General features: G+C 55.4%; 7 protein-coding genes and 1 long non-coding RNA gene across 24 annotated transcripts; 5 read left to right on the top strand and 3 right to left on the bottom strand.

Moving 5' to 3' along the window:
* The first annotated feature begins 7,419 nt into the window (after window positions 1–7,419).
* On the top strand, window positions 7,420–22,280 carry RGS14 (regulator of G protein signaling 14). 3 transcript variants are annotated; one of them, XM_010386425.1, is made up of 15 exons: window positions 7,420–7,652; window positions 15,649–15,670; window positions 15,864–16,042; window positions 16,391–16,483; window positions 16,574–16,717; window positions 17,041–17,184; window positions 17,333–17,441; window positions 17,773–17,882; window positions 18,341–18,544; window positions 20,297–20,373; window positions 20,614–20,740; window positions 20,848–20,929; window positions 21,033–21,079; window positions 21,158–21,272; window positions 21,556–22,280. In XM_010386425.1, exons 1-15 carry the CDS (start codon window positions 7,608–7,610, stop codon window positions 21,756–21,758), a joined length of 1,701 nt encoding a protein of 566 aa, XP_010384727.1. In that variant the 5' UTR covers window positions 7,420–7,607; the 3' UTR covers window positions 21,759–22,280. The 3 variants fall into 3 exon arrangements, with proteins under 3 accessions (XP_010384727.1, XP_010384726.1, XP_010384724.1); XM_010386424.1 differs by having other exon boundaries at window positions 17,333–17,447; XM_010386422.1 differs by having other exon boundaries at window positions 17,333–17,447; window positions 21,033–21,272.
* A 12,642-nt stretch (window positions 22,281–34,922) lies between these two features.
* SLC34A1 (solute carrier family 34 member 1) lies at window positions 34,923–49,320 on the top strand. 3 transcript variants are annotated; one of them, XM_010386427.2, is made up of 13 exons: window positions 34,926–34,974; window positions 36,140–36,269; window positions 36,408–36,557; window positions 36,642–36,770; window positions 36,844–36,987; window positions 38,189–38,300; window positions 38,421–38,616; window positions 38,704–38,799; window positions 44,411–44,480; window positions 44,742–44,909; window positions 47,207–47,323; window positions 47,424–47,548; window positions 48,256–48,759. In XM_010386427.2, the coding sequence occupies exons 2-13, from the start codon at window positions 36,161–36,163 to the stop codon at window positions 48,757–48,759; spliced, it is 1,920 nt and encodes a 639-aa protein (XP_010384729.1). In that variant the 5' UTR covers window positions 34,926–34,974; window positions 36,140–36,160. The 3 variants fall into 3 exon arrangements, with proteins under 3 accessions (XP_010384730.1, XP_010384729.1, XP_030783145.1); XM_030927285.1 differs by lacking the exon at window positions 34,926–34,974 and having other exon boundaries at window positions 36,095–36,269; window positions 48,256–49,320; XM_010386428.2 differs by lacking the exons at window positions 44,411–44,480; window positions 44,742–44,909; window positions 47,207–47,323; window positions 47,424–47,548; window positions 48,256–48,759 and adding an exon at window positions 40,354–41,210 and having other exon boundaries at window positions 34,923–34,974; window positions 36,114–36,269.
* Window positions 49,321–50,573: 1,253 nt separating this feature from the next.
* PFN3 (profilin 3) lies at window positions 50,574–51,116 on the bottom strand. Its single transcript, XM_010386429.2, has one exon. It carries the CDS (start codon window positions 51,041–51,043, stop codon window positions 50,630–50,632), a length of 414 nt encoding a protein of 137 aa, XP_010384731.2. The 5' UTR covers window positions 51,044–51,116; the 3' UTR covers window positions 50,574–50,629.
* A 1,426-nt stretch (window positions 51,117–52,542) lies between these two features.
* F12 (coagulation factor XII) lies at window positions 52,543–67,518 on the bottom strand. Of its 3 annotated transcripts, none has more exons than XM_010386430.2 (15): window positions 67,451–67,518; window positions 60,191–60,272; window positions 59,767–59,824; window positions 56,348–56,447; window positions 56,121–56,191; window positions 55,709–55,819; window positions 55,439–55,570; window positions 55,195–55,299; window positions 54,884–55,049; window positions 54,581–54,798; window positions 54,245–54,476; window positions 53,869–54,005; window positions 53,642–53,785; window positions 52,951–53,099; window positions 52,543–52,860 (listed from the first exon to the last, which is right to left on the bottom strand). In XM_010386430.2, exons 2-15 carry the CDS (start codon window positions 60,245–60,247, stop codon window positions 52,693–52,695), a joined length of 1,848 nt encoding a protein of 615 aa, XP_010384732.2. In that variant the 5' UTR covers window positions 60,248–60,272; window positions 67,451–67,518; the 3' UTR covers window positions 52,543–52,692. The 3 variants fall into 3 exon arrangements, with proteins under 3 accessions (XP_010384732.2, XP_030782701.1, XP_030782700.1); XM_030926841.1 differs by having other exon boundaries at window positions 60,191–60,268; window positions 67,451–67,501; XM_030926840.1 differs by having other exon boundaries at window positions 60,191–60,347; window positions 67,451–67,493.
* Window positions 67,519–77,099: 9,581 nt separating this feature from the next.
* On the top strand, window positions 77,100–106,147 carry GRK6 (G protein-coupled receptor kinase 6). 6 transcript variants are annotated; one of them, XR_004056258.1, is made up of 17 exons: window positions 77,105–77,314; window positions 81,522–81,617; window positions 82,665–82,777; window positions 82,903–82,980; window positions 83,377–83,477; window positions 83,796–83,888; window positions 84,023–84,086; window positions 84,212–84,352; window positions 84,589–84,779; window positions 85,537–85,574; window positions 85,667–85,756; window positions 87,030–87,238; window positions 87,350–87,487; window positions 92,097–92,234; window positions 92,317–92,451; window positions 93,105–93,360; window positions 106,029–106,147. XR_004056258.1 is itself a non-coding variant. In XM_030926834.1 (16 exons), exons 1-16 carry the CDS (start codon window positions 77,263–77,265, stop codon window positions 93,158–93,160), a joined length of 1,731 nt encoding a protein of 576 aa, XP_030782694.1. In that variant the 5' UTR covers window positions 77,100–77,262; the 3' UTR covers window positions 93,161–94,205. The 6 variants fall into 6 exon arrangements, 4 of the variants coding, with proteins under 4 accessions (XP_030782694.1, XP_030782695.1, XP_030782696.1 ...); XR_004056257.1 differs by lacking the exon at window positions 106,029–106,147 and adding an exon at window positions 93,463–94,264; XM_030926834.1 differs by lacking the exon at window positions 106,029–106,147 and having other exon boundaries at window positions 77,100–77,314; window positions 93,107–94,205.
* Window positions 98,391–107,470, top strand: PRR7 (proline rich 7, synaptic). 2 transcript variants are annotated; one of them, XM_030926839.1, is made up of 4 exons: window positions 98,391–98,570; window positions 105,128–105,212; window positions 106,029–106,700; window positions 106,908–107,470. In XM_030926839.1, exons 3-4 carry the CDS (start codon window positions 106,268–106,270, stop codon window positions 107,303–107,305), a joined length of 831 nt encoding a protein of 276 aa, XP_030782699.1. In that variant the 5' UTR covers window positions 98,391–98,570; window positions 105,128–105,212; window positions 106,029–106,267; the 3' UTR covers window positions 107,306–107,470. The 2 variants fall into 2 exon arrangements, with proteins under 2 accessions (XP_030782699.1, XP_030782698.1); XM_030926838.1 differs by lacking the exon at window positions 105,128–105,212 and having other exon boundaries at window positions 98,410–98,570.
* A 297-nt stretch (window positions 107,471–107,767) lies between these two features.
* Window positions 107,768–125,027, bottom strand: DBN1 (drebrin 1). Of its 4 annotated transcripts, XM_030926833.1 has the most exons (15): window positions 124,724–125,027; window positions 120,180–120,235; window positions 119,448–119,560; window positions 119,201–119,275; window positions 118,939–119,085; window positions 118,713–118,790; window positions 118,370–118,521; window positions 118,230–118,293; window positions 111,766–111,825; window positions 111,555–111,678; window positions 110,730–110,867; window positions 110,225–110,395; window positions 109,194–109,843; window positions 108,794–108,896; window positions 107,768–108,642 (listed from the first exon to the last, which is right to left on the bottom strand). In XM_030926833.1, exons 1-15 carry the CDS (start codon window positions 124,807–124,809, stop codon window positions 108,572–108,574), a joined length of 2,088 nt encoding a protein of 695 aa, XP_030782693.1. In that variant the 5' UTR covers window positions 124,810–125,027; the 3' UTR covers window positions 107,768–108,571. The 4 variants fall into 4 exon arrangements, with proteins under 4 accessions (XP_030782693.1, XP_030782690.1, XP_030782691.1 ...); XM_030926830.1 differs by lacking the exon at window positions 110,730–110,867; XM_030926831.1 differs by lacking the exons at window positions 110,730–110,867; window positions 124,724–125,027 and adding an exon at window positions 124,374–124,465.
* Window positions 122,633–132,640, top strand: LOC115896400. Of its 2 annotated transcripts, none has more exons than XR_004056255.1 (4): window positions 122,633–122,776; window positions 123,440–123,516; window positions 128,263–128,315; window positions 132,047–132,640. It is a non-coding gene; the product is annotated as an uncharacterized LOC115896400 (long non-coding RNA). The 2 variants fall into 2 exon arrangements; XR_004056256.1 differs by lacking the exon at window positions 132,047–132,640 and adding an exon at window positions 130,353–130,825.
* Window positions 132,641–135,064: the final 2,424 nt, after the last annotated feature.

Raw genomic sequence — 135,064 nt, 5'->3', positions numbered from 1 at the left:
CCCAGGATGGGCAAATTGGCTTTACTCACATGTCAGAAAACTGAAATACCTCTTGGTCTAGGTAGACACTTTCACTGGATAAGTAGAGGCCTTTCCCACAGGGTCTGAGAAGGCCACCGCGGTCATTTCTTCCCTTCTGTCAGACATAATTTCTCGGTTTGGCCTTCCTAACTCCATACAGTCTGATAACGTACCAGCCTTTATTAGTCAAATCACCCAAGCAGTTTCTCAGGCTCTCGGTATTCAGTGAAACCTTTATATCCTGTACCGTCCTCAATCTTCAGGAAAGGTAGACGGACTAATGGTCTTTTAAAAACACACCTCACCAAGCTCAGTCACCAACTTAAAAAGGACTAGACAATACTTTTACCACTTTCCCTTCTCAGAATTCAGGCCTGTCCTCGGACTGCGACAGGTTCCAGCCCATGTGAGCTCCTATGTGGACGCTCCTTTTTATTAGGTCCCAGTCTCATTCCAGACACCAGCCCAACTTGGACTGCACTCCAAAAAACTTTCATCCCTACTAACTTCTCTCTAGTCATACTCCTATTCACCATTCTCAACTACTCATAAATGTCCTGCTCGTGTTTACACTGCTAGTTTACACTGTGTCTCCAAGCCATCACAGCTGATATCTCCTAGTGCTACCCCAAACCGCCACTCTAAATTACCTCTTAAAGTAAATAAATAATCTTTGCTAGCAAGGCTATGCTGAGCCTCCTTAAGCACTCTCTAATTAGATGTGCTAGGTCCTCCCAATTCTTAGTCCTTTAATACCTGTTTTCTCTCCTCCTTTTTTTTTTTTTTTTTTTTGAGACGGAGTCTTACTCTGTCGCCCAGGCTGGAGTGCAGTGGCCGGATCTCAGCTCACTGCAAGCTCCGCCTCCTGGGTTCATGCCGTTCTCCTGCCTCAGCCTCCCGAGTAGCTGGGACTACAGGCGCCCGCCACCTCGCCCAGCTAGTTTTTTGTATTTTTTAGTAGAGACGGGGTTTCACCGTGTTAGCCAGGATGGTCTCGATCTCCTGACCTCGTGATCCGCCCGTCTCGGCCTCCCAAAGTGCTGGGATTACAGGCTTGAGCCACCGCGCCCAGCCTTTCTCCTTCTCTTATTTAGACCTTGTGTCTTCCATTTAGTTTTTCAATTCATACAAAACAGCATCCGGGCCATCACCAATTATTGTGTGTGACAAATGCTCCTTCTAACAACCCCACAATATCGCCTCTTACCACAAGATCTCCCTTCAGCTTAATCTCTCCCACTCTAGGTTCCCACGCCGCCCCTAATCCTGCTTGAAGCAGCCCTGAGAAACATCGCCCATTCTCTCTCCATACCGCCCCCCAAAAATTTTCGCCGCCCCAACACTTCAACACTATTTTGTTTTATTTTTCTTATTAATATAAGAAGGCAGGCTGCCAGAGAACAACCCCCCTTTGACTGGAATTTTCCTTTACCTACCCAAATCCTATAAAACGGCCCCACACTTATCTCCCTTCGCTGACTCTCTTTTTGGACTCAGCCCGCCTGCACCCAGGTGATTAAAAAGCTTTATTGCTCACACAAAGCCTGTTTGGTGGTCTCTTCAGACGGACGCGCATGACAGAAAACTGGTGGCCTGCAGCAGAATAGAGCTCCGTTTTACTTGCTAATATTCTAATAAATGACTTAACTACCAATATTTTAAAGTCAGAATATAGAGGCTGGGCGCAGTGGCTCACGCCTGCAATCCCAGCACTTTGGGAGGCTGAGGCCAGCAGATCATGAAGTCAGGAGAACAAGACCATCCTGGCTAACATGGTGAAACCCCGTCTCTACTAAAAAATACAAAAAATTAGCCGGGCGTGGTGGCAGGTGCCTGTAGTCCCAGCTACTCGGGAGGCTGAGGCAGGAGAACGTCATAAACCAGGGAGGTGGAGCTTGCAGTGAGCCGAGATCACACCACTGCACTCCAGCCTGGGCCACAGAGTGAGACTCCGTCTCAAAAAAAAAAAAAAAAAAGTCAGAATATGTACATTCACATTAGAAATCCAGACTTCCATCTGAGTGGGGTGACTCATGCCTGTAATCCTCGCACTTTGGGAGGCCAAGGCTGGCAGATTGAGCTCAGGAGTTTGAGACCAGCCTGGGCAACACGGTGAAACCCCATCTCTACTAAAATACAAAAGAAATTAGCAGGGCGTGGTGGCGGGTGCCTATAGTCCCAGCTACTCGGGAGGCTGAGGCAGGAGAATTGCTTGAACCCGGAAGGCAGAGGTTGCAGTGAGCACAGATCGCGCCACTGCATTCCAGCCTGGGTGACAGAGCAAGACTCCGTCTCTACAAAAAAAAAAAAGGTAGAAGAAGAAAGGAAATCCAGACTTCTGGTTTTTTACCCCCCCCAAAAAAGAAGCAAAAGATCTAGGCACACATTCCCAGAACACAGCCATAGGCTGGAGCTGAATGGGACTGCCCCTCCACCAATGTCTTCCTCTTCTAAGCTGGTCCTCACCTGGCCACTCATTCACAGCACTTGCCTGGCCCCTCTAGACATCTGAATCAATGACCCCTGTTATAGATCACAGGGAGGGATGTTGGTTGCTTGTTCCTTTTAGAAACTGCCCTCTTGAATGAATGAACTTATTCAGGATTGAGTGCTGAATCTTTTCTTGGTCATATATTTTTAATTCACTTTTTTATTATTAAAGTCACACATTCCGGTCAGGCGTGGTGATTCACACCTGTAATCCCAGTACTTTGGGAGGCCGAAGTAGGCGGATCACTTGAGGCTAGGAGTTCGAGACCAGCCTGGCCAACATAGCGAAACCCCGTCTCTACAAAAAATTAGCTGGGTATGGTGGTGCACGCTTGTAATCCCAGCTACTCAGGAGGCTGAGGCACAAGCATCACTTGAAACGGGGAGGTGGAAGTTGGCAGTGAGCCAAGATCTTGCCACTGCACTCCAGCCTGGGTGACAGAGTGAGACTCTGTCTCAAAGAGGGGAAAAAATCACACATTCTTGTGATGTGTATGGAGAGAGAGAGAGAACAGACATACAAGACACAACAAGCCAGGCGTGGTGGCTCATGCCTGTAATCCTAGCACTTTGGGAGGCCAAGGCAGGTGGATCACTTGAGGTCAGGAGTTCAAGACTACCCTGGCCAACATGGTGAAACCCTGTCTCTACTAAAAATACAAAACAGCCGGCCATGGTGGCGGGCGCCTATAATCCCAGCTACTCAGGAGGCTGAGGCAGGAGAATCCCTCGAACCCAGGAGGCAAAGTTTGCAGTGAGCCAAAATCACACCACTGCACTCCAGCCTGGGCAACAAGAGTGAAACTCTGTCTCCAAAAAAAAAAAAAAAAAAACGCAACAAAAGTCTTCTGCCACTCCCCTCCCAAGGTGTGTCCCCTTCCAGAGATTTATCTGTACCCATACAGACAAAAACATGCACGTTCCATGAGGCCTCCATGGGGGCTGGGATTTTTGTCAGCTATAGTCACTACTGAATCCCTGGCATCTAGAATAGTGCTTGACACATAGGAGGTGATTAATAAGTAATTGGTGAAAGAATGAATATTTGTTCTGGAACCTGAAATTGGGTCATGAAGAATGAATAGGAGTTTTCCAGGAAAGGTAAAGCCATTCTCAGCAGAGAGGAGAGGAGCTGCAATCTAGGGAGGGATGTGTGAGAGCAGATGAAATACAAGCAGTTTGGAATGGCTGAGAAGTCGGAGTTGGGGGCTGGGCAGGAGCTGAAGCCAAAACTCAAAGGGCCTTCAATTCCCAACTAAGGAACGTGGCCTTTTCCCAGAACTCAATGGGATATTTCTAAGCATGGGAGTGACCAGTGTGGATTCCTCTAGCTATGGTGAGGAGAAGAGATTGGAGTGGGGATAATAGGGAGACTGAATTCATCATGACTGGGGGAGAGAAGGTGAGGCCTAAGCCAAGGAGTTCTCCACAGAGAAGAAGGATCAGAAGTCCCAGCCAGAGACTAAATCGGGGACTGATGCCCTGTGGGCAGCCAGGAAGGGAGAAGTTGAGGATGGTGCTCTGTGGGTGGAGGTACTCCACCACTCTCATGGCATGGAGAAGACTAGATCAGGGCTAAGAGATGGGAAGAGCCAGGGTTAGCTGTGGTGAAGCTGTTGTCAGAGCTGGAACTGGCATCCTTGGTGGAGAGGCGGGAAGAGGTATCTCTGCAGGAGATTATGAACTTCAAAGGGGGTCCCAGACAGAGCCTGTGACTGGTCCTTTGGCAGGAAGAAGATGAGCTATTGGCATCTGTGGTGGCCAAAGCCCAGCTCCAGGCACCCCAAGCACACTCACAGCTTAGCAGATCTCTAAGAGGATGTATAGCCTTGGGCAACTCACTTCTCTCTGAGCCTCAGTTTCCTGATCTGTGAAATGGGAATAATAAGTGCCACTCACAAAGTGGTTGTGAGGACTTGGACTGTAAAGCCACCTAGGAAAACACCCAGATCCATGGCGCAGCAGACAGGAAGTCTTCACCCACATCACACACTCTACAAACCCCATAGACACACTGAAATAGTCACACACCTTATTAAGACCACCATTGGCAATGGTCCAGGCCCAAAAGCAACCCCCACCCTAACCCCTTTCACACATCAAATCTGACTGAATCTCTCTGTCTGTGTGACCTGAACAAGGTGTCTGGAGAGAGGTGAGTCAGAACTGGGAGAAGAAGTGTATTTAACTAAGGCAGTGCTAGCTGCTATAACAAATAGGCCTGACCTGAAAAATTTTTTGGTGATTCTTTTTTTTTTTTTTTTAACGATTTTTACAAGGTTTGTGCATCTGTCAGGAGGCTCAAAAAATTTTGCTTCCCGCTTACATAACAGTCTGAAGCTGGTTTCCAGGTTGATGGGTGGCTTGCCTTTAGGCACTGATACACAGACCCTGCTTTTTCCTTCTTGTGGTTCCAGAATCCCCTGGGCCTCCTCATCTTCTCTATCCATCCAGCTGAAGGAGAAAGAGAGAGGGTGGAGGGCACACACTTACATCTTCAAAGCCTTGGCTCAAAAATCACCCCTCATCCCACTCATTTTCAATTGGTGGGAAGTAGTCACATGGCCACACCTGACTGCAAGGGAACTTGGGATAGTAAAGTTAGCCATGTGCCGAGGAAAAAAGGACATGAATTTGTGGTGGAGAGCTATTCAGTTTCTGCCACTGAAGAGTTCAGGTCACAACCCTAGAAGGGGCAGTGGGGCAGAGGGTAGAATAGGGAGAAGTGGGTATCACCTTGTTCCGACAGAAAGACTAGCTGAGGCTGGGCATGATGGCTCATACCTGTAATCCCAGCACATTGGGAGGCTGAGGTGGGTGGATTGCTTGAGCCCAGAAGTTTGAGACCAGCCTGGGCAACATAGGAGTCCCCATCTCTACAAAACAAAACAAAACAAAAAAAACCTAGGCAGGCATGTTGACATGCACCTGCGGTCCCAGCTACTTGGAAGGCTGGGGTGTGAGGATTGCTTGAGCCCAGGAGGTCAAGGCTGCAGTGAGCCAAGATCTTGCCACTACACTCCACCCTGAGTGAGTGACAGAGCAAGACTCTGTCTCAAAAAAAAAAAAAAAGAAAAAGAAAAAGAAAAAGAAAGAGAAAGAGTAGCTCAAATCAGAATGGTGGGTGACTTGAGGGGTCTTAGCCCACGCTTAGAAGAAAGTACAAGTCCTTGTAGTGGGGACATGCATGTGTGAGAAAGAGGCAAACCAAGGACTCTAGCTAAAATTTTAAAAACTGGAGTTCATCTGGGGCTAGGTCAGGGCCAAGAGGGCAAGATGCCCACCCTTCAGCCAACACTACATGCTATCAAATTAAGTTTATGTCCCCCAAAATTCATGTTGAAACACTAACCTGCAAGGTGTTATTTGGAGACAGGGCCTTCCAGAGGTAATTGGGTCATGAAAGAGAACCCCTTAGGGCGAGATTAGGGATTAGTGCCCTTATAAGAAGAGACAGGAGGGAGCTGGCTTCCTTTATCTCCACTTGCTATGGTGAGGACACAGCAAAAAGACAGCTGTCTGCAAACCAGGAAGAGGGCCCTCTCTAGACACCAGATGTCCCAGTGGCTTGCCCTTGGGCATCTCAGCCTCCAGAAGTGTGAGAAATACATATTTGTTGTTTAACCCACCTGGTCTATGGTATTTTTGCTATAGCGGCCTGAGCTGACTAAGGCAGGATTTCTTTTTCTTTTTTTTTTTTTTTTTTTTGAGACGGAGTCTCGCTCTGTCACCCAGGCTGGAGTGCAGTGGCCAGATCTCAGCTCACTGAAAGCTCTGCCTCCCGGGTTTATGCCATTCTCCTGCCTCAGCCTCCCGAGTAGCTGGGACTACAGGCGCCCACCACCTCGCCTGGCTAGTTTTTTTTTTTTTGAGACGGAGTCTCGCTCTGTCACCCAGGCTGGAGTGCAGTGGCCGGATCTCAGCTCACTGCAAGCTCCACCTCCCAGGTTTATGCCATTCTCCTACCTCAGCCTCCCAAGTAGCTGGGACTACAGGTGCCCACCACCACGCCCGGCTAGTTTTTTGTATTTTTTAGTAGAGGTGGGGTTTCACCATATTAGCCAGAATGGTCTCTAACCCCTGACCTCGTGATCCGCCTGTCTCAGCCTCCCAAAGTGCTGGCTTGAGCCACCGCGCCTGGCCATTTCTGAGTGAGTATGAATGCGCTCAAGTCTTTGGCCACAGATGTACCTGATCCAGTCCCCTACCTAGGTAGGTGAGCGTGTGCATACCTGGTTACACATGTCACTGGAGTGTCAGAATACATATGTCCTATGTTCAGGTGTGCCTGTCACATGCACCTGTTCAGGGGACTGGGCATGCACGTGACTGTACACCCAAGTCCCCTTGTAAGGGACAGCCCATGTGTTTATGACACGCATAACTGAATGTCTGTGTGTGCACAGCCATGCAGGCAAGTTATCCATCTGTCTGCACACCTGGCCACACGCATGGAAGGAGCCTGTAGGTGTCTGGGTCTAGCGGTACCCTGCATACCCACAGCTGAGGGGGAGAGGGCTACTAAGCACATGTTTGTCTGGCACACAGTAGGTATGAGATAAGTGTGTGCCGAGTAAAGTACATGTGTGGATACACAGGTCCCAGTGCACGTGTGTGCATGTCCACAGGAACGCCCCCAGGATGGACAAAGGTGCCTAGGTATGTTTACTCATGGTTCTGTGAGCCCAGGCATGAACTTAGAGTTCCCTGCTCCTGGCCAGACCAGGCTGGGCTCCTTGCTGGGCACACAGAAGCCTCTGCCTTGTGTTGGTGCCCGTGCGGGATGCTGCCAGGAGTGTGTTGGTGGCGTGTGTGTGTTTGTGCGGGAACGTGTGTGTGCGCGCGCGCGTGTGTGTGTGTTGGAAGAGGCGTTCGCTCTCTTAGACCTTGCTTCTTTCTGTGGTTTGGTTTCTATAGAGACACTTCCTGTGGCAGAGAAAAGAGGTAGTGAGCGGTGTTTCAGGATGTGAGGGCCCGCAGGAGCCAAGTCGGGCTCTCTCCGCCGCCTGCCCGCCACCGTGCAAGCTCTGGCCGGCGCTGCCCACAGTCCCCATGGTGGGCAGCCCCCACAGTAGGGACCCGTGATCTGCAGCAGCATGCCAGGGAAGCCCAAGCACCTGGGCGTCCCCAACGGGCGCATGGTGAGTGTGGGCTCCGGGCCAGGGCCACGAGGAGGGGGTGGGCACACCCAGGGTGGAGCCCAGGAGGCACACCCGGCAGGGCCAGGCAAGAGCCCACGGGCTGCCAGCAGGCGAGAGAAGTTGGGTACAGACAGCAGCAGGTGGTGGTACCTGGTGCTCTTACCCCAGGACCCTTCCAGATGGCCCAGCTGGGAGCCTGGTACAACCTGGAGGCCAGAGCAGAGTGGGCACAGGCTTCTGGTCCATCCCCCACCACTCTCTCAGCTGCTGCATCTGGGGCTGCATCCCAGGGTTGCAGGGACACCTGATGTGCTCCTTGCCCCCTGCCTATCCCCACAGTGGCTCAAGCCCCTACATCCCACTCGGCCTGAGCCCTCCCCTCCTCACCCCCTGCTCCAGGTGCCCAAGGTCAGGTTAGTGGCAGCTCTTGCTGGGTCAGTGTCCTCTAGCCAGAGCTCCTCCGGAGGCCTCCTGCCAGAACTAGCATTGTTTGGGCAGCCCGGGATGGGGCAGCAGGGTCAGACCAGGTTGATGCAGCTTCTGCCTGTTCTATTCCTGAGCTTCCAGGAAGGGCTGAGCACTACGATCCCCCTGGTTGCGGCTGTCCCACCTCCTAGCCCTCTCCCTGGCTGCTTAGCCCCAGATCAGAGCTGCCCTCAGAGGGCCTGGCTCTTCTCATTCATTCAGCAGATGGGGCAAGCTGTGCTGGACCTCCCTTCTCGCCCTAGGGTCCCCCCTCACTTGGAAGAGCCCCCCTTAACAACCTCAGGAAGGCCAGTGTCCTGGCCCACCACCAGGCCCCAGCCTAGTATCACGGGTCAAAGCCAGTGGCTCTAGAGAGACCTAGGTTCCAGTCCTGGTTCTATTCTCTCTTACTGGAGAGAGGGGTCCTCGCCAGCTCTGTTTCCTCATCCATAAAATGAAGAGGTTGGAATGAATTTCAAGGTCTGTTGAGATGATTGAGTGAAATAATGCATATGAGGCCTTTGACCCATTGTGGGGGCTGCATAATTGTCAGCCTAGTGCCCCCTACATTTTCAGCCCTAATTCAAAGATCTCCTGCCTCACCAAGAAGCTGAGGCATCCCCATCACCACTCTTGCCCCTTAGTTCCCAAGACCTGCCTCTACCTCTTCTTCTTCCAGCATCTCTTTCCTGCCCAGCCCCGGGCTGGCCAACTGGGAGAGAGGCCATCCTTCAAAGGCAGCCCAGCCCCCTGTCTCACTGTCCCCAGTACCGACCCCACCATGAAAGTGCAAAAAGAAAACCCGCCTGCCTTGCATTCCCACACCACAGGCATGACACTTGGCTCGTCCTTCCCTAGGCGTTCAGGCCAGGAAGACAAGGAGCCTAACCCCAGGCCCACCCCGGAGGGCAACTGGAGTGATGTTTCTGGGACAGTGCCTAGAACAGGGCAGCAGAGGGGGCCCAAAGACAGACCCAGCCCCTGCCTCTTCTGTGTCAGCCTGTGACTTATCTACTCAAAAGTCACCCAGAGTAAGGAGGGTGCCCCCAAGGTCTGCCCCCACTTCCATCAAGCCCACAGACGCCCCGGCTCCTCTCAGAACTGTCACACACAGGTTTATCTTTGCCCTTTCTGGGCCTGTTCCGAACTCTCTGTGCCACCTCTTAGAATCCCGAGGGTCACAGATTGGCTGCCTGCTGGTCACTGAGTAGCTTCCCGTGGGTCTGCACAGCGAGGGCAGGAAGGGCTAGACAGGCACTGGCATCTGAGGTAGGGATGTGGATGGAAGGGCGCCTGGGGGACAGGTATGTCTGGTCCCTCCATGAGTTACCTCCCAAGGGAGGCTCAGAGAAGTAAATGCTGTCCCAAGGTCAGCCGGAGAGTAGAGCGTCAGCATCCGAACCCCCATAACTGCCTGGCCCCGGTCCTCCCCCACCTCTCCTCCCCTATCATCATTCCCTGCTGTGGAAGCTTCAGTTGTCAGCCTCGCCTCTTTGCCATTCAGCTTGTCAGGCAGTTGCAAGGAAACCTGTCACTTGGAGACATCTCCCAGCCCCCTTCCTAGGGATGTCTTCACACAGCCTCTTTACCACTTCATTTGTTCATGTACTTATTCATTCATTCATTCAACAACCCCTCCTTACTGCCTGCTTGGTGCTGCCACTGCCCCTATCCTAGACACTCCCAACCCAGGCCCATCAGCCCTAGTCCCTGCCCCCTAGTCTGGCAAGGCACAAAAGACACAAGTGAAAATAGCAGGCAGTAGCTCAAGCCTGGAATCCCAGCACTTTGGAAGGCTAATGCAGGAGGATCGCTTGAGCCCAGGAGTTTGAGACCAGCTTGGGCAACATAGTGAGGACCCATCTTCTTTTGAATTAGCTGAGCATAGTGGTGTGCACCTGTAGTCCCAGCTCCTGGGAAACTGAGGTGGGAGGGTCGTTTGACCCCATGAGGTAAAGGCTGCAGTGAGCTGTGATCACACCACTGCACTACAGTCTGCGTGAAAGGGCAAGATCCTGTCAATAAAAAAAAAAGAAGGATGGAAGGAAGGAAGGAAAGAGGGAAGGAAGGAAAGAGGGAAGAAAGGAAGGAAGGAAGGAAGGAAGGAAGGAAGGAAGGAAGGAAGGAAGGAAGGAAGGAAGGAAGGAAGGAAGGAGGGAAGGAAGGAAGGAGCGGTTTCTCACACCTGTAATCCCAGCACTTTCAGAGGCCGAGATGGGCAGATCACAAGGTCAAGTGATCGAGACCATCCTGGCCAATATGGTGAAACCCCATCTCTATTAAAAATACAAAAAATTAGCTGGGCATGGTGGTGCGTGCCTGTAGTCCCAGCTGCTTGGGAGGCTGAGGCAGGAGAATTGCTTGAACCCGGGAGGCAGAGGTTGCAGTGAGCCGAGATCGTGCCACTGCACTCCAGCTTGGCAACAGAGCAAGACTCTGTCATAAAAAAAGGAAGGAAGGAAGGAAGGAAGGAAGGAAGGAAGGAAGGAAGGAAGGAAGGAAGGAGAATAAAATTCAGGTTTAGGCAAGAGCTGCAAGTGAAGAATAGAGACAGCTTGAGGGAATAACTTCTCCACTAGCTCCATGCACCGTGTTGTAGGAGATGGTCCCTAAAGGGTCTGCAAGTTGGAGGAGGGAGGGCGCGCCATAGGCCTGGCTGTGGGCAAACACGGGGACAGGGCCCTAGGGGAGGCTGGGAGTTAAGCCTGGAGGGGGCAGTTAGCCTGGCCTGGCCTGTCCGAAGGCCTAGTTAGTCTTTCCCTCCTGGCAGGAAGACCCGCAAGGCAAAACCCATGCAGCTCTCTCTTTGTCCCTGGCATCCAGCTCAGGGCACCCGAGTTCAGGGTGGCCTTATACACGGGCAAGGCCAGGGGTCATCTCCATCCGCTGGTTCAAGTTGAAGGGACCAGACACCCAGGTTCTGTGAGGACATCTCCACACAGGGTCTTGCAGCCCCTCAAGCTAGGATGAAATCAGAGGATGGTAGAGGGTGCCCAGCAGAGAAGATGCTCAGTAAATTGGCCCTCCTTCAAGGTCTGATCCCTCTAGAGGGCACAGTTCAAGAGGAGTCCCTGGGCAGATCATGCCAGATTAGACTTGCCCACCTGTGCCCCAAGGTCTGAGGCCCTGGGCCTCCAAGCTTCCTTGGTCCACAAAAGGAGGCAACTTGGCTAGAGAGGCCTCAGGCTTCAGAATCAGGCAAACTTGAGTTTTAATCTCAGTTCCACCACATCTCAGCTGCATGGCTTCTTCGGGCCTCAGTTTCCTCATCTGTAAAATAGGGGTAATAATACCTGCCACAAAAGATGTAAAAATGGAGTAAGGACATGAATGTGTGCTGCCAGAGGGTGCCTGCCACACAGTCAAAGCTCAGGAAACTGGGGCCTTACTCTCATCTTAGTATTTGCAGGTGCCAGCAGCTCCTCTAGGACCAAATTCCTAAGAAAAAAATATGACTACCTGAGGTCCAAGCCTGGGTCTGTGTGTCACTGGCCACCACACCCTTCCTTGCCCTTTCTTCCCCTTTTTCTCCATTCACTCACCACTTCTCCTCAAGCAGGCTGGAGCGGGGGAGGCCAGCGCTGCTCAACACAACTTCCCCAGGCCCCGCAGTGGCAGCCGGGGCAGGCCAGAGCCCCTGCAGGGCACCTGCACCCCTGCACCTCACCCTGCTGTGGGGTGCTGCTCTGATTGTGGCATGCCTGGTGCTTTCACTCATGGGGCCTCATTCAAGCTTCACAGCAGCCTCAGGAAATTGGGAATGCTGAACCTCATGCTATCCAGGGGAACTGAAGCTCAGAGAAGTTGAGCTGTATTGTTCCCAAATAGCAGAGCTGGAAATGGACTCCACCCCCACTCCCACCCATCTCCAGATTTCTGTCCCTACTCAGTTTCAGCCCCAGCTGTGCTATCAACAACTGTCAGGGCAAGAGAGGCTCAGAATGGAGAGTGACAGGTGGCATTCAGGGGCTGAGAGTCCCTAGTGAAGGGGTGCCAAGGCCAGGGCCCTGATGGCTGCTTGGGAACATGGGACAAGGAGGGTGCTTCTTGAGGAGGGAGTTCAGATCCGACCTCTCCCACCAACCAGGCCAGCCCTCCAGGGGCCACCAGACTGGCAGGGGAGAGAGGCTGGGACATGGGTGGATAAGCACGTGGTGGGAAGGGGCATTCAAGGGGCCTGGTGTTTGGGGATGACTAATGTCAACGGGCAGAGATCGGGGAGCAATTCCAAGTGAAGAGCCGGAGCAGATACCCAGGCAGAGGCAATGAAAGCCGGAAGCAGGGGTGTGTGGAAAATAGGAAAGTTTGGTGAAGTGTAGGGTGGAGGTGAGGGGGAGGGAAATGGGTGAAGCTGAAGGGGTTCATTAGTCAGGCCCAGGCAGGGTTTTAGCCGTAACCTGGCAACTGCAACGTGCCTCCGGGGGCAGGGAAAGGGCCCGGGGTGGCACCGTGGGGAGGGTGGGGCCTGGGGAGGATCTGGGAGCCAGCCCCACTTAACGACATTCAGTAAAGCAGAATATGGAAAATCAACCTGTGAAGGGCAAACAAAATTGGAGTGCTAGCTGGCCCCAGCCCCAGCGCCAGCGCCCATCATCCCAGACTCGGGGTTAGAGGGCAAGACAGAGGCTCAGGGTGTGCGCGAGGAGGGCAGGGCCAGGCAGCCCAGCGGAGGGGGCCGAGTCCGGGTGATTCTCGGGGATCTGGGGGAGGGTGATGGCTGCGTCTCCGAGGCTGGGAACGCTGTGGCGGTGCAGCCGGGGGAGGAGGAGCCCGGGGCGCAGGCAGGTAGGTGCAGGCTGCAGAGGAACCTTGCGGCCGCGCGGGGAAAGGCTTGGTCCCGTCCTCCCTCGCAGCCCTCTGCCGCCTCGGAGTGGGGACTTTCTCCTGTAGCCGTGGGAAACACCAACTTTGGTTGGGGGATTTGACTTTGCAGGGAAGGCAGAGCGGGGAGCACGGTGACGGGGCCAGGAGGGGCGGGGCCGGAGACGGGGGCGGGGCGTGCTGGGCCCGACGCCCCGCCCAGCGCGCTCGGCACTAACTCGCTGCCCTCGGCTGCAACTTCTTATCCGGGATCCAGATGGGAAGTGAAGCTCAGGGAGGAGCCCGAAGTTGTAAAACTGGAAAAAGTCAGGGCTGGGTTTTGAATTGGGGTCTGAGAGACCCCCCCCTAACACCTGTGCTCTTTCCTTCTATGGCGGGAGTGGCACACTCGAATGTGTAGCGGGGTCAGGCATCAATACTGACACAAGAACAACATTAATGGTAACGTTCCTTGAACATTTACTACACGCCCGATAGTGTTCTGAGTTCTTTATATATATTTAACTCATTTAATCGCACCAATCCTTCGAAATCAGGACCATTATTTGCCCAGTTTTTAGAGAGGAAAAAACTGAGGCACAGAGAGGTTAAGTACCTTGTCCAAAGTCACACAGCACAAATTTGACCTCCCAAATTTGATCCTGTCTCCCACTGCCTCCACAAGTAGCATAAACGCATTAAACGGGCCCCAGAGGCCTCTGAGGAGAGTGTAAGCCCTTTTGGGGAAAGTGGTGGCTGCTCAATGCCAGACAAGGTTGTCCTGCTGGGAAGAAGCTGGAACATTACAGTCTCACGGAGCAAGTGGAATTTAAAATCTCTTGCTTTTTAGATGTGGAAAACACCTTTAAATAAAAATAAATAAATAAACAAATAAACAAACTGTGAGGGCCAAGGTAATAGTAATATCCCACATATCTGCAGACCAGATCTGGCCCGCAGATGGCCACCCTGTGACCTGAATACTCTCAGGGTGGGAGTAGGAAACAGAGAGGGAGGTTCCATTTAGAAGGGTGGGGGGGTGGGGGGCTTTCCAGGGGTGGAGATGTTTGCAGGCCTGTTTCCAGTTGGGATGGAAATAAGGGGCTGGTGATAGGAACTTCTGTGACAGGGCATGGTGAAAATGTAGGAGGTAAGCGGGAAGTAGGAATTGGGGATGACTCAAGCCCTGATGTTGGAAGCCCAGGTGATGGTAAGAAAGATGGGGGCAGGGAAGCTGGTTTGGTACTCTGTTTTGATGGAGGCAGAGGGAGCTTCCATTTGGGACTTCCATTTGGGAGCTTGAGGGCTTGTGGGACATTTGGGGGAAGATGCTACCAGGAAGTTGGTTATGTGTGTCTGGAGCTGCGGATCTGTGGATGGGACAAAGTGCCCAGGACAGAACCAGGGAGGGGTTGAGGCCACATTGCATGAGTGGGAGATAGTGGGGAAGCTGGAGGAGCTGCTAGGAAGGTAAAAAGAGAAACAAGAGAAACCACCGCAAGAGTCATTTTGAGAGGAGAGTTTTTCTGTTTCACTAATGATTGGGATTCCCAGAGAAACCAGAGTTGTGCATTGGGGGCAAGGATGGAGTTAGCTACTGCAGCAGTGCTACTAACAGAGTAGTCCCTGAACCAGCAGCATCAGCATCTCCTGGGAGCTTGGTAGAAATGGACAGCCTCAGGCCCCATCTTGGACCTACTGAACCTGAATCTCCAGAGGTGGGGTCCTCCCACTCTTCACTGAAGTTTGAGAACCACTGCTGTATACTATAGAACAGCATCCTGTGCCCTCCCAAGGTGGGATGGGACCTGTGGGAGACCCTGGGCCCAATAGGAAACACTTGCAATAAGAAGATCACTGGCTCCAGAAACACCTCGCCTTCCTCGAAGACAGCACTTGTTTATACAGCCCATATCACATGCTGGCCCCTGTTCTAGATGCTGTGGATATGTTTTTATTTGATTTTCTTTTATTGAGACAGAGTTTTGCTCTTGTCGCCCAGGCTGGAGGGCAATGGCTCAGTCTTGGCTCACTGCAACCTCCGCCTCCTGGGTTCAAGCAATTCTCCTGCCTCAGCCTCCTGAGTAGTTGGGATTACAAGCGTCTGCAACCACGCCCAGCTAATCTTTTTTTTTTTTTTTTTGTATTTTTAGTAGAGACTGTGTTTCACCATGTTGGCCAGGCCGGTCTCGAACTCCTGACCTCAGGTGATCCACCCATCTTGGCCTCCCAAAGTGCTAGGATTACAGGCGTGAGCCACCATGCCCGGCCAATGCTGTGAATATATTAAACTGACTTGATCTTCATATCAAGATAGAGGCAAATGGTTCGCCTCCATTTGTAAATAGGCATTATCTCCTATTTATAGATTACAGGTGGAGGCAAACAAGTTAACTAACTTGCCCAAAGTTACACAGCTAGTAAGTGCCAAAGACTAAAGTCTGTTCCTACCCACCATGCTATGCACACCTGGCTCACCCAGCAGGGGTTGGGTGAGGAGGGAACCAGGGGCTGCTGGAAGGTACCTGGCATAAGTCCTAGTACTTAGTGGTTGGCACGGGATGGAAAGGGAGCCAGGGGCAGCCTGAGCAAAAGCCTGACCAAGTAGAACCTGCCTGGGGATGCCCAGGTAGAGGAGAACACAATTCCACCTCCTGGGAGTTGGGCTCAGAACTGTCCCCTGGGAATCCTCAATGGGCTCGTCTGACTTCCTCTGTTGGGTCTCTTATAGGTTCTGGCTGTGTCAGATGGAGGTAAGTGACAGAATGTATGGAGGAGGACTGGCTGAGTGGGAGGGAGGAGGGAGGTGGAGATGGGTGGGACACCCCTGCCACTGCTATCTTTCCAGGGAACATGCCTGCAGAGTGGATGCCTGGGGGAGGGTGGGTTGTGCCAGGGGCTGGGGAAGGCAGCAAGGCTCACCCCGACTTGTCCATCCCCCTGCAGAGCTGAGCAGCACGACGGGGCCCCAGGGCCAGGGCGAGGGCCGTGGCAGTTCCCTCAGCATCCACAGCCTCCCCAGTGGTCCTAGCAGCCCCTTCCCAACCGAGGAGCAGCCTGTGGCCAGCTGGGCCCTGTCCTTCGAGCGGCTGCTGCAGGACCCGCTGGGCCTGGCTTACTTCACTGTAAGCCTGGGGTGGGGAAAGGGAAGGGGGGACACGGGAAAGGGCAGGGCGTGGATGGAGCTTCAGGCTGGCCAAAGTGGGGTCCTCTGTCAGCTGCCTCATCTAGCCTTCCTGCAGCACCCTCTTCCTCTTCTCCCAAATTGGAACTTTTCTTCCTTCTCCCTGTCCTTGTCTCCGTCTCTCATTTTCTCTCCCTGCTTTCAGATCTGGCTCCATCTGTCTGTCTGGCCTTATCCGTCTGGCTTGGTCTCTTGGCCCTGTCTCTGTCCCAGTCTCTTTGATCACATCCCCCAGTTTGGTTTCTGTGTCACTGAGTCTCTGCCTGCCTCCCCCTCCTTCCCCTCCCAGGAGTTCCTGAAGAAGGAGTTCAGCGCGGAAAACGTGACTTTCTGGAAGGCCTGCGAGCGCTTCCAACAGATCCCCGCCAGCGATACCCAGCAGGTGGGAGAAGGGGGAGCTGGAGCCCAGGGCTAGGGAGAGGGGAAATGGGCCATGCTCCGTGACCAACTCCTCCTGCCCCTCCTCCTTCAGCTAGCTCAGGAGGCCCGCAACATCTACCAGGAGTTCCTGTCCAGCCAGGCGCTGAGCCCAGTGAACATCGACCGTCAGGCCTGGCTTGGCGAGGAGGTGCTGGCCGAGCCCCGGCCGGACATGTTTCGGGCACAGCAGCTTCAGGTGGGCGATCCCAGGTGGACTGGCCTTGAGAGGGAGACAAAAGGCGCAGGGGCGGGGTCGGACCCTGGCAGGGAGCCTGAACTACAAAGCGGAAGGGGCAAATTTGGAGGCGGAGCAGAGCCAAATGCCGGGGCAGGCAGGGCGGAGCTCAGAGGGCGGTATCAGAGGCACCCGGGAAGGACAGTTAGAGGCGGAGCCTAGCTGAGCTCGGGGCGGGACCTGGACCCTGGGGGTGGGTGTAGGAACTGACGTCGGGGTGGGGCTTGGGCAGCCCAGCGCCCACACCCCAGCCCCGGCTCACCTGTCCCGGGGTCGACCCGCAGATCTTCAACTTGATGAAGTTCGACAGCTATGCGCGCTTCGTCAAGTCCCCGCTGTACCGCGAGTGCCTGCTAGCCGAGGCCGAGGGGCGCCCTCTGCGGGAACCTGGCTCCTCGCGCCTCGGCAGCCCTGACGCCACTAGGAAGGTGCGGACGAGGGACTGGGCGAGGCAGGGGGTCTTGCGGATCGCGTCCAAGAGGGGACGCCCCCGGATGCAGATCTGCGGGTATGTGCCCACGGTCTGCATGCGGGCTGGGGCCCAGCCCGGTGCCAGCGCCTCCCCTGTACCCACAGAAGCCGAAGCTGAAGCCCGGGAAGTCGCTGCCGCTGGGTGTGGAGGAGTTGGGGCAGCCACCCGTTGAGGGTCCTGGGGGCCGCCCTCTCCGCAAGTCCTTCCGCAGGGGTGAGGGTAGGAGCGAGCAACAGAGATGGGGGGAAGACGGGAGTTTGGGCAGGTTTGGGGAGTGCCCGCTTCCTCCTACGTGGGCCACAGTCTGTAAGTCTGTGAAAATTGAAACGCAGGTCCCAGTGACCACCGCACTCCCCTGGGTGGTTCGGGTCCTGGGCTAGACCACAGACGTTTGGAAATCTCCAACGGTGGTGTTGCTCCCAGGGATTTACACCTGGGCCCCTGCAGGATGACTCCAAACAAGGCCCACCAGTTGGGGAGAGGCTTCCGCAGAGGATGGGTGAGGGCGGGGGGCTGTTCGCGTCCATCGCTCCCTCTTCCCTAGAGCTGGGCGCGACTGCAAACGCCGCCTTGCGCCGAGAGTCTCAGGGCTCCCTCAACTCCTCCGCTAGCCTGGACCTTGGCTTCCTAGCGTTCGTCAGCAGCAAATCTGAGGTGAGCTGACTGTTGAGGAAGACAAGATGCTCTATGCGCTAGGGTCACTACTCAGGCCTGTTTACGTGGTAGCCCTCATTCCAAGTTGCTGTCCTTACTGCGTCTCCCAGCTTGCTCTGCATGGCCAACCCTTCAGCCTCCTTACTTTTCTCCTGTCCTCACTATATCAGTCCCCATATATGTCATGGGTGCACATCCTCTGTCGGCAGATGTGTGCACATGTGCAGCACCCAGGTGTGTATACACAGCAGGTATGTGGGAATCAGCAGGGGGACCCGTCTCTAGGTGCCCATATGCCTGGGTGTGCATACATGTGTTCCTGCAGGAGGATATATCTTTGCCTGCCTTGGGAGTGCGTGTGCATGCTTGAGCCCCAGCAAGCTTACCTGTCTCTGTGTACCTGTCTGCATGCCCTTGCATGTGTACACATAATCTCCCCCGCTCCTGCCCTGAATCAGAGCCACCGGAAGAGCCTTGGGAGCACCGAGGGTGAAAGTGAAAGCCGGCCAGGGAAGTACTGCTGTGTGTACCTGCCTGACGGCACAGCCTCCTTGGCCCTGGCCAGACCTGGCCTCACCATCCGAGATATGCTGGCAGGGATCTGTGAGAAACGAGGCCTCTCTCTACCTGACATCAAGGTCTACCTGGTGGGCAATGAACAGGTGGGAACTTGACCTAGCTCCAACTCTAACCTCCTTCCTGATCCTGACCCCAACTCCATTTCTGTCTCAGATCAGTCATGGCTCCAACCTCAACTCAATTTCTAATCCCCTGGACTAACCCTAATTTCAACCCCATTTGCTATCATCACCCCCTTCCTAACTTCAGCCTCTACCACAATCCCACTCCTATACCCACACCCAACTCCAAAGCAACCTCCACACCAACTTTCACTCACTCATACATCCACCCGCCCGCACCTCATGCCCTTCCAGGTTTCCAGCTTCATCTATCATCCTGGTGATCTTAGGGGGGTAAAACTGGGGAGAACCACTGTTGGAGCTGGGGTTAGTCCCTTATCATTCCCAGAGTCCAGACTGCATCCCCAGAGACCCATCCTGGAAACGGCCATCCATGGGGTGCCCTCACCTCCTTAGCCTCTAGGGGCACCCAACTGCACCTAACCCATGAACTTTTTCCTTTAGGTGCAAACTAGCTTAAACTTTGAAGAAGACCTAGGGGAAAACTGGCTTTAAAGGAAACCATTCAGTCAAGGGAATCTCAAGGAAGAATGTTGCCTTCCAGGGGGCCGTCAGGATTTCATTTACCTAGTAGACAAATCCTAAGGTCCTGCCAGGTGTGTGGGGGAGAGGAACCCAGATCTGGGGCTGTCCTCCTGGCCCACAGGCTGGAAGTAAGCCAAGCAAGGAGTGATCAGGGAGGAAAAAGAGTGAAAACTCCAGAGAAGGTCGCTTGGGAGAAGGTAGGCATTTCTGGCTGATGTCCGGAAGGCTTCGTGGAAGAAGCAGCAGTTGATGTGGATGGGGAGGAGTTTGCCTGGCAGAGCTGTGGGGGAGGATATTCCAGGCAGAGGGAACAGCTTAGGCAAAGGCCTTCAGGCAGGTACTTGCGGGGCATGTTCAGGGGCCTGGAGTGCAAGGGTGCGAGGGCAGCAGTGGGAGGTGTTCTGCCCACTCTTCTCAGGCCGCCAGGGCGGCTGCCAGAAGCCCAGATGGGCTTTCATACGTGCTAAATATAACTTCCTCACCCACACTCCACCTGCTCCTGCAGCACAGCATAGGCCTACTGCCTGGGAGATGCTGCCCCCAACCCCCACATCAGGCTGGAGCAGGCAGTGGGGCCTCTGAGGGTGGTCATCACAAGAGTTACTGTTTATGTACCTACTGTGTGCAAGATGCTTCACATCCTCTGGTTTCACAGCCGTTTTGGGGGTGGGCCCTTTTTGAATGAGGAAACAAGAAGTGTCCTTAGTAGCGGGGACTGGAAAGAAGTGGACAAATGTCAAAAATGGGACCAGGCCAGGGTGGTTGATCAAAGGTAGGTGGTGAGGGAGGAAATGCTTCCAGTTGGTCTGGTTGGATTTCACAAACCTGAGGGACACGGGGCAGCAGTCCTGGAGGCAGAGCCTGTCCTGGCACAGAAAGAGTAGGCCAGGGATCTGGGACCTAGGCCTGCCCCTTATGATTTCATGCCAGCAGATACGTTTCCCATAATTTCTGTCTTTTCCCAAGAATGTCCAGCATTCTTGCCACTTTTCTCCCTGGCCTTGGCTTTCCTGGGCTTGGACTCCAGCTTGGTACCTTAACCCATTTGCTCCGCTACAGCTCTTCCACCCTCCATCCCTCCCTCTAGGAAGCCCCAGTGGTGGCCATGGGAGGGCGTGAAGTTCTTAGACCCACAGGGATGGCTGGGGGTTGGGGGAGGGACTCTTAGACCCTGCCTGGCATCCACAGAAGCCCCTGGTCCTGGATCAGGACTGCACCGTGCTGGCGGATCAGGAAGTGCGGCTGGAAAACAGGATCACCTTCGAGTGAGTGTTCTGCCCCCAAGTCTGGGTCCCAGGTCCTGACGCTCCCTTCAGGCTCTGTTCTAGCTATCTGGCTCTCCAGGCCCCGCCCCTCGTGCTAGCCCCGCCCCCGAGACAAACCCCGTCCCTTACAAGCCAGTCCCACCTTCTGCAGCTCAGGCTCCACCCCTTCGCGTTTGTACTGGGAAGGGTTTGGCTGGGGGCCGGCCCTCCGGCCCTCTGCTGCCCGAGGGTTCCGCGCAGGCTGGAGCTGACGGCACTAGATCGCGTGGTACGAATCTCAGCCAAGCCCACCAAGCGGCTGCAGGAGGCGCTGCAACCCATTCTGGAGAAGCACGACTTGAGCCCGCTACAGGTGGCGCTGCACCGGGTGAGCTGCGGGGCCGCGGGGCGCGGAGAGGCGGGGCCGGGAGAGGCGGGGCCGGGGCCGGGGCCAGGCGGAGGCCTGTACCGCGGGCTGCTGACATCTCCCCGCAGCCAGGCGAGAAGCAGCCTCTGGATCTGGGGAAGCTTGTGAGCTCGGTAGCAGCCCAGAGACTGGTTTTGGACACTCTTCCAGGTAGGGGACATTGGCCTCGGGGCTTGATCTGGAACAACTGTGGCCCAGGAGGAAGGGGGCCCAGGTGGGAGGCAAACACTAACTGTGGCGCTGTCTGCCACAGGTGTGAAGATCTCCAAAGCCCGTGACAAATCTCCCTGCCGCAGCCAGGTGAGCGAAAGGCGGGTAGCCTCTTCCACCCTCTGCTTCTCCCCTCCTGATTTTGACTCTGACCCCACATTCTCGCAGGGCTGTCCACCTCGAACCCAGGACAAGGCCACCCATCCCCCTCCAGCGTCTCCCAGTTCTCTGGTGAAGGCGCCCAGTAGTGCCACTGGAAAGCGGCAGACCTGTGACATCGAAGGTACATGGTGGATGAGCTGAGGATTAGAGGGACTAGGGCAGTGGGGTTGGGGACCATTCAGGGTGGCATCAGAGAGCCTTGGGCTAAGGCAGGGGGCTGGGTGCCATTGGGTGTGGAACAAGAAGGGTGGGGGTTGGGGGGTCAAAGGGGCTGAAACGGGGGGCCACAGGCCATTGGTGCTGGGGCCAGGGAGGCTGTGGCCACAGTAAGGCAGCGAGACTGTTGTGGGCTAGCATATAGGCAAGTCTGCTTGGGGGACCCTCATGCTGTGGCTTGCCTCCAGGCCTGGTGGAGCTGCTGAACCGGGTGCAGAGCAGCGGGGCCCACGACCAGAGGGGTCTTCTGAGGAAAGAGGACCTGATACTTCCAGAATTTCTGCAGCTGCCTACCCAAGGGCCCAGCTCCCGGGAGACCCCACCACAGACTGAATCAGCAGCCCAGCCCATCGGGGGATCTTTGAACGCCACCACCGACTCAGCCCTCTGACAGCTACCCAACAGTCCAGGACAGCTGCATGGCACCCGGCGGGCCGAGCATGCCATGGGTCCGCTCTGCATGCCCTGTCTGTGCCATGAGTGTCCCTGGCCCCTTCCTGCCATGGGCAGGCCCGCAGGAAGAGCCGGTAGGGGTGGAAAGGGGACTCAGATGAGACACACCCCACAGCCACCACCGCCTTGTCCCTCAACAAGCTCAGCCCCAGTCCCTTGCAGCCAGGCCACAGTGGGGGAGGTGAATCTAGCCCCTTGGAACAGGCTTGCCCAACATGGAGGGATGGCGTTGGCAGTGCCAGCCTCCCCAGACTGTGCCAAGTTTCAACAGGGGCAGGAGGAGGGGCCGGCCCCTCCTCAGGGAGCTGGTATGAGTAAGGCCTGAGGGTGCAGGCGGGCAGCCCTGTACCCCACCCACATAGACTATACTGTCCATACAGATTCTGCAGTAGGCTTGGGGCAGCTGGGTTTGTCCTTGATGTATGATACTGTTATAATAATAATTATTATTCTGCCATGAGTTGTCTTCCTTGTGTGCCAGACTGTCCTGTGGCTTCCCCCACCATCAAAACACACTGATTCTGTCACCAAGGTCAGTGCCAGGAAACTCTTGGGGACCTCAGGATGTGCCTCCTGACTTCCTGTTTTCAGAACCTCTCTTCCTGACTGCACAGTATATGGGGTGGTGTATGAATATCTTACAGTTTTGTTTTTAAAAAAAAAGAATATGGGAACTGGGTGAGGTGGCTCACACCTGTAATTCCAGCACTTTGGGAGACCAAGGGGGGCGGGGGTGGATCGCTTGAGCTCAGGAGTTCGACACGAGCCTGGGCAACATGTCAAAACTCTGTCTCTACCAAAAATACAAAAAATTACCTGAGTGGTGGCACATGCCTGTGGTCCCAGCTACTCGGGAGACAGGTGGGAGAGGATTGCTTGAGCCCGGGAGGCAGAAGTTGCAGTGAGCCGAGATCCTGCCACCGCACTCCAGCCTAGGTGACGGAGTGAGACTCTGTCATGGTGTGGAGGTGAGAGAAAGGGTGGGGAGAGGTGTCGGGGTGAAGAACCCTGTGGGGAGCTGTGCCTCTCTATCATGGTGCTGTTGTACTGAGGTCTCTGGATCTGAGTACATCATTCTGGTCACTGTTCTCTGCTTCTATTGGGGACCAAGTGTCTCTGCACAAAGGATTGGGGAATCCTTTGGTGCACCAAAGGTCTACAAGGGGGACACTGATTGTTGTAGCAGGGGCAGGTTCTCACTCTTACCTGCTTTAGCTGGGTGGTCTGGCTGGAAGCCCAAACCCCTCACAGTGGGAGGCAAGGAGGACCTCCCAGAAGGAGGGCCCCAGACTGCGGGGAGAGAAGCCAGATTGGGTTCCAGCCCAGAGAGGTAAGTGCTGCAACAGAGGAAGCTAGAGGGTGTAGGGACCAGGAGAAGGCCCCTAAGAGGGTGGTGGGGTCTCCTGACTGCCTCAAACAGGGCACATTGGCTTCCCCATTGGAATCTTTGCGCTTGCTGTCTCCTCTGCCAGGAACTCCCCTTACCTGCCCCAGGCTCAGTCAACTGGCTCCTCCTCCTCCTTGAAATCTGTGGGATTTTCCAGCCCTGTCCTCCTATGGGAGCCTCAGCCCTCTGCCCCTTCAACCCATTTTGTTTGGCTGGCTTAACCGGATCCCTGGCAAGCCTGGCTAATCAGAATACTCCAGTCTACTGGCCAATCAGGGTACTCTATCCCATTGGCCAATCAGAGTACTCCATTCCACTAGCCAATCATAGTAGTACATTTCCCTGGCCAGAATTTGGTTCAAACATAGTCCTCTGACCTCAGGCGTTGCAATCAGAGTCCCAGTCCTGCTCATTTTCTACCATCTCCTGGGGTTTGTAGAAAGGACCCTTAGGAAGCGAACCTGCATGTGAATGCAACCAACACTGGAAAGCAAGACTAAAAGATGGAAGAAGATTCCTGACGAAATCCAGCCATACCTGAAATAAAACACTCCTTGCTTTTCTCCTTGTGCAAGCCAATAAATCCTTTTCGTGTGTGTGTTTTTTTTTTTTTTTTTTTTTGAGACGGAGTCTCGCTCTGTCGCCCAAGCTGGAGTGCAGTGGCCGGATCTCAGCTCACTGCAATCTCCGCCTCCGGGGTTCACGCCATTCTCCTGCCTCAGCCTCCCGAGTAGCTGGGACTACAGGCGCCTGCCACCTCGCCCGGCTAGTTTTTTTTTTTTTTTTTTTTTTTTTTTAGTAGAGACGGGGTTTCACCGTGTTAGCCAGGATGGTCTCGATCTCCTGACCTTGTGATCCGCCCGCCTCGGCCTCCCAAAGTGCTGGGATTACAGGCTTGAACCACCGCGCCCAGCCGAGAGCTTTTTAAGACCTGCAACCACAAAAGTCCTGCCTCATTGAAGAGCTCTGCTTAAACACCTCAGAAGATCCTGCTCTAGTCACCCAGTATAACCAGCGAAGCGCTCCCTGACTCTGTTCTCTGTCATTCTAGTCAGTTTTCAAAATTCGCAGTAGTTATCCCACTGTGCAATTACCTTGTTTACTGATTGATACTCATGCTGCGATGGTAGAAACCTTATCCATTTTTTTCTTTTTCTTTTTTTTTTTTTTTTTTTTTTTTTTTTGAGATGGAGTCTCACTCTGTTGCCTAGACTGGAGTGCAGTGGCTCAATCTCAGCTCACTGCAACCTCCACCTCCTGGGTTCAAGCACTTCTCCTGCCTCAGCCTCCTGAGTAGCTGGGATCACAGGCACACGCCACCATGCCCAGCTAATTTTTGTATTTTTAACAGAGATGGGGTTTCACCGTGTTGGCCAGGCTGGTCTCGAACTCCTGACTTCAAGTGATCCACCTGCCTCGGCCCCCAAAGTGCTGAGATTACAAGCGTGAGCCATTGCGCCTGGCTGACCTTGTCCATCTTAATCACCACTCTATCCCCTTGGTCTAGTGGGCTGATAAATGACCCTGCAGTCTCACATTGTCTTAGCAAAGCATGCGGTGGCAGCAGGGCATTGGTGGTCCTCGCAGGGGACTGCATAGCACCATCACAGTGTGGGGCCAGGGGTGGGGGTAGGGAGACCAACCTGTGTCCCTTTTCCGACCAGCCACAGAACTTTCTCCCTTGTGGTAGGAGACAACCTTCCATGTTCTCCAGGATAGAGAGGTGAGAGATGGGCTGTCTCTCCAAAGTTAACAGATCCTGCAGGCCAAACCCACCCTTCACCCAGTCCTGCACTTCTGTGGCCTGGCAATAATGCCAGCTGCTGTTAGGGACCAATGGGATTGCCCCATGATAAAGGGTTAGGGGCCAGGTAGAAGAGCATGCACAGAGGTCAGCCCTGCAGGTGCAGGAAATCACATTTACTGAGGTCCCCAAGTTAGACTTGCTCCATCCTTTATCTCCTTTTTTGCCTTCACAACAAAACAACCTGGTGAAGATGAACTCAGGCTGCAAGAGGGGAAGTGACTAGCCCAGGATCCTGTAAGGAGTTGTCACAGGAGCTTCACTAGCACCCAGGCTGTCTGATGGGGACACACCCCAGGGCGGCCTAGCTGCTGCAGAAATCCCCAATGGGGAGCCAGGGTCCTCTCCCAGAAGAGTACTTCGTGGGTGTTTTGTTTTGTTTTGTTTTGTTTCGTTTCGTTTTTTGAGATGGAGTCTTGCCCTGTTGCCCAGGCTGGAGTGTAATGGTGCAATCTCGGCTCACTGCAACCTCCACCTCCTGGATTCAGGCGATTCTCCTGCCTCAGCCTCCCGAGTAGCTGGGATTACAGGCGTGTGCCATCACGCCCGGCTAATTTTTTTTTTTTTTTTTTTGTATCTTTAGTAGAGATGGGGTTTCACCACGTTGGCCACACTGGTCTCGAACTCCTGACCTCATGATCCACCCGCCTCAGCCTTCTAAAGTGCTAGGATTACAGGTGTGAGCCACCGCGCCTGGTCCCAGGACAGTACTTTGATATGGCTACTCCAGGGGGACAGTTTGTTGGAGTTTCTGCCAAAACTTAAAAACAGCGTGTGACCCTAGTGGTGCCACTAGAGAATCACTCACTTCCAGGCACGAAGAGGCCTATCCCTGCAGGGTTATCTGTGACCCTAAAACAAACAACTGTATGTGGCTGGGGGTGGGCATAATAAAACAGTGTAGCGTGTCCATGCTCTGCAGTACCACACAGCAGATAAAGAATTGGGTACAGCGTGTTCTAATGTGGAAAATCCTCCAAGATGTGCTGTTGTTCTGTAAAATAAAGCAGAGCAATACACATGGCACGATAATTTTATATAAACCACAAGCACAGAGGCACTTACAAGTGTAGGGAAAGGAGAGAGAATATTCTCCAAGGATGCAGAGAAGTCAACAAACAATAGTGTGTGGGCCGGGTACCACGGCTCACGCCTGTAATCCCAGCACTTTGGGAGGCTGAGGCGGGTGGATCACGAGGTCAGGAGATCAAGACCATCCTGGCTAACACGATGAAACCCCATCTCTACTAAAAATACAAAAAAATTAGCCGGGCGTGGTGGCAGGTGCCTGTAATCCCAGCTACTCAGAAGGCTGAGGCAGGAGAATGGTGTGAACTCGGGAGGCGGAGGTTACAGTGAGCTGAGATCCGGCCACTGCACTCCAGCCTGGGCGACAGAGCGAGACTCTGTCTCAAAAAAAAAAAAAAAAAGAAAGAAAAGAAAAGAAAAAATTAGCCAGGCATGATAACAAATTAGCAGGTGTCTGTAATCCCAGCTACTTGGGAGGCTGAGGCAGGAGAATCGCCAAACTAATAAGGAGACAGGAAGGGGACTAGGACTGGGGGTAGTGGTCACAAGAGACTTTCATCTTAGCTTTAATTTTTTTTTAAGGATACAGTTTTTTAATAATTACAATAATATGAAGGACTCCCGAAGATCCCCTCTTTGTCCCTGGTGGGCCACCACTCTTTGGTAGAGCCTAGTCCTTCCTTTGGGAGCTGGAGCCCACCACCCCTCTCGGCCCATTTTAGTCGGTGGAGTGTGCCCCTCTGCCATGATTTTCTCTGAGACTCTCTTCCCAACTCACCCCTTGAAGCAGCCCTGGGCTGAAGGGGACCTGCTTCCTTCCTCTCAGTTTCTGTGCTCCTAGAATCTTCACCTCCTTGGCCGGCCAGGACCCATCTGCTGGGAGAGAGGTCCAGGCCCATGGCCTCCTCCTTCAGACCTGGGGCAGGGGTAAGGGGCACCAGCTGCTCTGAGCTGACTTCTGGGTGGTCAGAAAAGATGGTGGAGCCACTTCCCAACCCCACCAGGTGGGAAGCCAGGAGGGGCCAGTCCACCCAGTGTGCAGCGTGAAGGAAGGGAGAACACACACGGTCGTTTTTTTTGGTTGTTCGTTTTGTTTTTGTGTTTTTGAGATGGAATCTCACTCTGTCACCCAGGCTGGAGTGCAGTAGTGCGATCTCGGCTCACTGCAACCTCTGCCTCACAGGTTCAAGTGATTCTCCTGCCTCAGCCTCCCGAGTAGCTAGGATTACAGGCGCCCACTAATTTTTACCATGTTTTTTTTTTTTTTTTTTTTTTTTTGAGACGGAGTCTCGCTCTGTCTCCCAGGCTGGAGTGCAGTGGCCGGATCTCAGCTCACTGCAAGCTCCGCCTCCCGGGTTTACGCCATTCTCCTGTCTCAGCCTCCCGAGTAGCTGGGACTACAGGCGCCGGCCACCTCGCCAGGCTAGTTTTTTTTTGTTTTTTGTTTTTTGTTTTTTTTTAGTAGAGACGGGGTTTTACCGTGTTAGCCAGGATGGTCTCGATCTCCTGACCTCGTGATCCGCCCATCTCGGCCTTCCAAAGTGCTGGGATTACAGGCTTGAGCTACCGCGCCCGGCCAGTCCAGCTAATTTTTATCATGCTCGGCTAATTTTTCTTTTTTTTTTTTTGAGACGGAGTCTCGCTCTGTCGCCCAGGCTGGAGTGCAGTGGCCGGATCTCAGCTCACTGCAAGCTCCGCCTCCCGGGTTTACGCCATTCTCCTGTCTCAGCCTCCCGAGTAGCTGGGACTACAGGCGCCGGCCACCTCGCCAGGCTAGTTTTTTTTTTTTTTTGTTTTTTGTTTTTTTTTAGTAGAGACGGGGTTTTACCGTGTTAGCCAGGATGGTCTCGATCTCCTGACCTCGTGATCCGCCCATCTCGGCCTTCCAAAGTGCTGGGATTACAGGCTTGAGCTACCGCGCCCGGCCAGTCCAGCTAATTTTTATCATGCTCGGCTAATTTTTCTTTTTTTTTTTTTGAGACGGAGTCTCGCTCTGTCGCCCAGGCTGGAGTGCAGTGGCCGGATCTCAGCTCACTGCAAGCTCCACCTCCCGGGTTCGCGCCATTCTCCTGCCTCAGCCTCCCGAGTAGCTGGGACTACAGGCGCCCGCCAGGTCGCCCGGCTAGTTTTTTGTATTTTTAGTAGAGACGGGGTTTCACCATGTTAGCCAGGATGGTCTTGATCTCCTGACCTCGTGATCCGCCCGTCTCGGCCTCCCAAAGTGCTAGGATTACAGGCTTGAGCCACCGCGCCCGGCCTAATTTTTCTATTTTTAGTAGAGACAGGGTTTCACCATGTTGGCCAGGCTGGTCTCGAACTCCTGACCTCAGGTGATCCACCTGCCTCACCCTCCCAAAGTGCTGGGACTGCAGGCATGAGCCACCCTGCCTGGCCCACACACTGTTGTTTGTTGATCTTTCTGCATCCTTCCAACACTCCATTTAGCAGAGGGCACTGGCTAAGAGCACAGGCATGACCTTCTTGAGCACACGTGGAGCCCATGTGGCTCCAAGTCCCCAAGAGACAATCTTGCTACTTGTCTCTGGTTCTCCCCCACCTTCACCAAGTCTTGGGGCTGGGGAAGAGGATGGCACAAAATGGGCACAGGGCAAGCACGGGGCACAGTGTCCTGGGTTCTGGGCCAGGGTTCCGGGGGTCAGGAAGAGGCACTGGCTGCTCATCTGGAGCCCCTGCTGGAAGTGCTGATGCAACAGCACCAACCCCCAAGGGGGTGATCACAAGATGCACCCCGCAGGGTGTCTAGCCTGGTAATCAGGTGACCCGGGCTTTTGAGGGGGTGTAGAAGAAGCTGGAAGTCAGCTACCAAAGGGAAACAAAAGCCCAGGTTGCAGGGAACACACTTGGTTCGTTACATTGAATCAGATGCAGCTCAGGCTGAGCACAGGACCATGAACTGCCCAACTCCAGGGGCACCATTGGCATCCTTGATGGTCCTGGTGGGGCCCAGGAAGAGCTGGGAACATGAATATGTCCATGTGGACTGTGAAAACTGCAGGGTCTGGGCGAGGGGTGCTCAGTAACCATCTTAGCACCTGTCTCCAGAGAACTGGCTTGGGGTTAGACCAGGGACAGAAAGCAAAGGGAGGACTGCCATAGAACCAGCATCACCCCTCAGGCTGGCCTAGCTTGCTGGCTGCCAGCATGAAGTCCCGGTAGCTAAGAAGGGTAGGTGGGGATAACCCCACTAGCCAGGGAGGTCACTTGGAGCCCAGAACCCAGAAGCTGGAACCAAGAGGCTGAAGTCTAGAACCTGCAGTCTGGAATATGGAATCGGAGCCTGGAGCCCAGAATTTGGAGCCCAGTGTCTAGAACCAGAGTCCCAAGCTTGACATCCAAACCCAGAAACTAGGGCCAGGGGACTGGGTCTCAGAGCCCAGAGCCCAGAACCCAGAGCTTGAACCTAAGAATTTAGAGTGCAGGGCCTGGAGTTCCCAGCCAGGAGAAGATCCCAGAACCTGGAGATAAGCTCCAGGCCTGAAATACACAGCCTAAGACCTGTAGTCTAAAGCCAGACCTCAGAGCTTCAGGTCCAGACCCGGACACCAGAGTCGGGGCCTGCCTTGGTAGCATGCTCTCAGCCTCGCTCTCTGGCCTGGTCCTGAGGCCAGTGTGATAGGCTGGAGCCATATGAGGAAGCGAGCTGCAGGAGAAGAGGTGACTTCTGAAAAAAAGCCCAAAGCAGCCTCAGCTCTTTTGGCCACAGACTTTGGCCTTATCAGTAAATGAGTGACCAGTGCCTTGGCCATCAAGATTAATAATTTATGTAGGGCACTTATCCCCTAAACAGGCATGAGGTGTTCTCAGGTCAGCCAACCCTGCCCTAGACCCATAGCATTTATTTTAGCCCTGGGCCCCTATCTGGAAAATAGAACTTGGAAGAGACAATGTTTCAGGGCCTTGCCTGCTCTGTGCTGGGGCCGGGCAGCTCCAATTGAAGTCCAGGGTCTCCAAGAGAGGACAAAGTCAAGGGGGCCAGGAAAGGCATTACTTTGTTTCTCAAAGGGAACCCACTGGTGAGAACCACTTTTTTGACAAGAGATACAGGGGGGATGTGCCCCTGATGTGTGCAGCACACACTTGTGACTGTGTGCATGGCCATTGTGCTGGTGTGGAGGCCGGATGAGATGTTCACTGCCATACACCCAAGGTACAGCACCGTGCTGACTCACCGTGGAGCTTAGATGTTTGTTGAATAAATAACATGCTTGTGAGAAGAGGCAGGAACTCTCAAACTATGCTGATGGGAAAGTGTGTTATACTGTTATGAGGTTATGCTGGTTATTAGTCAGTTTCCCATCCCCCCAAAACAAAAATCCAGGTCATGGGCAGAATGGTCTTTCTTTCTCTCTCTCTCTCTCTCTCTCTCTTTCTTCTTATTTTGAGGCAGAGTCTTGCTCTGCCACCCAGGCTGGAGTGCAGTGGCGCGATCTCGGCTCACCACAATCTCCGCCTCCCAGGTTCAAGCGATTCTCCTGCCTCAGAATCCCAGGTAGCTGGGATTACAGGCATGGGCCACCATGCCCGGCTAATTTTTTGAATTTTTAGTAGAGACAGGGTTTCTCCATGTTGGTCAGGCTAGTCTGAAACTCCTGACCTCAGGTGATCTGCCCGCCTCAGCCTCCCAAAGTACTGGGATTACAGGCATGAGCCACTGCGCCCAGCCCCTCTCTCTTTCTTTCCTTTCCTTTTCCTTTTCTTTCTCTCTTTCTTTCTTTCTTTCTCTTTCTTTCTTTCTTTCTTTCTTTCTTTCTTTCTTTCTTTCTTTCTTTCTTTCTTTCTTTTCTTTCTTTCTTCTTTTTCTTCCTTTCTTTCTTTCCTTTCTCTCTCCTTTCTCCTTTCCTTTCTTCTTTCTTTTCTTTCTTCTTTCTCCTCTCTTTTTTTTCCCTCCCTTCCTTCCTTCCTTCTCTCTCTCTCTTTTTTTTTGATGGAGTTTCACACTTGTCACCCAGGCTGCAGTGCAGTGGCATGATCTCTGCTCACTGCAACCTCCACCTCCTGAATTCAAGGAATTCTCTTGCCTCAGTCTCCCAAGTAACTGGGATTACAGGTGCACAGCACCACGCCCTGCTAATTTTTGTATTTTTAGTAGAGATGGGGTTTCGCCATGTTGGCCAGGCTGGTCTCTAACTCCTGACCTCAGGTGATCTGCCTGCCTCAGCCTCCCAAAGTGCTGGGATTACAGGTGTGAGCCACCACACCCAGCCTCATTTATTTTATTTTATTTTATTTTATTTTATTTTATTTTATTTTTGACACAGCGTCTTGCTCTGTCACCCAGGCTGGAGGGCAATGGTGCAATCACAGCCTACTGTAGCCTTGACTTCCCAGATTTCAGCAATCCTCCCACCTCAGCCTTCCCAGCTACAGATGTGTGCCACCACACCCGGCTAATAATTTATTTTATTTTTTTTAGAGGCAGGGTCTTGCTATGTTGCCTAGGCTGGTCTTGGACTCCTGGGTTCAAGTGATCCTCCCACCTCAGCCTCCAAGTGCGGGATTACAGGCCTGAGATATAGAGGGGATGCACCCCTGCTGTGTGACTGTGCATTTAAGGAGCACATGGCTCTGAAGAATTGCAGAAACGGCTGATTGTGCCAGCCTCCACAGCTTGCTCAGTTCCTGGATGTGCACATTTGTTCTTGGGATCGTTCTCTCTCTCCGTTCAGCAGTTATGCCTCTCCTGGAGAAATGGTTTTCATTGGTGTGATGAAATTCAATATATGTCAGCTTCTCATGTTCTTGCTGGCCATGCTGTCTCTGCTCCCCGCCTCCCGCTCCTTCCCACACCATCGCAAGCTGACTCCTCCCTTAACACGCCCTCCCAGGTGGCTGATAGCCCCTGGTTGTTAAGTCCTCTCTGTTCTCAGATTACCTGACATGTCAGCAGCACTTGACCCAGCCAACCAGGGTGTCTCTCTCAAAATGTGGTCCAACCTGGCTCCTGAGGTGGCTTCCTCCTGGTCCCTGGCTGCTCCTCTCAGTCTCCCTTAAATATAGGTGCCTGCCGGGTGCCGTGGCTCACTCCTGTAATCCCAGCATGTTGGGAGGCTGAGGTGGGTGGCTCACAAGGTCAGGAGATCGAGACCATCCTGGCCAACATGGTGAACCCCATCTCTACCAAAAATACAAAAATTAGCCGGGCATGGTGGCGGGTGCCTATAGTCCCAGCTACTCAGGAGGCTGAGCCAGGAGAATTGCTTGAACCTGGGAGGCAGAGGTTTAAGTAAGCCAAGATTGCACCACTGCACTCTAGCCTGGGCGACAGAGCAAGACTCCATCTCAAAAAAATGTAGGTGCGCCTCTGGGCTTGGCCCTGGCCCCTTCTCTCCTCCTGTACATGCCCTCTCTGGGGTACAGGTTCTCAGGCACGGTCTGAGGCTGGCAAAGCAGGTAGGAAGTCATGTCACCCTGGTCCTTCTAGGCTACTGTAGGATCCTGGGCTTTATGCTAAGTGGTTAGCAGGGGCAGGTTTTAAAAGGGAGAGGAGGCGACATGCTTAGCTTGGTTTTTCTTTCTTTCTTTTTTTTTTTTTTTTTATTTTTGAGACAGAGTTGTGCTCTTGTTGCCCAGGCTGGAGTGCAATGATGCGATCTCGGCTCACTGCAACCTCCGCCTTCTGAGTTCGTGTGATTCTCCTGCCTCAGCCTCCCGAGTAACTGAGATTACAGGTGCCCACCACCACGCCTGGCTAATTTTTTATATTTTTAGTAGACATGGGGTTTCACCATGTTGGCCAGGCTGGTCTCAAATTCCTGACCTCAGGTGACCCACCCACCTCGACCTCCCAAAGTGCTGGGATTACAGGAGTGAGCCACCACGCCCGGCCTAGCTTGGCATTTAGAAAAGATTACTGTCTGCTGTTTTGGAGCACGGATCAGTGGCAGCAAGGGCAGAAATGGACAGAGCGCTTGGGAGGCCACTGCAGTGACCCAGGGGAGATGACAGGCCCAGTCCAGGGAGGTGGCCACAGAGAGGCCTAACAGCAAAAGGATCAGGGAGCTCCTGGAACAATAAAATTGGGAGAATTGAGGAATGGGTTGGAAACGAGGAAGTGGAGGGGAAGGAAACAGCAAGGATGTCTGCTTGGTGCCCGACCCAGATGGATGGACGGTGTGCTGCTCACCAAGATCAGGAAGAAGGAGGAGGCCCAGGTTTGGGGTGAGAAGCACAGTGTGTGCTTCTGGCTTGCAGAGCCAACTGCTCGTGCCAGAGGCCGCTCAGACAGCCTGAGCAGACGGAGCTTGGCACCTTCCCTCCAAAACAGTTCCTCCCGCTGGGTACCTTTTCTCAACGCGAGACACCCCCAACCAGGCAGGCTCTCAGCCCAGAAAAGGTCTGGGGAGGCCATGGCCAGAGCCCAGGTGCACAGACAAGGTGGGAATCACCACCCAGGAGGACACACAGACTCTGTCACTGACCAGGGACGAGGCAGGCAGTAGGCAGGGAGGTGCTGAAATGGCAGAGAGGCTGGGAAGAGATGCTTTAGTGCTGGAATGGAGCTGCCTTCTCGGCTGCTCTTATGAGTCCCAACAGCAGCTCTGGTCAGATCCAGCATTTTCTCACTTTCACTAGGGCTGTAACCCCAAAATAAATTTTTGGAAGTGGTGGCTGCGTAAATCCGCAGCAGTTTGGAGTTACATCTCTTGATGGATTTGATCAATAGCTAACTGCCTCCCCCACTGAACCCAGAGCTCTGTGACAGCGGGGAAGGCAAACTTCAAACATACCAAAAAGCACAACCTTATTAAAAGGAGAAACACCCCCAGTTCACCAGGAGCACCTTGGATTCAGCCGCTCCTGCCAAGGGTCTGAGCTGTGCGGGGGAGAGGAGAGAAACAGGCCACGTGGGCCGGGATCTCTGGGCCCGCTGTGGGGGTGTCAGTTTGCTCATAGGTGGAGACACTCAACGTGACATTAACCTTCAAGCCCAAGAACCCAGAGATTCTGACATAAGAACTGAGAAATGATTGCATTTCCCTGACTCGGTGACACCCTCCTACCTGGGCATGAACCCAGCCCTAGCCAAAGATCCAGAGACGGGACTCCCATCTGTTTCCTTTCCCTCTCTCCCTCCCCATCACCAATCCTACTGGCCAGGTGTCCCTGGGATGCACCGGCCCTCCCCAGCCCCTCTGTTCCCATCTTAGTTCAGGCCTCATCGTCTCTTGCCTGGACCATTTCATCAGCCTCTTAACTGGCCTCTCCGCTTCCAAGCTCTCTTCCACGTGTCCGGGCTCCACCCCACTGGGGTCATTCTAAAAGGCAGATCAGGCCCTTCCCAGTCTGGAGGGCAGCTCCACATCGACTCAGACTCACATCCTGCACCCAGGGTCGGGCATTAGAGACCTGGCACGATTCAACGTCCTCCAGCCTCTCCAGCGTAGGTCCTCATCTCACACTCCCTCTCCTCCGAGCTCCCCCTGGGAGACTCACAGACGCCCTGACGCTTGGCAAGGCCGTAGGATGTTTTTGTTTTGTTTGGTTTTTCTGAGACAGTCTCACTCTGTCACCCAGGCTGGAGTGCAGTGGCACGATCTTGGCTCACTGCAACCTCCGAAGGCCATAGGATGTTTGGGTCACTCCCTGGGGAGTCCTGTCAGGCCAGAAATGAGGGGACCCTGGGAACAAGGTGCTGAGTGGCCTCAGGGTCTCTGCCTGCGGGCGGGGGATGTGTCTGGGTCGTGGTTGTCGCAGAGAGCCTGACCACAGATTCCCCATGCAGAGCTGACGATTAGCAATTAACTGGGAGGAATCTCGGGGGTGAGGTTAATTGGGGAACAGAGGGAGGGCAGCTAGAGTTCCAGGGACTTTGCCCTTGGACACGAGGGTATAAAGAGGAGAGTCCCAGTTCTCCTTCGGGCCCTGGAGGCTTCCTTGAGCTGCTGAGCAGAAGCTGAAACACAGAACCCCAAGGTGAGCCCAGGACCCTCACATCCCACCCCCACCGGCAGCTCTGAGTAGGAAACAGCCCAGCACCCCAGCCACTTCATCTCTGTCCTATCTGTGCCCACCCCCACGGCGGCCCCTATAACATGTCAGTCCAGCCAGGCGCAGTGGCTCACACCTGTAATCCCAGCACTTTGGGAGGCCAAGTGGGCAGATCACCTGAGGTCGAGTTTGCACCAAAAAAACAAAAAATTAGCTGGGCATGGTGGCGGGCACCTATAATCCCAGCTACTTGGGAGGCTGAGGCAGGACAATCGCTTGAACCCAGGAGGCGGAGGTTGCAGTGAGCTGAGATTGCGCCAGTGCACTCCAGCCTGGGCAGCAAGAGTGAAAGTCTGTCTCAAAAAAAAAAAAAGGACTCTTGCTCCTTCAGGGCTTGAATTCAGCTCTTCACACCCCCACCACAACAGCCAAGGACGCTGGGACAATGCGGGGAGTGCTGAGGCGGATCAGGGTGGCTCCACCCCAATAGCCGAGACTCCTGGGGCGGTGCAGGGACAAGCAGGGGGCTGAAGCAAGCCTGTCAGTGTTTGTTTATTGCCCCTTGAGGGGGTGGATGGGGAAAGGAGTTCATTGTGAGGGGAACCCAGGAACTCAGGATCCGGACCAGGGGACCTCCATGTGTGCCCAGCTGACCCCATGAGAAGGGAGGTGACTGCAGCTCCTCCCTGCTCTCCAGGTGGGCAAAACTGAAGCCCGGCCCAGCCCCAGCCCATACCTGCAGCCACTGCCAACACCACATATTCCCTGGCCCCCTCCAGCCCCACACAGGCTGGGTGTCCTCAGTTCTCAGTGTCTTTCATCAACACTATATCCCAGCCTCTGCTTCAGAGCCTGGGCTAGAGCTCCGTAATACTCTCTGAATGAGTGAATGGGCGAATGAATGAACACCTCACCACCACCACACACACCCCGCTGAGACTCACATGCAGGTGCCCAGCACAGATGTGCACATGTAAGTCTGCATGTGAGTCTCAGCGGGGTGTGTGTGGTGAGGATCGAGGGTGTACTTTGCTGGGTGTGTGTTTGGAATCACGCGCCATGGGGGTTTGTGCAGGTGAGGGTGTGTGGGAGTGAGTGTCCCGGACACAGCCATTGTCATGCAGCATTGCTGCGACCCACTGACCTGCAGACCTCACAGTGGGTGCCCAGGATGCTGTCCTATGGAGAGAGGCTGGGGTCCCCTGCTGTCTCCCCACTCCCAGTCCGTGGGGGGCATGTGATGCGAGGGACGACCTTTGCCTACGTGCCCAGCCCTCAGGGTGAGTGCTGCTCCCACACCCTGGACCCGCTTTGCCCACGATTGACCACATCCCGGGTGAGGCCACTTCCCCCACCTGTCCCTCCCTGCCTCCCCGCTTTGGGGCCTCTGGGAGCTCCTGACCAGGCTCCCTCCCTAGTCCTACACAGGATCCCGGGGACCTCTGCCTATGCCTTCCCCAGCCTAGGCCCTGTGGCCCTCGCTGAGCACACTTGCCCCTGTGGGGAGATCCTGGAGCGCCATGAACCACTGCCTGCCAAGCTGGTCCTGGAGGAGGAGCAGAAGCCAGGTGGGCCTGGGCTGGGGGCAGCAGGGGCAGCAGCAGTCCCTGCCCTGGCCTCTGCCCACTATGCTCATGGCTTCCCCCGTCCAGAGCCCAGGCTGGTCTCCAAGCTGCGCCAGGCTGGCGCCATGCTGCTCAAGGTGCCGCTGATGCTCACCTTCCTCTACCTCTTCATCTGCTCCCTGGACGTGCTCAGCTCAGCCTTCCAGCTGGCTGGAGGTAGGGCCCAAGTGGAAGAGACCTGGGAGGGGTTCCTGAAGGGCCTTGGACAACATCGGCTCGTGCTCCCCAGGGAAGGTGGCCGGTGACATCTTCAAGGATAATGCCATCCTGTCCAACCCGGTGGCCGGGCTGGTGGTGGGGATCCTGGTGACCGTGCTGGTGCAGAGCTCCAGCACCTCTACGTCCATCATCGTCAGCATGGTCTCCTCTGGCTGTGAGTTGGCCCACCACGGTGGGGAAGAGCCTGGAGGGGCACCCCAGGAGCTGGGAAGGGTGGCAAATGGGGAGCATGACCCCAGGAAGGCTGGCCTCCATTCAGCCTGACTCCCATATCAGCCAGGGACATGAGAGGAGCCCAAACTGTAGCTGTGTGTGACCCAGATGATTTATGGCAAGAAACTAGCTTCCCCGACGGTGGGGTGTCTGGGCAAGTCGGGAATCCGTAGGCCAGGGCATTGGAAGGGCAGGTGGGAACTCTCAGGTGGGCGCTGACACTGTAGTCCAGACAGGGCAGGGTTTCTCCTTCCTCAGGGAAGCCTCAGTTCTGCTCGAGGCCTTTCGTCCTATTGGGTGAGGCTGACCCAGGTTACCAAGGATAATCTCCTTTTCTTAAAGTTAGTTGACTGTAGATGTGAATTGCATCTACAAAACGCCTTACAGAACACCCAGGCTAGTGTTGGTTTGAATAACTGGGTACCACAGCCTAGCTAAGTTGACACATAAAACTAACCACCACTGGTCGGGCGCGGTGGCTAATGCCTGTAATCCCAGCACTTTGGGAGGCTGAGGCGGGTGGATCACAAGGTCAGGAGATCAAGACCATTGTGGCTAACACGGTGAAACCCCGTCTCTACTAAAAATACAAAAAAAAAAAAAAAAAAAAAAAAAATTAGCCAGACATGATGGCAGATGCCTGTGGTCCCAGCTACTTGGGAAGCTGAGGCAGGAGAATGGAGTGAACCTGGGAGGCAAAGCTTGCAGTGAGCCGAGATCGCGCCACTGCACTCCAGCCTGGGCGACAGAGCGAGACTCCTCCTCAAAAAAAAAAAAAAAAAAAAAAAACTAACCATCACGCTTGGGGACATGTGTGCACACACAAGCACAAATCTCTATTTGCACATAGGACATGAGCCCACGAGCCCTCATAATGAAGGCCTCACATGCACACACGTTCACATCCATACACCATGAGCAGCGCATGTACATCTACTCACATGGATGAATGCACACACCTGTAAATGCACGGCCCGTGCCATATGCACCTGTGACACTAAGGCTAGGCAGACTCAGCAGCATGGCAGGAGCATCCACTGGGGACTGGGACATGGGTGGACACCTGACAAGAGTTGTGGTGGGGCCGTGGGGCAGGAGCTGGGTGACCGTCAAATTCGTTAGGACGTCTTCTCTTCTACCAGTGCTGGAGGTAAGCTCTGCCATCCCCGTCATCATGGGCTCCAACATCGGCACCTCTGTCACCAACACCATCGTGGCCCTGATGCAGGCGGGGGACAGGACTCACTTCCGGCGGTGAGGGGGGCTGGGGGTTGGGGGCTTGTGCCTGGGGGAGGACAGCCCCAGATGCCAGGAACCCCGGGCGTGACCGTGCTCTGGCTCCAGCCTGCCTTGCAATGTGGCCTCCCTGCCCAGGGCCTTCGCGGGGGCCACGGTGCATGACTGCTTTAACTGGCTGTCAGTGCTGGTCCTGCTGCCCCTGGAGGCTGCCACCGGCTACCTGCACCACGTCACTCGACTTGTGGTGGCCTCCTTCAACATCCATGGTGGCCGTGACACTCCTGACCTACTCAAGTTCATCACAGAGCCCTTCACGAAGCTCATCATCCAGGTGACAGCAGGGCCTGGCATGGGGTGAGGGTGGGGGTAGCAAGGGACCCAGCCTCCTTCACTCCCCCTGCCCACATCTTGCCCACAGCTGGACAAGTCCGTGATAACCAGCATTGCCACTGGTGATGAGTCCCTGAGGAACCACAGTCTCATCCGGATCTGGTGCCACCCAGACTCCTTAGAGGTAAGTCCCAGGCCTAGCCCCAGGTAAGAGGACTCCCTCTTCAAGCTGTTGGTTTCACTGTCTGTTCAAAATGCCCCAGATAGACCTTGAAGATCATTTAGCCAGGAGAGGGCAAATATGTGGCCCTTCTACTGTGCTTACAGTAAACATTGCTAATTCCTCCCAACTTCACACATTGCCTTAGGCAGATATCACCAATCAGAGTTATTATGTAACTGATCTAGCCCAGTGGTTCTTGAAGTGTGGTCCCAGGCCGGCATCTTGGGTACCATGTAGGAAACTATTAGAGATGCAAATCACCCTGCCCTTCCCTAGACCTACTGAATCTGGAAACCCCCGGGAGTGGGGCCAGTGGCCTATACTTCAGCAGTTCCTCTGGGTGTGCTCCGTGCTCAAGTTTGAGAACCACTCATCTAGTGCAACCCTTAGGTTTCACAGGTAGAGACACAGGTTCAGAGAGACTAAGAAACATGCCAGAGCTTGTACTACCATGTCAGGGCCTGAGCACCCCAGAGGAGTTAGTGACTCAGCTGGGCCGTGTTTTGGGACCCAGGTAATGGGAGGATGAGGCGTGTCCTATAAGGATACCCAGGAAAGTAGGGTGAACAGGAAGGTGGGCTGCACAGAGACCTCCTTGGAGATCTAACAGCCACTTGTGCTGGCATCGGGGATCCCTTCTCCTGGAGACTGCCACAGGCAGGAGTCCCTCGTCCTTCTGCACTGTTTCTGCTGCTTCTAATGCTGGGAAGATCTGTTAGAATCAAGTGGACACTCATGGACCACCCATTATGCCAGGCTGACAAGGAAGCAGGCGATTAGCACACTTCCTTACTCAGCCATAAAAAGGAAGATGCTCGGCTGGGTACAGTGGTTCACGCCTGTAATCCCAGCACTTTGGGAGTCCGAAGCGGGCAGATCACGAGGTCAGGAGATCGAGACCATCCTGGCTAACAAGGTGAAACCCCGTCTCTACTGAAAAACAAAACAAAACAAAAAAGTAGCCGGGTGTGGTGGCGGGCTCCTGTAGTCCCGGCTACTCAGGAGGCTGAGGCAGAATGGCGTGAACCCGGGAGGTAGAGTTTGCAGTGAGCCGAGATTGCGCCACTGCACTCCAGCCTGGGTGACAGAGCGAGACTCTCTGTCAAAAAAAAAAAGGAAGACACTTCATCCAAACCACAATGCACCATATTTGCTTCTCCTTGATGCGTGCATACGAGACATAACTCCATTTACAATGAGATATGAGGAAACCCAAAGCCACAGCACAAGCACAAGCCCTCCCCCCTCACCCTTCCACTTGCCACTCCTTGTGACTGGACCTTCATCCTGGTGTGAACAGAAAACACTCATCGGGCTCGCCCTGCGATGCTCCTTTGCGTCTGAAGTTGCTCCGGCTCAGCCTCTGAGTGTTCAAAGCAGCCTTACATAGAAAAGCCCCAGCGGGCAGCTTTTACGCTAACTTCGTGACCTCTTTAATACATCAACCACCTTCTCACGCGCTCTGTGAGCACTCTCAGTGCTCTCTGAATCACCACAAGCCTCTCTACTTCATAGCAAAATCTGGAAGGGAGAGAAATCACACACTTTGATCTTCACACAGAGCAAGCCATGGAAAACAGCTCTGATCCTCGCTCCCTCTGAGCTCTCTGCCAGTCACCTGCTGCAGCTTCGGGCAGGTCTCAACCCGCAGCCTCCACATCCTCACCTGAAGTCATCCTCACCCAGGTTCACTCTGTGGAGGCCGCCCTTGGGCCTTTCTCTACGGCTGCAGCTGCCACTTGTCCAGCTGGTTTCTCTTCCTCACTCTACCAGGAAATGCTTTCCTTCAACGCTTTCTGCAGGGCAGGGTCTGATTTCCTCAGCTTGGAGAGTAGTTGGTGGGTGGGACCCAAGCTCTCACATTCACCCTCTTTCTGGGACCCCGCCGAAGGAGCGTGACTCACACAGCAATGGATGTGCTTGGTCTTGCGAAGTGTGAAGTGCCTCCTGGCTCCTCCTGCCCAAAGACTTGGGTTTGTCCTTTGGCCGCAGAGTCTCCCTGTGCTTCCTTCCAACCTGTTCCCATTGACTCCAACTTCCACCACGCTGAACCTGAACTAGTCGCCAGGGAAGCTACGCACCCGGGAGAGGAGGCAAGTCCAAGGCCTTCCAGATGGGGAAAGAAGAAGCAGTGGCAGTTGTAGTGTTCAGACCCTGAGTCTCCCGGGACCCTGACATTGTCCTGGGAATCACCTTCTTACGTGGTCACACTGTGGATTATCAACTATACCTGCCTGGATTAAACAAGCATCTTTTGAGGACTTGCAACCTGGGAGGCAGGGATTATCACATCCCCCATTTCACAGATGAGGAAAACTGAGCCCCAGAGAAGTCCAGTGGCTTGTAGGATACAAATCCTGGTGGAATCCTGACTCTCTATCTCATTGCCTCTCCCACTCACTGGTCTGACATTCTACTATATATGTCTGTTTCCCATGCTGCCCATCAGGCCTGAAGGCCACCAGGTGACCACAGCCACGTGGAGACCACCCCGAGGTAGCGGGTGTTACTCTAAGGAGGAGTTCTCCTTTTCGCCACCAGATGGTGCTGCTGGCACAGTGCTCTCCCTCTGCTTCCAGAAGAACAAAGGCCCTAGAGCGCCCCTTCTTCTGTGGGGGAAACTACTGCGCAGGCCCACATCCTGACAGTCTTCTGCGAGCTTCATCACCTCCTTCAGTTCCCAGAAGGGGTCTCTTTAATTTAGGGTGTCCCTGTAGGCACTTAAATCCCAACTCCCTCTTCCATAATGCTGCCAACTAGCCCCTGGGAAAAGGTGGGCAGCATTATGGACTTCAGGCTGCAGAGGAGGAAACTGAGGCCCAGAGAGGCTAAGTGTTTGCTCCAGTGTCACACAGCTGGGAACGGCTCAGCTGGGGTATGGACCCAGGGCTGTCCACAGGCCAACTCTGCTCTTCCCACAGAGCCCACCACCTGCTTCAGGCCCCTCTGGCCTCTCCTACCCGACCCCAGGCCCAGGCAGGGATGGGCACATCTTGGGAAGATGCCCCCAGATCCTGGGCCTCCCAGCTCTTTTATCTAAGCTGGAGTTTCCATCTTCTCCCTCTACCCCACAAGGAAGCCCCAGGGCCTGCTCCCTCCCGGCAGTTCCCTCTCCGCCTGGCTTTGTCCCTCCTGCCACCTTTACCTTCCTCTCTTATACTCTAGGGTCTCTGGCCTCCCAGCCAGAGCCACACAGCCCCAGGCAAGAAGGTCAAGGTTCTAAAAACCCAGAGGGCTTGGCCCTGCTGCTGCCCCTGCCAGCCCTAAGTTAGGACCCCAGTAAAGTTCCCCATTCTCCTCCAGCCTCCCCAGGACCCCACAGTCCTCCCCACAGAGACCTCTGGGCCCAGCCCAGGTTAGGTCAGTTGGGCACAGGTTGACCAGGCACCCACTCATTCAAGGGGTTGTCTGCTCCCTCAGCCTCCAGGCTGGGTACTTCCAGGAAGGTCCAAGCAGATTCCTCCCCAACAGGGCCAGGGTTCTCAGGTTCGTCGGCACGGGTCACTGGTCCTGACCTAGGAAGTCAGTCACACACACAGCCTCCCCACCATGTGATCCTCAACGGGCCCAGGGAGGGAGAGGGCCACTCCATATAGGAAGACAGTTTACCGAAGGCTCACCATGAACCAAGCCCCTTGATGAGCGCTTTAAACACATTTCCCCCTGTAACCTTCACAGCAGCTCTTCTCTTACCCTGCTTTACAGAAAACGGGCTCTGAGAGGTGGCATGGCTTACCCAGGGTGGTTGGTATAAGAAGCAGGATTTGAACTTAGATCTGCCTAACAGCAAACACCTGGCTCGCTCTCTCCCTTACCCTCGCAGCAGTTACCATCGCTTTTCCAGCCTGGTTTTCCCATCTAGCCCATCACAACCTATTTTTTCCAGGCTTCTTGGCCTGCCATTCATGCCCAGTCTTGATGGGTCCGCAAGGCCCTGATGTGGCGAACTGGGAGAACACAAGAGACATTGCCCCATTCAAGGGAGCACATCCTGCTAAAATAAACCCGGATGTTACACCAGATGCCATAAAATTTCTTACCTTGGCCAGCGCAGTGGCTCATACCTGTAATCCCAGCACTTCGGGAGGCTGAGGTGGGTGAATCACCTGAGGTCAAGAGTTTGAGACCAGCCCGGCCAACATGGCGAAACCCCATCTCTACTACAAATACAAAAAATTTGCCAGGCGTGGTGGCAGGTGCCTGTTAACCCTAGCTACTCAGGAGGTGGAGGCGGGAGAATCGTTTGAACCCAGGAGGCGGAGGTTGCAGTGAGCTGAGATTGTGCCACTGCACTCTAGACTGGGCAACAGAACAAAAACTCTGTCTCTAAATAAATAAATAAATAACTTATTAGCCCAACAAGGCTAAAAATTAGTTGTCCACAGGCCAGGCTGGCCTGCTTCTGCTGACCTGCTTTGAATTGTAAAAGATAACTCTACGTGGTTGCCAATATTTACAGATTGGGAGTTTGTTGCTTTTGGGGTTTGTTTTTGTTTTTGTGGTTTGTTTTTGTTTTTGTTTTTTTGAGATAAGATCTTGCTCTGTCACTCAAGCTGGAGTGCAGGGGCGTGGTCAGAGCTCATTCCAGCCTCGAACACTTGGGCTCAAGAGATCCTCCTGCTTCAACCTCCTGAGTAGCTAGGACTACAGGTATATACCACCATGCCCTAATTTTCTTTGTAGAGACAGGGTCTTGCTATGTTGCCCAAGCTGGCCTCCCACTTCTGGCCTTGAGTAATCCTCTCACCTCAGCCTCCAAAGTGCTGGGATTACAGCCATGAGCGACACTGCACCTGGCACAGATTGGGAGATTTTATCTAGAACTTCAGAGTTGTGGCTTCTCTCATAGAAATTGGGCAATTTAGCCATGCCAGACTGCGTCCCTGGATGGTGACAGTGACCAGGAGCTGAGTAACTGCTGACTCTATAGGCCCACCAGAAACTCTCCCCACCTCTTCCATACATAGCCCGAGCTGCTCACTTAGGTTACCTGCCCAGCCCTGTGGCCCTCTGAATTGTACAGCCTCCCTGGGGAGCCCCTTTATTTCACTGACAGTAGGTGACAGAAGAGATGTGTGGGCTGGGCCCTCTGTCCCCCTACATCCCCTGAGAATAAGGAATTGATCTAGAGGAGAATGAAGCTTGGGCTAAGGGTGTCTTGGAGGAGAGGAAGGAGCCAGGATGCTGGGGAAGGGGCACCAATAAAGGGATTGGTAATAAAAGATGAGGAAGGGGGAGTTTTCAGACAAAGAGGAACATGTTCAGCAGCACCCAATGCCACTGAGAGAGGGAGGAAAAGAAAGACAGGAAGGCCACAGATGTGGCCCTGGGGAGAGCTGGGCCAGTGGAGTGACAGGGCAGAACACACAGAGGGCCAGATTCTTGTGTGGCAGCTACTTTCATCTACATGTCCTCAGTGGAAGAGACAGGCTCAGTGAGGGCAAGAGACCCATGCATGGTCACAGAGCAGGAGGCCCATCTCCATCTTCCCCATTCTTCCCTAACCCCCATCTCGGCTCCAACCTCAGGCTATGTTTTCCTAATTCACTAAGTCACCCTCCTCTTAATGTAGGCTCCCACCTCCATGTCGAGAGCAGAGGCCAACTCCAGCCAGACCCTTGGAAATGCCACCATGCAGAAATGTAAGTGCCTGAAACATGGTGTCCAGAATGGCAGGGGCAGAGCCTAGCAGTGGCAGGGCAATCCTGCACCAGCCACTATCGTGTCCAGCCCCAGGAAGGACAGCTGTCAACCAGCCCATCTCCTGAGCCTGGGTCTAGCTCCGGTGTTAAGGCTCAAGAAGCCTGAGGTGGGGCCTTAGGCTCAGAGTCCAACCAGGTGGCAAAGGTGGGGACCTGGGAGCCAGGTGTGGGATCAGCTGTCAGGAGCTCCACCTCCTGCAGGCAACCACATCTTTGTGGACACCAGCCTACCGGACCTGGCTGTGGGGCTCATCCTGCTGGCAGGATCCCTGGTGCTGCTGTGCACCTGCCTCATCCTCCTCGTCAAGATGCTCAACTCTCTGCTCAAGGGCCAAGTGGCCAAGGTCATCCAGAAGGTCATCAATACTGGTGAGCTGCGAGCAGTTGACTGGGCAGGGCCGCAGGATGGGCCTTTCCAGATCCTGCTAAGTCCTGTGACTGCCTTGATCTGGGTAAACCCTACCATCTCTGAGCCTCGGTTTCCTGATGTAAACAAAGAAGGTGGTTTCTGATGCCATTGAGGTGCTGACAGCTGGAGACCTGTGGCTGCCTCTGGCTGTGGTTCCATTTTAGCAGGTGGAGATGCTTGTTTGATTCAATCAACGAAGAGTTGATTGGACTATTGTTTGATTCAATCAACAAAGAGTTCTTACACCCCCACTGTGTGACAAGGGAGGTGTAGTGCCAGGTATACACAGGTGAGACAAATAGAGATGGGTCCTGCCCTGAGGGGCTCACAGCCCAGCAGGGGAAGGCAACCAATGAAAAATACGTGAGATTGGCAAGTGGCTCACACCTGTAAATGCAGCACTTTGGGCAGCTGAAACAGCAGAATCACTTGAGCCAGGAGTTCAAGACCAACTTGGGCAACATAGTGAGATTTTGTTTGTTTGTTTGTTTGTTTGAGACAGTTTCATTCTTATTGCCCAGGCTGGAGTGCAATGGCATGATCTTGGCTCACTGCAACCTCCGCCTTCCGGGTTCAAGTGATTCTGCTTCAGCCTCTCGAGTAGCTAGGATTACAGGTGCCTGCCACAACACACAGCTAATTTTTTTGTATTTTTAGTCAAGACAGGGTTTCACCATGTTGGCCAGGCTGGTCTGGAACTCCTGACCTCAGATGATCCACCTGCCTCAGTCTCTCAAAATACTAGGATTACAGGCATGAACCACCATGCCCGGCTGAGACTTTGTCTTTACAAAAAAATTTAAAATTAGCTGGGCATGGTGGTGTGCTCCTATAGTCCCAGGTGCTCAGAAGGCTGAATGGGAGAATCGCTTGAGCCTAGCAGGTTGAGGCTGCAGTGAGCTATGATGGCACCACTGCACTCCAGCCTGTGCAACAGAGTTCAAAAATAAATTTAAAAAAATAGAAAAAGAAAAATAAAGAAAGGAAAATGAATTAGGGGGATACATTCAGAGAGAGGTACCTGCCAAGGACATAGCAAAAATGGCAATGCAGTAGGGTGTGGAAGAGATGGCTTCCAATGCACAGTTTGAGGCCACTCAGTGCAGCTGGCATTTGAACAGACACAAGTAGCCATGGTGCAGATGAAGAGCACTCTGGGTGGAGGAATAGTATGTGCAAAGGCTCAGAGGCAGGAACCAGCATGGCAGGTCCGTGGCACAGAAGGGTGGCCAGCAGCTGGCAGGAGCAGGGTGAGCAAGGGGATTGGCTGAGTGGGGTCAGTGACGTGGCAGGGAAGGGTCCAGAGCATGGGGTCTCCAGGCTCTGCTCAGAGCCTGGACTTTAATGAGGGTAACATGAGCACTCAGAAGACTTGGGGCAAGGGAGCAATGCCATTTGATTTTCATTTTCTCTTTTTTGTTTTTTGAGACAGAGTCTTGCTTTGTCACCCAGGCTGGAGTGCAGTGGCGCAATCTCAGCTCACTGCAACCTCTGCCTCCCAGGTTCAAGTGATCCTCCCACTTCAGCCTCCTGAGTAAACTGGGATTACAGGTGTGCACCACCACACTCGGCTAATTTTTGTATTTTTAGTAGAGATAGGGTTTTGCCATGTTGGCTAGGCTGGTCTTGAATACCAAGCCTCCCACCTTGGCCTCCCAAAGTGCTGGGATTACAAGTGTGAGCCACCATGCCCAGACTCTTCCTATTAATCATAACTTTTTTTAAAAATAGAGATGGGCTCTCACTATGTTGGTCAGGCTCGTCTCAAACTCCCAGTCTCGAGTGATCCACCCAACTCAGCATCCCAAAGTGCTGGGATTACAGGTGTGAGCCACCTTGCCCAGGCTTGGTTTTCATTTTAAACTTCATGCACTGGGAGGGGCCGAATGACAAATACGAGAATAAGGGGTATCATGGGGCTGTGGGAGTTCAGAGAAGGGAGAAAAAGTCTGCTCCAGAGCAGGGGGGTCAGGGAAGGCTTTCCAGAGGAAGTGACATCCATGCTGAGTCTGAGGATGAATATTCAGATGCTGAGTAGGATATTCCCAGCAGAGGGAACAGCCCCAGCAAAGGCACAGTCGCCTGACAGAGCCAGGCTGAGAAAGGCCTTTAATCCAGGAGCAAAGAGGCCAAGTGGAAGCCACTGCAGTAGGAGCAAACCCCCATGGAGGTCCTCTCTCCCAGTGCCCCCACGGAGGTCTGCTCTCCCCGTGTCCCTGCTCTGACCCCAACCTGCTGGGATGCGGTTTCCTTGCAGACTTCCCTGCCCCCTTCACCTGGGTAACAGGCTACTTTGCCATGGTGGTGGGCGCCGGCATGACCTTCGTGGTCCAGAGCAGTTCTGTGTTCACCTCAGCCATCACCCCACTCATCGGTGAGTGCCCATGTAGAGGTGGAGTGGGGTGGGCCAGGGCTGGCAGCGAAAGGGCTGAAGGAGACGCTGGGGAACCTACTTCCTTTCCCTCTGCCCCCAGGCCTCGATGTGATCAGCATTGAGAGGGCCTACCCACTCACACTGGGTTCCAACATCGGCACCACCACCACGGCCATCCTGGCTGCCCTGGCCAGCCCCAGGGAGAAGCTGTTCAGCGCTTTCCAGGTGCGCTGGGAGTGTAGCCTCGCCTGGGGCAGGATGGAGTTGCTTGCGTATAGGGTGTGGGGCCCGACAAAGGTGTGACGACATGCAACTAATATTTTGACTGCCTACTAAGGGCCACCTACTATGCTCAATGAAACCATTATGGACAAAGTAGACCCAATACCACCCTTGAGACCTTAGCATCTCATAGGGAGACACTGCTCATAATTAATACCAATAAATAGCAGTGAATCGGATTTGCCCATAAGGAAGAGGAAGAGGCACTATAAGAGGGCGCCCGGCGCAGTTTGAGGAATCCATTGCGGGGGGTCAGGGCCGCAAGTGGCAAAGGGGAATTATTCTAGGAGCAAAGGAGTAACTGACAAGCCAAGGCACTGACTGAGGGAGGGTCCAGAAACTGACATCAATCCTTTAGCTGCTGGATTTTGGCAGCATCTGCTGGGGGATTCCTGTGTGAGGGGTCAGTGGGGAAAATGTGGGGAGCTCAGGGCAGTAGTTGTTTACCAACTGGTCTAGAAGTATTTCAATATTTGCATAACCAGCACAGCCGCCCCGGGGTGATCTGGGGGCGGGGGACACATCACCCCTAAGTGGAAACTTTCCTGCTGCCCAGACCAGATTGGAGTTCCTATCATCTACCCCTGCTGGCCTCACCCAGGACCTGGGAGCCAGTGCCCACCTCAGCCCCTCTGCCTCATCCCCTGTAGATTGCCCTCTGTCACTTCTTCTTCAACATCTCGGGGATCCTTCTGTGGTACCCAGTGCCCTGCACACGCCTGCCCATCCGCATGGCCAAGGCGCTGGGGAAACGCACGGCTAAGTACCGCTGGTTCACCGTCCTCTATCTCCTTGTCTGCTTCCTGCTGCTGCCCTCACTGGTGTTTGGCATCTCCATGGCAGGCTGGCAGGTCATGGTAGGTGTGGGCACGCCCTTTGGGGCCCTGCTGGCCTTCGTGGTGCTCATCAATGTCCTGCAGAGTCGGAGTCCCGGGCACTTGCCCAAGTGGTTACAGACATGGGACTTCCTGCCTCGCTGGATGCACTCCCTGAAGCCTCTGGACCGCCTCATCACCCGTGCCACCCTATGCTGTGCCAGGCCTGAGCCCCGCTCACCCCCGCTACCCCCCAGGGTCTTCCTGGAGGAGTTACCCCCTTCCACGCCCTCTCCCCACCTTGCACTGCCTGCTCACCACAATGCCACCCGCCTCTAGGTGGTGGGCCCAGACTACAGCCTGGAATGGGGAAGGCCTGGGGTGGAAAGGCAGGGGAGGGAGGGTGTGTATATGTGTGTGCATGTGTCTGTGCCACCCTGGGTGCCAGTCTCTCCTTCTGTAGCTCTGCAAAGGTCTGGGCTTGTGTGACAGTGTCAGTGTGCATGCACGTGTGGGGGTGAGTCTGCATGTGCACCTGTCATGTGTAGAAGCTTGTATTTGTGTACAGGTGTGCCAGCCCATGCACGTATACACAGACATACCTGTGGGAGGCTGTGTGCAGGTTGCAGGATATCTGGTATGATTTCAGGTCCTCTGCACGTGTACACATGACTAGGATAGACAGGAGTGAGGGTGGGTCTGAGTATATGACTGTGCAGCTGTTTGTGCATAGATGTTGGTGCCTGCCTCACTGAATTTGCACACCTCCCTGTCACCTTCCTTCCTCCAAGATACCATCACCTCATCCTCACCCAGGTCTTCAGCACCACTACAATTCCCTTCCCAACACTTGCCTGATGGAAAAAAAAAAACAAAAGGAATCAAAACTCTCCTTAGGCATTCGGAAGTCTTTTTGCTCTCCACCAATGGTGAAAGGGAAGACCAAGCCATGGGGTTCAGCAGCACCATCTCCCCTCAAAGACTGGCTGCAAGAGCAGCCTGCCCTGTCCGGGTCAGGTGCAGTTCCAGAGAAACCAGCCCTGCAGGCTCACACCCCAACCATCTGTCTGGCCCTACCTGAGAGTCCAATCCACAACTCAAACTCCCTGGAAGCCCCTCCTAGGTCTGGGGCCACCCCCAAGGCAAGAGTAAGGAGGATTCTGCACCCCCAACCCCTGACCCCCACCTGGCTGAACTTCCTCTGGTCTCCCTCTGCCCTCTAAATTCACCCACCTCAGCCACACATCACTCCTTGCTGGGGTAAGATCAGGGCTCCAGAATGAGTGACAGGTGGGGTCTGCCATCAGGGCCGCTGGGGGAGGGGACGGGAAGGCAGGTGGTGGGCAAGAGAGGCCGTGCCCTGGGCCCCAGCACATGGAGGGCAGGGACCAGACACCCTTCCTCCCACTTTTGTCCACTATCTTTGGGCAGTAAACCAGGCCACAAACTCACCCAAGCTTTTCAATTCCCCCTCCCCGCTAGGTCACCCTGAAACTGAGGCCTACAGAGACTCCGGGGTAGGGATGCCAGAGTTCCTCCCTCTAGTCCAGGGACTCCTCCGGGGCCTTTTCGAAGACCTGGGGAAGGCAGGATGTAAGGTCTCAGACCCACTTGTGATGGTCTTGGACATGTGCCCTTTCAGTGGGACCCCCTTGGAGGAATGTGGGCAGAGATGCAGAGGGCTGTGAACCCCAGAACTGCTTTACAAGCCACCAGGCCCGTCCCGTCACCCACTCACACACCTTGCTAGTACATAAGGTATGAGTGGAGGGGGGAGGAGCAAACTGGCCTCTAGCCTCACACTCTGATGGGGAGAGGTGTTCGCGGGATGGGGAAGAGGCTCCTTTTACTTGTCCTGCCTAATGTGTGGGAATATCTGCGAGAAAGGACGCTAAGGCTGAAACAGACTTTGAGAAGCCCCACCCTTGGACTCTTCCTCAGCTGCGGGGTGCCTAGGACCCTGGGAAGGCGCCAAGGAGCAGCAGTCAGGCCAGGAGACTCTGCAAGGCGTCCATGGGAGAGCAGGGCGGAGGGCACAAGAGCCTGGCAGCCTCTAGACTCAAAATCCCATCTCCGCCAGGTAACTGTCTTGCAAAGACCAGTGTCCTTATTTACAAGTCCTCCCACCGCGCAAGTGGAGAAGGAGCCAGCCGCGCCCAGGTCACAGTTTATTTGGTCCGCGCCACCAGTGGGCGGCCTGGCTGCCCGGCTAGGCGCCCTGCATGCGCAGCCCGCGTATGAGTTCGTGCACCGTCTTGTTGAGGATGCCCCCATGGACGCCGCGTCGGCCCATGAGCACCAGGAGCGCGCGCGGCGCGTGGCCCATGCACACGGCGCGCGCGTCCAGCCCCTTGGTGCGTGCGTCCAGCACGCCGTCGCCCTCGGCCAGCAGGTGGTCGCGGATGACGCAGCAGCGGCGGCCCCCCACGCTCAGGCCAGCCTGCAGGAAGGTGCAACGGTCGGGCCCCGTGAGCACGCCCACCTCCTGCGGCGAGATGGCCGCCAGCAGGCCCCCGGGCCGCGAAGCCCACACGCAGCTGTTATCCGCATGGCCCACGATGGCCACGTCGTCGATGCGCTGGTCCCGCAACACTGCACTGATGTAGGCCTTCCAGTCGCCCATCGCGCTCCGAGTGCGCCCCGCAGCCTCGTGCCTCTCGGAGCAATGTAGAGGCGCTACGCGGGGAAGGCCTGCGGCGCTGCGTCGCATGCTGGGGCTGTGACGTCACACAAGGCGCCGTCCCGGAGGGACCACCCAGGCTGGGGCACGTGGGGCGTGGGCGTGTAGTGCAGGGGCAGTTCTAAGGTTATCCTGTAAAAAGGGTTTGGCAGAGCGCTGTGGCTCGTTCCTGTAATCCCATCGCTTTGGGAGGCCGAGGCGGACAGATCGCTTAAACTCATTAGCAAGATTATAGGATCGTGTCGTTGCACTCTAGCCTGGGCCACAGAGCGAGGCCCCGTCTCTAAAAAAGAAAAAAAACATTTAATTAAAAAAAATTTTTTTTGAGATGAGGTCTCACTATGTTGCCCAGGCGGATCAGGAACTCTTGAGCTCAAACAATCCTCCCGCTTCAGCCTCTCAAAGTGATGAGATTACAGGCGTGAACCACCGCATCTGGCCAATCTTTTTTTAATTTTAAAAAGCTGGTTTTGTGAACAAAAGGATGCTGTGTCTGGACAGCCAGACCTCCACTTGTAACCATTCAACCCCCAGATTGTGGTTCTCAAGCATGAGAGAACATCAGAATCCCCTGCAAGGCTGTTAAACAGATTGCTGGGCCCCACCCCAGACTTTCTGTTCAGCAGTGTAAAGTGTAGCTTTGCTATGTGTAAATTTGCTATGCGTAACAAGTTCCCTGGTGATGGTACTGCTAGCCAAGGGACTCTGAGACCCACTACCCTAGTGCGTGTTGGGGTGGGGACAATGATATGTCACCCAGCCCTTAGGCTCCACACCACAGTCAATGCTAACTCCCCCTCCCCCTCCCTCTCCCACCGGTTCAAGTGATTCTCCTGCCTCAGCCTCCTGAGTAGCTGGGACTACAGGCGCACGCCGCCGTGCCAGCTAATTTTTTGTATTTTAGTAGAGATGAGGTTTCATCGTGTTGCCCAGGCTGGTCTTGAACGCCTGAGCAATCCGCCTGCCTTGGCTTCTCAAAGTGCTAGGATTACAGGCGTGAGCCACCGCGCCTGGCCAATGCTAAGTGTTTCTAACCATGATTCTCAACCTTGGCTGCACATGGAATTATCTGGGGAGTTTTAAAAATATACCACTACCCATGCCCCATCCCTAGACATACTGATTTAATTGGTCTGAGGTGGAACTTGGGCATAGATTGGCTCAAAAACTCCCCAAGTGATCTTAGTGTATGGTCTGAGAATTATTGCTCTGTAAACAAAATGTTAGTGAGTTTCTCATAAGGAATAACATGCAGCTTCTTCTTGCACAGGGCTTGGTACACAGTATCCTAGGCTCAGTAAAACATTAGCTGGACCGGCATCTAGATTTTGCACGTTAAGATCTCATAGACCTTGTTCTCTGAGAGCTGTGGAGAAGCTGTGAATCGCTTTTCTGTCTTGGCATTTCCCGGCGGGACCCATGAAGAAAAGAGCTTTCCCTGACAGCATTTTCAAAGCACTTTATTGAGTTCCTGCGCCATTCTGGCGCGGAGCTGGCCGCACTGGGGGAATGGGACACAATCTTGCCTTCCATGCCCCAGCCAGTCTCCCACTGCGGAATCACCGAGGAGGGAAAGATGAGTCCCTGAGCAATCAGGAAGCGGTGTGCTCCCGGATCCAGCCCAGGTAGTAGGCCACATCGGTGTAGACGCCTGGCTTGTTGCGGTCACCACAGCCCGATCCCCAGCTGATGACGCCTTGCAGGGTGAGTCGGCGCTCTGCGGCTTGGTCCTCACACACCAGCGGGCCTCCGGAATCACCCTGGGTCGGAAACACGCAGCTCAGTGCTGTGGACCTGGGATTTGTGCCTGACGGCCTCGGGGAAGGACGCCAATCGAGCTAAGGGCTCACCTGGCATGCATCGGTGCCACCCTCGAGGAACCCTGCGCAGAGCATGCCGGGGAGGATGGAGGCTCCGTGCACGTCCGGTGCTGAGCAGCGCTCCAGGGAGAGGAAGGGTACCTGCGCCTCCTGCAGGAAGCTGGAATATTCCTCCGCCCCTGCGAACACAGAGTGCTTTCTTCACACCCCATCTGACAACGCTCGCCGCCCGGACGATGGACAGCGCTGCGCCAGGCGCTTCTAAACCCACTCATGCCCTTCCTCTCTTGCAGCAAGCCCGAGGGGGAGGAGATGCCATTAATTCAATTTCATAGGCAAGGAAGCTGAGGTCCAGGGAAGAGCCAGGATTTGAATGGGCGGGGCGGAAACGGAAACCCCACCCCCACCACCAATCCAGAGTCGCAGAACCTGGCTCCCACACTAGCCCGAAGCGCGGGGTCAGCGTCATAGTTGGCCTTAGAAGCCCGGCGCCCAGAGGAAACCAAGAGCAAGTTCTATTATCCCTGTATCCCCAGGAGATTTGGGGGATCCCAGCAGTGAATCCTAGGCCCTGGGTGGCCCTACACATTCTCACAACCCACCAGGTCAGCGCCACCCATTCTGTAGGCACCCGGAATGATAACACAGTCGCAGGCTTCTCCCGCCTAACCCAGTGATCAAAGGCCTCCTCTCCTACCCTGCCCCTAGCAGTTGTGCCTACCCTCGAACTGGTGGCCCCAGCCAGCCACCTGGCAGAGCGCGGACTCGGAGGGTCGCGCGGCGCCGCTTGGCAGGCACACTGGCTGAACGTAAGGCGACAAGAGCGCGCAGCTGCCGTCCGCATCCTCCTGAAGGCGCAACAGAGCTAACACGGGCGGAGAGGAGCGTGAGGCCGGGATGCCGGGGGCCCACCCTTTCTTCCCGTCCCCGCGGGGTGCCCCCACGCACCCAGGTCGTGCTGGTAGCTGACGGGCGAGAAGGCCTCGTGCAAGCGGTAGGAGCGCACGGCCAGCGTCTGGCACTGCTCACAGCTGTGGTTATGGCGTTCCTGGCCGAGTACTACCGTCAGATCCTCGGGTGCGGGCCTGCGGGCGGGTAGGGGAGAGGCAGAACGCTCAAACCTGGCCACAAGCGTTCTGGGGAAGCCCCCTGCTCCCGAACCCCATCTCGTGTTCCGGATTCCTCCCCGGGAGCTCTGGAGGGGCGTGGAAAGAAGGGTGGGGCGGGAGAAGGTAGGGCACGGGTTCGGGTGCAGCGTGGAAGCCGCGCTGGGAGACGGAGGAGCCGCGGTCCCTGGGGCGGCCCTGGGCGGGCGGGTACTCGCCGGTCCTGCAGGCAGTGAGCGGCCGTCAGCACCCAGCAGGGGGCGATGAGGCTGCCGGCGCAGAAACTGTGGCCCCAGTACAGCGCGGCGATGTAGGGGTGCGCCCCGCGTAGCGCCACCAGCCCGCCAACGACGCGGGTCATCGAAGACAGACTCTTGCGGAGCCGCTGCCCGCAGCTCACTGAGCCGTTCCTGGTCAGGCGAGGCGGCTGCTCCCGCTTCGCCGGCAACGCTGTGGAGGAGCCGGGGCTGAGGGCGCGGAGCCCGCCGCCGGCCGCCGGAATCTAGCTCGCCGCCCAGAGCCCTCTCGGCTCCTTCTTCCCCCTGCTTCCTAACCTCCCGGGGTCTGGGACTGAGGCGGGGTCCGGGTCGTGGGCTGAAGCTTCGGCGGTGCCGGCTGCGGGGGCATGAGTGGGACATGAAGCCCAGGGGACACCGGGGTCGGAGGCGCCGCCTGGGTTGGGGCCTGGCACTGTGCCAGGTCGCAGTACTCCCAGCTTAGCCTGTCGCCGATCAGCACGAAGCACCACGGGCGGATGTCGTTGTCCGGGTTCCTGTAGCCACACGAGGGGGCGCCGTTAGAGCGCCGGGAGCCCGGGGCCCTCGGGCGGAGGGGTCACCCAGCCCCACGCGGCGCACCGGCAGTAGGTGTGGCCGCCCAGTCCCCAGTTCCGCGCTTGCTCGGCAGTCACGTTCCGGTAGGTGGCCTCCGAGGTCCACGGCTGACAGAGCGCACCCGAGAGCGTGGTCCTGGCCAGGCCGCGGTAGCTGAGCCCGCGGCCATCATAGCAGCTCGCCTTGGTGTCTGAGGAGAGAGGGGGCTCCCTGGGCAGCCAGGGCTGGGCTCTCCTGCCGCCCTCTCATCGGCTTTCTGCACTCTCCCTCCTCCTTCCTGGCAAGCCCGTCCCACCTGGGGGCTGGCCTTCTGCTTCCTCTAGACCCTCACTCACCCAAGTCGCAGAAGGGTCCGGTGTAGCCCACCGGGCAGTGGCACAGGCGGTGGCCCTCCACCTCTAGGCAGCGACCCCCATGGAGGCACGGGTTGGTGCGGCAGGCTTGGGGAGGGGACGCAGTGAGCCACCCCTGGGCCTAAAGACCCCCCCAGAGAACTCTCCTTCCCGGCACACCACCCGGCCTCCTGCCAGCCTGTCTTCCTGACGCTCCTCCCTGGCCCGTTCCCAACCATCTGCTCACCTTGGCTGGCCAGCCGCTGGCAGTGGGCATCAGGACCCTTGCACTGGCATCTGGCCACAGCTGCTTGCTCAGATCTATACCATATCTCATTCTCGTGGAAAAACCGGAGAAGCTGAGGCTCAAAGCACTTCTCTGGGGACAAAGAGGGACAGTGGTCTCAGGAGAGTCGAGGACCATGCCAAGTCTCCTGGTATCCAGCGACCTCTTCTGCAGGCCCAGGGTTGCCCCTGTCCCCCAGCACCCCCGCCCGGGTCCTCAGCATCTCCTCACCTCTCTGGCAGTGGTTCCCAGTGAGGTGTTGTGGACAGAGACAGTGGGTGCCACTCAGCGTGTTCACACAGGTCCCTCCTTTCTGGCAGGGGCTGTGTTTACTGCAGTGGTCTGAGAGATGGACACGGTGGGAGGAAGAGCAGGGAGCTGAGTCAGACAGTTGGGGGCCAAGGCCCTACTTGAATCTACTTGCCTTGTGACCTTGCTACTCAAGTTTCCAAGGCTTAGTTTACCCACCTGCAAAATGGGACCACTCCTTCCCAGAACTCTCCCTCTGGACTTCCAAAGGGTATTGTGGAGGGAGAGAAGGGGCTGGGCCCAGAATCCCAGGTGTGTGGGGTTTGGTGATACCAGGAGAGTAATGAGGCGGGAGGAGAGAGCCCCGGGCCACCCCAGAGGCTATGTGTAGCACCTTTCACTTTCTTGGGCTCCACACAGTATCCCCATCGCTGGTCCTCATCAAAGTTAGGGGTGGTAGCACACCTGTAGAAAGAGACAAGACTTCCCTGCTCTGCCCAGGGGCCTGGCCCACCCTCCCCTCTCACAGCCCCCTCTCTCCGAGCAGAGTTCCTTGGACAGAAGGACAGCCAGGGCGCATGTCTCCCAGGCCTCTGCTCCAACTCCTCTGCGTAGTCTTACCAAGGCTGAGAGCCTGGCCGGCCCTTGTGGGTACATTTGTGGTACAGCCGCCGGTGGTACTGGAAGGGGAAGTGGCAGGGCTCCCCGGTGACAGTGAGAACTGCAAGGACAACACACTCGCTGAGGACTTCCCCTGTACTCAACTGCGCAGGCACTGCCCCTCAGGGTCTGGTTGGGAAAAGGACAGACCCTCAAAAAGGCCGCTGTGCATTGAAAACACTTTCTGCTTTAAAAATTGGGTTCAGAGCTGGGCGCGGTGGCTCAAGCCTGTAATCCCAGCACTTTGGGAGGCCGAGGCAGGCAGATCATGAGGTCAGGAGATTGAGACCATCCTGGCTAACCCGGTGAAACCCCGTCTCTACTAAAAATACAAAAAAATTAGCCAGGCATGGTGGTGGGTACCTGTAGTCCTAGCTACTCGGGAGGCTGAGGCAAGAGAATGGCGTGAACCCAGGAGGCGGAGCTTGCAGTGAGCTGAGATCACGCCACTGCACTTCAGCCTGGGTGACAGAGAGACTCCGTCTCAAAAAAAAAAAAAAGGTTGGGTTCAAGACTCAGATAGCTGGAGTAGACTCCTGACTCCACCACCTGCTAGCTGTGTGACCTTGGGTAAGTCTGCAGTCCCAAGGCCAGGAAGAGCACTTGCCACAAAGCAGGCACTTAATAATACTTGTTGAACGTTGAAGTCACTGTTAACCACTCTGAGCCTTGGTTTCCTTATCTGAAAAATGGCAGTAATAATGCTACAGTTGATCCTCATTATTTTCTGGTTCTGTATTTGAGAACGTGCCTACTTGCTAAATTTTATTTGTAACTCCCAAGTCAATACTTGAAATGCTTTCATGGCCATTGTGGACATGCACAGAGCAGTAAAAACTTTGCACACTCCCAGTTAAGGTTCAACAAGGCGTCACGCTGCTGCTTCTTGTTTCAGCTGTCGTATTGAACGAGTGTCCTTTTCAATCTACTTAGCGCAATGTTTTTCACACTTCGTGCTTTTGCTGGGGATTTTGCTTTTGGAAATGGCCCCTGAGCCTCCTGCTCAAGAGTTGTATAGTTCCTAAGCACAAGAAGGCTACCTCAGGGAGAAAGCGTGTGTTAGACACACTTCATTCAGGTGTGAGCTATAGTGCCATCAGCTTAGCATTGATGAATCAGCAACACATATATTAAATAAAACGTCTTTAAACAGAATCACACATAAAACGAGATTATATACTGTTGGTTGATGAAAATGTTGTGACCAGAAGCTCACAGGAAGCTAATACTGTTTGCCAGTTCAGTGTTCACTGTGATTTTACAGAACATAACCACCGCGAATAACGAGAATTGCCTGTGTCTTCTTCAGAGGAACTGTCGTGAGGCTTCATGAGATAATGCCGTGAAATGCTGAGCAGTGTCTGCCACATAGTACCTGCTTAATAAGCTTCTGCCACTATTTTGTTAAAGGCAAAGTGCACTTGTCAAAGTACCAAACCAGAACCAGGACAGTAAATAGAAATGGATCTGAGATGAACCTTTAAGATGCAAATGGGGGCTGGGTGCGGTGGCTCACGCCTGTAATCCCAACACTTTGGGAGGCTGAGGTGGGTGCATCACCTGAGGGCAGGAGTTTGAGACCAGCCTGGCCAACATGGTGAAACCCTGTCTCTACTAAAAAATACAAAAATTAGCTCAGCATGAAGGTGGGTTCCTGTAATCCCAGCTACTCGGGAGGCTGAGGCAGAAAACTGCTTGAACCCAGAAGGTGGAGGTTGCAATGAGTCAAGATGGCGCCATTGCACTCCAGCCTAGGGAACAGAGCGAGACTCAGTTTCAAAAAAAAAAAGAAAAAAAGATGCAAATGGGATGGACAGACAGAGAGGAGCGGGGGACACTAGGCAGGGCATTAGGCAAGGATAGGGCACCAAGGTTGGGTAAGGCAAGAGGGAGGAGAAACTTTCGGTTGTGGGGTGAAGAGAGGAGGCTGAGGGAGTCCAGGGTTGGAATGTGCTGGGCCTCAATGCCATGTTTAGGGACTCAACCCCACCAAGTCAGGCCCACCAGGTTAGGGTCCATGTGGTTCACAGGCCCTGCTATGTGGCATGCTCTAGGTAAATTTTTTTTTTTTTGAGACGGTGTCTTGCTCTGTTGCCCAGCACTTTGACAGAGTCTTGCTCTGTTTGCCCAAGCTGGAGTGCAATGGTGTGATCTTCATTCACTGCAACCTTCACCTCCTGGGTTCAAGCAATTCTCCTGCCTCAGCCTCCCAAGTAGCTGGGACTACAGACGCATGCCACCATGCCTGGCTAATTTTTGTACTTTTAGTAGAGACAGCGTTTTATCATGTTGGCCAGACTGGTCTCGAACTCCTGACCTCGTGATCCACCTGCCTTGGCCTCCCAAAGTGCTGGGATTACAGGCATGAGCCACCATGCCTGGCCTCTAGGTAATTTAGCATCTGGAAGAATGAAAGCAATGAGGAGCTATGGCAGGGCTTGAGGAAGGGGGAAATGGCAGGTACCCCTCATCTAAAAGGTAGTTTAATAATAAAAGCTAATATTTTTTTTTTTTTTTTTGAGACGGAGTCTCGCTCTGTCGCCCGGGCTGGAGTGCAGTGGCCAGATCTCAGCTCACTGCAAGCTCCGCCTCCCGGGTTTACGCCATTCTCCTGCCTCAGCCTCCCGAGTAGCTGGGACTACAGGCACCTGCCACCTCACCCGGCTAGTTTTTTGTATTTTTTAGTAGAGACGGGGTTTCACCATGTTAGCCAGGATGGTCTCAATCTTCTGACCTCGTGATCCGCCCGTCTCGGCCTCCCAAAGTGCTGGGATTACAGGCTTGAGCCACCGCGCCCGGCCTAAAGCTAATATTTTTAAAGCATTTCCCTGCACCAGGTGATGGGCTGAATGCCTCACATGGGTTTTCCTTCTCAACAACCCTGAGAGGTTTACTATTATCAACCTGGTTTCGCAGACGGGGAAATTGAAGCTTGGAGAACTCAAATCACTCGCCCAGAGTCACCCAGCTCATAAGTGATAAAGCTGGGATTCAGAGGCATTCAAATGCCAGAGACCAGCTCTTGATCCTTCCTTGCCCATTGAAGGCCCTGGCCTCTGTGTGGCATGATTGATGCCCACGAGACATACTGGTGAAAGGAAAAGAAGGGGAAAAGCCGGGGAAACTGAGGAAGGCTGGCAGGATCCCAGGTGTGATGGCACCAGCAGCACATATCTCAAGCACCTGCTCCGAGCCAGGCTCGTGGGCACTTAGACACAGTTATGCCCTGCCCTCAAGGATCACACAGCTCACAATCACTCTGGTGCCCGTGGGCATAAGACCTAGCACCAGGTAGGCACTAGACTAGACTGTCTTGAGACTGCACACGCCGCACCATACACATCCCCACCCAAGGGTTCTCAGGAGGAGGAGCCACTTACCAACTGTGTGCTCTTCAGCTTTGTACTTATGCTCCTTGGGCGCTTTCCAAGGTGGAATCTACAAGGGAGAGAAGAAGGCAGGGAACTGCCTGGAAGTCATAGCCTGCCACTGATCTGTTGCTAGTCTGCAGCTTCATGTCACAGCCCAGAAATGCAGAGATTTCTTCCCAAGACCCCAAACCCTTTCTACCTCCTCCCATTGTCTTCTTAAGGCCCATCTCCCCCAGAAATGTAGGCTGTGCCCTTGTATCCACCCAGTCGGGTTGCCTATCTCCTCTGCCTGGGCCTTCGGGGCTGGCCTCACCTTTCCACATAGGCCTCTTAGTCACCTGAACCCACAGGTCATGAGCAGAGGCCATGGCTGTGATAGCGACTGCTCCCCCCAGGACCATCCTGGAACAATCCTGGTTCCCACAGCACTCACCGAAAGTGTTGACTCCAGGCTCACCAGCAGGAACCCCAGGAGCAGCAGAGCCCTCATGGCGTCTGTCCGTTGGTCCACCTGCCTGCCCAGGAGTCCAGATCAATAGGGCTGGCCAAAGGTCTTGGAAATAGGGATTGGTCAAGCTGCCCCCCTGCACCTGGTGGGGCACAGGTTGTTTACGGAAAGCCAAGTAGAGCGACTTCCTTGGTCACCCCCTGAGGGCCAGGAAGTTGGGAGTTGGTGGGTGGGGGTGGAATGATGAAGAGCTGGGCTCCTCCTCTCTTTTCTAGACAGTGGGACTAGAAGCAGGAGAAGGGACGTTCTTGTGCTCTGGGTCCTGTGGAGACGAGGAGGTTCAGGAGATCAAAGAGAAGCTCCCTTTCACGGGGATCGTGGAGTCCACTGTGAAGTGTGTCCATTTTCTACTGTCATGTAACAAATTACCATCAACTCAGCAGCTTACAACAATGCCCATTTTTAATTTTTTTTTCATTTTCTTTTTTTGAGACAGAGTTTCACTCTTGTTGCCCAGGCTGGAGTGAAATGGTATGATCTCGGCTCACTGCAACTTCTGCCTCCCAGGTTCAAGTGATTCTCCTGCCTCAGCCTCGCAAGTAGCTGGGATTACAGGCAACCACCACCATGCCCAGCTAATTTTTGTATTTTTAGTAGACACAGGGTTTCATCATGTTGTCCAGGCTGGTCTCGAACTCCTGTCCTCAGGTGATCCACTCGCCTCGACCTCCCAAAGTGCTAGGATTACAGGCATGAGCCACTGTGCCCGGCCAATACCCACTTATTAATTCACAACTCCGTAGTTTAAAAATCCCATGCGGGGAAGATTCACTTCCAAGCTCATTCAGGTTGTCTGCAGAAATCAGTTCCTTATGGTTGCAGGAATGGGGTCCCTACTTCCTTGCAGGCTGTCAACCAGGGGCTATCCTCGGCTCCCGGAGGCCTGTATTTCTGAGGCCTGTATTTCTGGTCATGTGTCTCCTTTTTTTTTTTTTTTTTTGAGATGGAGTCTCACTCTGTCGCCCAGCCTAGAGTGCAGTGGCGCCATCTCAGCTCACTGCAAGCTCCGCCTCCCGGGTTCACGCCATTCTCCTGCCTCAGTCTCCCGGGTAGCTGGGACTACAGGCACATGCCACCACGCCCAGCTAATTTTTTGTATTTTTAGCAGAGATGGAGTTTCACCGTGTTAGCCAGGATGGTCTGGATCTCCTGACCGTTATTCGCCCACCTTGGCCTCCCAAAGTGCTGGGATTACAGGCCTGAGCCACCGTGCCTGGCCCAGGTGAGTTCTTAAAAGGAGACACATGGCACGGCCCAGTGGCTCACGCCTGTAATCCTAACACTTTGGGAGGCCGAGTTGGGCGGATCACAAGGTCAGGAGATCGAGACCATCCTGGCTAACACGGGGAAACTCCGTGTCTACTAAAAATACACAAAATTAGCCTGGCATGGTGGCGGGCGCCTGTAGTCCCAGCTATTCGGGAGGCTGAGGCAGGAGAATGATGTGAGCCCAGGAGGTGGAGCTTGCAGTGAGCCTAGGTCATGCTACTGCACTCCAGCCTGGGCGACAGAGTGAGACTCCGTCTCAAAAAACAAAAACAAAAACAAAAACTCACCTGATTAGGTCAGGCCCACCAAAATCATTTTTTTTTTTTTTTTTTTTAAGACACAGTCTGGCTCTGTTGCCCAGGCTGGAGTGCCTGGCACAATCTCAGCTCACTGCAAGCTATGCCTCCAGGGTTCACGCCATTCTCCTGCCTCAGCCTCCCGAGTAGCTGGGAATACAAGTGTCCACGACCACGCCAGGCTAATTTTTTGTATTTTTAGTGGATTTGAGCTCCAGGAGCTTTTTTTTTTTTTTTTTTTTTTTTTTTTTTTTTTTTTTTTTTGAGGCGGAGTCTCGCTCTGTCCTCCAGGCTGGAGTGCACTGGCCGGATCTGGACTCACTGCAAGCTCCCCTTCCCGGGTTTACGCCATTCTCCCGCCTCAGCCTCCCGAGTAGCTGGGACTACAGGCGCCCGCCACCTCGCCCGGCTAGTTTTTTGTACTTTTTAGTAGCGACGGGGTTTCACCGTGTTAGCCAGGATGGTCTCGATCTCCTGACCTCGTGATCCGCCCGTCTCGGCCTCCCAAAGTGCTGGGATTACAGGCTTGAGCCACCGCACCCGGCCTGTATTTTTAGTGGAGACGGAGTTTCACCGTGTTAGCCAGGATGGTCTCGATCTCCTGACCTCGTGGTCCGCCCTCCTTAGCCTCCCAAAGCGCTGGGATTACAGGTGTGAGCCACTGCACCTGGCCCTGCCATTCTCCTTATTTTAAGGTCAATTTGGGACTTTAATTACATACGCAAAATTCTTTCACAGAAGCATCTACATTCGTGTTTAACAGAATAACTGGGAAGTCTGCAAGCACCAGGGGTAGAGATCTTGGGGCCATATTAGCATTCTACCAACCACAGGAAGTGAGGCAAGAAAGCAAATGATTTCATGAGAAAAGTGCTAAACCAAGGGGCACTCAGATGTGCAGCTGGAACACAAGAGAAGATGGGGTGCACATATGCTGCCCAGTATCTGTCTTGGTTCAGTAATGACACTTTGATTCTTCCTTTAACAACTCCTCTCTTACTTCTTCCATGGGCTCTAGTGCTGCCAGCTCTATCCTCAGAACTAGGGCTATGGGTGTGGCCTAGGTCTGGCCATTCAGGGCATGGCATGGACCTAGGTCTGGCCAATCAGAGCATGACATCTCTAATCCACAGTGATTGGTTCCGAGATAAGCATATACACAACTTAGGCCAATTAAAGTGCTAGTTTAGGACTTTTGCCAGAACTTTTGGGAAAGCAAAAAAGTTGCACTGGGGTTACTAAGCACAGAGCATGCGGGTCTGAACACGTTGATGATCACCTTTGTCACTGTTTAGGGAGGGCCTGTTTGAGAATGAAGCCTACACATAGGAAAAGCAGAGCAAACAGGGCAGAAAGGATGGAGGGATGCTGTGGCAGACGGCCTCAAAGACAGTCCCCATTGATCCTCACCACCTAGGATTCACGCCTTTGTATAGTGTCCTCCCACATTGAGTTAGGGCTGTTCATTGTGTCCATTAGAATATGACAGAAGTGGCTGGGTGCAGTGGCTCACGCCTGTAATCCCAGCACTTTGGGATGCCAAGGCAGGCGGATCACTTGAGGTCAGGAGTTCAAGACTGGCCTGGCCAACATGTTGGCCAAACCCCGTCTCTATGAAAAATACAAGAATTAGCTGGGTGTAGCGGCACGTGCCTGTAATCCCAGCTACCCGGGAGGCTGAGGCAGGAGAATCACTTGAACCCAGGAGGCGGAAGTTGTAGTGAGCAGAGATCGCACCATTGCACTCCAGCCTGGGCGACAGAGACTGTCTACCAAAAAAAAAAAAAAAAAAAAAAAAAGAATATGGCAGAAGTGAGGGTGTTGGACTTCCAAACCCAGGTCATAAAAGACATTGCAGTTTCTGCCTCAGTCTCTTGGATTGCTCACTCTGAAAGAAGCCAGCCACTACACTCTGAGGACACGCATGCAGCCCTGCAGAGAAGCCCATGTAGGGAGAAAGTAAAGCGCCCTGCTGACAGCCAGTGCCAATTTGACAGCCACATGAATGAGCTGCCTTGGAAGTGGATACTGCAGCCCTGACTGACATTTGGCTTGCAATCTTGTGAAAGACCTCAAGGCAAAACTGACCGTCAGAAACTGTGATAAATCATCATTAAATGTTGTTGCTTTAAGCTACAAGTTAGGGTGATTTGTTATACAACATTTGAGAACTAATACTGACGGACTGATTTCTCATGACTTTGACAGCCTAGATCCTAAAACTAGAAGTATCCTTAAGACTTGGTCAGTTATGGCCAGGCATAGCGGCTCAAGCCTATAATCCCAACACTCTGGGAGGCTGGAGATCACTTGAGGATCACTTGAGCCCAGGAGTTCAAGACTGATGTAGGCAACATAGTGAGATCCCAACTCTCCAAAAAAATTTAACATTAGCCAGGCGTGGTGGCACGTGCCTGTACTTCCAGCTACTTGTGAGGCTGAGGCAGGAGGATTACTTGAGCCCAGAGGTCCAGAATGCTGTGAGCTATGATTGTGCCACTGCACTCCAGCTTGGGAAACAGAGTGAGACTGTATCTCAAAAAAAAAAAAAAAAAAAAAAAAGACTTCTCAGTTATATGAGCCAATAAAACCAATTTGAGTGGACTTCTGTCACTTTCAGTTAGAGTCCTAAGTTATCCCATAAGTAATTTATGGGAAATGAAAACAGAATGTAGCAATTTATTAATTCTGCTGGAAGACAGGCAGGCTGTGGAAGACTTCTTGGAACAGAAACGCAGAAAGAGGAGGGCAGGAGAGGAGGGGCATCTTTCCTACCACTGGTTTCAAAGTCATTGATGTGACAGCTGTTAACTCCATGATGAAAGTGAAACTATTAGATATACTGATGAGTCATTAAAGCGAAAGCACCTTTGTCACCGTTTTTTTGTTGTTGTTTTAAAGAGACAGGGTCTCACTAAGTTGCCCAGGCTGGCCTGCAAATCCTGGGCGCAAGTGATCCTCTCGCCTCAGCCTCCTGAGTAGCTGGGATTACAGATGCATGCCACCATGCCTGGCTCTGTCAATTCTTGGTTGCACCTGAGTATAGACCCTGGCCCTAAGGCCACTCCCACATTGGCTCCTTCCTCTTGGGGAGAAGGCAGCTGTTCCTCTAAATGGAAGGGGCCTTTTGAACAGGTCTTCGCCCCAAGTAGGGGTTTGAGGCAGAGTGAGTAATACAACTCCACAGAAGCCTGAATGCAGCATGTCAAATGGGGAATGTGGTGAGCATAGGGAGCCTTGTAGGGAGTGTGAGATGAGGTGTGAGGTGGACATTAACGGGCATTTGGATGTTCAACATCCATCTCCCTTCCTCTTCCTCTGCCAGTTTCATTTTGTGATCACCCCTCCCCAGGTGTGGTGGTGAAAGGCTACTTTATTGGCCGGGCGTGGTGGCTCACGCCTGTAATCCCAGCACTTTGGAAAGCCAAGGCTGGCAGATCACAAGATCAGGAGATCGAGACCAGCCTGGCTAACACAGTGAAACCCCGTCTCTACTAAAAATGCAAAAATTTAGCCGGGCCAGGTGGCGGGCGCCTGTAGTCCCAGCTACTCAGGAGGCTGAGGCAGGAGAATGGTGTGAATCTGGGAGGCGGAGCTTGCAGTGAGCCAAGTTCGTGCCACTGCACTTCAGCCTGGCTGACAGAGTGAGACTCCGTCTCAAATATATATAAATAGATATATTTTTTCTTTTCTTTCTTTTTTATTTTTTGAGGCAGGGTGTCACTCTGTTGCTCAGGCTAGAATGCAGTGGCATGATCTTGGCTCACTGCAGGCTTAATGTCCCAGGCTCTAAGCGATTCTCCCACCTCAGCCTACCAAGTAGCTGGCATACAGGCATCCACCACCACACCCAGCTAATTTTTAAATTTTTTGTAGAGGTGAGGTGTCACTATGTTCCCCAGGCTGGTCTCAAACTCCTGGGCACAAGCTATCTCCTCAACCTCAGCTTCCCAAAGTACTGGGATTACAGGTATGAGCCACTGCACCAGGTACCTAAATATTTCTTAGATCTCTCCATCTCTCTCAATTTCTACTGCCTCTTCTTTGACTTCCAGAAAATTCAAGGTGGCTACAGCTGTGAAACACAATTTGAGAGCCAGTGATGGACGTCTATCATTTCCTGTTTACCATTCATTCTCCCTGCTTCTAGAAATGGTCCTCAGTGTTCCTGTGGGGAATCGCTCCTCCCTACTCTGCGTCAATATACATAAAATAAAGCCTACCCCATCCCTTGGCTGAGGGTGGAGTGGGCATTTGATCTAGACCTGGCCAATCAGAACACCACCTCTGTCTGTCTTCAGCGGTTGGTTCAAAATGAACACCTGAATTAGCTGGGTGTGGTGGCACACGCCTGTGGTCCTAGCTACCTAGGAGGCTGAGGTGGGATGATGGCTTGAGCCCAGGAGGCAGAGGTTGCAGTGAGCCAAGATGGCACCACTGCACTCTAGCCTGGACGACAGAGCCAGACCCTATCTCAAAAAAAAAAAAAAAAAAGAACACCTAACCCACATCAAACCAGTGAGAGGCAGCCCCAGGATTTTTGCTGGAATTATAAAGCTAGAGGCTTTCTCTTTCCATGGAGGTTGCCACATTCCTAGCAAATGAGCCTGGAACTGCTGGCAGCCATCTTTAACATCTCAAAAGGAGAACCTACCTGAGAATAAAGATAAGAAAGATTAAAAGCAGAGACAGCGTATGGACGCTGGGCACGGTGGCTCACGCCTGTAATCCCAGCACTTTGGGAGGCTGAGGTGGATGGATTATCTGAGGTCAGGAGTTCGAAACCAGCCTGGCCACCATGGTGAAACCCCGCCTCTACTAAAAATACAAAAAAATTAGCGGGGTGTGGTGGCATGCCTGTAATCCCAGCTACCTGGGAGGCTGAGGCAGGAGAATGGCTTGAACCCGGGAGGCAGAGGCTGCAGTGAGCTGAGATTGCATCACTGCATTCCAGCCTGGCAACAGAGTAAGACTCCGTCTCAAAAAAAATAAAATAAAATAAAGAGCAGAGCCAGGGTATGAAGGGACAGATTTTGGGCCGGGCATGGTGGCCCACGCCTGTAATCCCAGCACTTTCAGAGGCTGAGGCAGCTAGATCACGAGGTCAAGAGATTGAGACCATCCTGGCCAACATGGTGAAACCCCGTCTCTACTAAAAAAAAAAAAAAAAAAAATAGCCAGGCGTGGTGGCGCGCAACTGTAGTCCCAGCTACTCGGGAGGCTGAGGCAGGAGAATTGCTTGAACCAGGAAGGTGGAGGTTGCAGTGAGCTGAGATCGTGCCACTGCACTCTGGCCTGGCAACAGAGCAAGACTCCATCTCAAAAAAAAAAAAAAAAGAAAAAAAAGAAAAGAAAAAGACAGATTTTGAATGACACCATTTGAGACCCAGCATCCAGAGACGTTTGAAGTCAGAACCACCCCTATGCTTTTCTGTTACTTGAACCCCAAAATTCCCTTTTTTGCCTAAGCCAATTTTAGTTTCAACCAAAAGTCCTAACTTATGCTGCCAGAGTTCATGCACTGTTACCAGGAAGTTCCTAAAACAAAACAAAGCAAAACAAACCCTTCATGTGATTGTGATGGGTAAGTCAATAGTTTAAAGGACAGGAAAATACTGACCTTAGAAGCAAGGTAGGGAAGCACCGGACTTGAGTCAGGAAGCCTTCCACTCCCACCTTGGCCACCGCCCTGCAGCGTGATAACGGCTAAGAAGCTCGGCCTGTCTCAATCTGCATTGCCACACCTCTGTAGGGAGGGATGGGCACTCATGCTGTCTGGTAGACTTGTTGAGGTGTTTGAATGGGATTTCATGTGAAAAGGCAGAACCTGGCGTGTGGTTGGAGCTCAGTTCATGGAAGTGTACAAAGAAACTTTCTAATGTGGATACATTTTTATCTCTAATTTCTGCACACTTGTCCCCAGATCTTCTTGCACATCTGGCTGTCTTCCACCAACTCCTTTAGACCAGAGCAGAAAGTCACTGTCCCCTTGCCCTGGCTTCTGTCTTTCTACAGCTGGGCTTACCTGCCCAGGTAGCTGGGATTACAGATGTGTGCCACCATACCAGCTAATTTTTTTGCATTTTTAGTAGAGACAGGAGTTTCACCATGTTGGTCAGGCTGGTCTCAAACTCCTGACCTCAGGTGATCCACCCACCTCGGCCTCCTGAAGTGCTGGGATTACAGGCATGAGCCACTGCGCCCGGCCAAGATAGAGTCTTTACACAAATAAAAGCCACTCTTTCTTCCAGACCAGTGCCATCTGAGAACTTTCTGTGATCATGGATGTGTTCTCTGTCTCTGTTGTCTAATACAGTAGCCACTGATTACACAGGGCTATTGAGCACTTGAAATGTTTGAAATGTGGCCAGTGTCGCTGAGGAACTGAAGTTTGATTTTTTGTTGTTAGTTTTGAGAGACAGGGTCTCAGTCTGTTGCCCAGGCTGGAGTGCAGTTGTGACATCATAGCTCACTGCAGCCTCAACCTACTAGGCTCAAGCCATCTTCTCACTTCAGTCTCTTGAGCAGCTGGGACTACAGGCCTGAGCCATCATGCTTGGCTTGTAGTTTTTGTAGAGACAGAGTTTTGCTGTGTTGCCTAGGCTGGTCTTGAACTCCTGGGCTCAAGTGAACTACCAGCTTCAGCCTCCCAAAGTGTTGGGATTACAGGGATGAGCCACCACTCTGAGCATTTTTTTTTTTTTTTTTTTTTTTTTTTTTTTTTTTTGGAAAAATGGACTCTCACTTTGCTCCCCTGTCTGGTCTTGAACTCCTGGGTTCAAGTGATCCTCTTCCTGTTCCGGGAGTAATCCTCTTCCTGCCCTCAAATGATCCTCCTCCTGCCTTCCAAAGTGCTGGGATTAGAGGCATGAGACACTGTGCCTGGCCTTGATTTTATATATATATATATGGAGAGAGAGAGAGAGAGAGAGAGAGAGAGAGAGAGAGGGAGGGAGGGAGAGAGAGAGAGAGTTTCACTCTCTTGTTGTCCAGGCTGGAGTGCAATGGAGCAATCTCAGCTTACTGAAACCTCCACCTCCCGGGTTTAAGTGATTCTCCTGCCTCAGCCTCCCAAGTAGCTGGGATTACGGGTGCCTGCCACCACACCCGACTAATTTTTGCATTTTTAGTAAAAATGGGTTTCACCATGTTGGCCAGGTTTTAGTAAAAACGGGTTTCACCATGTTGAACTCCTGACTTCAGGTGATCCACCCGCCTCTTCCTCCCATAGTGCTGGGATTACAGGCATGAGCCACCGAACCCAGCCAAATTTAATTAATTTAAGTAGTCACATGTGACTAGGCGCTACCATATTGGACAGTGCAGTTCCTGACGGATGCAGGAAGAAGGTGTGGCTGCTGGCGCACACCGAACGAGAGGGAGATGGCATGAAATAACGTTGGAGAGGGAAACAGGACCCGGATCAAGTTGGGCCATTGTAGGCCACAGGGAAGAATATAGGGTTTTTAACATTTTAATTGTTTATTTTTTGTAGAGATAGGTCGCCCGATGTTGTTGTCCAGGCTGGCCTTGAACTTCTAGGATCAAGTGATCCTCCCACCTCAGCCTCCCAAGTAGCTGGGACTACAGGAGGGTTTTCATTTTATTATTTATTTTTTTGAGACAGGGTCTTGCTCTGTTACCCAGGTTGGAGTGCACTGGTATGATCATGGGTCACTGCAGCTTCAAGGAGGTTTTATTTTTTAAGTGTAATGAGAAGCATATTAATTGTCTATGGCTGCATAACAAATTGTCCCAAAATTTAGCAGCTTAAAATGACATTTATGTAGACTGATTTCAGTGATAACTCTAGTTCTCTCATGTGGGTCAGCCTCACATCAATTAAACTTTTTTTTTTTTTTTCTTGAGATGGAGCTCTGTCACCTAGGCTGGAGTGTGCAGTGGCACGATTTTGGCTCCCTGCAATCTCTACCTCCTGGGTTCAAGGGATTCTCCTGCCTCAGCCTCCCGAGTAGCTGGGACTACAGGTGCCCATCATCACACCTGGCTAATTTTTGTATTTTTAGTAGAGATGGGGTTTCACTATGTTGGTTAGGCTGGTCTCGAACTCCTGACCTCAGGTGATCCACCCACCTTGGCCTCCCAAAGTGCTGGGATTACAGGCATGAGCCACCACTCCCAGCCGTAAATTCTTTTTTTAAAAAAGGTATTTATGGGTCACAGTTTCTATGGGTCAGGAACCTGGCACTGTTTAACTGAGTGCCACTGGGTCAGCATCTCTCACAAGGCTGTATCGGAGGGTCAGCTGAGGCTGCTGGGGGAAGGATCCACTTTCAAGTTCACTTACAAAGCTGCTGGCTAGAGACATCAGTTACCTGCCACATAGGTCTCTCCATCTCACAACATAACAGCTGGCTTCTCTCAGATTGAGCCAGTGAGGGAGCAAGAGGAGTTACCTAAGATGGTAGCCACAATCTTTTAGTAATCTCATGTTGGAAATGACATTCCATCACCTTGGCTGCATTTTTTCCACTGGAAGTGAGTCAGGCTGGGTGCCGTGGCTCACGCCTGTAATCCCAAGACTTTAGGAGGCCAGGGAGGGAGGATTGCTTGAGCCAGGAGTTTGAAAGCAGCCTGGGCAACAAAGGGAGACCCTATCTCTACAAAAAAAATCAATTAGCTGGGTATGGTGGCACGCGCATGTCGTCCCAGCTACTCGGGAGGCTGACGTAGGAGGATCGATTGGGCCCAGGAGGTGGAGGCTGCAGTAAACTGTGACCGCGCCACTGCACTCCAGCCTGAGTGACAGAGCAAGACCCTGTCTCTTAGGAAAAAAAAATGTGGCTGGGCACAGTGGCTCACGCCTATAATTCCAGCACTTTGGGAAGCTGAAGCAGGTGGATCACCTGAGGTCAGGAGTTTGAAACCAGCCTAGCCAACATGGCAAAACCTCATTTCTACCAAAAATACAAAAATTAACAAGGCGCAGTGGGTGGTGCCTGTAATCCCAGCTACTTGGGAGGCTGAGGCAGGAGAATTGCTTAAACCCGGGAGGCAGAGGTTGCAGTGAGCTGAGATTGCGCCACTGCACTCCAGCCTGGGCGACAGAGCGAGACTCTGTCTAAAAAAAAAAGAAAAGAAAAGAAAAGTCCGGGCGCAGGCGAGGCCCGGTGGCTCATGCCTGTAATCCCAGCACTTTGGGAGGCCAAGATGGGCAGATCACTTGAGGTCAGGAGTTCAAGACCAGCCTGGCCAACATGGTGAAACCCCATCTCTACAAAAATTAACTGGGCGTAGTGGCACGCGCCTGTAGTCCCAGCTACTCGGGAGGCTGAGGCGGGAGAATTGCTTGAACCCCAGAGGCGGAGGTTGCAGTGAGTGGAGATCATGCCACCGTACTCCAGCCTGGCAACAGAGTGAGACTCCCACAGAGCGAGACTCCGTCTCAAAAAAGAAAAGAAAAAGAAAAAGAAAAATGCCAAGTGTGGTGGCTCACACCTGTAATCCCAGCACTTTGGGAGACTGAGGTGGGCAGATCACAAGGTCAGGAGTTCCAGACCAGCCTGGCCACATGGTGAAACCCCGTCTCTACTAAAAATACAAAAAATCAGCCAGGCGTGGTGGTGAGCGCCTTTAATTCCAGCTACCCAGGAGGCTGAGGCAGGAAAATTGTATGAACCCAGGAGGTGGAGGATGCAGTGAGCTGAGATCGCACCATTGCACCCCAGCCTGGGTAAGGAGAGCAAAACTCCATCTCAAAAAAAAAAAGTGAGTCAGGAGGTCCACCTGACACTTAAGGGGATCTCAAGGGTGTGAATACCAGGAAGAAACAGAGATCCCTGGCAGCAGGGGTACCTTAGAGGTTGCCTACCACAGTCTGCCACTGGAGAGTTCTGAGCAAGAGAGTGACAGGATCCAGCTGATAGTTTTTAAGACAGGCCATCCTGGCCGGGCGCGGCGGCTCAAGCCTGTAATCCCAGCACTTTGGGAGGCCGAGATGGGCGGATCACGAGGTCAGGAGATCGAGACCATCCTGGCTAACACGGTGAAACCCCGTCTCTACTAAAAAATACAAAAATCTAGCTGGGCGAGGTGGCGGGCGCCTGTAGTCCCAGCTACTCGGGAGGCTGAGGCAGGAGAATGGCGTAAACCCGGGAGGCGGAGCTTGCAGTGAGCTGAGATCCCGCCACTGCACTCCAGCCCAGGCGACAGAGTGAGACTCCGTCTCAAAAAAAAAAAAAAAAAAAAAAGACAGGCCATCCAGTCACACGATACAAGATTAACGGTGCAAAAGGGAATAGGGTGAAAAACCTCCCTCCTGTCCCTGTCCCCAGCCATTTAACTACCCCTTCCCAGATGCGAACAGCACTTCTGCTGCCTCACGTGGCCTTCCCAAAGTGGCCAACATGTATATAAGCAAAACTGTCTGTAGTGGTTGTTAGTGTTGTTCACCAAATATTTCCAATTCTTTTCTCCTTCCAGGCCTATAGTAGTTATGCCAGGTACCTGTTTCTGCATTACAAACTACTCCAAACTTAGTGGCCTGCTTTATTATGCTCATGGATTCTGTGGGTTGGGAATTCAGGCAGGACTCAGCAGGGAAAATGCCAGGGGCCTCAGCTGGATACTTGAATGGCTGGGGGTGATTCAAATTACCAGGGGCTAGAATTATTATACGGAGGCTTCTTCACTCACATGTCTGGTGCTTGGGGTGGGATGACTGGATCATCCCAGCATCCTGGGCTCAGCTGGGATTGTCAACCACAGCAGAGCACACACGTGTGGCCTCTCCATTTGGCTAGGGCTTCTCACAGCAGCAGTGATTCTGAGGAAACAGCCCAAGAGGACAGTTCTGGAAAGCCGGCATTTTATGGGAGCCAGGCCATATGGCCTTTTCTGACCTGGCCTCAGACTTCACTCTGCATCATTTCCGCCATATTCAACTGACGACAAAGAGTCATTAAGGTCAGACCAAATTCAAGGGGAGGGAAATTAAACTCTATCTCTTGCTGTGTGGGTGGCAAGGTTCCATTGCAGGAGTGACTGTGGGATGGGAATGCATTGTTACACTCATCTTCAGAAAATATAATCTGCCATAGTAATGTTGTGTCTCCCCACTCCTTTAATTAATTAATTAATTAATTAATTTATTTATTTATTGAGACAGAGTCTCACTCTATCTCCCAGGCTGGAGTGCAGTGGAATGATCTCAGCTCACTGCAGCCTCCGCCTCCTGAGTTCCAGCGATTCTCCCACCCCAGCACCCCAAGTAGCTGGGACTACAGGTGTGCAACACCACGCCTGGCTAATTTTTATATTTTTAGTAGAGATGGGGTTTCACCATGTTGGCCGGGCTAGTCTCAAACTCCTGACCTCAGGTGATCCACCAGCCTTGGCCTCCCAAAGTGTGGGGATTACAGGCGTGAGCCACCGCACCAGCCCTTCTCCCCACCCTTTAAAAGCTAGTTGTGGCCATGTGGTTTGCTTTGACCAATGAAATATGAGCAGAAGTGACTTGTGTCACTTTTGGGTGTGAGCTTTAAGGACCATTGTATGATTTACCACATTCCCATTTCCTTTTAGTACCTGCCATTATAGAAGCAGAAATTGCAATGAAGCCCCTATTATGCTGGGGCCCTGAGTGACTACTACGTGTAGTGCTACCCCACCACCCAACAAGCTGTGTTGGACATGTGGTACATGTGAGAAATGAACTTTTGTTGTTTTAGGTTATTTAAACTTGAGATTGTTTGTTACTGCAGCAGAACCCAATCTGTCCAGAGTCTTCTTTATTTTTTGAGACAGAGTCTTACTCTGTCACCCAGGCTGGAGTGCACGATCTCAGCTCACTGCAACCTCTACCTCCTGGGTTCAACCGATTCTCCTGCCTCAGCCTCCCGAGTAGCTAGGATTCCAGGCTCAGGCCAGCATTCCTGGCTAATTTTTGTGTTTTTTATGAGACTCTGTATCAAAAAAAAAAAAAAAATGCATCTTTTTGGACAATACTGCAATGAATAGCACCAGACTAAGTGCAATGATGTTTGTAAGATAAATTCCTAGACACGCACATCTCAGATGGTTGGTGGCAGGTTTTCCCATTTATTTATTTATTTATTTTTGAGATGGAGTCTCCCTCTGTTGCCCAAGCTGGAATGCACTGGCGTGATCTTGGCTCACTGCAAACTCCTCCACCTTCAGGGCTTAAGCGATTCTCATGCCTCAGTCTCCTGAGTAGCTGGGACTATAGGCACGCACCACTATGCCTGGCTAATTTTTTATATTTTAGTAGATATGGGGTTTCACCATGTTGGCCAGCATGGTCTCGAACTCCTGAGCTCAGGTGATCAGCTTGCCTTGGCCTCCAAAAGTTCTGGGATTACAGGCATGAGCCACCATGCTTAGCCAATTTTCCCTTTGAAAAATATCACTTTGGCTACAGGTAGAAAATGGCTTGAAGAGCTGGAACCAAATTTCCTGAGTGACATCTTCTCTTCACCTCTTATCTATTGCCATGTCCTGTTCACGCCAGCTACATGCCAGATCTCCTTCTGTCCACCTGTCTGCATGTCCTGGCCACTGCCCCAGCATAGGGCACCATCATTCCTCTCTCTAAAGGTTCCTTCTAAAAGGTCTCTCACCTGTCTTAGGATACTTGGCCTGCAGACAAGGAAGCCAATTCTGGGTAACTAAACAGATGAGGAATGGACGGGACAGCCTGGGGGCTTGCTGAATCCCCCTCCCCCAGGAAGGGCCTAGCTTGACTGCCTTCCTTCCCTCCCCCAGCCTGCTCGGCCTCCACAATGAATTCGATGTCTTGTGCTGCTCACTTGCTCTAGATTCAAAGACCTGGTTGGAAACATCGGAATTGTGCTCCAGCTACCAGAGACCTAGGAGAAAAAATTCCACTTCCGTTCTTTGATTTCCTTAGTTGAAGGCAGGGTCTGCCTCCACATCTTATAGGATTCTTCTCAAATGGGAAGGGCTTCAGATGTTGGGAACTAAAACAACAAGCCAGCCCCCTCCCCTCAGCTTATCCTTCACAGTGCAGCCCAGAGCTCTCTATGAAAGCAAATCTGATCACCGTACTCAAAACCTCCTTGACAGCTCCCTACCACCTTCAAGATGAAGTCTAAAATTCCCTAGGTGGCTCTCAAGGCCCTCCCTGATCCAGGCCCTTCCTAAGACTTCAGCCTCATTTCTTGCCCTCCATGTCCACCCCATTGTGTACCTTTAAACTCTAGCTGGATGCTCTGCCCTTAGGTGCTGAACACAGGAGCCCTTCCTGACTTCCTCTACGGAACTTTGAACATGTGATACCCCTCTGCCAGAAGGCTGTTTCCCTCCCTACTCCAGTAACCTGCCCATTTTCACTGAATCTTCAGATTTCACTTGGACACAACAGCCTTCACTAAGTGAGGCAACTGCCCTATGTTCCACTGGCCCCTGGATTTCCCTCTTTTTTTTTTTTTTTTTTTTTTGACGGAGTCTTGCTCTGTCGCCCAGGCTGGAGCGATCTCAGCTCACTGCAAGCTCCGCCTCCCAGGTTCACGCCATTCTCCTGCCTCAGCCTCCCAAGTAGCTGGGACTACAGGCGCCGGCCACCACGCCTGGCTAATTTTTGTGTTTTTAGTAGAGACAGGGTTTCACCGCATTAGCCAGGAGGGTTTCCCTCTTTTAAGGTACTTATCTTAACTCCCTAGATCCTAGATCCATCCACTTTTCTCCATCTCTACTGCCACCTTGTTAGTCCAGGCCACCGCCATCACTCTCCTGGAATTCTGTAACCTCCTGACTGCTCTGCTTCCACTCTTGGCTCCCTAGGAATCCACCAGAGTGATATTTTAAAATTATAAATGATTCTTTCAAATGTTTCACATTTCACTTAGCAAAAACATTTCAACCTCCTGGACGTGTTCACGGTCTTCCATGACCTAGCTAGTGCCTTTGCTTCTTCCGTCTCATCTCAGACCACTGGGCCCCAGAAGCTGCAGACGCCTTCTCCTATTCCCTGAAACACCACTTAGTCTGGCTTAGAGCCTCTGCGTTTGCTGTTGCTTCTACTGGATCCGCTCAAATGTCACACACTGAGAGTGTCACACACTCTATCTTGTCTTAACGTCCCAAGAGCAGTTGTCACTCTCTGAAACTATCTATATGTTATTTACAGAATGATTACCTCTATCTCACCCGGCCCTCACTTGCTCCCTCCACTTCTAGCAAGTAAGCAGGGAGCCTGGCTATCTTGCTGCCACCACTGTATTCTCCAGCACCTGGCTTGGTGCCTGGCACAGAAGTGTTGCTCAGTAAGTGTTTTCGGATGAATGAATGAACAGGGACTAGATAAGCCTAGATGGATCCGGCTCTGCCTTACTCGCGGAATTTGGGCATGCCCGTTTCCTGCTGCGTGAAGTGGGGGGTGGAGGAAGTGGGGTGTTAAGCTACAAGGTGTTGATTAGTTGTAAGATTTCAGCCTTGTTTTCTCCGTAGTCTTCAGGCTGGAGCCAGCCACTTGACGTCCGGCGCCTCAGCTCCCCACCTGTATAATGGGTGTGAACTCATCCCAACGTCTAGGGGTGGTAGCGCTGCCTTATAAGGCAGCAGAGGCCAAGGGAAGACTAGGCCGAGTGGGTGGAGAGAAATCACAACATCCGGCTGCGGGGGCTGGGCGGGGCGCCTGCGGCGACCGGGCAAGAGGTCGGGGAACGGCTGCGGAGGCCGCAGCCTCCTCCCTGTCTCTCCCTCTTTCGATGTGCGCCCTCCTGGTTGGGACCGACCCAAGGGAATAAGGCCACACAAGTGGACCAAACAAACTCGCTGCCAGCCCGCAGGAGGCCCAGGATACGGAACGCATCCCCAACAAAACCCTAGAAAAGCCATCTGCGAGCTAAAGGCTGCCGGGCCACACCTTCAGGCGATGGCCCAATCAAAATGCAGTATTTAAGATGACGGACGTCTTCTTCACCCAATCACACATTCGGCCTCCTGGGCGTGCCCCAGAGTACCCACCTCCGTTGTCCTGGCCGAGGGCTCGGCCCTAATTGGCAGTTTGGTATCCTACGAAAGCCTAGAAATTCGAACCTAGGGGCTGAACCCCGCCCTCAGACCAACCAGGAAGAGGTGACGTGACTGATCCCGCCCCATACTCATTTGAGCGAGTCCCCAGCTCGGGGGGCGGGGGAAAGATGAAGAGGAAGACTAATGGTAAGACGGCGCGGGGAGCTTCTGCCCGGTGATTGGTCATGTAAGGTAAACAGAGGGCGGGGCGGGGCGGGCCAGCGCCGGGGTGGCCCCCGGGAGGGGGCGGAGAGTGCGCGGCTGGCTGCGGCGGCCGGGGAGGCCGGGGAGGCCGCGGCGCGGTCACTGCGAGCCGAGCCGAGCCGCGCCGAGCCGCGCCGATCCCATCCGGCCTCGGCACTCGCGCGCGATCCCGGCCGGCGGTGCGGCCCGGCGCGCCAGGCGGCGCCACAGCCCATGGAGCTCGAGAACATCGTAGCGAACACGGTGCTACTCAAGGCCCGCGAAGGTGAGGCGGCCGGGCGGGCGGCCGGGCCCGGGTGCATGGAGCGCGAGTGCGCGGCGTCTGAGCTCCGCGGGGCTACCCAGCCGTCGAATCCCCTAGGCCCGCGGGCCCTGCGCCCTACACCCCGCCCAGACACGAGCCTTTCCGGCCCGTCGTCTTCCTCCTCCGCACCTGCCCCCGGGATTCGGGGCCCAGGAAGGGGCGGGGGTCAGACCGCCGCCCTCGCGGCGGGTGGGGATGAAGGAGTGAAAGAAGGAGAGACGAAGAGGGAAGGGTGGGACCGGAGCTCCAGAAGAGCCTCTCTGAGGCCTCTCCAGGTGAGAGGTGTAAAGATGCCCCACGTGCCATGGGCCCAGACCCCAGCACCTAGCCTAATCCCGCAGAAAGTTTGTGTTAGGTAAAGGCTGGAGAATGAATGAACGGACCCTCTGCCTAGCACAGCCCACCTGACTTGGGGAAACTCCTGGTCACAAATGCTACTTATAGGACTGCTACTTGCTCCGTGCCTCAGGACACTGAGGGCAGAGGTGAATGAATATTTGCCCTCAGGGAGCCCATGGTCTAGTGGGCCTAGCGGACACAGAAAGAAGTGGGAGCAGGGCAGGCTGCGTTGTCAGTATTGTAAGTTCAAAGGCCTGACTGGGGAAACCAGTCTGGTGGACCGAGTGTGTGTGTAGCTCCTCGTGGCTCCCACCCCAGATGTTATCAGACACTTGCTCTGTGCAGGTCCTGGGAGAAACACAAGGACCAGACCGGGTCCTCACTGCCCTGTGGTCAGTCTGCCCCCACCTGCCACACCCCACCTCAGTAACATGATCACTGACCAACCACTCTGCCCTACCTTGTCCAGGGTGCTGGGGAAGCAGCAGTAAATAAGACTCTTCTTTTTGGAACTCCAGGGCAAGGAGGGAGATCATGACAGTTTTTCCACCCTTTACTGGGCTTCCAGGCTTAAAAAGTTATCTGCTTCACCTTTCTGCCCCATTTTACACGTGAGAAACTGAGGGATTAGCATCAGTCACACAGCAATATTGTGATTGACTCAGGCCTAAGACACAGGATGACCGGCACAGTCTATAGGAAGCCCAGAGGAACCTCCAGCTGGGTGCCACACCTGGCACCCCATGCCCACCCAGTGCCCCGGCGAGGTGCAGCTCAGAAATGGCATGGCAGGCTGGGTCCTCAGTGCCTGGGGAGCCCGTCTTATCCCCTGTCCCTTATCGAGCCCATGGGCTAGGCCTTCCTCCCAGCCTCTGGGGGCATCTGCCGATTCTGTTCTGCCTTGTCATCCAACGAGCCAGGGAGGAGGGGTGGGGAGGGCCGAAACAGGACTTCTTCCCTAGAGCTGTAACCAGTTAAGGCCTCAGGCCTGCTGATGGCACTGCCTGGCCGGAGAGTGTGGGTACCTTTGGACAAGCTTTGTCAGGCCATGGGCAAGGCACAGGGTGGTGTGGCCAGACTGGGGACTGGTACCTCCACTTGAGAACCCTTACCACAACCTGGCTCTGCCCCTCCCACCTGCATGGCTTTTATTGAGATGGAGTCTCACTCTGTCACCCAGGCTGGATTGCAGGGCTGACTGCAATCTCCGCCTCCTGGGTTCAAGTGACCCTCCTCCCTCAGCCTCCCAAGTAGCTGGGACTACAGGTGCACGCCACCACACCCAGCTAATTTTTGTATTTATAGTAGAGACGGGTTTCACCATGTTGGCCAGGCTGGTCTTGAACTCCTGACCTCAAGTGATCCACCTGCCTCTGGCCTCCCAAATTGCTGGGGTTATAGGCATGAGCCACCGCGCCTGGCCGACCTTCATGGCTTTAAACATGTCTCTTCTCTCTCAACTTCAGTACCCTTTTTTGTGGAACGGTTGGGGGTGGGATATAAAGACTAAAAGAGGCCGGGCGCGGTGGCTCAAGCCTGTAATCCCAGCACTTTGGGAGGCCGAGACGGGCGGATCACGAGGTCAGGAGATCAAGACCATCCTGGCTAACACGTTGAAACCCCGTCTCTACTAAAAAAACTACAAAAAACTAGCCGGGCGAGGTAGCGGCGCCTGTAGTCCCAGCTACCCGGGAGGCTGAGGCAGGAGAATGGCGTGAACCCGGGAGGCGGAGCTTGCAGTGAGCTGAGATCCGGCCACAGCACTCCAGCCCGGGTGACAGAGCAAGACTCCGTCTCAAAAAAAAAAAAAAAAAAAAAAAAAAAGACTAAAAGAAACCCTGACTGTCACTGAGTCCTGAGCCCAGGCACCTGGGCGGGCTGCATCAGAACCAACTCATGAACCGGCTTTCCATGAGCTTGGGGCTGGGACCCTTGACAGCTTCCCGAGTGATCTGAGACCCCAAGTGGGGTTTGGGAACCCTTGGTGTGTATATACAGCCATGTTTGGGGTGGGAAAGGAGCTTGGGTTGTGGCCATAGGGAGCTGGGTACCAATCCTGTCACCTCTAGGCTTAGTCATCTTGGGTGAATTGATTCCTCACCTCGGAACATCAGTTTTCATAGGAAATTGGGCCTGCTCTGGCAGAGCTGCTGTGAGGATGGAGTGGGACAACGCTGGGGCTTGAGACCTCCCTCAGTGCCCCTTCTCTTCCCAGGCACTCAGAGGCATGGGAAGGGGGCCCAGGGACACTGAAAGGGGATGGGGAGGGTGGGGAGGAGCCCCACTGACTGGGCAGCTCAGGACAGGATATTTGCATGTGACTCTTTGCTGCTGCCTTGATGTGGCTGGGAGGGGGGAGGAGGAAGTAACTGAGGGTGGGAGGCTGGCGGATGGAGGGTTGGGTGAGGGACCTGTGGGTGTGGGGGAGGAGTTCCCCTTCTGGGAAGGCCTTGCCCTGGGTTGAGGGGTGGGGGTCTGTTGCTCACTCACAGTGAAGCAATGACTGCAGGGCATGCTCGCAGGAGGCCTCTAGCAAGTTTCTCAATGGGCCTCTGCAGTAGTTCCTCCTCCAGGCAGCTTAGGTCAGGGAGTCATCCAGGGACCTCGCCTTGCCCCCTCCCTAGAAGGCAACTTCTGCCCTTGCACCACCTGCCCTCACCCAGGCCACATGGATACAGGACTGAAAAACCAGATGGGAAACTGAGGCCCAGCATGAGAAAGTGGTTGTCTAAGGTTGCCATGGAGTTGTTGGAGTTGGGGCTCACCTCTTGACTCAGCCCAACTTAATGTGGACAGCGTCTCCCATGCACCACATAACACACATGGAGAAGCTGAAGTTCACAGATAGCAAGTGATGGACCTACAGTGTGAATCAGAGATTCAGACCCAGCTCTGGGAGGCTCAGGCCCCTTCCACCCTCCTCAACCTGGTGGCCCACAGGCCACACACGTTTAGCTAGCTCCCTGACACATTTTATTTCTTTGGCTGCAGTGAGTTTTTTTTTTTTTTTCTTTTTTATAAAATGAGGGCCAATATTTTATGTGAGAGTCTGAATTTCCAGCTGCTTTTGAAAAATCAGAAGAGCTGGCCACACTGAGCCAGAAACCCTTCTAGCAGCAATCAAGCAATCAGCTGGTGTCCTGCAGCTGCCTCTGTCACAGGGGCCTTCACTGTTCCTGGTCATCTCACATCTGGCCCATGTTTCTCACACCTGTTGGGCTCTGCAGGCAATCCCACTGCTGCCGTGACCTCAGCCGCTGCAGGTGGGGTGTCTGCGAGGTCAAGCAAAGCAGGCAGTGGACCGGGGAAGCCCCAGTGTGCAGGGGATGGGGAGTCCTGGGTGCCAGCCCCCTTGCCCCTGCCTTGTTTGAGCATTTGATAGCTCTGATGTGGGGCCTGGTGACAGAGGCCTGGGAGCCTCCTTGTCCCCAGGCTACCCTGTGCATCTCTCAGGCCTGCCCCACTGGCCTAGAATCTCTCCCTCCTGGGCCTTCTGCAGTTCCCCCCACTGCGATGTCCTTCTCCCCTTTCTTCACTGAGGGAACTCCTACCTGGTGGGAAGCAGCTGAGGCTGGACCCATTGTTGGAGCTACTTAGAACACCGTCCTCCCCCAGCGACCTCACTGCCTCTCTTGGCTCTCCCAGCGCAGGAGCCTGAAGCAGGAGAACCACGTGTGTCCTGGAACGCAGCAAGGGCGTGCTGGAGCGTGCAGAGGGAAGGCCTGAGGTGCCACTCTGCCTTGGCTCTGCCTTGGCTCTGCCTTGGCTGGGCCCTGGAGGCCCTGGACTGCACTGAGACCCGAGACCCAGTGTCCGCTTGCTCCCACAGGTGGCGGTGGAAATCGCAAAGGCAAAAGCAAGAAATGGCGGCAGATGCTGCAGTTCCCGCACATCAGCCAGTGCGAAGAGCTGCGGCTCAGCCTCGGTGAGGCCTGGGCAGGGCCTGCGGGTGCCAACGCGGGGGGCCCTGCCGGGGCCGGGGGAGCCTCCCCTGAGACCTTGCCCTGGGGCAGAGGGACAGGCTTGGGGGATCCAGTGAGCAGGAGGATGAGGACTGTACCATTCAGCCCAGTTTCAGTTCCCGGGCTTGGGATGGGTGGAGAGCAGACAGCAAACAGGGTCACGCTGGTGGTGAGTGAAGCGGGTGTCAGGAATAGGGCAGGGGCAGATTGGGGCAGTTGATACCACTTTGAAAAGGAGAGCCAGCTAAGGTTAGCAGGGCCCACAAGACAGAGGGAGTGGCCGCTGGGCCAGCCCATAGACTGACTGCCTTGGGAGCTCCACGCTGGGGCTTAGCCTCCCAGGCCCAGCCCAGAGGGGCGACTAGCAAAGCCTTGACCAGAAGCCCTCAGCCTGGGCAGTGTGACAGGGTTACTCCTGGGAGGGGACAGAAGGGCCCGGGACCCCAGTTCCTGCCAATCTTGGCCAAGGGCCCAGGTCTGAGCAGCACCCACGGTTGCTGAGGCCCCTGGTGGCCTGCACGTGGGCAGAGCACACCAGGGCTGCTCCCACCTCCTGGGAAGGAGGCCCAGCTGAGAGCGTGCCGGAAGCCACAGCTTCCTCTCGCACTTTCGCCAGGCAGGCAGCAGGTGTGGGCCTGGCCGGGGCTGGGCTGGGCCGGAACCTCATGGACCGCACCCAACCCCAATACTGTGACATACGCAAGTCGTGTAAATCAGGCAAGTCGTGTAAATCAGGAGACGATGCAGGGAGGTGGGTGGAGTCCTGGTCTCTGGAGCCAGACTCCTGGCTGTGTGACATCGAGCTAGTCAGTTAACCTCTCTGGGCCTCACAGCCCCAAAACAGCTGTGCCCAACTTAGGGTTGTGGTGAGGGTTCCGAAGAAGACTGTGGCTGCCACACTGCAGAGCTGGAAGCTGTTGTGGGGGCCCAGGGCCTGGTGGTGTGGGCAGGAATGCCCCACCCATGTGCTCTGGGGCTGTGGACCCAGCAGCTTCCATCACTGCCCACAGAGCGTGACTATCACAGCCTGTGCGAGCGGCAGCCCATTGGGCGCCTGCTGTTCCGAGAGTTCTGTGCCACGAGGCCGGAGCTGAGCCGCTGCATCGCCTTCCTGGACGGGGTGGTGAGTGCAGCCCAGCCCTGCCCAGCCCTGCGGGTGGCCGAGGTCCCGGCCCCATGTGCCCCTCCTCCCCACACCTGCTGCTTGCTCTGTCCAGACCTCCAGCTTCTTTGCTTTCCACCCTGCAGGCTGAGTATGAAGTGACCCCGGATGAGAAGCGAAAGGCATGTGGGCGGCAGCTAATGCAGAATTTTCTGAGCCACACGGTGAGTGAGCAGTGATGGAGAGATGACAGGAGCCGCCAGAGCCCAGTGTCGGGGAGAGGAGTGGCCACAGTGTCAGGCCTCTGAGGGTGGTTTCTTCACACAGACGGGCATAACACACAGCCTGGGCAGAGAGTGCCCTGGAGCTGCTCCAGGCAGCACGGCGGGCATGCAGCCCAGGGTATGGGCTGGGCTTGGGCCAGGCGGCCTCCCAGTGGCTCTTCTGTGCTCTGCCTCACGGGTGGGCAGCAGGAAGAAGTTCAGCAACCAGGCTGGCTGGCACACCCCCGGCCTGCAGCCTCCCATGGCACCAGCCCGAGATGCCTGACCCCTCTCCCCTGGGAGTGGGTAGCCGTCCAAGGGAGCCCCTGCACTGACCTGTCTGGGGCTTGTTCCCAGGGTCCTGACCTCATCCCAGAGGTCCCCCGGCAGCTGGTGACGAACTGCACCCAGCGGCTGGAGCAGGGGCCCTGCAAAGACCTTTTCCAGGAACTCACCCGGTAAGCCTGTCCCTGCCCAGAGGAGGGAGCTTCTGGGGGTCAGGAAGACTGTGAACAGCTCAGTGGCTGGTGAGGGAGCTCAGCTGCCCAGCCCTGGCCTTGCCCCTGCTGTGTGACCTGAGCAGGCTGCCTCCCCTCAGTAGTACCCACAGCTTCAGCACAGGCTGTGTGTCTCTCCACTCGGAGGGTAGCGGGAGGACTGGCCGACAATGATACCTGTGGGCTAAGCGTGTGCAGAATGGGAGGCCTGGCCCATCAAGCCAAGAGCCTGAAATGTCAGGGGCTGGCAGGTGAGCTGGGCCTGCCTTCCCTCACTAGGCTGACCCATGAGTACCTGAGCGTGGCCCCTTTTGCCGACTACCTCGACAGCATCTACTTCAACCGTTTCCTGCAGTGGAAGTGGCTGGAAAGGTGAGCTCCCTGAAGGCTGGACCGGGACAGGCCAGGTTGCTGGGGTTCTGGGGACAGGCCAGGTTGCTGGGGTTCTTCCCAGGCCTTGGGCTCTCCTGCTCAGCCAGCATTTGCTTCCCCACCCCTTGCCACAGGCAGCCAGTGACCAAAAACACCTTCAGGCAGTACCGAGTCCTGGGCAAAGGTGGCTTTGGGGAGGTGAGTGGCCAGGCCAGTGCCCCTGGAAGAGTGAAAAGGGTGGGTGTGTTGGGTCCTGGACCACCCCCTGGATGCCCAGCAAGGGCACAGCTGGCCTCTATTCACCCCTCTCTGCCTGGCCACAGGTGTGTGCCTGCCAGGTGCGGGCCACCGGTAAGATGTACGCCTGCAAGAAGCTAGAGAAAAAGCGGATCAAGAAGCGGAAAGGGGAGGCCATGGCGCTGAACGAGAAGCAGATCCTGGAGAAAGTGAACAGTAGGTTTGTAGTAAGTACAGAAGGGGACCCTCTCTTCCCCTTGGCCATGCTGGCACCCTGGCCCTCCCTACCCCCAGGCCCCACCCTCCCGCACGGGATGCCGGGAAGGGCGGGTTTGGGGTATTGATGCCAGGCTTGGGGAGCAGGCTGGGCCCAAGGAGTGGCACCGAGAAGGCTTTTTTGGGCAGCCCTGCCGCCAAGCGCCCCGCAGCTCCTGCCTGAGGGCTCGGGTCCCCTCGGCCACAGGTGAGCTTGGCCTACGCCTATGAGACCAAGGACGCGCTGTGCCTGGTGCTGACACTGATGAATGGGGGCGACCTCAAGTTCCACATCTACCACATGGGCCAGGCTGGCTTCCCCGAAGCACGGGCCGTCTTCTACGCCGCTGAGATCTGCTGTGGCCTGGAGGACCTGCACCGGGAGCGCATTGTGTACAGGTTAGGAGGGCTCGGCTACCCCAGGGGTTTAGTCCTTCCCTGCCAGCGACTGCAGCTGGGCCTGGACGGAGGTGGCCAAGGCTGCCGATCAGGCCAGACTACAGAAGGACATTGGTGTGGGGGCTGTGGCACTGGCTTAACTCACATGCCAGGCCAACTTGAGTGGCCCAGACCTAGGCTTTGGGCTCTGGTGGACCCACGGGGGAATCCCTCTACCCCCCACCGTGTGACCTTAGGCCAGTCAGCTCCCTGCTCCCAACACTGCTTCCTTTTCTAGGAAGCAGAGACTGTAATTCCTACTTCCCAGGTTGTTGGAGGAGCCCAGTGAGTTAAGTACAGAGTGCCTGGCACACGGGGCTGGGTAAGAGAGCACCCTGGCTCTGAAGGTTGCTGACTTCCTGTGAGCCTCACAGCAGCCTCGTCAGGGGACAGATGAGTAGTCCCATTTGATGGAGGGGAAAGGCAGAGTCAGTCACCAAGGGGTGAGCAAGGCCACTGGGGAGGCCTCTCCTAGGTGGAGCTGCCTTCCACTCGCCTAGAGAGTCCTGGGAGTCCTAGCTCTATAAATCCTTCCTCTGCTCCCTTGAATCCGAGCTGTTGCCAGGGAGAGCAGGGCTGTCTGTCGCCCTGGCAGCAAATGAGTCTTGCACCTTGCTCCACACCTGGCCCGAGGAGGCAAGTGAGCTAGGAGGGGCTGACCCCGTCTGGCTCCCTGGCAGACTGAGCAGCATCTGACCCTGTTCTTCTTTCTGCACAGGGACCTGAAGCCGGAGAACATCTTGCTGGATGACCACGGTGTGTGGGGGTGCCTGGGGTGGGTCAGGGTGGGGTGAGAGGCAGAAGCCTGGCCTGTTAACGGGTCTACCTGTTTCTCCACCCACATTCAGGCCACATCCGCATCTCTGACCTGGGGCTGGCTGTGCACGTGCCCGAGGGCCAGACCATCAAAGGCCGTGTGGGCACTGTGGGCTACATGGGTGAGTCTTCTTTGCCCGGCCCACTAGCCTCCTGGGTTCCCTCACTGTCCACCCATCCAGCCACACCCACTTCTGTCAGGGAGGCTTCTCTCAGAAGGGGCCTCAGTAGAAAGGGCCCATACCAATGCTCCTCTTCTAGAGCTTAGGAGACCAAGACTCAGCCAGGGCCGCACACAGTTGTGAAACCATGTCATTCATTTGCTAAATACTTCTTTTTTTGAGACGGAGTCTCGCTCCGTCGCCCAGGCTGGAGTGCAGTGGCACGATCTCTGCTCACTGCAAGCTCCGTCGCCTCCCAGGTTCACGCCATTCTCCTGCCTCAGCCTCCTGAGAAGCTGGGATGACAGGTGCCCGCCACCATGCCCGGCTAATTTTTTTGTATTTTTAGTAGAGATGGGGTTTCACCGTGTTCGCCAGGATGGTCTCGATCTCCTGACCTTGTGATCCGCCCGCCTCGGCCTCCCAAAGTGCTGGGATTACAGGCTTGAGCCACCGCGCCTGGCCGCTAAATACTTATTAAACCCTGCTATGGCTCAGCCTGCAAGTGGCTACTGGGGGATGGAGGAGAGAGACCCTCCATCTGTTTCTGTGGCCCCAGTCCCTGCCCTGCCTGTGCCCATTTGTGAAGGAGGCCAGTGGAGGGGCCAAGATGTGGCCCCACATTCCACTTGGAGACTGAGAGACACAGGAGGCAGAGTTCTGGCTCTGCAGGCTCCACCTCTTGCCTGTTGCGTGGCCTTGAACCAGACACTCCACTGCTCCCGGCCTCACTTTGCCACTGTAAAACGCTCATCATACCTGCCTCCCAGGGTTGCCTGGAAGATGAAAAGAGAGAGTTCAGGGAAAACTCCCCACGGGGCTGCCCTGGAAGGTAGGAGGTAGTCAGAAAATAGGAGTTTCCTTCTTCTCACTGTTATTAAATCCAGAAGTTGCAAACTGGTAGCCACGTGGGCCCAATTTGGCCTACATTTGTGTTTAAGTCAAATTGTTTTTAGTAAGCCAGATGGTTTCACATACAAAATACAGATTTCTGACTTCTTGTGTAAAATCTGAAGACCCAGGGACCTGGGCGTGGCCTCCTGCAAGGCTGTACCCAACCGCTTGATGGGGCCTGTGCTCTCCTACTGGCCAAGGTCCCCCCCAAGCTGGGACGGCACCTGCCTGGCCAGCGAGTTTGAGTGGATCCCAGACCTAACGTGCGCTGGCATTCCTGGGGCCTGAGGGTCCACTGCCCGCCTCCTGCCCAGCCCTAACTCCCATGCCACCCACCCAGCTCCGGAGGTGGTAAAGAATGAACGGTACACGTTCAGCCCTGACTGGTGGGCGCTCGGCTGCCTCCTGTACGAAATGATCGCAGGCCAGTCGCCCTTCCAGCAGAGGAAGAAAAAGATCAAGCGGGAGGAGGTGGAGCGGCTGGTGAAGGAGGTCCCTGAGGAGTATTCCGAGCGCTTTTCCCCGCAGGCCCGCTCACTCTGCTCACAGGTACGGCAGCTCACGGAAGCCTGGCCAGCCAGGGCTGGGGTGGACGCACCTTTCCTTCCCTCCCACCCACTCACCCGCCTGCCCGGCCACCTCACCCCTGCCTTGCCACAGCTCCTCTGCAAGGACCCGGCTGAACGCCTGGGGTGTCGTGGCGGCAGTGCCCGCGAGGTGAAGGAGCACCCCCTCTTTAAGAAGCTGAACTTCAAGCGGCTGGGAGCCGGCATGCTGGAGCCGCCCTTCAAGCCTGACGTGAGTGCAGCTCACTCCTGCCGAGGGCGGGGCCCAGCTGGGGCTGGGGCTCAGGGGCTCTTGTAGTATCAGCTAGGATGCTTCCATTGCAAGTGGCAGAAAAAACAATCTAGTGGCTTAGCCACAAAAATAAAGATAATTCACAAAAAAGGAAAAGCCCCAGGATAGTTCCAGCTTTTGGCATGCCTGGATGGGGCTTGGGGCCTCTGACAATGTCCTAGGAACTCTCTCCCTCCCCTCCCTGTACTGTTGAGTGTGTAGTCTTCATACTGAGGTAGCTCTCCCCAGGGTGCGGCAGCAGTGGGCCCCAGCAGCTCAGCTGCCACAGTGGACAGAGAGCATCTTTCCTCCCCTCCCCTCCTTCCCTCCTTCATTCTTTTTTCCTTTCTTTCTTCTTTTCTTTCCTTTTTTCTTTTTTTCTTTTCTTTTCTTTTCTTTTTCGAGACAGGGTCTTGCTCTGTCCCCCAGGCTGGAGTGCAGTGACGAGATCTTGGCTCACTGCAACCTCTGCCTCCCAGGTTCAAGCGATTCTCCTGCCTCAGCCTCCTGAGTAGCTGGGATTACAGGCAACCACCACCATGCCCGGCTGATTGTTGTATTTTTAGTAGAGACGAGGTTTCACCATAATGGCCAGGCTGGTCTTGAAATCTTGAAATCCTGACCTCAGGTGATCCGCCCACCTAGGCATCCCAAAGCGCCTGAATTACAGGTGTGAGCCACCGTGCCTGGCCTTGCCCAATAATTTCAAAAGAAATCCTCATGGGGGAAAAGAAGTACCAAGACTGATGCCCATTGCCCCTCATTGCTCATGGTCCCTCACTGGCCACACCCAGACCATATACACCCCCCTGACCTTGCACCAATGGGGAAGCTCCGTTCCCCAGAGGAAAACCACAGTGCAGTTGCCAGCAGTGGGAGGGGCTGTTGGGCTGGCCGTCCTTCTGTGGGTGGTCACTTCCCCTTATGGAGTCTCACCTGTTAACTGAGCAGCTCAGTGGGCCAGGCACTCAGCAGGCAAGAGTGTCCTCTAGCTGTCAGAGTCCAGGTGGCAGAAAACCAGCCTAAACTCACTTAAGCTCAACATGGAGTGTATTGGTTCATTTGGCCAGAAAGTCCCAAAGTAGGGCCAGCTTCAGGGTTTTCTGCTGTGTGCCGGGATTCTCCAGCTCTTGCCTTGCCTTCAACCTGTTGACTCTTTCCCTCCCCATGAATTAGGCTTCTCTGTGTGACAGTCACAGGGACGGTTCTGACTGGCTAAGATGAGGTCATGTGCTTTCCCCTTCCCTTGTCTGTGAGGACTGGGTCCTGTAATTAACGGTTCACCAGTAACACTGGAGAGGCCCAAAGGATGGGCAGGGCAGGCCAGGTTGATAGCTGACACACGTTTATTGATTCAGCAAATAGCTGAGTGCCCATTTATGCCAGACCCTGGAGATAATGAGGCCCACTGGAGCCAGTCCTGCCCTTATATTCTAGTGGGAGACACACCCAAATAAACCAGTAAGCCAGAAGGAATTCCAGGTAACGTTAAGTGTGATAAAGAAAACTAAAGCAAGCAGCCGGGCGTGGTGGCTCACGCCTGTGATCCCAGCACTTTGGGAGGCCGAGGCAGGCTGATCACCTGAGGTTGGGAGTTTGAAGACTGGCCTAACCAACATGGAGAAACCCCGTCTCTACTAAAAATACAAAATTAGCTGGGTGTGGTGGCGCATGCCTATAATCCCAGCTACTCAGCAGACTGAGGCAGGAGAATCGCTTGAACCCGAGAGGAGGAGGTTGCGGTGAGCTGAGATCGCACCACTGCACTCCAGCCTGGGCGACAAGAGCAAAATTTAGTCTCAAAAAAAAAAAAAAAAAAGAAAGAAAATGGCCGGGCGCGGTGGCTCACGCTTGTAATCCCAGTACTTTGGGAGGCCGAGACGGGCAGATCACGAGGTCAAGAGATCGAGACCATCCTGGCCAATATGGTGAAACCCTGTCTCTACTAAAAATACAAAAATTAGCCGGGCGAGGTGGCGGGCGCCTGTAGTCCCAGCTACACGGGAGGCTGAGGCAGGAGAATGTCGTGAACCCAGGAGGCGGAGCTTGCAGTGAGTAGAGATCGAGCCACTGCACTCCAGCCTGGGTGACAGAGCGAGACTCTGTCTCAAAAAAATAAATTAATTAATTAAAAAAAAAAAAAAAGAAAAAAGCAAGCTATGAAGATGGCAGAGAATGATGGTGGATGGCAGAGAATGATGGTGGGGAGAGTACTTTTAGACATGGTGGTCTCTGGGGAGGTGATGGTGGTGCAGAAATGTAAAATATGTGAAGCAGAGAGCCACGCCAAGATTTGGGGTGTGAGCATTCCAGGCAGAAGAAACAGCCAGGCATTGCAGTCCTGAGGCAGGGGCCAGCCCTGTGAGGGGCAGCAGCTGCGAGGACACCTGTGTGGCTGAGTGAGCCCGTGCAGGCAGAGGATTGCGGGCAGGTTCTCAGCAAGATGGGACCACTGGGGGACCCTGGGCAGGAATGTGAGGTATGGGGAGTGGGCCATAGTGGGTATGAGTGGAAGTGGGGAGGCCAGCGAGGGGGCTACTGCCCTGAGTGACTGCCTCACATGGGCCTCACTGGAACCGCTGGCCAGGCTGGTCTCGAACTCCTGACCTCAGGTAAGCTGTTCGCCTTGGCCTCCATTCCTCTTGGTCTATACCTAGAAATAGAATTACCAGGTCATATGGTAACTATGTTTAACCTTTTGGGGAACTGCCAGACTGTTTTCCAAAGCAAAGGTGGGCCCTGTCAGAGGCACTTGAACTAGGACAACCTGACTTTCGCCAGCTCGCCCCTGAGGCTGGCACTGCCACTCACCACTCAGTCTGTTCTGTTTCCTGTGTTCATCATCTCATTTAACCTTGAAATAACCACACTGCCTCTGGATCTTCCATTCAAAGTTGGAGATAAAATCAGTGCCCTGGAGTTTAACTTTGTAGAAGCAGTAGATGAAAAGCAAGCTTGATGATGATTTTTTTAACAGCTTTTTTGAGTTTAATTTATATAATTTATATACCATGCATTTCACCCATTTACAATGTACAATTCGACTCGGTGTGGTGGCTCATGCCTGTAATCCCAGCACTTTGGGAGGCCAAGGTGGATGGATCACCTGAGGTCAGGAGTTTGAGACCAGCCTGGCCAACAAGGTGAAACCCCCGTCTCTACTAAAAATACAAAAATTAGCTGGGTGTGGTGGCGTGTGCCGGTAATCTCACCTACTTGGGAGGCTGAGGCAGGAGAATCGCTTGAACCAAGGAGGTAGAGGTGGCGGTGAGCTGAGATCATGTCATTGCACTCCAGGCTGGGCAACAAGAGCAAAACTCCGTCTTAAAAAAAAAAAAAAAATTGCAATTCATTGGCTTTTTAGTTATGCAGTCATCACCACAATAAATTTTTGAGTGTTTTCATTACCTGCCCCACTTTGCAAAAAAAAAAAAAAAAAAACCCATACCCTTAGCAGTCATTCTCCATTCTTCCCTCCAGCTGCTCCTGGCAATCACCAGTCTATTCTCTGTCTCTCTCTGTTTGCCTGTTCTGGACATGTCATAGCTATGGAGTCACACAGTATGTGATCCTCTGTGCCTGGCTTCTTTCACTTAGCATAATATCTTCAAGGTTCATCCATGTTGTAGCGTAGATCACTGCTTCATTCCTTTTTAAGGCTGAATAATATTCCATTGCATGGATGGACCACATTTTACTTACCTGTTCGTCAGTTGGTAGACATTAGGATTGTTCCCACTTTTTGGCTGTTATTGCTGCTATGAACATTCATGTACAAGTTTTTTTGTGGACAGATGCTGCCATTTCTCTTGGTCTATACCTAGGAGTAGAATTACCAGGTCATATGGTAATGATGTTTAACTTTTTGGGGAACTGCCAGACTGTTTTCCGAAGCCGCTGCACCATTTTACATGACGATGATATTTTAATTGACATCTTATTTGAAGGATTTAGAAAACCATGTTAAGATAAAAAAGAAGGTGGCCTCCTGGAGCTGAGATGGGCTCCCAGCGTGGGTCTGAGGAGGTGGAGCGGTGGGAGACTGCCAGTCCTCTGATTGGCTGGGAGAGAAGACGGAGCAAATCCCAGGTCATCGCAGGGAGCCAAGGAGTCACCAGCTCCAGGCTCTGCGTGGCGGTGCTCAGCTGAGCGGCCAGCTGAGATTCAGCCTGTACTCCCCACCCCAACTGCATACCCAGGAAGAAGTGTGGGCTCCCTGTGGGTTGGCCTTGCTGCCTGGCCTTGGGGAGCCACGGGCAGCCCTTCCATGGCAGAGGCAAGATGTGGCAGGCGAAGGAGGCGCCTGGCATTGGCCTTTACACAGCCTCACAACCACTGAGCAGTGAGGAATAACGTACCCAGTTCACAGAGGGGAAAACCAGGCTTCGGAGAGAAGGGCCTGCCCCGCTTAGGAAGTGCGTGGGGTACCTGGTTTCTGACTCCAAATCAGAGAGCTGCTGGTGTCAGGGCAGCACCAGGCCAAGACCCGAGTCAGAATCAGGGCTGAGCTGCCTTCACGTGTGCGTGTCTGTGTGCGTTTTCTATCTGACCACTGCCTCTCTCCCACCAGCCCCAGGCCATTTACTGCAAGGATGTTCTGGACATTGAACAGTTCTCTACAGTCAAGGGCGTGGAGCTGGAGCCTACCGACCAGGACTTCTACCAGAAGTTTGCCACAGGCAGCGTGCCCATCCCCTGGCAGAATGAGGTGGGGGCCTGTCCTGCTTGGTGGGGTGGGCTCCAGGAGGCTGCCCTGGGGACATATGTCACAGCTGCCTGCTCCTCAGCAGATGGTGGAGACTGAGTGCTTCCAGGAGCTGAATGTCTTTGGGCTGGATGGCTCAGTTCCCCCAGACCTGGACTGGAAGGGCCAGCCACCTGCACCCCCTAAAAAGGGACTGCTGCAGAGACTCTTCAGTCGCCAAGTAAGCCCCAGCATCGGCCTACCTGGGCCCCCAGCCTGGCTCCAGGGGACGGCGGGTGGGAGGCAGAGCCGGTGCCCGCATGCACTGGGAGTGGGCATCCTCCAGCCCTGTTGCGGTGCCCAGGGTCTCTGGCCTCATTCCCGCCTGTCCCCCGCCCCTGGCTGGGCTCATGGCCTCTTTTCTCTTTCCAGAGGTGAGCAGTGTGGGCTCCCCGTGGGTTGGCCTTGCTGCCTGGCCTCGGGGAGCCACGGGCAGCCCTTCCATGGCAGAGGCAAGATGTGGGAGAAAGAAGTCTGGTGCCCGCCCCACTCCCCCTGCCCACTGCTTCGATTCCCTGCACCCTGGCCCCTTCGAGCTGCCAGCTTTGCTTAGCTTGTCTCCCCGTGCCCTGTCTCTGCCAGCCCCAGGGGAGAGGGCTGGGATCTACCCAGCCCCCTGACTTCAGTCTGTTGCCAGCAGCCTCTGCAATGACGCCCACCCACGTGTGGCCTGAGCTGCTGCTCCAGGTTCCTCGTGGAGAGGCCCCTCCCCAGAGTGTGCCCCCCAGGCAGCTCCTGGCCTACCCTGGCAGGGTCGGCCCCATGTGACGTCCCTGGTGGTTAATAGCACCTGCTCTGCCTTTCTCCCTCCCTCCGTGTCTTCCCCGTCCCTCCAGGATTGCTGTGGAAACTGCAGCGACAGCGAGGAAGAGCTCCCCACCCGCCTCTAGCCCCCAGTCCGAGGCCCCCACCGGCAGTTGGCGGTAGCAGCTACTCCGAGCGCCGTTTACAGTTTTGCACAGTGGTCTTCCCCATTGTCCACTCAAGTCGTGGCCTGGGGAACACAGATGGAGCTGTCCCCAGTGTCCTCTGCCCCTCAGCCCCTGGCCTGGCTGAGTTTGGCAGGGCCTGGGCCGTCCCTGGGACAAAGGTGCGTCCCTTCAGCTCTTCTCTGTGGAGCTCGGGGCTTTCTGTATTTATGTATTTGTACGAATGTATATAGCGACCAGAGCATTCTTAATTCCTGCCGCAGACCTGGCGCCCGCCTTGGCTCCTGGGGGCAGCCAGCCCTGGCTGGGAGAGCGGGAGCTGGCAGAGGAGCCACTGCCAAACTCAAGGCTCCTCCGGCCCAGCTTGGATGGCTGAGGGTGGTCACACCCCTGAGCCTTCAGCACTGTGCTGTCCACCCCCGGCCTCTGAGTAAGACTCGTGCCTGCCCCCGCTGCCCTGGGCTCAGGCTGCTACTCTCTGGGGCCCAAAGCTGTCCCTTCTCAGTGCTTGTCAGAGATGGATCTGGGGCCTCTGTATCCCCTAGGCCTGTGCCAAAGTGTCCAGAGATTGGGCCGGCTGTGAGACCCGTCAGCCCACTGCCCCGGCCGGCCCAGATAGGTTTGCCTCTGCCTTCCAGCTCCCAGGGCCTGGTCCCTGATCCTGGGCCCTGTCCTGGAGACACCTCTTTCAGAAATGCCTGAGCCCAGCCCCTAGGAGGGGGTGGGACATCCTTGGTCAACCCTCAAACATTCCAGACTCCCCTCATAACAATAGACACGTGCCCAGCAATAATCTGCCCCTTCCTGTGTGCGCCTGTGGGGTGTGTGTGCGCGCGCGCGCGTGTACCTGTGTGGGTGAAGGGGATAGGGCAAGGCTGTGCCTGTGCCCCAGGCCCCAGTCCTGGCCCTTCCCAGACTGTGATGGCCATCCTGGTCTCAGTGTTAGGGTAGCATGGGATTACAGGGCCTTGTTTTTTCCATATTTAAAGCCAATTTTTATTACTCATTTTGTCCAATGTAAGCTGCCATGTGTCTCTGTGTGAATAGAGTCCGAGCACAAACCTGGCTAGCCGCCCCTGCCTGCCTCTTTCTTGCTTCCGGTGCTCCAGGGGTCTTCCTGCTCCCCTGGCCCAGCTGGAAGCGGGAAGGGATTGGGGGTGGGCCTGGAGGGAGGCAGGGTGTGCCCTTCCGAGGCCCAGGAGCCCCCAGGGCTGACTCTGAGCTAGCCTCTCCAGACAGCCAGGCTTTGGTAGCCTTTGGACTCACCCAGTGTGTTCCCCAACTTCCTAAATGGGATGGGGCCTAAGGAAAGAAGCCTTGGGTACCCACTGGGGTGTAGGTCTGTTTCTGACTGCTGGGAAGGCAGGTCCCTTTGGTGTCCTCCCCTCCAAGGCTAAGGTGGCTTGGCTGCCTAATGTGGACTTCGAGTAGGGTGGGAGCTGTGTAAAGAACGTCTGCCCCAGGCCTGCCTTACCTGGACGCCAGCCATGTACCGGCCCCTGGGCTGATGCACGTGCATCATACCCACCCCTCTGTTTTGCCTTTGATACATTATGGGCAAAAACCTAGATAGTGGGGGATGCTGGCAGATAGGCTGTGGCTGGTGTGGGAGGGTTCTCTGAAGATGGTGGTTGAGCCTCGAAGTAGACATTCACCTGGGAGGAAGGGGGACTGGGGGGCACTCAAGGGGAGCTTCCTGCGTGGGCTCTGGGGCTGACAGCTTATTGCCTACCAGTCTGTCTCAGATCTTGCAACCCCAATGCTGCTCTATAGACTCCCAGTGTCCCCAGCTCCCTAGGAATGCCCCGTAACCCCCATCGAGCTTGTTCCTGGCCTCTGGACTGGGCACCCAGTGCTGCAGGAGCCATGTGAGCTTTGTAGCTGACAGTTCCAGGTTCAAGCCCCAGCCTGGCCACTTTTCAAGTTGGCTCTGCACAGGCCCTTCCCTTGTTTGGAAAGATAGGTGTGAGACCCATCACCTTGCTGGGCAGCTGTGGGAATCCACCCAAGCAGCCGGCTAGCCCCTTGAGTTCCCAAAGCCACCGCAGGACTCTCACCTGCTGTGGAGTGGTGCTGAGTACCAAACTAACCACCTGGCTTAAGCACAGCCAGAAGGTGCCGAGCCAGCAGCCTGGCAGAAGGGGCGTTTTGTGGCCCCACTCATGACGTGTGGAGTGCCTGCTGCTTCCCATCAACCTAAGGGAAATAAGGGGAGGGGGGATCTGCTCAAGGTCTTCAAACTGGTTAAGTGGCCATTGCAGGGTGGGGAGGAAGCCAGGTAACGATGGGAACGCTGGATCTACCCATGTGTCCTGAGAAAGGAGCCTGGGGTGGGTTTGCCCCTCTGCCCCAGGCTGTTTTGAGGTTGGAGTGGGGGATTTTTAGGTAGGTGTTAGCATGTCAGACCAAAGCCCAGCCCTGGGCAGGTATGCAAGAGTGAGCGGGTGCCAGGTGGACATGCAGGACCCTGAGGCACTCTGCCTGCACCTGGATCAGGATGCCCTGGCCAGGCTCCCCCTTGGGCTAGGGAGGCATCCAGGGAACTTATTGGCTAGGGTTAAACTCACCTTAAGGCTTTTAGCACAGTTGGTCCTTGGCAGAGAGAATTCCCAGAATTCATTTCCCAAGAAGCTTCCCTGAGCTATCCTCCATGCCCAGCTCTATGGTGGGAACTGGGACCTAGATGGAGACGAGGCCCCTGGCAGCTTGGAGCTTGGTCTGGTAGGGAGGCAGACGAGGGAACAGCGGGACCCAGTGTGATCGGCCCTGTGGAAGAGAGGACTCGAGCTGACAGGGTTGGGGGTGGGGCAGCACCAAACAAGGAGGCCCCTTGACCCGGAAGGTGTTAGAGTTGGTGCCTTCCAGGACACAGGATCAGATGCACCCAAGTACAGGAGCCAGATGGATGGTCGAGGGCTTTAGTGGTTTAGGGTGGCTGAGCATGGGAGGCCAGGGGTGGAAGCAAGGAATGACGAGCTGAGGTCAGTGAGAGACAGCCAGCTTTTGGATTAAGGGCCGGGCACGGTGGCTCACGCCTTTAATCCCAGCACTTTGGGAGGCTGAGGCAGGCACATCACAAGGTCAGGAGATCAAGACCATCCTGGCTAACACGGCGAAACCCCGTCTCTACTAAAAAATACAAAAAATTATCTAGGCGTGGTGGTGGGTGCTGTAGTCTCAGCTACTCGGGAGGCTGAGACAGGAGAATGGCTTGAACCCGGGAGGCAGAGCTTGCAGTGAGCTGATATCGTGCCACTGCACTCCAGCCTGGTCAATAGAGCGAGACTCTGTGTCAAAAAAAAAAAAAAAAAAGAAAGCCAGATTAAGGATCATAGGGTTAAGGCCCAGATAGATGGGGCCTCATCTGGAAGGTGGGGGATTCCCTGAAGGGTATTTGGCTGGTTGTGTTGGGATGTTTGCTCCAGCATCTACAAAAGCACCCCTAGTCTGTGTCCATGTGGTTTAGATGGGGCTGGGCTTGCACTCCCTCCATACACATACTCCACACGCTACCTGGAGTGAGAGAGCCAGGTTGGAATGTTGCAAGTGACAGAATGGTCCTCCCACTAACTTAGACGGTGTTCAAAGGATATGGAGGAGCTTCGGGGTCTTAGTTGTGGACCCCATTCTCATCAGGGCACACCCACCAGAACCAAGATGCTAGAGCCATTTGGTTTTGCCTCTTTGAGCCCAGTTGCAAACTCAAGAAGGAGTCTGAGTGGCCAGGCTGGATACCTGCCTGCTGTGCACTGAGGGAGGAGGGCACTTGGGTTCACAGGCTCACCAGGATGGCACCCATGGGGCAGTGATTCCCCTGTTGAAATCAGGGTGCCTGTATCCAAAGAAAAGGGAATGGGTACTGGGCGGCCACTTCCTTTGCATAAGGAATTCATATCCTCTCCCTTAACACATAGGCACTTAGACTGGTTCACTGCTAGAGACTCAGCCCAAATGAGTCCAAAAACAATCATTCATGGAGTTGTTTGCTTGTATTTTGCTCAAATGATGGGGAAGGAATTGGGGCTCCCTTTCCTCCAGGGATAGATGGCAGGATATGAGCCTAGGGCTGTGGGGGTTGTCCTCGCCACCCTTTGGGAAGAGCTTGCCTGAGAGTGATGCAAACATAGAAGCACATACGTGCCTGACACCACTGCGGGAACACTTGGAAGCAACTGTGACCAAAGCTAGAATCTACCCTGGGACTTTTTTTTTTTTTTTTTTTTTTTCCTTTTTGAGACGGGGTCTCACTCCATCCCTTAGGCTGGAGTGCAGTGGCGTGATGTCGCTCACTGCAACCTCTGCCTCCTGGGTTCAAGCGATTCTCCACAGGCGTGCGCCTCCAAGCCCGGCTGCTTTTTTTTTTTTTTTTTTTTTTTTTTTGTATTTTTGGTAGAGACGGGGTAGAGCTCAAACCTATTTGTTTGGGGGTTCTGTCACTTGCGACCCCAAATGTTCCAGCTAATATGGTGGTGGAGGGGTTTTTGGAAAATCACCTTAAGTGCAGTAGAGAAGTTGGACGAGAGACAGCCCAGTTAAGAGGCCGATGGACAGCCAACTTCAGAGTGGCCTCTGCAAGCTTGGACCTCGGGGTAGACAGTGGGGCCCTCTCTAGGGGTCATCTGCTCCCTGGTGGGGTGGGGGGAGGCATGTCCACGGAGGTCAGGGCTATGGATTCGGCACTAGGTCCTCCTCCCCGTGCTGCTTGCTAGTAGGCATGTGGTGGTGTACGCCTGCTGGGCACCTAGCAGGAGGGGTCATGAGTTGGTAAGGAGCCACATTGGGGTGCCTGCCTGCTCAGGGCCCCTGCCCACTGCGTGTGCGCAGCGCCTGTCAGGATGTGACAGGAACCTGGACATATGTGTGCTCTCCGAGCTGAGCTGTGTACGCGTCGGGGTTCTCGACCTCAGCTTCCTGGTTGTGCATCCAGCGTACACGACCGGTGTGGCCTGGGCTCCAGCCTGGCGTGTGGACCGGGTCGGCCGGCGTGTGCCTCCCCTGTGAGGGTGCCCTGGCGGGTGTGAGCCCGGCGGGCTGGAGAGTCGGGTCTCGGCGCCGCAGGTGGGTGTCCATCCTCCCCCTCCTTCCCTCCGGGGGCAGCCTCCTCGAGGCGTGTGGCTGGGGGTGGGGGGCTCCTCTGCTGGCTGCCGCGCGCGCGCACGCTGGGCTCAGCACCGGCCGTGTACGCGCCCGTGCGCGCGCCCCGCGACTCCAGCCCAGCGCTCGGAGCCGCTTTCGCTGCCACTGTCTGCTCCCCCGGGCCGCCGCCGCCGCCGCCGCCGCCGCTTACCCCGCAGGCCCGGGGCTCTGTCCGCTGGGCCCGCGCTGCTCGCCCCGAGCCAGGAGAACGAGCTCGAGGAGGATGCCTGGGCCCGTGAGTACCGCGGCGGCTGCGGGCCGGGCGGGCACGGAGCGCGGGCGGAAGATGGTCCCAGGACTGAGCCCTTCCCCGCGGGCGGCTCTGCGCCCTGGCCCCGGTCGCCGCCCCGGACCCCTGCCCGGGCCGCCCCTCCCCCAGTCCACACAAGAGGGAGGGAGAGCGCCAGTGAGCCAGGGAGCCGGAACGGGGCGCGAGCCGCCACCAGTTCGCTTGGAAACGGTTGCCACAGCAACGGGGTTGCGCTCCCCAGCAACACGACTGCGGGGTGGCGACGCCCCCTCCCCCACCCTACCCTCTCCCCCTAGGCGGGCCCACAGCTCGGGGGCGCAGGGAGAGAGGGGTGCCAGCGGGGGCATGTCGTCCCTCTGGCCCGGCTGGGTGTGCCTGCCTCCACAGCCCATCGAGGGTGGGGGTGGGGGCGAACGGCTGTGGGCACGAGCTGGCTCCCACGTGGCTGCAGTCGTCGCAGCAGGGCTCCTGGGGTGGCTGCAAACGTGGGGGCGGCCCAGCCCCTGGGCTTGTCACGGGAGGAGGAGGCATGGAGGCTGGGGCTGGGGTCTTCGCCCATAGACCCCCCAACCACCCACCGCCGCCACCACCCCCCTAATCGTGCCGGCCCCTAATCGCGCCGGCCCTGGACATGGCCTGAGCCGAGCTGGGTTCCCCAGGGGCGACGTTTCTTACCAGGGTAGAGGAGCGAAGCTTGCATCCCTCCTCCTCCTTACGGCCAGGGCACGTTGTCAAACCAGGCATGGGCCCGCGGTGAGTCTCTGCTCCGTGTTGCTAGCCACCATTCTCCAGGGAGGGGTGGAAGCAGAGTGGGCAAGAGCAGAGGAAAGGACATTGCTAACCCAGGGAAGCTGAAGCCCAGGCCAAATGGGATCGACCCAGCCCATTGTCTGGATCACAAGTGCCCCTTTCTTGTCTGAGCACAATGCCCCAACTGTACTGAGTGGCATGCAGGTTGGCCGGCAGGGAGGCCCGCGCCACATGGAGGTGCCTGGTCCTCCAGGGGAGCTCCTCTGGGAGGAGAGTGGCCTCTGACTCAGAGGAAATGACCTCTGGCTCCCCTCCCAACCTCCCCTCAGCAGGCATCATGCTGGAGACAGAAATGGCCCTCCTGCCAGCTCTCCCAGGCCTGACTCAGCAGATGCCAGCCCCGACCGCGGGCTTCAGATCCAGGATCCCAGCGACCACAACAGCCCTTGGGTTTCCCATCCGGGGAGGCCTCCTAGAGGTGACTGACATCTGGGGCATTTGAGGCCTTGGTATAAGATGCCCTTAGATGGGTGGTGCCCTGGAGGTCAGGCCTGAGTCTCCTGCAGGCAGGGCGCCTGGGGAATGACTCACAGTAGCTTTCATTCCCTTCCTGCTCTGTGAGAGCTGTGTTGAGTGCTCTGCATCCATTATCTCCTAATTTTTTTTACAACAGTTGCTCAAGGTAAGTTTATTATCCCCATTTTAGAGATGAAGACTCTAAAGGGAGGCTCAGGGAGGTGAGTGACTTGCCCAAGGTCATACTAGCAGTAAGTGGCAGAGCTCAGTCCACAGTGCAGGCTTCTCTGCGGGCAAAGGTCCTCTCTGCCTGCTGTCTAACTTCTCTTGTAACCCTGGCAGAAGAGAACGGTAGAGCCTTCTAGAGGAGCATTCTTAACCTTCCTTCACTTTCCTCCAGTGAGGACATTCCCCATCTTTCATGTCTTGGTACATTTTTCCTTCTTCCAGCAAAATCAGCCAAATTCTTGCTCCCCCAGATGCATTATAGGACGGGGCTAGCTTTCTCCCTCCCTTCTTCACTTCCTCCCTGCCTCCATTTTCTCCCTCTGGGTGAGACCAAGCAGCGAAGGGCTGCCTCAGTCCCCTGGGAAAACCCCAAGACCTGACCCTAGGCTCATGGGCTCCGTGGCCTGCTCAGCTTGCAGTCTTGGCTGTGGGAGAGAAAATTTAGTAAAGATGGGCCCGTGCAGTGCTGCTGCCTGTGGGTGCTCAGTCTAGCTCCAGGCATTGGAAACCCAAATGCTTCCAAGGATCAGGGGGAAGTGGAATGAGTGAGGCGGGCCAGGGAGCCACTCAGCTCCAATCTTTGTCACTGTGTGAAATGTGGACTTGGTATGACCTGACTGTCCAATTTTCAAGATGAACCAGAAATCTAGACATTTATATAAAATCTCCTGGATTTTTAAATGTTGGCAATTAATCAGAATGTTTTTAAAAATGGATTGTGAGCATGGATTGTTTTTAAAACATGTCTGTGAACTGTGTCCAACCTAAGGGTCCTGTGTCTGAGACCTCTGGCCTGTGGGAAAGGGACAGCAGTTTTTGGTGGGCCACCTGCAGGGGCTGCTTTCTGTATTTGAGCCTATTGAGGCTGCAGGGTGATCCCTCATCAGAGGGAGTTCTGTTCTCCCCTCGGCACCCTTGTCCTACTGCTGAAGAAACTCCAGCTCAGGTATGGGAGTAGCCAGGACAGGATCACATGGCTCAGTGAGGATGGAAGCCAAATATGAGCTCAGGGCTACCCCTCGGCACTCTGCATGTTACCCAGGCTGCCTCCCACCAGGGTATCACCATCATGCCCATGTGGCCTCCTCCCCTGGAGGGTCAGATCATTATTTCTATGCTAGCTGCGGGGATGAAGGCACAGAGAGCCACAGGCTGAGGTTTCAGTGGAGGAACCTGGTCTCTGAAAACCCTGCCCTGAAGAGGGCCGGAGCTGAGTGCAGTAGACACTGGCCTGAGTGAGGGCTCTCCACCTACAGGCCCACCGGGGCCTCAGTCTCTGTGGTCTTATTTGTAGTTTCCCAAGCCCTGGGTTCCTGGCTTGGTGTCAGGGTTGGGTCATCTACCTGCAAGCAAGGGTGCCACTCAGTACCCTGGGCTAGGTGGAGGGCCGTTTTGGCCAGCTCCAAGCCTGGCTGACTGTGGTAGTGGAGACAAGTCCTGTCAAGTCCTCTCTGGCCTCAGTTCCTCTGTATTGGTGTGGGAGGGGTATAAGGGTGTTACCAGTGGCTCCCTGAAATGCCCTTCCTGCTGGGACCAGGAACTTTGTCATCACCTGAGCTTCACATCACCTGGCTATGGAGACCTGAGCTGGACCCACTCCTTGAGCCTACATCCTTGTCTGTAGAGAGAACAGTAGCCACCTCCTGGGTTTTCCTTAGATAACTAGCATAGAGACCAATAGTGGACCTGGCATGTGCAAGGCACACAGGACAGGCTGTCAATCTGTCCTGCCCCCTAGCCCTCATCCCCTGTTCTGCATTCCTGTCCCTTCCCTTGAAGACCAGCAGCTCTAGCCTCAAATCCAGGTGTGACCCAGAGTCCCTGCTGCCCGGGATTTCCCATCCCTGCCCCCCAGAACCCTGGTGTGTGGCTCCATACAGCCTTTTCCTTTGATTCATGTAGATGCCTGGGTTCTCCACTTGCTTATAAACCACCCTGCCAAGCGAGGGCTGGGTGATGGCTTTTCTCTCAGTGACATTTTGGTGAATGGCTGACATTTCCCAGGAATGAATTGGACACAGACCCAGCCCTTAAGGTGCTCCCGGTCCCACAGCTAAAAGACCAAACAAGTAACAAGCCCTCCAGCCTCTCCTTCCATAGGTGGTTCTTGAGCTACTTACTGGGTGCCAGCTGGTAAGACCGATGGTGCTGGACCCTGGCCACCCTGGAACATCCTGATATCATTGGGCTTCCCATCCCTGAGGGGTGAGGTGGCTCAGGTGAGCCCAAGAGGCCTTGGCAGGAGCTCATCCAGGAGGCCAGCACCTATGTCAGTGGTTCTCAGAGTGTGTTCCCTGGCCCTGCAGTACCAGCATCTGCTGGGAATTTGGCAAAAATGCAAACTCGGACCCCATCCTAGACCTACTGAATCCAGCACTGGGAATGGAGCCCAGCACTGTTTTAACAGCCTCCACGTGGTTCTGATGCTTGCTTAAGTTTGAGAGGCCCGGATCTAAGCCATGTTAAATATTAAATGCTAGATTGGCTCCTGAGGCAGCGTGGTGTTATGAAGAGTGACTAGGCTGGGCAGGGGCACAGCACAGTGGCAAGCATGGTGATGGGGGCCAGGGGAGAGACGATGTTGGCCTGGCCAAGGCAGTGGCAGGAGGACCAAAGGAAGTGGACAGATGCCACCCTGCAGAGGATGTGGTGGATGGAAGGAATGCTAGGCTCTTTGCTGAGATAAAGGGCCCAGTAGCAGATCTTTGCTACTTTGGCGTGTAAGGCTGAAGTTTAGGGTTCTTTGTGCAGAGGGCAGTGTGGGAGGTGCCCACAGTAATGCAGCCAGGCCCTGGTTCTGTGTGCCCTTGGGTGTCATTTAATCTCCTTGAGCCAAGTGTTCCCATCTGCCAAATGACAAGAATGCTGGCCTGCTTCAAAGAGTGTGGTGCCCAGCCCTCAGGCAGGGAGCACCCTGGGGACACACACATCTCTGCATCCTCAGCTCAGAAGCCACCATCATCAGAGCTAATGTTTGTTGGCACCTCCACACCCTTGGCATGGATTAGCTTCATCTTCACCGATGAGGAAACTGAAGCAACTTGGAGGTTAAGAAACTCAGCAAGGGTCTTGCTTTCATCCCCTTGTCATGCTCCCAGTGAGTGTGTGGCCCGAGAAAACATGCAGAGCGATATGGTTCAAAAACACTACAGATAAATCAAGATGGAACCCTAAAACATGTTCAAGTAACCTTCATGAAAGTAGGAAAAGAGAAACAGGAAACAAACAGAACATGAGTAATAAAATGATAAAATGGCAGACCAGTCTGTCTGCCTGCAGGGCATCGTTCCTAGCACCTGAATGTGTTGGGTGGGTAGGAGGAGGCAGGTATGTGCTACTTACTCCCAGTCTGGAACAGCGTGGACAGTGGAGGGAGTGACTGGGAGAAGCAGGCTGCAGGCAGGGTCTGAGTCTGAAAGGCTCCCAGACAAGGGCAAGAGCTCACATAGGAAAGGAGCAGTAAGGGGCATGGTTTTTTCAGGAGGCTTTGCAAAGTCTGGCCTGGTCAGGTAGAGCATTTGGAAAGGTCTGAATGAACCTCTGATGTTTATGTATTGAGCACCTATGGTCGGTTAGTGAGAGTCTACTGAGCACCTGGGAGGGAGGCTTCAGACAGGATTCCAGTCCCATGGGCCTGCTGTGACACTGCCAAGGGGATAGTGTTCAGCGTCAAATCCCCACCCACTCTGCCTGGGGGCAGAGCCAGGTTGGGGCCATGGGGCTAGCTATGTGACCTTAAGCAAGTGCCTTCCTCTTGCTCTTTGGCCCAAAGTTGCCTAGTCTATAAAATGCAGCTATGATGGCACCCAGCAGGTCCTGGGTGTGGCCTGCCCTGTCTGGCCTAATGCCCTACCTGCTGAGCTGGGTGCCCTCAGGGCACAGACCCTGTCTTTTGTCTCTTGCTAACCTGGAGCTACCATTACATCTCCCCTTCATCCTGTAGCTCTTTCTCATGCTGCTATTCCACAGCAGCGTTGGGCTGGTGATCAGGCATGTCAGGGCCCTGGTGGGAAGCGATGGGAATGCACATTTTGGCTGCTAGCTGGCTTGTCTGCCCAGTGCCCCCATGGCTGCCACTTACATCTGGCTTATCACATAGGGAGTGTTCTGACAGAGTTTGGATTCAGACTCAGGCTAAATCCTAGCTCCTCCCCTTCTGAGCTGTGTGACCTGGGGCAAGTCATTTCCCTCTCTGAGCCTATCTCCCTGTCTATCAAATGGGCACAACCAGCACGGACAAGGTGGTATTGAGAGGATTCTGTGTGGTCCTTGAAAGGTATTTCTAATTCAGCTAAACCCCATCACCTCCAGCCCCAGAGTTACCTTTTCTGACCCGGAGCTGTTCCTGCCTGGCAGGCCAGGGGGACCTCTAGTTAGTGCCAATTTCCTCAGAGCATTCCTGATGGCTCAGGAAAAGAATAACAGATGTAATTAACTCCCAGTGACTGGCAGCATCGTGTTTTTATCTGGGCTGCGTCACCATGGCAGCCTCATGGCAGGGTTGTCGAGGGGGCGGGCAGAGCTATGGTTCCTGCCATTGTCTGTTCTGGAATGCAGGCCCAGGAGAAGGGGACCGGCACGGGCACCAAGTGGCACGTGGCTGAAGGCAGCCATGGAGTCAGGGGCCATCTGGGGAGAAGTGTGGGGTGGCCCATGGCCTGGCTTCCCCCCAGCTTGGGGCTCAGGCTCCCTGTGGCTCTCAAAGCAGAGTGTGTGTGTGCCTTGGGCGTGCTGAGGGTAGGAGGGTCCGTGGGGCTCCTGGAAGAGGCCCACAAAGTAGCCCAGGCAGCACTACCCCCCACCCCACCCAGGCTAGGGTTTTGTGGCCAGGCCTGGGTTCAAATTATGCTTCCACCACCTGCCATCTCCACAGCCAGTTTTCCCCAACTCCTCATCTGTAAAATAGGAATCATTCCAGTTACCCGAAGGCTTTCATTCAAACCCTTGTGTATAAGGCATTCAGGAAAGGCTCAGTTCTGTTCTGTGGGGGCGGTGAGCAGTCACCTGCCACCCTTCACTCAGAGTCAGGGCTCCTTTCTACCTCTTAGGGTGCAAGGTTCCCCCTCTCACCCGCGTTTGTGGAGAGGAGGAAGCGGAACTAGAGATGCCCATCTGGCGTGAGTGCAGGACCAGGTGGGTACGACAGACTAGCTTCCGACCCTCATCTACTTTTCCTCCCCTCCGCGAGAGGGAGAGGGAGACGGCGGCCTGGAGACAGAGGCAGAGCCAAGTGGGGCTGTGCAAGGGTAGGAGGCGGGGAAGCGGAGCTGGAGCAGGCAGGGCGCCTGGAGGAAAGGAAGAGAGAGACTGACTGGCCCACGCCCGGCGCAGCGCGCTAGGCGCAAAGGCAGGGCCGGTGGCACGCAGTACTGGCACGCATTACCAGTCGGAGCCACCCGCCTGAGCCCTACTACGGGGACGGGAGCGGTGGAGACCTGGAGGGCGCGGTGCAGGGCCAGTTGTTCCGGGCTTTGGGCAGCCAGGGGCTACCAGGCGTCTGTACAGGGCGCCGGGTGGCTGTCTGTGGGGCTCCAGATGTACCACCCTTTCCCCGCCACACAGCAACTGCGCCGAGACGCCTCTTCAGGGACCTGGTGCGCACAGGCTCCTGAAACCCTTTCGCAGCTGGGGTACCTTTGGCCCAGGGACTGTGGATGGCGAATCTCTCATCCGAGCTGGAGTCCGGCCTTCGCGCGCCCCCTGCTGGCCCGTCTCGGCTCCCCTCGGCGCCCGGGCTCCGCGGCGGCGGCCGGGGCTCAGATCGGGGAAACCCTACCGGGGAAGCCTTGAGGCGTGACGTCACCGTCCTCGGTGACGTCATCGGCCTCCCGGGGAGCGCGGGGCTCCCACGGAGAAGGCTTTCCCCGGACTGCGCAGGGCGCGGGCGGGGGCCGGGAAGTCGTTGGGGGCCGCGGCGCGCCTTCACTGCGCCCCGTGTCTGCCCCACAGGTCCCGCGCGGCCCCGGGTGAGGCACGCCCGCGCGCCCGCCGGCGCCATGGGAAGGAGCGGGCGCCGCTGCTGTCCCCTGCCGGCGCGCGCACGACTTGAGACCTGCCACGGGCAGCCCCCGGCCGCAGGTCCCCGAGTGACGCTGGCGGCACCTGAGAGTGTGGCGCGGGCCCGAGGCCACGCAGAGGAGCCCAGTGTCCAGTGAAGCGGCTGAGGACCCGCCGCCCGTGCCGCCGCCATGGTGATGTCCCAGGGCACCTACACGTTCCTCACGTGCTTCGCCGGCTTTTGGCTCATCTGGGGTCTCATCGTCCTGCTCTGCTGCTTCTGCAGCTTCCTGCGCCGCCGCCTCAAACGGCGCCAGGAGGAGCGACTGCGCGAGCAGAACCTGCGCGCCCTAGAGCTGGAGCCCCTCGAACTCGAGGGCAGTCTGGCCGGGAGCCCCCCGGGCCTGGCGCCGCCGCAGCCGCCGCCGCACCGCAGTCGCCTGGAGGCGCCGGCGCACGCGCACTCGCATCCGCACGTGCACGTGCACCCGCTGCTGCACCACGGGCCCGCGCAGCCGCACGCGCACCCGCATTCACACCCACACCCGCACCACCACGCGCTCCCGCACCCGCCGCCTCCGCACTTGTCGGTGCCGCCACGGCCCTGGAGCTACCCGCGCCAAGGTGAGTACCGACCTCTGCCAAGGGGCGATCCGGGCGGCCGGGAGTGGGCGGGCGTTGGAGGGCTCGCTGCTTACCCGCGGGGTTTCCACCCGCAGCCTCCGGGAGAACACGGGCAGCGGCGGGCTGGGGCTGGAGTTGGGGCTGGGGCCTCTGCGAGAGGCTGGGAACCGGCGGCCTCACCCCCTCCGACCGCCTCCCACTCCGCAGCGGAATCGGACATGTCCAAGCCACCGTGTTACGAAGAGGCGGTGCTGATGGCTGAGCCGCCGCCGCCCTACAGCGAGGTGCTCACGGACACGCGCGGCCTCTACCGCAAGATCGTCACGCCCTTCCTGAGCCGCCGCGACAGCGCGGAAAAACAGGAGCAGCCGCCTCCCAGCTACAAGCCGCTCTTCCTGGACCGGGGCTACACCTCCGCGCTGCACCTGCCCAGCGCCCCTCGGCCCGCGCCGCCCTGCCCAGCCCTCTGCCTGCAGGCCGACCGTGGCCGCCGGGTCTTCCCCAGCTGGACCGACTCAGAGCTCAGCAGCCGCGAGCCACTGGAGCACGGGGCTTGGCGTCTGCCGGTCTCCATCCCCTTGTTCGGGAGGACTACAGCCGTATAGAAGGGCGCCCGGCGCCCCGGGCCCCACCGGCGGACTCCTGGCCTGACTGCGGGGCTTTTTAAATGCTTCCCTGGACTGCGGGGAGGGGCGGGGGGAGGGAGGGATTTCTTATCCCGTTTGTTACATTTTGAGGATAATAAAGGTGTGTGATCTGGTTTGGTACAAGCGGAGGGTGCACCCGCTGCTTTCGCCCAGGGTTCTGGTGACCAGACAAGCCGGGATCTTGGCAGGAAGAACCCTGAACGTGCGTTTCCGCCACAATAGAGCCTAAGAGTACAGAACTGAGATCAACCTTCTCAGTTCCAGGCGGCTTCCCCTGGGAGCCTCAGCCCCCAGCACCGCCCCCCCTGCCCCGGCGGGTCTTGGAATTAGGGTGAGGACGCCCCCTGGTGGCAAGGAGGTGCTGCGGCCTCGGAGGTGGGAAGAGTTGGGAACCTGGGTCAGGGCAGGCGGCAGCCCAAAGGGATCTGGATTTCTTTATTAACAGACATGAGCACGACCCGTTACAGAAGTTTGTGCTTTCCAAAAAAAACAGTTACTGAACGTGAAAAAGGAACCCAAGCAAAGAGGAAGGAGTTGGGGAGGGGCCACCAAAGCCCCTAGGCCCCATCCATAGCCCTGACCTGAACCGCGCCTAGGGCCTCCAGCCTGGGACCTGCCCAGCAGGAGAGGGGGGGGGGCAGCCGAGGGGCCCCAGCTGGACCTGCTACTTCCTTTGGGCCAGACAAGAAGGGGTCAAAAGAAGGGCGGGGAGGGGGTCCCAGGGAGCCAGAGCCCACGAGCCATTTATTGCCATGTTTTAAAATTCGTGCAAAATATCTGAAGCCCTGGACAGAGAATACAAAGTGATATTTTTCCAAGAAACATAAAACTAGGAAAAGAGGTGGGAGACACTTTCCCACCAGAGCTCCCCCAACGCCAGGCCCCAAGCAGGGTGAGGCCTCCACCCCGGCCAGCTGAGCAGGGAGGACTAAGAGCTACAATCTGGACCAGGGAAGGAGGAGTGGAATTTGCAACAGCGTCTCAACTACCAACGGGAGGAAAACCAGTCAACTGTACAAGTCTCCTATCAACTTTTAAAAAAAAGAGAAAAGCTGTAAAAGTCAGGCCCTGTGGGTAGGGAAGCGGCCAAGTCCCCAGCCAGGGCCGGAATCCAGAGTGGGTGCCAGGCGGAGCTGCTGCGAATGCAGGCACGGCGGGCCGTCTGGCCAGAGGCCGATGCAGGTGGGCGGCCTTGGCAAGGGTAGCCTAGGGTTGGCGCCACCACTAATCACCACCCTCGAAGCCCTCCTCCTCTTCTGGAACTGGGTCTGCATCCCAGCATGTGATGTCGATTTCTGAGGCGTTAGAAAGGGAGAGGAGTTAAGGACCTAGCAGACCCACACTTGTGTCCCCAGCCTCTGTGAGCGGTGGGTAGTGGTGGGGTGGCTACCCACACTCAAATCCTCCCACACCCAAATTCCTCCCCATCATCCAGCCCAGTACTACCTGGAGGCTTGTTGTAGAACACAGGAGGCGGAGCCTTGGCACAGAGCTCTTCCGATTGGGCAAACTCCTCCTCCTGTGATTGACTGAAGTACCCCTCACTGGCCTGCAGGCGAAAGCATTAGGTCACTTGGCCCCACCCAGCCGGACTGGGGCTTACCTATCAGGCCTGAGCCTGTTTCCCCAGCAACCAATGACTCCATCAGTGGTTGCCAGGGAAACGCGGATGCCTGCCTTGGGAACAAAAGCAGAGCTGGCCCATTGCAGGGGGGATGGACTTCCCCTCCAATAATGTGGTTCACAGAGAAAGGGGGTATTGGTGCAAGCATGAGGAATGCAGGGCCAGCACCCTGCTCAGCCCCCACTCCCTCCCATCCCTCCCACCAGGCAGTCCCTGCCGCACCTGGGTCCCCTCCTTCTGGGTGGTCTCGCCATTGGTTAGCAGGTGGGGCTCTGGCTCTTGCTCTTGCTCCAGCTCCTCAAGGGCTGAGGGCAGAGTTGGGGTCTGGGGGGCAGCCAGGGGCTCCCCTTCTACTTCCTCTGGGTCACAGAAGGTGGCTGGCGGCTCAGGCAGCTCATCAAAGTTGAGAAGGGTGGCACAGCCTTCGCCTGCTGGCGGCAGTGGCTCCGGAGCCACCTCGTCCAGCAGGGGCACCTCTGCCAGGGTGACCTCAGTACCCAAGGGTGGCGTGGGGGCCCTGGGCTCACCCTGGAGTGTGGAGGCCCCTTCCCCATTGCCAGGCCATAGGTCAATGAGGCTGGTGGCAGTGGGGGGTACATTGTTGGCAACAGTGGTGTCCGCAGTGGCAGTGTCGGTTTCAATGGCGTCAGCTGCATCGTGGACCTCGGTGGCGTCGGCTGTGGCAGGCTCCACAGGAGCAGCCAGGACAGCCTGCTCTGCAGACTCCATGAACATCAAGTCCTCTGCAGGGCTGCCTGGCCCCCGGGGAGGCACCTGTGCCTGAGGGGGCTCCTCCATGGGGCCAGCCCAGGCCTGAGGGGCTGCTGCTCTGGTCTCCTCACTGTCCAGGATGGGGCTGGGCTCCTGGGTCTCTGTCACAGCACAGGCAGAGGAGACATGCAACTGGCTCCCCTGGGGGAGGATGGAGACCCTGCCCACCCACTAAGGAGTGAGAGAGCTGGGGACTTCCATGCAGGTGGCCCACTGCCCCCTTACCCAGTGACCCCCGTGACTTTAAGCCCCTTGGCAGCTCTGGGAAGGCCCGATTCCCACTTGAGAGGGCAGGTGCTAAGCTTTAGAGAGGGCAGGTCTGACTGTACACCAGGGCTCCTCCCCCAGCAGCCGCCTCCAGGGCAATGCAGTCTTGGTGATGGGTGGCCCAGATCCCTGGAGAATGGTTACCATGGCAACCTGGGGCTCCCAGCCAAGGACTGATGATGGGAGGCCTGGTGCAGGTAGGATCCCTCTCTCACCTTGGGCTGGTGGGGGTGGCGGTGGCAGCGGTGGAGGCTGCGAGGATGTGACCTCATCCAGGGCCCGCTCTATCTGCTCAGCGACAGGGGTGGAGGCGGTGCTGGAGTCAGACGGGCTCCGCGTGGGGATGGGAGTGGGCGCCATCCTCCGGTGGCTGTCCAGGTGGCTGCCTGTGGAACAAACCCCAGGTGGGTCAGTGAGGGCAGGGGAGCGGGGTGAGACAGGATTGTCCTCCTTGGGGCCTGGCCAGCACCTCCTCTCTGGAGTCTGGGTCGGGGCTGGGAGCTCCCCAGCCCCTGCAGGGGCCAGACTACAGCTCCAGACCCTGTAAGCTAGGCCCCTGGGGGCCAGTGCCCCACAAGGCCAGGGGCAAGAGGCAGGCAGTGCCTGCCATGGGGACAAACGCCAGAGATCAGCGGTCAGGCTGGGGGAGTGAGGGCGGGGGGCTGCTGGGAAGCGGGGCCCTCCTTACCACCCCCGCCGAGGCCTGGGGCTGCTACCTACATGGGAGGGAGGAAGAGAGGTTTGGGGTGCGGTGACAGGTGATATAGGGAAAGGGAGTCCGTGGAGGGGAGGAGGAGGAAGAGGAGGAGGAGGAAGGCCCACTGTCCGATGCCTTTATGAAAGGGCAGTACGGACGACCTGCCGAGAGAGACAGACAGAGAAAGAGACAGAGGACAAGAGAGGGTCAGTCTCCCCCACCCCTGCCCGAGGCCTCTCCCGCCCCCAGGGCTGGCCCTGGATGTCCAAGCTGCCTTCAGCCAGGGGCACACTCAGCCAAGCCAGCCACAGCCTCACACCAGCCCAGATACACAGCCAGCCTGGGAGCAGTACAGCGGGCAGGGCCTGTGGCGGGACCCCAGCACGGGGCAAGCACACTCAGACCAGCAGACAGGGCAGGGAAGAGCTTCAGGGGAGGCAGAAGCAGCACAGTGAGAAGCGCAACGGGGACACCTGGGTGCAAGCTCCAGGAGGCTCACTCAGGCCGGACACAAGAGCCCAGCCTGCATGCATCCCGGCATTCCAGGCCAGGCCTAATTCACCCCAGCTGAGCTGCTCCCCGCGGCCAGCGCTGTGCCTCAGCCCATGCCAGAGCTACCCCACAGGCCCGAGCACTCCCCACTGTTCAGCCACAAGTGACTTCACCACCATCCCTGGCCCTTCTTGGGGTCCTGCCACCTGGGAAGTGGTGGGCGGATGCACGCTGGATGAAGGTCTCGCCTTCTCCAAGGGTTCCTTGGGCAAGGCTTCCCTTCCAAAAGAGTCCCAGAGAGGCTCAGGGCCGTGACCTAAGGAGTGGGGCCAGGTGGGGGTGAGGCCTAGGACTACCTGGTCGATGGTTGAAGGGCGAGGGCACATCACAGCTGCCCGCAGAGGCCGATGCGACTCTTTCCTGCTGCTTGAAGAACTCCCGTGGGTTGTCAGGTCGCTGGGCAATAATGGCCGCTGCCTCCTGAGGGCACAAGGAAAAGGTTGGGACTGGGCCAGGCAAGCTGAGGCAGCCCTGTCCGCCTCACCTGGCTGGTGCCCCAGCTCTCACCTCCACCTCCGACTCTGACTTCTTCATGTGAGTCTCTTCCTCCTCATCCCGATGGTCACCCTAGAAACCAAAGGGACAGTGTCTGGTGCACCTACCCCCACAGGGGCTCCTGGCCTTCTTTTTTACTGTTTTTTTTTTTTTTTTTTTGAGGCGGAGTCTCGCTCTGTCGCCCAGGCTGGAGTGCAGTGGCGCAATCTCGGCTCACTGCAAGCTCCGCCTCCCGGGTTCACGCCATTCTCCTGCCTCAGCCTCCCGAGTAGCTGGGACTACAGGCACCCGCCACCTCGCCCGGCTAGTTTTTTTGTATTTTTAGTAGAGACGGGGTTTCACCGTGCTAGCCAGGATGGTCTCAATCTCCTGACCTCGTGATCCGCCCGTCTCGGCCTCCCAAAGTGCTGGGATTACAGGCTTGAGCCACCGCGCCCGGCCAACTGTATTTTATTTATTTATTTTGTTTTTAAGACAGGTTCTCGCCCTGTCACCCAGGCTGGAGAGCAGTGGTGCAATCGCGGCTCACTGCAGCCTCTGCCTCCTGGGCTCAAGCAATCCTCCCACCTCAGCCTCCCAAGTAGCTGGGACTACAGGTGTGCACCACCATGCCCGGCTAATTTTAATTTTTTTGTAGAGATGGGGTCTCCCTATGTTGCCCAGGCTGGTCTCAACAAACTTCTAGGCTGAAGGGATCCTCCTGCCTTGGCCTGCCGAAGGGTTGGGATGGATTAGTCATGAGCCACCAGTGCCCAGCCTTCTGGCCTTCTTACAGCCCTCATGCTTCTTTCACAGTCTGGCAGGAAGGGTCTCAGAGGTGGTACCTCTGCCCTGTCAAACTGAGTCACACAGTCCCTCTCTTCCCTCAGGACCCTCAGCCACCTGATCTCTGACCTGCCAGGCCTCTGGGCACCAGGCTCATGCACCCGCTTGCTCATCCCCGTATCTAAGCAAGTGCCTTGGGCCATCCAGGAGTGCGCCTTGTTTTGCAGATAACTTTTCTCGGACCTACCCCAGCGGTGGGGCCACCATGCTGCCAATGTTGCTGCCTGGACCGTGGCATCACGGCCTAGCCTTCCTCACTGCTACCTGCCTTATTTGCTCTCCATAGGCCCTGAAAGAACCTTTCCAAAATGCGGATCAGACCATGATTTTTCTGAGCTTAAAATCCCTCAGGGGTTCCCATGAGCCACAGCAAGCACTGGCTAAATATGACCCACAGACGGCTTTCGTTTTGCTGGTATGATATTTTTAAACCATGTTAATTAGTTGCCACCACTTAAAAACCAGGAACTTTCATACTGAAATCAGGGTCCCAGTTTCTCTTGAGGTGCCAGAGCCCTGGCGACACCACCTGCAAGCTCCAGAGCAGCCATCACCGGGACCTCGCCGCAGCCCCCTTAAGAGAGGTGTGTGCCGCCCACTTGCCCCCGGCCCCACCATCGCCTGCTGGCTTCACCTGCCCACTGCACGCGCTGTTTTGGGTAGGCAGGGCCTTCGCTTGGCCTACGTCCCCCACCCCTGCCTGACCTAGCCATCACCTCTCTAATACCACCCCCTGCCGGCCCCCACCCCACAGCGCCCACATACTGTGAGATGTAGACATCAAGTCCTCAGCACGACACAGTCAGTTCCCAGAACAGGCACACCCATTCCCACCTCCAAGCCTCAGCACGGGAGATTAGCCCCTCTCCCAAATGCCTGCTCCAGACCCAGGGGCCAGGCCCTCTGGTTTCCAGCTACAGCATGACCACTGCTTCCTGGGGAAGAAGTCCCTGGCTTGTTCAGGTCATTTTCTCCTCTGGGTCCCCACAGGGTGCTCCTGGCTTCCACCACGATGACACCACATCCTTAAGTTCCCATTTCCGGAGGCACCTCCCTCTCAGCTGTGAGCGACACAGGATGAGGACTGGGGTCTCTGGGTGGGTGGCCAGTACAAGGCGACCCACCTTTGCTCAACTGCACTCATACACCTAAGGCTTCTTAGTCAGTGTCCCCTGCTGCTCAGGTGGCAGCTTGGACAGGAGGGGCTGCTAAGGTGGTGAAGTCCCAGGGCAGCCCTGTTTTTGAGCCTATAATCTAGAATTTTAGCTTATCTGTCAAGGGCACTGGGAGAAGGGCCCTTCGTAGTATCCCACCTCAGGAGGGCTGTCACCTCAACGATAACTTTGTGACTCCCAGAATGAAGTCTAAACTCCTCCTCTGCCCTTGCTCCCCTTTCCCAATCAAATTTCCCCCACTCCTCAGCCCACGGAGTTCCAGACAGCCCAGGCTCTTCGCCTTCCCATGAGCCTGTGTCCCACCAGCCTTTGCTGCTCTGCCTCTTGCCTGCTGTAATCTCACTTGGTTCCTCTGCCTTGTTCAAAGTAAGGACCAGGGGTAGCTACCACAAAGGCTTTGTTTGTTTGTTTGAGATGGAGTCTCACTCTGTTGCCCAGGCTGCAGTGCAGTGGCACGATCTCAGCTCACTGCAAGCTCCACGTCCCGGGTTCACGTCATTCTCCTGCCTCAGCCTCCTGAGTAGCTGGGACTACAGGCACCCGCCACCGCACCCGGCTAATTTCTTGTATTTTTTAGTAGAGACGGGGTTTCACCGTATTAGCCAGGATGGCCTTGATCTCATGACTTGGTGATCCACCCACCTCGGCCTCCCAAAGTGCTGGGATTACAGGCGTGAGCCACCGCGCCTGACTCACCACAAAGGCTTTAACTACCAATCATGTGAACAACACTGAAACAAGCAAGGCCCAGAGGGAGGAGAGAGACCAACGCACTAACCACACAGGTCAAAGCCACTGCTGTGCCTAAAGCATTTTCAGATACACGGGAGCTCCCCTGCAGGCCAGGCAAAAAGGGAACCCAGATATGGCACACAATTCGTAACAGGGAGAGAAAGCAGACAGCTCCTTAAGCCAAGAGAAAGCATTTTATAGGGCTAAATCCCAAAGTCTCTCACACGTGCCCTTCCTTAGAGAACCTGAAGTTGCAAGGGAACCACACTGACCTGCTAGAATGTCCACTGTCACTCTCAGGTGAACTATACTTGAAGGGCCAGATGGGGCTATAAAATAATGGTAAGAGTCTCAAAAAAAAAAAAAATAAAAATAATAATAATAATAATAATGGTAAACTCCTTTAGACTTTACCTGAAATGTTGATAACTGGTGAAAATAAATCAGCTCAGGGAGTTCACAACACTATTCTGTCTACCTGCATGTGTGTACGTTTGAAATGTTAGCATAAAAATAAACTTCATCAGGGCCGGGCGCAGTGCACTTTTGGAGGCCAAGGTAGGAGGATCACCTGAGATCAGGAGTTTGAGACCAGCCTGGCCAATGTGGTGAAAACCCATCTCTACTAAAAATACAAAAATTACCCAGGCGTGGCGCCTGTAATCCCAGCTACTTGGGAGGCTGAGGCAGAATCGCTTGAACCCAGGAGGCAGAGGTTGCAGTGAGCTGAGATGGCACCACTGTACTCTAGCCTGGGGGACAAGGGTGGGACTTCATCTCAAAAATAAATAAATAAATAAAAATAAAATTAAAAAAATAAATAAACTTTATCGGGCAGGGCACAGTGGCTCACTCCTGTAATTCCAGGAATTCAGGAGGCTGAGGCAGGCAGATCACGAGGTCAGGAGTTCGAGACCAGCCTGACCAACACGGTGAAACCCTGTCTCTACCAAAAATACAAAAATTAGCTGAGCATGGAGGTGGATGCCTGTAATCCTAGATACTCAGGAGGCTGAGGCAAGAGAATCGCTTGAACCCAGGAGGCAGAGGTTGCAGTGAGCTGAGATTGTGCCACTGCACTCCAGCCTGGGCGACAGAGCAAGACTCTGTCTCAAAAAAATTTAAAAACAGGCCGGGCGCGGTGGCTCAAGCCTGTAATCCCAGCACTTTGGGAGGCCGAGACAGGCGGATCACGAGGTCAGGAGATCGAGACCATCCTGGCTAACACGGTGAAACCCCGTCTCTACCAAAAAATACAAAAATCTAGCCGGGCGGGGTGGCGGGCGCCTGTAGTCCCAGCTACTCCGGAGGCTGAGGCAGGAGAATGGCGGGAACCCGGGAGGCGGAGCTTGCAGTGAGCTGAGATCCGGCCACTGCACTCCAGCCTGGGTGACAGAGCGAGACTCCGTCTCAAAAAAAAAAAAAAAAAAAAAAAAAAAAAATTTAAAAACAATAAATAAATAAACTTGGCTGGGCACAGTGGCTCACGCCTGTAGTCCCAGCACTTTGGGAGGCCGAGGCGGGTGGATCACGAGGACAAGAGATTGAGACTATCCTGGCCAATATGGTGAAGCCCCGTCTCTACTAAAGATACAGAAAAAAAAAAAAAAGAGTAAACTTTATCCGCCGGGTGCAGTGGCTCATGCCTGTAATCCCAGCACTTTGTGAGGCCGAGGTGGATCACCTGAGGTCAGGAGTTCGAGAACAGCCTGGCCAACAAGGTGAAACCCCATTTCTACTAAAAATACAAAAATTAGCCGGGCGTGGTGGTGGGTGCCTGTAATCCCAGCTACTTGGGAGGCTGAGGCAGGAAAATCACTTAAACCTGGGAGGCAGGCCGGGTGCAGTGGCTCATGCCTGTAAACACAGCACTTTAGGTGGCTGAGGCGGGTGGGTCACAAGGTCAGGAGATCGAGACCATCCTGGCTAACACAGTGAAACCCTGTCTCTACTAAAAATACAAAAAAATTAGCCAGGCATGGTGGCAGGTGACTGTAGTCCCAGCTACTTGGAGGCTGAGGCAGGAGAATGGTGTGAACCTTGGAGGCGGAGCTTGCAGTGAGCTGAGATCGCACCACTACACTCCACCTGGGCAATACAGCAATACTCCATCTCAAAAAATAATTAAATAAATAACCCTCACTCTGAAAGGATAAAAAAATGTGGTATATCCATACAATGGAATATGATTCAGCCTTCAAAAGGAAGGAAATTCTGACGCATGCTACAACATGGATGAACCTTAAGGACATCATGCTAAGTGAAATAAGCCACATGCACAAGGACAAACACTGTGTGATTCCACTGATAGGCGGTCTCCAGCGTAGTCAACTTCATAGAGACAGAAAGTGGAATGGTGGCTGCCAGGAGCTGGCCAGTGGGGAGGGGCAGAATTTGTGTTTAATGAACAGGGGTGGTGGTTATCCAACAATGGGAACGAATTTAATGCCACTTCATGAAATGCAGATTTTAAAATGACTGAAATGGTACATTTTATGTATTTTGCCACAATTAAAGCAAATACATGTGGCCGGGCGCAGCGGCTCACGCCTGTAATCCCAGCACTTTGGGAGGCCGAGGCAGGCAGATCAACTAAGGTCAGGAGTTCAAGACCAGCCTGGCCAACATGGTGAAACCCTGTCTCTACAAAAACACAAAAATTAGCTGGGCATGATGGTGTGCGCCTGTAATCCCAGCTACTCAGGAGGCTGAGGGAGAGAATCGCTTGAACCCAGGAGGCGGAGGTTGCAGTGAGCCAAGATCATGCCACTGCATTCCATCCTAGGTGACAGAGTGAGAGTCCATCTCAAAAAAAAACAAAACAAAAAAACAAAACAAAACATGAATCAGCTTATGAAAATAAGATCTTACCCAGCTTGTTCTCCACCATGTTCTGTATATGGCAAGTGGCAAGTGTGTGTTGAATGAATGACTGAGACTGGAGCTTACCAGCCAGCCACACATCGTCCCCATCCCATCCAAGGGCCAATGTGACTGGAGTGATTTAATGCTGGTGCCTGCAGGACTGTCTTGCCTCCTCTCTCTCAGCCTCCTGTGGGTGACTCTGGAGCCCATTTCAGTCCCCAAAGCTCTGCATCTGCCTATCACAGTCCCAGTCCAAATGAGTATCAACCCACCTCCCTTCCTGAACTGAGCCACGCTGAGTCCTGAATGACATTAGCTATTTCCAAAATACTAAATTCAAAGCATGAAGATGTGACTCTGCTGTAATTTTCAGGGACCAATCCACAGGACCTACGCGCAATTCCCAATGTCTGGAGATTCAGACGGGACCCCTGGAACAAAGAGGCTGCTCCCAAGGAGACGCAGCACACTGGGTACGGATGCTCAGCACTGGCCCAGGCTCCCCCATGCAGCCTGCCTCACTCCCGTGGTGGGACCAGGCCTGGTGGCCCCTCAGAATGCAGGAACAGTGTCTAATCTGAGGAGAGACCCCGGGGGAGGGGAGGGGGAGCCTGGTCAGTGAGGGTCTGGGTCTAGATGGATTTTCTCTTCCAATCTAGAGCACAAGCTTCTCCAAAGTAGTCTTTTTCCACAGCCAGAGGCCAGAGCCCCACGTGATGAGGTGCCAGGCCTGATGCTCCATGGCACCCCGTGCCCATGCAGGTCCCCAGAACAGCCACCACTGTCTCCCAGCCACTGATCTCCCCACAAGGCCCAGGAACACAGGGACCATTCTCACTTCCCTGACCCAGAGACCGGGAGCCTTGGCCAAGAACTTACAAAGATAGACTGCTCCTTCAACCGCCTCTTGGCCTCTTCCGCTTCTAAAGTCTGCTGTTTCCTCCTGGAACGATAAGCAGCCGGCACCCGTCAGGGTGCGCCCGAGGGGCCCTGGAGCGCTGCCGGGTGGGCGGGCTCACCTGTGCTCCTCGATCTGCTGCTCCCGCTCCCGGTAGCGCCGCTCACGCTCCTCTTGCTCCTGCCGCTCCTGCTCCATCCGCTCCTGCTCAAACCTGAGCCTCTCATCCAGGGCCTTCTTTCTCTCTTCCTCCTTCCGCAGCTCTTCTTCCTTCTGCGAGCCCCGGTGTGAGCAAGGGTAGGCCCTGAGCCTGGGCGCCTGAACCCTGTCCCTCCGGCCCCTCCCTACCCAGGGCTGGGGGTAGGGCCCGTGGCATGGGCCATGCCACTGCAGTGAGGGACTCAGACCTGCCCCATGGGGTCCACGAGGGGCGGCTCAGCCAGGCCAGGTTCAGGGTTCCATACCTTGGCCTGTTCCCAGAACTGCTCTCGGTTAATCCGCTTCATTTCCACAGCTGCATCTGTCTTCTGGTAGGTGGTGCCCTGCGGTGTCGAAGGACCCAGCATGGGCAGGCTGAATGCCCCAGGAGCCCCCCACACCTAAAGGGTGAGGGCTAAGAGGGACCGGGCAGGCCAGACTCGAGCACCAGGCCACGCAGGCAGAGCCCACGGGTGCCAAACACACACTAACCACGGGCTCTGCGTTCTCATCCTCTCGCAGCCGCAGCCGGTGCAGCACGGGGCTGGAGAGCCGCGCTAGCCCGTTGGAGAGCCGCTGCCCGATGGCACCCGCGTCTATGTCTTCCACGCTGCTGGCATTCACGATCACATCGACGCCCTTCCACAAGAAGATGGCAGTGCTCAGGTGGCACCATCCTCCCGCCATCACCACCGCAGCACACAGACCCTGGTGGCTGTCCCCACCCCTAAGAGCCCTGGCCCCTGACACACACCTGGAAGAACTCAGCCACCTTAGCCACATGGCTGGCACAAGCGCACTTGCGGGCATCAGGCACATCTTCACCCACCTGCAAAGTACCCAGCAAAGAGGCGGTTGGGAAAGGATAAGGGGGGGCCCTACATGATAGGGTGCATCTTCCCCGGAACTGGTGGGGTTCCCTCTCCACGGGTGTCAGAGGGCCGACAGGAAGGGAGACTGCTCTGGGCCTTCAGCTCCCTTCCCCAGCCCCGGTCGCATACCCAGTTGATGAGCACGTATTTTGGAAGAGCAGCTTGGGAGTCCTTGACACTGCAGAAGCCGTACATCACCTTCTGGTTCTCAAAGTGTCCCGAAAGCTCCTGCAAGCCCCCTTCTGGGGTAACCAGGAGAGTGTCACGTCTCTCTGCCTCCTAAACCCTTCCCAAAAAGAGCCTGGAACTCAAAGGAAAGACTCCTCCAGGGCTCCACAGGCCCCCCCAGGGGTCTTCTGGTCTCCGGGATCTGTGGGCCCCAGTTTGGTGTTGGTATGTGTGGGGGCGGCGGTGCACAGGGATGTAGCTTTGCCTATGACTCCTGCAGGCCCTGATTTGGGGTAGGACTGAGGAAGTGTTTGTTCTTCACACTCAGGTCTCATTCTTCACACATCATCATGTCTCACCAGGTGCCAGTACCCAGAGGCACAATCAAGCCTTCTGGCTCTGGGGAAGGCGGTGAATAGGGCCCTTCCCCCAATGTCCCAGCTGTGTGGCTTTAGGCAAGTCACTTTCCCTGTTGGAGGCTTAGCCTCATAAGTCCAACATTCAACAAGACTCCAAGCTTCCTCCCCACCCTGAGGACACAGGGATGACTGGAGGAAGGACACCAGCCAAATCCAGGCAAGTGTGGGGCTGCAGGGTGCAGGCGGGGAGGTGGCCTACAGTCAGGTGGGTGGGGAAGAAAACAACCGGAGGAGGGGGCGGAGAGGAAGGCGAAGGAATGGCTGGAATTCCTACCTCCTGATGCTGCAAGCTTGAGGTCATCCGAGCCATCCTCATACGTGTACAGAGCCCTGGGGAGAGGGAGGGGTGGCTGTCAAACTGTCAGGGCCCAGGCCGCCAATTCTGGGTGGGGACGGCTCTGGGGAGGGATAGGGGACATGGAGGGGGTAGGACAGGAACAGGGAGGGTTCCTGCTGTAGCCATGACAACAGGGCCAGTCATTGGTTCAGGCGGGAGCCCAGCAGGGTGCCGCTGGAGGCCGGGGTCAGGTGGGGCACAGGCAGTGAGGAGAGAAATTGCTGGCTGGTCGAGCTCAGTGCGCAGCATCCCGGCCCTGGCCCTGGCAGCCTACAACCCAGCGGAGCGGGTGTGTGATGGAGATTCCAAGGCGACGGTTCCTTGGTTACTGTTCCCTGGCTACCACAATCCTCATCCCCCATTGGCTAGTGCCAGGAACTTACCTGGCACGTGCCTTGGTCCCCGCTGCCCCTCCCCCAGGGAGGGAGGAGGAGAAGTGAGAACCTGGTGCTCCTACAGCTCTGGGCATCCCCCGGTAACCATGGCAACCCTGCAATTGGCACACGACTGGCCCACCCCAACTGCATTCTCCTTGAACACAAAGGACCCTGGGGACCCGCCCTCAGCCTCAATCTCCGCCTCTCTGAAATGGGGATGAGGTCACTGCAGTCACTCTCGCCCAGACTCTGGCCCCAGGGTGGCCATGCGTGAGCTCCAGGCCTTCCCGCCCCTAGGCTGCCTCAGCCCTGGCTGAGGCCTCCTGAGACTGCTGGCCTTTCCTTCCACCTGAGCTTCAACAGAAAGCTGACCTGGTGGCCTTCCTCCTCCTCCCTAGCTTTGTGTGCCCTGGCTCCTTCTGATAGGCTGTGGTGACAGAGCATCCATTTCATGGAAGGGAATGCAGAGATGCCTCCCCCATCACCCCATGCAGGCCCAGGCTGAGGACCTTCTGGGAGGGAGGAGAGCCGGGCCTAGGAGGAAGGGCCTTGTCCCTGAGGTTTGAAAGGGCTCAACTCCTTCTCCAAACTCCTATTCCCAGGTGCCAAGGCAGGAGGCTGGGGCTGTGAGGAGGGGAGGCAGTAAGGGAGGGCAAGGGGGAAGAGAAAGAGGAGGGGAGAAGCAGAGGAAGAAACAGGGAGAGGAGGAAAAAGAGAAAGGACAGAAGTGAAGGGACAAAGGAGATGAAGGCAGGAGGGACGGAGGGGACATCTTAAGGGGTTGTGGCCAGGGCCAAATGGCCCCAGCCCCTCCCCTTCCTGAATTCCCCACTTCCTACCTCCAGGAAGGAACACAGGTGGGCTGGGGGGCTGGGAGCTCCTGGTCCAACTGTTACCCCCAGCTCCGGCCTGACCCTGACAGCTGCTCCCAGTGCAGCTGCCCCACCACCTGTCCTGCTGCCCTAACCCACCACGGGAACAAAGGGCCCTGAGAGAAGCACGCTCTGTCCTTCTCCATGCACAGATGAGAAACTGAGGCAGAGACCAGGGACCCTAGTTCCTAGAGACTGCTCTAGACATCAAGCCTCCCTGAGAGGACCTGTCTTGGCCTGCCCAGGCTCCCTGGGGCGCCTTCCATCCTCAGCCCCTGCCTACCCACCTCCGGCCACCTTTTCCTGCTCCAGTGACAGCCCTTCTCCAGCAGAAACCATACCCCAGTTCAAACCCTCCAGCTTGCCTTTCCATCAGACTGCCCTGTCCACACCACACACTTGGGCCACACTGGACGGCTCCCTGACCCAAGCAGGGTTCTGGACAGGGCTCACCCTGGAGCCTCTGCCTATGTTGTTCGCTTCACATGGAAGGCAAGACCTGCTCCTCTACCCCACGCTTATTCCCAGTGGAATCCTTCCGTTCTTCAGAGCCCAGTGCTGGCTGCTGGCCCCCAGCAGCCTCCCCTGAGGTGCCCCTCCCAGAGCACCCACCACATCCCAGCAGGAATACAAAGACCAGTGCTTCTCAAACACATCAGAGGCATCCCAAGCCTGGTGGTGCACCAGGCGGAAGCTGGTGAAACCACAGGGAATCAGGATGGGGTAGGGGACCAGGCATCTACACATCTCACCAGCTCCAACTCCTGGAGACAGACACTGCCCCCAACTGTAAGCCTCGTGAAGGCAGGCACGCTGACTCAGTCAATCAGCACATCCTGCTCTCTGGGTCCTGGGGTCCAGCACACCGCATACCGTAAGTATGTGTGATATTGACACCAACTTAGAAGCCATCTAGCCAGAGAAACTGAACCAGTGTGAGATGGGAGCTGGAATGTGGCAGTTCCAGAGACCCTGGGGTGAGCTGGGGTGGGGGGCTGAGAGCAAGTGGACCCCTCAGGACCATCACTCTCAGGATGGTGGTGCTAGAAAGGCCTTCAGTATCTGAGGTAGGGCTGGGCCCAATCCCTTTTCTTTCCAAGAGGACCAGGAACTTGTGTATGATCACAGTGAGTCATATCACAACCAGGACAACAGCGGCCCCTCCCACTATACAACCTCATTTCCTGGGTCCCCTGCTCCCTGTGCCAGAGTAGTGGTCCGCTTCAGAGGCCCTGCCACCTAGAAGCGAACTCCCCCCCAACCACCCCTCCCCATCGGAAGCAAGGTAAGCGGGGGCAGACAGCAATTTACCCAAGACACCCCTCCCTCTGGACCTATGTGCAGGGTCTGCCTCTGAGTCTTCAGACCTCACTGCACCCCTGGTTCCATGCTGGGCACTGGGTATTCATATCCTCTTGTGCAGAAAGTGATCCTCACACCCCTTTTTCAAAATGTGATCTGGGCCCATAGTGAACGAATATGTGCATGTGGGCATCTGTGTGTCCCACACACAACCCAGATGGGGGGTGACGCACACCAGTGATGAATAACTCGCTTTGGCCACATGGATGCTGCTGGGGTGGGGGGGGCAGGCCTCTGTTGAGCAGGATGTTGAGCAACAGGGGCTCTGTGGCCCTGGCAATAGGCCACCAGGCTCTGCTTTTAGGAGAAAATGGGGTGGTGGTAGACAACACCCCTCCAGACTGGAGGGCGAAGGAGGTGTTCTGGGGTGAGCTGTGCCTCTCCCCAGGCGGGGCCTTACCCCGAAGCCAGCTCCTACACCAGGCCAAGCCGGCCACTTGCCCAGAGCTCCTCCCATGATCTCAGCCCCCCCTGGGGCAGGGCTGGGACAATGGGTGGGCCGCGTGCCTGCTGAGTCTGTGCTGGCCTCTCCTGTGACTGGCCTGCAGGACATGAGAGCTTGTCTCTCTCGCGTCCATCCCTCCAGGCCTGGCTGCTGGCCAGTGCTGCAGTACCATGCCATGGATGCCCAGCCATCTCATCCTCTCCTCCAGGAGCCCCCAGGTCAGAGTCTCCACCTGACTGCCCGCCCAGTGTGTGGGTGAGGCCAGCCTAAGCGGGGTCCCTCAGACCCGCCCTCCTCTTTGCCTCAGTTTCCTCAAGAAGAGCCTGTTCCCATCTGCCAGCAGGGAGAGGAGGCCTAGGAACCAGATGGGCACCTTCCCCAAGAGTATTACGGGGTGGGGTGGGGAGGAAGAGGATTCCAGGATGGGGCAGTGAGGAACCCCTCCGTTTCTTTTTTCCGCCGCCAGCCCCAGAGCAGGTGGTCCATCCCCTCCCCCAGCTCAAGGGGGAGACAACAGTTGAGGGGCGGGGAGAGAGGCGGCCCAGCTCCTCCCCCATCAGGGACCGAGGGCCCCTTGGTAGGGGCCCGTGGATCTGTTCACCCCTTCAGCCCTCTTTGGGGGCTCCCTCCACACTTGTTCTCCAGAGGACTTCCTCCTCCCAGGGACCTCAGCTGGCGCCCTAGACAGGCAGCTCGGTGCCCCCCAGCCAGCTGCCTAGTCCCCGCAGTCCCCTTCAGGTAGGGGAGGAGAGCTCACCCCTGCCTCCTCCGCGACCCGCGGCGGTAAGGGAGTCACTTCGCGGTCGCCATGTGGCAGCAAACATCCTTCCACCTCACTCCAGCCCAGGTTTCCGGGGGGAGGGCGGCCCACTCCGAGAGGCCCCCCGGTGGGCGGGGCGCCCGGCCCCCAGCCCGCTCCGCTCCTCCCCCGCCCTCGCTTTCCTTTGTGCTGTGGCCCGGCCGGGATGAACCGGGCAGGCTGCGCTGGCTCCGCTAGCTCGGTCCCCGCCCCGTCCCCGCCCGGACCTCGCCCGCTCGAAGGTGGCGAAGGTGCCCTTGGCCGCCCCGTGCACACCTGTCTCCCGGGCCCGGGGGGTAGGGTGGGGGATGGGCTCCCGCAGGGCCACGCGGCCCTGGGCCCCACATCGGGACCCCGCGCCTCTGGGCCGCGTCCGGCCGCCGCTCCCACCGCGCGCCAGGGGCCGCCTCCGGGCACTTGGGGCCCGGCAGTGCCCCGCCTGGCCCGCCGGCCCCTCCCCCGGCGCGCACAAAGGCAGCCCCTCCCGGCCCTCCCGGCCCGCTGCACCATTTCGGGGTCCCCCTCCCTTCCCGGCGGCGGGGCGGCGGGGCGCCGGGGCGGGAGAGAAACAAAGGCGCGGCGGCGGCGCGGGGACAAAGGGCCGGGGGCGGGGGCGGGGGGCTCACCAGTCGGCCGCGCTCTCCTCTCGGATCACCTCCTCGTACGCCGCCAGCAGCTCCAGGCGGTGGCCGCTGAAGCTGACGCCGGCCATGCTTCGGGCCGGACCGGGCCGAACGGACAGACGCGCGGACGGACGGGCGGACGGAGGAGGAGGGAGGGAAAGAGGGAGTCGCCGCCGCCGCCTCGGAGCCTCTGCAGCGTCGCGAGCCGAGCGAGCCAGCGGCCGGGGGAGGGGAGCCGGCCGGCGGGGGGCGGGGGGCGCTGGCTCCGCCCGGCTCGCTCCCTCCGCTCGCTCGGTCCTAGCGCCGCCCCGGCCCGGCCCAGGGGGAGGCCCGCCCCCCCTTCCCGGCCTGCCCCGGGCGGCCCCGCGCCCCTCACCCGCCGCCCCTGCGCTCCGCTCCGGGGCCAGCCCCACCCACGTCCCGAACCCTCACCTGCCCCGTCCGTAACCTCAGCGCTAGCCCTCCTTCCAGCCCCGAACCCAGCCCTGTCCCCACCTCCCCACGCCCACCCCCCGTCCCAATCCGGTCCCGCCCCACCCATTGCTTCATTGATCTCCATTCCTGGTGCGTCCCACCCCATGTTAAACCCATTTTCATCCCAACCCAGGTCACACACCAGCCCACCCCTGGCCCGTCTCCTCTGAGAGGTCCATGCCTAGTCTATCCCATCATATCCACTGCCATCTGCATCCCACCCTCAAATCCAACCCAGTTCCTTTCCCATCCCAGCTTCAGCCCCATGCTTAGCACTTCCCCCCCCCCCCAACATTTCTCACGGCAACCTCTTCAGTCCAGCCCATCCCAGTCTCATCCTGATCCCAGTTCCCAATTCCCAACCACAGTCCCCCATCTCGGCTCTATGACCAGTTATTCCAGGCCATTCTCAGCCCCTACCCGGCTCATTATCCCTCCATTCCAGGCCTCTCCTCCCCTCCAAGCCTGTGCCCTCTGAGATGGGGCTAGCTAGGAAATCCTTTGCGTTCTCTCCCAAGCCTCAGGCATCCCAGAGGAGTCCCAAGTAGAGTACCGGAAGCAGCATCTAACCCCAGACTCCCAGGGCAGGGCTCCTGCAAGGACGCTCAGGGCCAGCCTCTTGGCACCTTTATCTTCTAAAACTCTAAGCACAGAAGGGGAAGGGGCCTCAGAAAAGTCCCCTGCAAGGGAGTGGACACCATGCCAGGGCCTCTCAGAACTCCGTTCCTTGCTGGGTTAGGACCATGAAACCGTCCACAGTGCTCAGTGGACCACAGCAAAGTCTCCAACCTCGACCTCCCTGAGCAAACTTCACCTGGTCCCATCCGCACCACGGAGGAGGAGGTGGTTCTAGCCGGGCCTCCGAGTTCTGCGTTGGGTAACTGGTTATGCCAAGAGGAGAGCAGTGCTGCCTATGTGGCAGTGGTTCCTGGTGCTCTGGAGTTGGGAGAACCCTCTTAAAACTCAAAATGTGGCCGGGCGCGGTGGCTCAAGCCTGTAATCCCAGCACTTTGGGAGGCCGAGACGGGCGGATCACGAGGTCAGGAGTTTGAGACCATCCTGGCTAACACGGTGAAACCCCGTCTCTACTGAAAAATACAAAAAGCTAGCCGGGCGAGGTGGCTGCCGCCTGTAGTCCCAGCTACTCGGGAGGCTGAGGCAGGAGAATCGCGTAAACCCGGGAGGCGGAGCTTGCAGCAAGCTGAGATCCCGCCACTGCACTCCAGCCCAGGCGACAGAGCAAGACTCCGTCTCAAAAAAAAAAAAAAAAAAAAAAAAACAACTCAAAATGTTCACAGTCGCTGCCTTGGGAAGTCAGTGCCCACTATGTCTAGGGACCACTGGCCGTGGCAGTTTCTCCATGGCCCCCACTAGAGTGAGGCCCAGGCAGGGAGAGACCCAGGCCCTGTGCCCTAGACTAACTGGCCAGTAGGTGTGGTTGGCATGCAGTGGGGATCCCTAAGGGAGTGGGTGACACAGGGTGGGAAAGGGAAGTGGGGAGAGCCATGGGGGACAGGACTTCAGCCATCCCCCACCCTGAGGCATGAAGAGCAGAATTCTGGGGAGGAGGGAGCCGGGGAGGGGCAGACAGATGGCTGGCCATGAGCATCTGTGGCCTCAGCCTCTTCCAACTTCCTTTGACTTGTCCTAGCTCACAGCTCCTCACCAACCCCCATCCCCCCACCCCCCAGCCTCCTGCACACTCAATTTTGCATCCAAAAAACAGAAGCCCTAAATGCATCTAAGCTCTTCCTTCCTAAAATTTCTGCCTCCCCACCACCCACCTACAAACTCTCCAGCCACGCCCACTCTCACCTCTTGCCATCAACATTTTTAAATAAACTTTCTATTTTAGAACAGTGTTAGATTTACAGAAAAGTTACAAAGATAGTATAGAGAGTTCCTATACACCCTGCACTCAGTTTTCCCTATTTTCAGGGAAGCAAGGGTGTTCCCTGCTGGCATGCCCTAGAGCCCACTCCTCTGGTCTCTGCACCCATCACCCTTCCATGTTATCTTCATCTCCTCATTTCTATAGGATGCAGACAGACATCTGTCCTCTGTCTCCTCCTCCCTGCATTTTCTCTGGCACTGCTCTGGCTAAGGTCACCAGTGACCCCTGACTTGCCAAATTCAGTGGACCCATAGTTCTCAGTTGCCCTGACCGGGGGCGTGGGTGGCCACTGGTCACTGTTCTCTGAGAACCTGCCTCCTTTCAGCTGCCGTTGCCCCTGAGGCCCACACACTCAGCCTTGGTGGGTGGGCGGCTGGTGGGTTCCTCCCATCAGGACTTCGTGTCTACCACCCCCAAACCGATCACCCTTCAAGTCGCTGACAGGTCGGTCTCTCCCACCCCCAGAGCATAAGCTCCCCACACACACACTGGGAGGCTGGGCCAATGACTTCAATGACTTCTGGATCCCCAGAGTGGAAAAGACGAGACAAGGGAGGACTGAGATCCAGAAACCGGGCCTTTGCTGTGTGACCTTGGCTGAAACACTTCCCCTCTCTGAGTTTCCTTTTGATAACCTGTTGTGAGAATACAATGGGCCTGGATGGAGGCTTAGAAAGGAGAACCCCCTCCCTTCCTCCTCATAGCCCCGCCCTCCTCCCTCCACCCCCACCTTCCTGTTCTGTGCTCCCCCACACCTCTCAGGGAAGGTTTTAGGGCTGAGGAGAGGCTGCAAGACTTTTTCAGCAAGAGCTGGTGGAGTCTCCTCTGGCCTCTTCCAACCTCTGCAAGATCCCACCAAGCACACATTCAGATTGCCCCTTCCACAAAGCACATGGCTCTCCCCAGGTATCTGCCCCTGGCGCCGGGCCAGCCACGTTCATTCACGTTAGCTCTGCTCCTGAGGAGTCTATTGCTAATAGTGTGACCTTGAGCTTGCTGCCTGACCTATCTTGAATCACTCATCTTCAGCTATAATCTGGGGATGATAGTGACCGTACCTACCTCCTAGGGTCAGTTTGAGGATTTTCAAAAAGTATCTAGAAAGTGATTAAAATGGGAACAGTACATAGTAGGTGCTGTCAGTGTGTTGATTGTTATTATTATTATTTTACAGGTGGGAAAACCGAGGCCCAGAGACTCAGTGACTTGCCCGGAGACACACAGCTGGTGAGTGGCAAAGTCTGAATGGGAACCCAGGTCTGTCCCAGGTCATTTCAGCACCCCACATACCCTCCATTGTAGCACCCCTATTTCTGCATGCAGGGGTGAAGTGGGCTGGAGTCTGGTCAGAAGTTCCAGGCGCTCCAGCTCTGAGGTCTGGGAGTGGAGTCAGGGGCAGGGCCCTGGGCATGAGGGGAGGAAGTGCCATGGACATCCCTGCCAGGCCTGTTCCACATCCCATTTTCTGGCAGATTTTCCACTTTCAGCTCTAAACCGGAGTATGTCATCCAAGCCAGGAAGGGTCAGACCCACTGACTACTTCAGAGACAGACACATGACCCAAGTTAGTCCAATGGGCATGGGCCCTGGGACTTTCGCTGGTGCCATTAAGAAAGGCTCCCTTGCGGCCGGGCGCGGTGGCTCACGCCTGTAATCCCAACACTTTGGGAGGCCGAGGTGGGCGGATCACGAGGTCAGGAGTTCGAGGCCATCCTGGCTAACACGGTGAAACTCCATCTCTATTAAAAATACAAAAACAAGGCCGGGCACGGTGGCTCAAGCCTGTAATCCCAGCACTTTGGGAGGCCGAGACGGGTGGATCACGAGGTCAGGAGATCGAGACCATCCTGGCTAACACGGTGAAACCCCGTCTCTACTAAAAAATACAAAAAACTAACCGGGCGACGTGGCGGGCGCCTGTAGTCCCAGCTACTTGGGAGGCTGAGGCAGGAGAATGGCGTAAACCCGGGAGGCAGAATGGCGTAAACCCGGGAGGCAGAATGGCGTAAACCCGGCTCACTGCAAGTGAGCCGAGATCGTGCCACTGCACTCCAGCCTGGGCGACAGAGCGAGACTCCGTCTCAAAAAAAAAATACAAAAACAAAATTGGCCGGGTGTGGTGGCGGGCGCCTGTAGTCCCAGCTACTCAGGAGGCGGAGGCAGGAGAATGGCGTGACCCGGGAGGCGGAGCTTGCAGTGAGCCAGGATTGCACCACTGCACTCCAGCCTGGGAGACAGAGCGAGACTCTGTCTCAAAAACAAAACAACAACAAAAAAGAAAGCCTCCCTTGCTGAGCACGGTGGCTCATGCTTGTAATCCCAACACTTTGGGAGGCCAAGGCGAGCAGATCACGAGGTCAAGAGATCAAGATCATCCTGGCCAACATAGTGAAACCTTGTCTCTGCTAAAAATACAAAAATTAACTGGGTGTGGTGGCACATGCCTGTAGTCCCAGCTACTCAGGAAGCTGAGGCAGGAGAAGTGCTTGAATCTGAGAGGTGGAGGTTGCAGTGAGCTGAGATCACACCATTGCACTCCAGCCTGGGCCACAGGGTGAGACGCCATCTCGAAAAAAAAAGAAGAGAGAGAGAAAAGAAAAGAAAGGCTCCCTCTGTCCACTGGGGCTGCTGAGCTGGCCAGGTATGGTCCTGGAGCTGCTGGCGGCCATCCTTGCCAATAGTGGGGAGGGCCTTCTGAAAATGAAGCCAGCACTGAGGACAGCAGAGCGGAGAGATGGAGAGCATGAGAGAGGGTCCCGGTAGCCGCCATGGGTACCTGGATCCAGCCAGATTTGAAACCATTCACTTTTTCAGTTCAGTTATCCCCAGTTTTGCTTAAACTAGCTTGAATTGCAGCCAAGAGACCTACCTAATCTGCCTGGTACCCAAGTAGTGGTCATTTTGTCAGTGGCAAGAGACATGGGTGAAATCTCAGCTGGTCTTCCAGTACCCCCAAAACCTGAGCAGGAGAGGCCAGGCTGGTCCTGGGGTCCTTACTGGCTCGGAAGCGGCTCCCCCTGCACAATCTCCCAGGCGGCTGGTGCTGGTTTTCTGAGTTCCCCCAGGCTCTCAGTCAGCGAGCTTGTTCTTGTTCCACCATGACCCCCGGATCCCTGGTCCCCTCCCCTCCTTCCTTTAAGGCCTCAGTTGGGAGGGGTTCTTCTTCCACTCTCAGGGTCAGCTTTGGATTTAGGCAGACTCGAGTTCAAAGGTTGACCTGCGGCCAGCCCTTTAGCCAGGGCCTCAGCTCCCTTCCTGTAACAGGGCCGCGTGGAGAATCCGAGGATGGCGTGTACCTTATGTGTGTACCAAGGCCATGTGGGGCCCCGCACTGAAGAGGCAGTAGCAGAATCATGAGTGCCTGCCGCCATACTCCGGCAAAACGGTCCCTCGCCCTCTACCGCCTCCCTCCCTGCTGATCCAAATGAGCTCAAGCAGTTCTGAGTTGGGAATTGCTTGAACCCAGGAGGCAGAGGTTGTGGTGAGCTTGCCTGCTGCCTCTCCAGTTGCCCACGCGGCCCCCTGCCATGGTCTCTGCCCCCTCCAAGGGTGCTAATGGGCTTCCCTGCCTGGCACGAGGACATTCACTTCCCAGTCCCCATGGCCTCCACCCGCACAGCCTTGCACCCCAGCTTTGGAACACTGTGATCTTTGCAGCTTGTGGTTGCTATTATTATTTTTTTGAGACAGAGTCTCACTCTTGTCACCCAGGCTGGAGTGCAGTGGCGCAATCTCGGCTCACCACAACCTCTGCCTCCTGGGTTCAAGCAATTCTCCTGCCTCAGACTCCTGAGTAGCTGGGATTATAGGTGCCCGCCACCACGCCTGGCTAATTTTTGTATTTTTAGTAGAGATGAGGTTTCACCACGTTGGGCAGGCTGGTCTTGAACTCCTGACCTCAGGTGATCCGCCCATCTCGGCCTTCCAAAGTGCTGGGATTACAGGTGTGAGCCACTGTGCCCAGATGCTATTACTTTACAGATGGGAAAGCCAAGGCTCAAAGAGGGGCAGTGTCTTGCCCAAAGGCACACAGCTGGTGGAGTGGCAAAGTCTGGATAGGAGCCCAGGTGATGGGGGACGCATGACAGGAGCTGGGGAGTGCTGGCGGGTCAGCGGGGAACACTCTGGCCTTTGATCTTTGGAGTGGCAGGCCAGGCCATTCCTGGGTGACTCTGTACAAGTCACTGTTCTTCTCTGAGCCTCAGTACCCTCATCTGAAACATGCCTTTAATAATGTATTCTCAAAGGTGTTATGATGATTAAATGACATGTGATTGCATCACACCTACAGAGTGAGGGTGGTTATTTCAAGGAGGTGCCTGGTACCTGCTCCTGCCCCACTCTAGGCTAGCCCTGGCTCCACGGTTCCGCATATGCCCCTGCCCTCCACCCCACTGTCTCCTTACAGCCCCCTCCCAACTTCTCCCATCTTCTACCACCATCCTCCAGCAGATGCTTCCCAAGCCCCTTCAGCCACCCATACCCTGGTCTCTCAGCTGAGCCTGGCGGTCCTCTTGGCCCGCCACAGCCAAGTCTCTTAAAAGAGCTGTCTGCACTCTCCCCTTCCACATCCTCCCCACCCTCCCGCCTTGTTCCTCTTTAACCCTGGCAGCCGCCCCAGCTCGGCTAAACTGATCTGGCAAATGTCACCTTGTTGTGAAATGCCACGAGGGACTCCTCGGCCTTATCTGCCCGATTGACACTGTTGGCAGCTTCTTGACATGCTCTTGCCTGTCTGGGCTTCCCTGCACCTTCCCTGGAGGTCGTCGTCCTCCCGCCCTGGCCATGCTGTCCCTGCCCACTGCTGTGATGCTGGCGTTCTGGCGTCTCACCTCCTCACTATGCTGGGCCCTGGCTGTCCTCATGCTGGATTTGGCCCACATTAGTTATTTTTCTAATAGGATTAAAAAAAAATCTAATGTAGTTGCCAATATTCAAACACCAGATCTCACACACAGATCTGAACCTCTGGACGCTGTCGATAAACTGGCAGATCTGGCTGCACTGCTTGGCGTTCCCAGACGGGCTCCCGGCTGCAGTTACCATCCATCCTTGTGCCCTTCTTGCTTGTATCCATGGGAACCAAGGATGGACTGAGAGGGCTTCACAGTTTAAGAGAACTGGGAGAGAGCACATTTCCTTGTGGAAGTGAAAGCCACTCTCTGGTTAACATGCGAAGGATGTCCAGGTCAAAAGAAAACCACATCCCACCTGCTTGACTCCGGATGCTCCCTGTGTGGGCCCCGCTCCCGGCTCTCCCTAGGCCGCAGTGACCAGCATGTATGTTGACTGCCCTGAGCCTGTCTCAGATTCATTCCCGAATTGAAGCGGAGGTGAATCCAGACTTGAATCTTCAGCTGTTTCCTGAATGTGTCTCCTAAATGTCCCACAGGCGCCTCGTTCAACAAACACTTACTGAGCATCCACTATACGCCAGGCACTGACATACAGGCACTCCGTCCGGCAAGACATGAGAATCAAACGAGGCCAGGCGCAGTGGTTCACGCCTGTAATCCCAGGACTTTGGGAGGCTGAGGCGGGCAGAAAATAAAAAAACATGAAAATAACACACGAAGCTTTGCACTCATTCTCCAGGGTTCCAAGAGAAAACACAGCAGAGACCCTTCTCATCTCTCTCTTCCTTTTTTTTTTAGCGACAGGGTCTCGCTTTGTTGCTTAGGCTGGAGTGCAGCTTACTGCTGCCTCAACCTCCTGGGCTCAAGTGATCCTCCCACCTCAGCTTCCCAAGTAGCTGGGACCGCAAGAATGCACCATTAGGCCAAGCTGATTTTTTTTTTTTTTTTTTTTTTTTTTTTTTGAGACAGTCTTGCTCTGTTGCCCAGGCTGGAGTGTAATGGCGCAGTCTTGGCTCACTGCAACCTGTCTCCTGGGTTCCAGGGATTCTCCTGCCTCAGCCTTCGGAGTGGCTGGGATTACAGGCATGCACCACCACACCTGGCTAATTTTTGTATTTTTAGTAGAGACAGGGTTTCACCGTGTTGGCCAGGCTGGTCTCAAACTATGGACCTCAGGTGATCTGCCCACCTTGGCCTCCCAAAACGCTGGGATTACAGGCATGAGCCACCACGCCTGGCCTCTGATGTGTGTGTGTGTGTGTATATTTGTTTTTTTTTTTTTTTTTTTTTTTTTGAGACAGTCTCACTCTGTTGCCTAGGCTGGAGTGCAGTGGCACAGTCTCAGCTCACTGCAACCTCAGCCTCCTGGGTTTAAGCGATTCTCCTGCCTCAGCCGCCTGAGTAGCTGAGGCGTGGCTAATTTTTGTATTTTTAATAGAGACGGGGCTTTACCATGTTGGCCAGTCTGGTCTGGAACTCCTGACCTTGGGCGATCCATCTGCCTTGACCTCCCAAAGTGTTGGGATTACAGGCATGAGCCACTGTGCCCAGCCCTGGCTTCTAATTTTTTAATATTTTGTAGAAACTGGGTCTCGCCAGGCTGGGCGCAGTGGTTCACACCTGTAATCCCAGCACTTTGGGAGACCGAGGCGGGCAGATCACAAGGTCAGGAGATCAAGACCATCCTGGCTAACATGGTGAAACCTTGTCTCTACTAACATACAAAAAAATTAGCTGGGCGTGGTGGTGCACGCCTGTAGTCCTAGCTACAGGGGAATCGCTTGAACCCGGGAGGCGGAGGTTGCAGTGGGCCAAGATTGCACCACTGCACTCTAGCCTGGGTGACAGAGCAAGGCTCCATCTCAAAAAAACAAAACATGTCTCACCATGTTGCCCAGGGTGGTCCTGAACTCCTAGGCTGGATCCCTTCTCCAGCCTCAGCCTTCCAAAGTGCTGGGATTAGAGGTGTGAGTCACCCTGCCCAGCCCTTCTTGTCTCTTAAAGGGGACTGGGCCAAGGGCCTGTTGAGAAGACTTACAGATGTGTTGTAAGTCCTTATGCCAAGGACCCCTGAAGGACGAGCAGCCATGGCACACTGAGTTGTCCTGGCCTACTTAAGGCTTCTCTTCAGTCTTTCCAGTCCAGGCTTGGGACAGGAGAGGTGACAGTCCCTCTAGGGTGGTGAGAGCATCAGTGGGAGGCAGGAAGCCCCGGAGTGACGGTGCCACCACCAAGGCCTACAGTCCTCCAGGTACCGGGCAGAAGTCAGCATCCCAGAGATGCTCGCTGGCAAATGGTACTCAGTGCCAGCCAGTCCTGGGACAGCGCACCCAGCTTCAGGCCTGGATTCTAGTCTGGCTCATAGCTCAATGACAGCGTTGACTTTGTTCAAGTCTCCCAACCTTTCTGTGCCTCACGTAGAAAATAATTGGGCCAGGCGTGGTGGTTCACACCTGTAATGTCAGCACTTTGGGGCTGAGGAGGAAGAACTGCTCGAGCCCAGGAGTTTGAAACCAGCCTGGGAAACCTAGGGAGATTCTGTCTCTTAAAAACGACAACAACAAAAAAAATTAAAATGAAAAAGAAAAAATGAAATAGGTGATTACAGACATGGTGCAAGGTTGCTAGGAGGTTCACGGGAGACGCGAGCATGTCTGGTATAGGCTAGATGCCTGGCAAAGCTGCTGTCCTTCCCCATCCCTCATCCCCTGGACCTGTCACTAGGTCCCATCTCTGCCATATTACCCTCTGCCCCTCCCGTGCCTGGCCTCCGCCCCTAGGCCACTGCTGCAACTCTTCCTCCCAGCCTCCCTCCTGTACCCCCTCAGTGTCCTGGGGCCTCTTTCTAGAAAACAACACAAATCTATTTCAAACTCTGCTGTGTTGTGCCCTGCCCTGACCTCAAGAGACAGCCCCAGCTCTACTGTCTGGCACTTGTGGCCTCCCAGGACCTAAAGGCTACCCTCTCCAGTCCCATCTTCTTCTGTTTGGATGGCAGTTGGCCCCTCCAGGCCTTTGCTGTGGCCATTGCTGTTTTCCACCCCGTATCTCTGCAGATCCACCCCCAACTACGACTACCCTTCTGGTTTTTTTTTTTTTTTTTGAGGCAGGGTCTCACTC

Source organism: Rhinopithecus roxellana, chromosome 3 (assembly GCF_007565055.1).
Source record: "Rhinopithecus roxellana isolate Shanxi Qingling chromosome 3, ASM756505v1, whole genome shotgun sequence".
Classification (NCBI taxonomy): domain Eukaryota; kingdom Metazoa; phylum Chordata; class Mammalia; order Primates; family Cercopithecidae; genus Rhinopithecus; species Rhinopithecus roxellana.
Note: the sequence above shows the minus strand (reverse complement) of the source record. Positions and strands in the feature narration are given on the sequence as shown.

Bases quoted from the DNA above. Each gene is read 5' to 3' on its own strand.
- RGS14 (XM_010386422.1), top strand. From the start codon at position 7,608: ATGCCAGGGAAGCCCAAGCACCTGGGCGTCCCCAACGGGCGCATG. The intron at 7,653-15,648 runs GTGAGTGTGGGC...GGTCTCTTATAG, and splicing joins GCGTCCCCAACGGGCGCATG to GTTCTGGCTGTGTCAGATGG. The intron at 17,185-17,332 runs GTGCGGACGAGG...CTGTACCCACAG, and splicing joins GCCCTGACGCCACTAGGAAG to AAGCCGAAGCTGAAGCCCGG.
- SLC34A1 (XM_030927285.1), top strand. From the start codon at position 36,161: ATGCTGTCCTATGGAGAGAGGCTGGGGTCCCCTGCTGTCTCCCCACTC. The intron at 38,617-38,703 runs GTGACAGCAGGG...TCTTGCCCACAG, and splicing joins TCACGAAGCTCATCATCCAG to CTGGACAAGTCCGTGATAAC. The intron at 44,910-47,206 runs GTGAGCTGCGAG...GTTTCCTTGCAG, and splicing joins CCAGAAGGTCATCAATACTG to ACTTCCCTGCCCCCTTCACC.
- PFN3 (XM_010386429.2), bottom strand. From the start codon at position 51,043: ATGGGCGACTGGAAGGCCTACATCAGTGCAGTGTTGCGGGACCAGCGC.
- F12 (XM_010386430.2), bottom strand. From the start codon at position 60,247: ATGAGGGCTCTGCTGCTCCTGGGGTTCCTGCTGGTGAGCCTGGAGTCA. The intron at 55,571-55,708 runs GTGAGGAGATGC...CTTTGTCCCCAG, and splicing joins TGGGAACCACTGCCAGAGAG to AGAAGTGCTTTGAGCCTCAG. The intron at 52,861-52,950 runs GTGAGCCCTTAG...TTTCCGACCCAG, and splicing joins GTGGCACCGATGCATGCCAG to GGTGATTCCGGAGGCCCGCT.
- GRK6 (XM_030926834.1), top strand. From the start codon at position 77,263: ATGGAGCTCGAGAACATCGTAGCGAACACGGTGCTACTCAAGGCCCGC. The intron at 84,087-84,211 runs GTGAGTGGCCAG...GCCTGGCCACAG, and splicing joins GCAAAGGTGGCTTTGGGGAG to GTGTGTGCCTGCCAGGTGCG. The intron at 92,235-92,316 runs GTGGGGGCCTGT...GCTCCTCAGCAG, and splicing joins CCATCCCCTGGCAGAATGAG to ATGGTGGAGACTGAGTGCTT.
- PRR7 (XM_030926839.1), top strand. From the start codon at position 106,268: ATGGTGATGTCCCAGGGCACCTACACGTTCCTCACGTGCTTCGCCGGC. The intron at 106,701-106,907 runs GTGAGTACCGAC...CCCACTCCGCAG, and splicing joins CTGGAGCTACCCGCGCCAAG to CGGAATCGGACATGTCCAAG.
- DBN1 (XM_030926833.1), bottom strand. From the start codon at position 124,809: ATGGCCGGCGTCAGCTTCAGCGGCCACCGCCTGGAGCTGCTGGCGGCG. The intron at 111,826-118,229 runs GTAAGTTCTTGG...TTTGGTTTCTAG, and splicing joins TGAAGGAGCAGTCTATCTTT to GGTGACCATCGGGATGAGGA. The intron at 109,844-110,224 runs GTGAGAGAGGGA...GTGCTGTGACAG, and splicing joins GCCACCCCCACCAGCCCAAG to AGACCCAGGAGCCCAGCCCC.